We start from the raw sequence: 135,000 nt of genomic DNA on the forward strand, positions 1-135,000 counted from the left end.
TCTCCAAAGAATCTGAGGGCAGGACAAGCAACAGATGGACACTAATCAAGGAGAGAAGCAACCTAGATTTAAAAAGAAGTTTTAAAGAAGAAATTGGACAATCATTTATCTGAAATTGTATAGGGTTTCCTGCCTGAGCAGGGGATTGGGCTAGAATAACCCCAGCATCCTTTCCGACTTTTATTGTATTTTATTCTACACTACTCTATTCTTACTCTACTCCTACTCCTGTTCCTGCTCTAGTCTACTCTCATTCCCATTTTCACCCCACTGCATTCTGCTTTCAATTCTGTTCTGTTCTGTTCCATTCCCTTCTATTCTATTATCATTGTATTCTATTCTATTATCATTGTATTCTATTCTATTATCATTCTATTCTATTCTATATTTTCTTTTCTATTCTATCCTATTTCTAATTCTTATTGTATTCTGTTGTATTCTATTATCATTCTATTCTATTCTATTCTATCCTATTTCTAATTCTTATTGTATTCTGTTGTATTCTATTATCATTCTATTCTATTCTATTCTATTCTATTCTATCCTATCCTATTTTTAATTCTTATTGTATTCTATTGTATTCTGTTGTATTCTATTATCATTCTATTCTATTCTATTCTATTCTATTCTATTCTATTCTATTCTATTCTATTCTATATTTTCTATTCTATTCTATTCTATTCTATTCTATTCTATTCTATCCTATCCTATCCTATCCTATCCTATTTCTAATTCTTATTGTATTCTATTGTATTCTATTATCATTCTATTCTTCTATATTTTGTATTCTATTCTCTATTCTTTTCTATTCTATTCCATTCCATTCCATGATACCAGATTATTTGAAGGACCATCTTCTCCCATTCCATCAACCTACCCACCAGGATGGGGAGCCAGGATACGTTGTAGGTCCCCTCTTTTAAGGAGGTCCATCTGGTGGGACCCAGAAGAAGGGCCTTTTCCGTGGTGGCTCCCTCCCTGTGGAACATCCCCCTTTGCTGAGATAAGACTTTGACATTCTTTCACAAGTCCTGAAGACATGGTTCTGGCCTGGAGCCCATCAAGTGGTTTGTTGTATGATTGTCACCAGGGGAATGGAGAATTATTGTACTGGACTTTTTTTTTTTTTTTACAAGCTGCCCGAAGTCCCCATGAGTGCATTGGGCGGCCCTATAAATTTTCTTCACACATAAAAGCAATCAATCAATCAATCAATCAATCAATCAATAGACTTGTTGTATACGGGGCATCTTTTCATTGTGACAGACTAAGCCATGTGTTACTCCGAAGCAATAAAAATTCCTTCTTGTAATTGCAGGCGTCCGAGGGTCAGATAACTGGCCATCCATCACACGTTAAGCTGGGAACTCCCTGGTCTTTTCAATAGAAAGTGAAGTGAAAGGAAGCACGCCATTTCCTGTATCATCCTTCTGGGGATCCTGAACAGGTCAACAAAAATCACTTAAGGCAACATTTTCACTCCGGGCGGAAGGAAAGGAAGCTGTGAACAAGCAAAGGCAGTCCAGGGTAGGAGCGGAGGCAGTTCCCTCTGATGTGTTGTGTTAACATCATTGGTTTTAAAAATCAACCCATTTCTAATTTGCAAAAAATATCCAACTATGCACTCAGGTTTGCCTTTAAAAAAGCTGTCTCCATCTGACGGTTAAACTGACGGCATTTTATTTACTCCTATTTTTCAAATAAATGAGAAGTTCCTGGAGTTTTATTATTAAAAAAAAGTAAATAGCAATAGCAATACCGTTATTTTCCCCAAAATAAGACAGGATCTTATTTTCTTTTAACCCCCAAAATAAGCGCTTGGCTTTATATTCAGGGAGGTCTTATTATTTTGGGGGTGTAGGAGGTGGCGAGCATGGTCACTTCGTGGCTGCTGCTGTGTTGCAACATTTTCGGGGAGAGCTTATTTTAGCGCATGTGCTCAAAAGCCCAATTGCAATACAATGCAATAGTAGAGTTGGAAGGGACCTTGAAGGTCTTCTAGTCCAACCCCCTGCCTAGGCAGGAAACCCTATACTGTTTCAGACAGATGGCTATCCAACATCTTTTTAAAGACTTCCAGTGTTGGGGCATTCACAACTTCTGGAGGCAATTTCTGTTCCACTGATTAATTGTTCTAACTGTCAGGAAGTTTCTCCTCAGTTCTAAGTTGCTTCTCTCCTTGATTAGTTTCCACCCATTACTTCTTGTTCTACCCTCAGGTGCCTTGGAGAATAGCTTGACTCCCTCTTCTTTGTGGCAACCCCTGAGATATTGGAACACTGCTATCAGGTCTCCCCTAGTCCTTCTTTCTCTTAAGCTAGACATACCTAGGTCCTGCAACCGTTCTTCATATGTTTTAGTCTCCAGTCCCCTAATCATCTTTGTTGCTCTTCTCTGCACTCTTTCTAGAATCTCCACATCTTTTTTACATCGTGGCGACCAGAACTGAATGCAGTATTCCATTGGGCTTATTATCTGGGGAGGTCTTCTTTTCGGGGAAACAGGGTAGCACTTAGGCTTATATACCGCTTCACAGTGCTTTCCAGCCCTCTCTAAGCAGTTTACAGAATCAGCCTCTTGCTCCCAACAATCTGGGTCCTCATTTTACTCACCTCGGAAGGATGGAAGGCCGAGTCAAACTTGAGTCTGGTGAGATTCGAACTGCCAAATTGCAGGCAGCTGGAAATCAGCAGAAGTAGCCTGCAATACTGCACTCTAACCACTGTACCACCATAGCTCATCATTTTTATAATAAGTCGGACTCTTATATTTTCAAATAAACCAGCATCAAAAAAGAAGGACTCGGGGTAGCAATATTTTAGTATTTCAGGGGCTGCCACAAAAAAGATGCACTCAATTTATTTCCCAAAGCACCAGAAGGCAAGACAAGAAACAAAGGATGGAAACTAATCAAGGAGAGAAGCAACCTGGAATTAAGGAGGAACTTCCTAATAGTGAGGATAATTAATCAGTGAAACAACTTGCCTTCAGAAGTTGTGGGTGCTCCATCACTGGAAGTCTTTAAGAAGAGACTGGACAGTCACTTGTCTGAAATGGCATAGGGTCTCCTGCTTGAGCAGGGGGCTGGACTAGAAGACCTCCTTGGTCCCTCTATTCTGATGGACTGATTGTGAGCCCTCTCTGAAATTGGCAGAGGGTAAGGGATTTAATTTTTTTTCTTTCCTGTTTAATGGTTTTGTTTGGTTTGGTTTATTTGGATTTATATTGCTTTTCGGAGTTGGCTCATCTACGTTTAAAATAAAGACAGTCACCAAGCTGCATATTTCTCCTGCAATTGTGTTGAAAGGCAAAAGGTTTGTGCGTGCTTTAAATAAGTCGCTTGCTTATTGTGTTTTTTTTAAAAGCAGTCTGCTCCAGAAGTCTCTTTAATGGGCTTGCTTGCATAATTTCCATAAGACATTGTAAAGATTGGCTTTGTTTCTTTTCTAAAAATTATGCAGCTTATGAATTCCAGGTGGAAGACAACACAAAAGCATGCCTATCAACAATTAAAATCTTAATCAGGCAGAACAGAGGCAGACTGGACAGCATCTCAGCCTCAAGGTCTCTGGAAAAAGCTGAATGGGAATCAGAAGAACAGTTAAACGGAACCTTGGAGATCATCTAGTCCAACCTCCGGAAACTAATTCAGTGGAAAGAAGCAACCTAGAACTAAGGAGAAATTTCCTGTCAGGTAGAACAATTAATCAGTGGAACAACTTGCCTCCAGAAGTTGTAAATTTTGGGCTTGGACAATCTGGAACTGTGCCGCCTGTGGTCGGACCTAAGCATAGTACACAAAATTCTCTGCTACAATGTCCTACCTGTCAACGACTACTTCAGCTTCAATCGCAATAATACACAGGCAAAGAATCAATACAAACTCAAGGTAAACCGCTCCAAACTCGATTGCAGAAAGTACAACTTCAGCAACAGAGTGGTCAACGCCTGGAATGCTCTACCTGACTCCGTTGTTACAGCCTCAAACCCCCACAGCTTCAACCTCAAACTGTCTAGCGTGGATCTCACCCCAATCCTAAGAGGTCTGTAAAGGGGGTGTGCATAAGTGCACCAGCGTGCCTACCGTCCCTGTCCTACTGTCCCCATTTATTTGTATTCATTTCCTATGTTCATGGCCATGTTTATACTTCTACCTGCTAACTTGTACATGTTTGACAAACTAATAAATAAATAAAATAAATAAATGCTCCAACACTGGATGTTTTTCGGAAGAGATTGGACAACCATTTACCTGAAATGGTATAAGGTTTCCTGCCTAAGCAGGGGGTTGGACTAGAAGACCTCTAAGGTACCTTCCATCTCTATTATTCTATGTTCTAGATAGGACAATAGACAGACAGCTAGATATAGACTGACAGACAACAAATGGACCCAGACAAACAAATAAGCCAGATAAAGAGAGGGAGAAGCTTCAGTGATTGCAGTAGAATCAATAGATCCTTCAAGAATATCTCCAGGTTAATGGAATTAATACTGAATTTTGAAGTAAGGACAAGAAAAAAGCCAAGGAGGAGGGTCCTCCCAGCAGAAGCTGTTTGCAGAACCACAGACCTTTCCAGGAATGAAGCGTTGGGATTCCAATGGTCAAAGCCCCAAGTCTCTTCTGGAAGCATTTTGATTTTTCCATCCCATTGAACTGTTCTCGGGAGACCAGGCTAAGTTGTTAAAATGAAGTACAAGCAGCTATTTTAAGACCCAGTAAAAGAGGAGCAGGGCTGAACCGCCTTTGCAAAACACTGCTAGTCAACTGTCAAAGGACTCATTTCATGCCCACAGGAAAAGTTTTGCAGTTGTTACTATCAAAGTTTGTGACTTGGCAGGGGGCCCTGTAATTCTGAACGGGTGGGGGGGGTCAACAAATCCTCATTGAATGCCTTTAGTCAGTTTCACCACAGTCCATTGCATATTGACTTGGGTATTGAAAGATACAACTGTTATGATTTCGATTTAATTTGCATGATGGTTTCACCCCTCCCCCCAGGACACAGAAGGCAGCTAATAGGTATAACATTTTTTTAAAATGGGGAAAAACAGAGGAACTGGGAAGCAGAGAAGTTTTTAAGGATTTCAGATAGATAATGATGGAGATAGATGATAGGTAGATAGGTAGGTGGGTAGATGTGGGTGGGTGGGTAGACAGACAGACAGACAGACAGACAGACAGACAGGATAGAAGATAGAGAATTGATAGATGTAGATAGTAGATAGTAGATATAGATTGATTGATAGATAGACAGACAGACATGATAGATGATGAGATAAAAGACACAGAAGATAAATGTAGCTAGATGATGATGATGGATAGATGGATGGATGGATGGATGGATGGATGGAAGGAAGGAAGGAAGGAAGGAAAATAGACAGAAGACAAGATAGAAGATAGAAAGTTGATAGATATAGATAGTTGATTGATGATAGATAGATAATATGATAGATAGATGATAGATAGGATAGCTAGATGATGTGGGATAGACAGATGGCAGAGATGATAGATGGTAGATTATAGATAGAAAGATTGATAGATGATAGTGGATAGATAGATGATTGATAGATAGATATAGGCAGATGATAAAGAGATGAAGATAGAGAGACAGAGAAGAAAAAGAGCAAAAGAGAAACAGACAGACAGACAGGATGCTGTTCCAGAGGGCAGGCAATGCAACATCACGCATGTTGCCTTGCAGCTTTGGTGGCCTCTGTCTGATGCCCATAGCAGCAAGCCTTAGAGTGGCCTCAATGTGGGGGGAAATGAAGTCTAAATCTAATGCAACCACGAGTAACCTAACTATGATTCCGTCAGCTCAGGAACTGCCACTGTTCCACAACAGGTGTCGTTGTGCCCCTGTTTCCTGCCAACCCTCCCCAATGAGCAGAATCAAGATGTGGACTTGCCTTCCAAGGACCACACTTGCAACATCGCAATCCCCCGTGCTTGGGTTGTTTCCTTTCCCTGCAATTAACGTGCCCATTCCGCTGGATAACGCAGCTTCCTCTTCTCCTGCCACTATTCAACGACACTAGTTACTATGGCAACAGCAAGAATCCTTCGGTACATTTGTAGATTGACCCACTCGGAAGGATAAAGGAACAATCAGATCGCCTTCGCCTGTTGTTCTGCCTCAAGTATATTTCAGAGTTGCTTTTGGGGAATCAAAAAAAGAAAAAAGAAAAAAAGGCAGATGGTATGTTGGAATGAAATTGGGGAACTCGGGCCGAAGTCTTTCTTCAGCTTTGGACGTTGAAAGGATGACTAAATCACTGCTGTCTCTTAGGCCAAGTTCCTTCCCAGAATTGTCCCAAAGGTGCTTCTTTCTGTTTTTTCGTTGAAGACATTTCCCTTCTCATCCAAGAAGCTTCTTCAGCTCTGACTGGATGATGGGGAATGGAAGGATTTATACTCCTTGCAGAGAAAGCTGGTCATTTGCATCATTTTTAGAGAGTCATTGAGGCCACTTATCTGTGTCTTCCGGGTCACCTGAGTGGTGAAATGGTTGGTTTGCATTTTTTTCCCTCTGGAAATCCATTCCTCCTCTCACACCATTCCAAGGGTGTTCATCCCAAATTGTATAGCTAAAGATCTATAGAGATTCTCCGTCATCCAGGTCATGGTTGTCCCAAAGGTGCTTTTTCAGGAGGCAACTGAACTTTCAGGTTTTTCTATGAAGATGTTTCCCTTCCCATCCAAGAAGCTTCTGACAGGACGGTGGGGAATGGAAGGATTTATACTTGCAGACAGCTGGTCATTTGCATCCTTTTAGAGATTCCTTGAGGCCACCAGGACACATATAAATCTCCAAGTGGCCTCAATGACTCTTTAAAAAGGATGCAAATGACCAGCTGTCTTCAAGGAGGATCAATCCTTCTGTTCCCCAAAGAGAGAAGCAACCTAGAACTAAGGAGAATCCTGACAGTAAGAACAATCAACAATGGAACAATATGCCTTCAGAAGTTGTGGGTAAGCAATTCCATTGATTAATTGTTCTCACTGTCAGGAAATTTCTCCTTAGTTCTACATTGCTTCTCTGATTAGTTTCCATCCATTGCTTCTTGTCCTGCCCTCAGGTGCTTTGGAGAATACCTTGACTCCCTCTTCTTTGTAGCAACCCCTGAGATATCGGAAGACTGCTATCATGTCTCCCCTAGTCCTTCTTTTCATTAAAGTAGACACACCCAGTTCCTGCAACCGTTCTTCATATGTTTTAGCCTCCAGTCCCCCAGTCATCTTTGTTGCTCTTCTCTGCACTCTTTCTAGAGTCTCCACATCTTTTTTTTTCTTACTGGTTGCTAGTTCCCACTAGTACCAGTCTGATCAAGCCAACAGCAATATTATTCATGGCTGATGCCAAATGGGAAAAGAGCCACCTTCTCTTCCTGTCCAAATGAAAAAGAAAAAAAAAAGACCAACATCAACCTCCCCCCCAAAGAAGACGAGAAGATATTCTCTGGCCTGCTTGCCAGTCCCTAAAAGGAAATACAATTGCTGTGTTGGAAACCTGCTGTGGGTAATATTTTTTCTTGGAAAACCAGCCCCGAGCTCTTTCCCTCCACATGCACGCAATCTATAGTGCGTGCGCGTCTTTGGGTATGAGACATGCACAAATGACAAGGTACATCAATCCAAGTGTGTCATCACTGTGGCAACCCCCCCCCCAGTTTGCTGTGAATGCTCCCACATTCCCACGTATGCAGGTAGTCAGATTAACAGAGTTGGAAGGGACCTTATAGGTCATCTAGTCCAATCTCCCCCCTACTCAAGTAGGACACCTTTCACCATTTCTGACAAATAGCAGTCCAGTCTCTTCTTGAAAGTCTCAAACGATGAAGCGCCCACAACCTCCGGGCAACTTCTGTTCCATGATTTGATTGTTGTCATTGTCAGAAAGTTCTTCCTTATTTCTAGGTTGAATCTCTCCTTGTTCAGTTTTCATCCATTATTCCTTGTCTGACCTTCAAGTGCTTTGGAGAATATCTTTACCTCTCTTCTTTGTGGCAACCCCTGAGATATTGGAAGACTGCTATCATGTCTCCCCTGGTCCTTCTCTTCACTAGACCAGCCATGCCCAGTTCCTGCAACCATTCTTCATATGTTTTAGTTTCTAGTCCCTTAATCATCTTGGTTGCTCTTCTCTGCACTCTTCCTAGAGTCTCCACATCTTTTTATAGTGTGGTGACCAAAACTGGATGCAGTACTCTAGGTGTGGTCTTACTAAGGCTTTATAGAGTGGTATTAGTAACTCACTTGATCTTGATTGTGTCCCTCTGCTAATGCAATTTAGGATTGTGTTGGCTTTTTTGGCTGCTGCTGCAGCCACATTCTCAACAAATGACCAAAATTGAGCCCCAAAATCTTCGTTGCTTAAGTGAGAAATCTGTGAAGTGAGCTTTGCCCCATTTCACAACCTTTCCTGCCGCTGTTGTGAAGTGAATCTCTGCAGTTATTAAGGTAGTCACCCGGTTGTTAAATGAATCTGGCTTCCCCGTTGACTTTGTTTGTTGGGAGGTCACCAAAAGGGACCACGTGACTCTGGGATAGTGCAGCTGCCATAAATATGAGCCAGATGCCAAGCATTCAAATGTTGATCATGGGACGACGGGGATGTTGCAATGGTCGTAAATGTGAAAAACAGTCATAAGTCACTTTTTTCGGTGCTGTTAGAACTTCGAATGGTCACTAATGGAACTGTTGTAAGTTAGCTGCACAAATGTGTGTGTAAATGCCTCTGTACAAGAGTTATTAGAAGGATTCCAGCCCATGGGTAAAATGCTCTGAAATCTGCTACTGGCTCGCTTCAGTACAGGTTTGCTTCAGGCGCTACTCGCAGCGCTGAAAAAGGAGGATTAAGAAGCCTTTTCTGAGTCTGCAAAGGTAAGTAGAACGGCAGGGAGGAGGAGTAGCTATGCTGCGGGATTTAGCTTTGCTAGAAAGCAGGACTTGCTGTTTTTGGCAAATATAAATCATGTGCCACAGCTGATAGTTGCACAGCTGATCGTTGGAACTATTGGTTCGCCTCAACTGGTAGCATTTTTACTACTAGTTCAGGCAAACTGGTAGCATTTTTTTTTACTATTGGTTCAGGCGAACTGGTAGCAAGTTTTAAATACCCGTTCAGGCGAACTGCTAGCATTTTTTTACTACCAGTTCAAGTGAACTGGTAGCATTTTTATTACTGGTTCAGGCAAACTGGTACTATTATTTACTACTGGTTCGGGTGAACTGGTAGCATTTTTTTACTACTGGTTCAGGCGAACTCAGAGCATTTTTTACTACTAGTTCAGGCGAACTGATAGCATGTTTTACTACCAGTTCAGGCGAACTGGTCTGAACTGGTAGCATTTCACCTCTGTTCCCCCCCATCCCACCGCACCGAAGTGTGGTGCATACACAATAGATTCATGCGACGTTGTTTTGTTCCTTGGGGAAATAATTTGTTCTAATTCACAAATGGCCTAAGCCCTTTTCTCCAATTTCCAAATGATGAGACGGGTAGCTGAATGATTGGGGAAGGTTTAAATGGAGTAAGAATTTGTACAGGAATGTGGAAGTAGCCTTACGGGAGGGCAAGCAGCCTGCTGAGTCCAGAAAAGTGGAGACAATTCTGTCTTGGTTCATTTTGGTATCAGATGGGGGGGAGGGAAACATTAGTAGACTTTCAAGATGTCAGCCCTTTAACGCAGGCAGCATTGTAGCATTTGGAGAAGAATCTAGAAGAAGGAATTTCTTTCTTCCCATTTTCAACTTCCATTTTCCTTTTCCTTCTCATTTGGCTCCGCAGAGTCCAAATAAAGTCTTAAAAGAACTCAAATAATCACTTGCTTCCAAAATTTGATGGTGCTTCATCATTGAAGATTTTAAAGAAGAGATTGGACAGCCGTTCGTCCTGAGTGATGTAGGGTCTTCTGCTTGAGCAAGAGGTTGGACTAGAAGACCCCCAAGGTCCCTTCCAACCCTGTTATTCTATCTCCTGAGTTAGATCATCATTCCAAAACATGTTGAGAAAAACGATGGCTGAAGCATGCCATATTAACTCAGACCCTTTGGCAACATAACGAACTCCACTAAAATTCAATAGTGGATCTGATGTGAATTGCTTAGATCCCTATTCTGGAACCGGGTCCAAAATGATTGGGTCACATTCATATGTATGTATTTGAACATTTAATAAATAAATCACTTTTTAACCCTGGGAGTCAATCATCACTAATCAGGTTATTTACTAGAGTGTGGACAAACCAATCAGAATAGTGCTGGAAGGTATTCTAATCAAACCCCCTGCTCAAGTAGGAGACCCAATACAATTTGAGAGATCTTAAAATCCTCCTGTGTTGGGGCATTCACAACTTCTGGAGGCAACTTCTGTTCCACTGATTAATTGTTCTAACTGTCAGGAAACTTCTCCTTAGTTCTAGGTTGCTTCTACCCTTGATTAGTTTCCACCCATTGCTTCTTGTCCTGCCCTCAGGTTCTTTGGAGAATAAGTTGACCCCCCTCTTCTTCTTTGGGGCAACCCCTCAAATACTGGAACATTGCTATCACGTCACCCCTAGTCCTTCTTAAAGAGGGGACCATAACTACGAAGCTACAAGGCTGTAAGAAACAGTGGTTGGCGATTGCAGAATTGCAGCTCGTATATAAAGTTTTGCCTTTGGTTGCAATGACTAAAAAGGGAGAAATGGCTTGCCCCAGCATGAGCGAAGGAGAAGACCTCTGCTGGGAAATCACGATCAGCCCCTCTGCCTTTTCAAGTCCTTCCACACACATCCAAGGCATGCTAAAAATGGCCTGTGAAAGAACGAGGCTCCGTGATATCGCCAGACCCTGGGTCAGCCCTGCTGCGTGAGGCTTTAAGAGATGGAAACTTCTATCAGCCAAGAAACACCATTAAGCAGAAAAGCAGCCACTGCGTATTCCTGCCAGATAATTCTCATGGCAACCTAGGGTCGGATGGGGTTAGAAATAGGCGATCCGTTCACTCTGATTAATTGCATTGGATTCTGTCCTCTCCATTCAAGCTCTTCAGACTTTGCAGAGGAATTGTTTGATACAGAATAGAATAGAATAATAGAGTTGGAAGGGACCTTGGAGGTCTTCTAGTCCAACCCCTTGCCTAGGCAGGAAACCCTATACTGTTTCAGACAAATGGCTATCCAACCCTATACCGTTTCAGACAAATGGCTATCCAACATCTTCTTAAAGACTTCCAGTGTTGTGGCATTCACAACTTCTGGAGGCAACTTCTGTTCCACTGATTAATTGTTCTAACTGTCAGGAAGTTTCTCCTCAGTTCTAAGTTGCTTCTCTCCTTGAGTAGTTTCCATCCATTGCTTCTTGTTCTGCCCTCAGGTGCTTTGGACAATAGTTTGACTCCCTCTTTTTTGTGGGAACCCCTGAGATATTGGAACACTGCTATCATGTCTCCCCTAGTCCTTCTTTCTATTAAACTAGACATACCCAGTTCCTGCAACCGTTCTTCAGATGTTTCAGTCTCCAGTCCCCTAATCATCTTTGTTGCTCTTCTCTGCACTCTTTCTAGAGTCTCCACATCTTTTCTACATCGTGGCGACCAAAACTGAATGCAGTATTCCAAGTGTGGCCTTACCAAGGCATTATAAAGTGGTATTAACACTTCACGTGATCTTGATTCTATCCCTCTGTTGATGCAGCCTAGAACTGTGTTGGCTTTTTTGGCCGCTGCTGCACATGGCTGGCTCTCCATTATGGCCCCAAGGCAGCTTGTATGTATCAGGCTTTCTCAACCTTGGAACTGGAAGCAGTGTGGACTTCAACTCCCAGAATTCCCCAGAAGCTATGGGGAATTTGCAAAAGGAAGAACAAGGTGGTGAAAGAGCCCAGGTGACCAATGTAGAGCATGTTGCTCGGGGGGGGGGGGGGCTTGGAAGGTGGCGAATGTTTCTGTGCCAGGCACATAACGGTAGGATCATAGGGCTGGAAAGGATCTTGGAGATCCTCTAATCCAGGGGTGTCAAACTCAAGGCCTGGGGGCCGGATTCGACCTTTGGGGTGCTTAGATCTGGCCCACAGGCCCACCCTGGAAACAGCAAAGGTCCAACCTGCGGTGTCTCTGTCAGTGAAAATGGAGCTTGGAGGGGGCGAAGGAAGGAAGAAGGAAGGAAGGAAGGAAGGAAGGAAGGAAGGAAGGAAGGAAGGAAGGAAGGGAGAAAGAGATTGAAGAAGGAAGGAAGTTAGGAAGGAAGGAAGAGATTGAGGATGGAAGGAAGGAAGGGATTGAGGATGGAAGGAAGGAAGGGATTGAGGAAGGAAGGAAGTTAGGAAGGAAGGAAGAGATTGAGGAAGGAAGGAAGTTGGGAAGGAAGGAAGAGATTGAGGAAGGAAGTTAGAAAGGAAGGAAGAGATTGAAGATGGAAGGAAGGAAGGAAGGAAGGGATTGAGGAAGGAAGGAAGGAAGGAAGGAAGGAAGGAAGGAAGGAAGGAAGGAAGAGATTGAGGAAGGAAGTTAGGAAGGAAGGAAGAGATTGAGGTAGGAAGGAAGGAAGGAAGGAAGGTAGGTAGGAAGGAAGGAAGGAAGGAAGGAAGGAAGGAAGGAAGGAAGGAAGGAAGGAAGGTGATTATAATGAGAGGGAGGGAGGGTCTGAAGGAAGTCCTGCCTTAGCACTTGGCCACCACAGGAGGCCCCAACATGAGTGAAGTCGATCTGGCCACACCCACCCCACTCACACCCACCTTGCCCCCCCTGAGGTCAAACACCACCTGATTCAGTCCTTTATGAAATTGAGTTTGACACCCCTGTTCTAATCCAAACCTCAGCTCAGGCCAAGAGACCTTATATCATCTTGGTCAAATGGTTGTCTAATCTATTTTTGAAAACCTTCAGTGATGGACTCCCAAAGGTGCTTTTTTCAAGAGGCAGCTTGTTTTGTTTTGTTCTGAAGATGTTTTACCTCTTATCCAAGGAGCTTCTTCAGCTCTGGCTGGGTGGAGGGGAATGGAAGGTTTGATACTCTTTGCAGACAGAGCTGGTCATTTGCATCCTTTGAGAAGGTCATTGAAGCGCTTGGAGATTTATCTGCGTCCTCAGAGTCACCTGAATAGTGCAAAAGGTTCCTGTAGTCTGTAATTTCTTTCTGGAAATCCATTCAGAGTCCCACACTATTCAAGAGGTATTCATCACAAAGCTAAAAGTCTATGAAGATTTTCGGTCATGGTTATCCCAAAGGTGCTTTTTTCAAGAGGTCACTGGACTTTCTTATTTTTCTCTGAAGGCATTTCGCTTCTCATCCAAGAAGCTTCTTCAGCTCTGACAGGATGGTGGGGAATGGAAGGATTTATACTACTCCTTGCAGACAGCTGGTCATTTGCATTCTTTTTAGACAGTTGTTGAGGCCACTTGGAGATTTGTCTGTCTCCTTTGGATCACTCAAGTAGTACATATGGATGTGGAGCCTTCTTGGCTGCAGGACGTTTTCTGCCCCTTCACTGTTGAAGACAGGCACAGGCTATTGGGGATGAGTCCGTGTTGTCTGCCTCCCAAACTGAAGTGCAAATGGTTCCGGCAGTTTGCATTTTTTCTAGAAATCCGTTCATACTCCTGCACCATCCTCCAGCTCATCTGGAATGAGCTGCCCCCGGAGCTTCGCATAATCCCTGACCTCCGGTCCTTCCGACGCGCCCTAAAACGTTGGCTTTTCCAGCAAGCCGGCCTGGCCTGAACAGAATAAAATAAATGATTAATTTGTTAATTTTAATCTAATTTTTAACATTGTATTGTTCATATTAATTGGGTTTGTTTTTGGATACCTTATTTGATTTCCTTTTTAACTTTTGTAATATGTGGTTTTTTTTTAATGTTGTTCGCCGTCCTGAGTCCTTTGGGAGAAGGGCGGCATATAAATCCAATAAACCAGGGGTGTCCAAACTTGGGAACTTTAAGACTTGTGGACTTCAACTCCCAGAATTCCCCAGCTGGGGAATTCTGGGAGTTGAAGTCCACAAGTCTTAAAGTTCCCAAGTTTGGACACCCCTGCAATAAACAAACAAACAAACAAACCATTTGAAAGGTGTCCATCCCAAAGTGCATAGCTAAAAGTCTATGGAGATTCTCAGCCATCCAGGTCATGGTTGTCCCAAAGGTGCTTTTTCAGAAGAAAAAGCCCAGTTGCCTCCTTAAAAAAAGCACATTTGGGATATAGGAAGTTAAAACCCATCTCTCCTGTGCTAGGCAAAATGAAATATCCTGGGAAATATTGAAATATTGAATTATATTTCCCTGGATCAGAAATGGAGAAACATGTTTTTAGGCAGGAAGCAGACTCACTCTTAGTAGCCCCCACTTTTCTTAACGGGCCATTAAAATGCCTGAGCCAGTCTATTCTACATAACAAAGAGTCCCCCCTGACTCCAGGATGATGGGATTAAGGCATGATAGTATTAGCCCTTTACCCAACTCACCACAGGGCATCTGGGAACTGAACCAAACTTGGATTCAAAACACAACCTAGAGAGTTGCCCCTGCATGGCCCCATGGGAGTCTGACAACCAATCAGAATACATTTCTTACACCGGAACAGGAAACAGAGAGGTGGGGCCGAACAGAGTATTAAAAAAAACCCAGCAAGTCCCCTTCTTCTCTCTCTTTTTCTTCTCCACCCAACATCTGGAAGTGTGTGATCCTCCTTTTCTGTTCAGGAGCTCAAGCCATGCGATCCTGTCCACCATTAAACCATCTTTCCAAGCAGCCTCCATGTTCCCAGTGTCTTTTTCCCCACTTGGAACTGAACCCCGAAGGACATTTCTTCCAACAGGGACAACTATGACCTGGATGACTGAGAATGTCCATTGACCTTCCGGGATGGACACCCACAACTCCAGGAGACAAGCTATTCCACTGATTCATTATTCTCACCGTCAGAAAATTTCTCCTTATTTCTAGAGAATTCCCTTAACAAGCTTGCAACTATTACTTACTACTAGTCTTGTCCCATGGCCAAAAAAAAAAGGTGATAAAATTGGCCGCGACTTGTTTAACAACATAACGTCTGGTCCCAGTTGTGGCCGTACGTTGAGAACTACCTGCCGGGATGTTTTGTTTTAAAGAAAAATGAGCTTGTAACTTGAAATTCTTCCAACGTAAGAATTATTGGGCGTGTGTGTGTGTGTGTTTTCACTAAACAATTTGGAGCCTAACCAGTACAACCCTCTGGAACATTTCTGCAAATTAAAAATAACAGTGTGAAGGTCTCTAGAGAGCCACACTTTTTATTTATTAGTTTAGTGGATTATATTTGGATTTATGCATTTTCCAGGGAGGCGTTTGGCATAAGGGAAACTTTTCTTCTGTGGTTAAAAGAAAGAGAGAGAGAGAGAGAGGGAGAGAGAGGCAGTAGCCGAAAAAGCCAATGCAATCCTAGGCTGCATGAATAGAGGGATAGAATCAAGATGTGAAGTTTTATGCTGCTTTACAAAGCCTTAGTAAGACCAAGCGTGTAGTAAGTACATCCAGTTTTGGTTGCCACAATATAAAAAAGTTTATACAATACAATATACAATAGTAGAGTTGGAAGGGACCTTGGAGGTCTTCTAGTCCAACCCCCTGCCTAGGCAGGAAACCCTATACCGTTTCAGACAAATAGCTATCCAACATCTTCTTAAAGACTTCCAGTGTTGGGGCATTCACAACTTCTGGAGGCAAGCTGTTCCACTGATTAATTGTTCTCACTGTCAGGAAATGTTGACTAAACTGTTCTGCACATGCGCAGAAAGATGCCAACAATGACAGAAGAGACTAGGGAACCGGTTCGGGGGGTGGCCAGCCTGGGTCGCTGCCGATTCTGCGACCCAGGCCAAAACACCACTACCGGTTCAGCTAAACTGGGAGCAAGCCACCTCTGGCACTACCGGTTCGGCTGAGCCCTCTCTGCCGGCATGCCAGCCATCGCTCCATCCCAGCTCCACCGTGTATGTGCACATGCCTCCCGCCGGAGGCAGGGTGTAGGCAAGGGATGTGCAAGCGCATGAACGGAGGGGAGCATGCATAGAGGGGCACTCAAATCGCATTTTGGGGCATCGTGCAGGGCCCCCATGCCCCGTTTTGGGCGTGGAAAGCCTCCTGCACAAACCTGAAAGCCAAAAATGGGTGTAGGGGGCTCACTCGTGCATGCACGGTGGGTTGCAAGCACATGCAGGGGATGGGACGCACATGGGGGGGTTCACACGGGCATGCATGAGGGTTGCACGGGGGGCGCACTTGCATTGCATTATGGGGTGTGGGCAGCACACTTTTGGCATGTGACAACAATAAGGTGAGCCATCATTGGCATAGGGTCTCCAGCTTGAGCAGAGAGTTGGATTAGAGCAGTGATGACAAATCTTTTGGGCACTGAGTGCCGAAAAGGGAGCACGCATGCAGGCGGCACCGAATGCGGAAAAGGTAGTGCACGCACCCAATTGTCTGGACCGCGACTTGAAAGAGGAGCTGCCCAGGGGGCATGTGTGTGCCAGAAAATGGACTTCCGGTTTCTTGCATGTTACTGCCGGATATGCGCATTTGATGATCAGCTGGCCGGTGCACAAGCTCACTCTGGAAAATGGAAGACTAGCTTTTCCGGTTTCCGCACTGCCGCACGGACAAAGGCCAGCGGATTGTCATGTGCGCATGCGTGCCAGAAACCCGGAAGAGGAACATGCAACGCCACACGTGCCAGACAACATGGCTCTGTGTGCCACTTTGGGCACGCGTGCCATAGATTCTCCATCACGGGACTAGAGGACCTCCAAAGTCCAGGGGTGGGTTTCAACTGGTACAGACCGGTACAGCCGTACTGGATGGTGAAATTTAGCATGCCTTCCCATACCCATTGATCAGGAGGCCCCATATCGGAATGCTCCCTCCCCTCGTTCACTCTTTCACTTGCCCTGCCAATCCGTACCACGCTGCGAAAAAGTTCTCAGAAGAAGAATGAGAAGAAGAAAGAACTGGTGAGTGGCTAGGGGGAGAGGGATGTTGGGAAAGAGGGAAGAGGCAGAGGGGCTGTTGGAAGAGTGTGTGCTGTGCACAGGCTGTGAGTTTTAAAAACGTCTGAATGAATCCAGGAGGAAGGAAGAGGCAGAGGGGCTGGAAGTGTTTGCATGTGCACAGGCTGTGAGTTTTTAAAACATCTGAGTGGATTCAGGATGAGGGAAGAGGCAGAGAGGCTGGAAGTGTGTGTGCTGTGCACAGGCTGTGAGTTTTAAAAACGTCTGAATGAATCCAGGAGGAAGGAAGAGACAGAGGGGCTGGAAGTGTTTGCATGTGCACAGGCTGTGAATTTTTAAAACGTCTGAGTGGATCCAGGAAGAGGGAAGAGGCAGAGGGGCTAGAAGTGTGTGTGTAGGGTGGTCAGAAATGTTGAAGACCAGCAAGGACAGCCATATTTCCTCTGTAAATAGCTGTTTTATTATTTTCTGTATTTATTTTATTCTTATTTAAGTAGTAAGTGCACAAAATAATAAATTTCCTTTTTTTATATATCTTCTTTTTGTAGGTCATTCTTTGGGGCAAAGAATTCAGTGCCATCGACTTGGCCACTCCCACCCAGTCACATGAGTGCCAAGCTACTCCCACCCGGTCACATGATCACCAAGCCACTCCCACCCGATCGCATGACCACCAAGCCACTCCCACAAACAGGCCACACCTACAGAATAGGTTCTAAAAATGTTTGAAACCCACCACGGCCAAGGTCCCTTCCAACTCTTATTATTATGAGAGGTATGATGGTATGAGAGAGAAAAAAATCTGGCCTGCTTCCCGAGGAGAAAGTTATTTTGAAAAGGCTGAAGAAACTGCAAAAGTGTGACTAGAAAATGTTAGTCATTTGTTGTTTGATGAATACTACTTCAAAGGCTTTCTCCAAATAATGCCTCTTAAGGAAGAAACAGGCTTTTTCATGGACAAACAAATTCACTTTTATTGATAATCAGTTTCCTTCGGGGCAAATCCCTTCACCCTATCCAGGATTCTTCTGTTGAATTCACATTTTATGAACGTCACATTTTTGCTAATATTTGTCTCTGTGCCAGGAGAATGGAAGAGGCATCACTCAGGCATTTCTGGAATGAATCAGGAGATTCCAACAGAGAAGAGTCAAAGTATTATGCTTTACACTCAGAAAAAGAGAGCTTGTGTGATCAGAAGAGACATTTCCCCGGAATTCTTCAGACCAGCTAAAAAAAAAAAGAGGAGCGCAATTTGGCTACAAGGTCCAGATTCTATACTACTTTTAAGAACGGTTCCAGAACTTGGAAAACTTCAATAGTTCAAAGCACCAGCCGAATATGTCACTTCTGGAAGACCATTTCAATACAATTTCCCCTATGGGGGAAAGAGAGAGCAGTTTGGTGCAGTGGTGAAGCCACCAGTCTACAAACTGGGGGCCCCTGAATTCTAGTCCCGTCTTAGACAGAAAGTCAATTGGGTGAGTTTGGGCCAGTTACCCTCCCACAGCACTTGGGGGGAAAAAGGCAAGGCAAACCATTTTTGAAAAACCTTGCCAAGAATTGGGTAGGGATACATCCAGGCAGTCAATACTGGAAGGGAGGGAGGGAAGAATGGAATGGAGGGAAGAAGGAAAGAAATAGGGAGGGAGGGAGGAATGAAATGGAGGGAAGAAAGAAGGAAATGGGGAGGAGGAATGGAATGAAATGAAGAAGGAAGGAAGGAAATAGGGAAGGAGGGAGGAATGGAATGGAATGATGAAGGAAGGAAGGAAATAGGAAAGGGGGGAGAAAGGAGGGAGGGGGGGACAGAAATGGAAGGGAGGGAGGCAGAGAGGAAGGAAGGAAATAGGGAGAGAGGGAGATGGAAAGAAGGGAGGGAAGGAGGAAGGAAGGGACAGAGAGGAAAGAAAGAAGGAAAAAATGAACAAAAGAAAATGAGACAGAGAAAGGAAATAAAGAATGGGAAAGAAAAGAAGAAAGAGACAAAAAACAGGAAAGAAAGAAAAAAGGAATTGAGGGGGGAGAGAGAGAGAGAGAAAAAAGAGGAAGGAAGGAAGAAAAGAAAGAAAGAAGAGAAGAAGGAAGGAAAGGAAGGAAGGAAGGAAGGAAGGAAGGAAGGAAGGAAGGAAGGAAGGAAGGAAAGGATTTCCAATGTTCTCTGCCTGTTTTCCATAAAGAAACTCAATGGGGAAGCCAGCAGGAAGTTGAAAGTCATTCCATCCCGCTCTGCTTTCCTTGGACAATCTCTTTCTCTGTTTAGATAAAGAAACATCTCTAAATGATGAGTGTCAGGTTTCCTAAAAATGCCCTATTTGATTCACAAGCATCGAGCCCAGTTTCAATAACAAAACCAGTCATTTATTAGGAGCACCATTAGGCAAGGCCTTTTCGCAGTCAGATCTAAGCTTTGTTTGAGTTATAGCTGAACTTTAACGCTACCCCCGAACTGGTTGTTAAACACCGGTAGGATCCCACCACTGATTTCAACATTTGAAAATTTCAAATTACAGAGGTAGCCCTCCGCTTACAACCACAACCACAACATTGCTATTGCTAAGTAAGACACTGCTTTATTTGCCACCTTCCTCGCCACTGTTGTTAACTGAACCACTGCCGGGCTTAAGTTAGGCACGCAGTTGTTCCGTGAATCCGGCTTCACCCGTTGATGTTGCTTGTCAGAAGGTCACAAAACCCCGGGGTGCTGCGACCCTCATAAATATGAATCGGTTATCGAGCGTCTGAATTTTAATCACGTGACCTTGGGGATGCTGCAAATCTGGTGGAGAAAAATGCCTATTAAATTCCTGCTCTTAAGTAAACAGTTCAAAAGATGCCCAGTTGACTATAAATTGTTCTGCGCATGTACAGAAATATGCCACAACGGCAGAAGAGACCGGGGAACCGGTTCAGGGGTGTGGCCAGCCTGGGTCGCTGCAGGCCAAATCACCACTACCGGTTCGGCTAAACCGGGCCGAACCGGGAGCAACTCCCCTCTGGCACTACCGGTTCCGCTAAGCCCTCTCTGCAGACACGCCAGCTGTCGCCTCAGCCCAGCTCCACTGCGCACATGCGCGCGCCTCCCATCAGCCAGCTGGTCTTCGGGTCTCTGCCGCACAGAGGCAGGGCGCATGCAGGGGACGTGCAAGTGCATGAACAGAGGGGAGCATGCATGGGGGGGCACTTGCATTGCATTTTGGGGCCTCATGCAATGCCTCCATGCCTCGTTTTGCCTTCCAGGTTGGTGTAGGAGGCCTTCCAGGCCCAAAACGGGTCATGGGAGGGTTAAAAAGATGTCAAAGGATTCCAGGAAGGATCTCTCTCTTTTTCCCCCTCCCTCCCTGGATCCTTCATCAGATTTTTTTCCCCTTTTCCCTTAAAATACGATTCCTGACCTTGTTTTGGATCTACCAAGCATCCGACCTGCCATTTGCTCATTAGTGCTGCAGCATTTACGCTGGGAACTGTTGCCATGACAGCATAAAAGGATGGAGATGCTTTGCCTGATTATGACATGAAACGGCAGCTCCCAGGGTGAACATCATTCTGATTGATGGATGGGTGGGTTGGTTGGTTGGTTTCCTTATTTGCAACAATAGCATTATTGATGTTTGGGGCTACACCCTCTTAAGGACGCTGGAGGGAACGGAAGGGGCAGGAGAGACAAACCTGGCCCAAGGAATGCTAAGTTTCTAAAAGGAATAAAAATCAAGGCAACAAGGAACGTTGGCAAAACAGAGTAATTACAACAGGATAACAGAGGTGGAAGGGACCTTGGAGGTCTTCTAGTCTACTCCCCTGCTCAGGCAGGAGACCCAATCCCATTTCAGACAGATGGTTGTCCCATCTCTTCTTAAAAACCTCAAGCATTGGAGCATTTGCACCTTCTGGAGGACTAGAAGATCTCCAAGGTCCCTTCCAACTCTGTTGTTCTGTTCTGTTCTGTTCTGTTCTGTCCTGTCCTGTCCTGTCCTATCCTATCCTATCCTATCCTATCCTATCCTATCCTATCCTATCCTATCCTATTTCCTCTACCCAACCCTATCCTATCTTATTTCCTCTACCCTCTACCCCCTACCCCCTATCCCCTATCCCTTATCCTATCCTATCCCATCCTATCCTATTTTCTCTACCCTACCCTACCCTGCTCTGCATTGTATTGTATTCCATTCCATTCCATTCTATTTATGCGTGTGTCTCAGTGGTGGGCTTCAAATTTTTTTGCTACCAGTTCTGTGGGCGTGGCTTGGTGGACTTGGCATGGCTTAGTGGGCGTGGCAGGGGAAGGATACTGCAAAATCCCCATTCCCTCTCGATCAGCTGGGACTCGGGAGGCAGAGAATAGATGGGAACAGGGCCAGTCAGAGGTGGTTTTTACCGGTTCTCCGAACTACTCAAAATTTCCATTACTGGTTCTCCAGAACTGGTCAGAACCTGCTGAATACCACCTCTGGTGTGTGTGTGTGTGTGTGTGTGTGTGTGTATGTATATAGCATGTGTATATGTATGTTCTGCATGTGTAATAATAATAATAATAATAATAATAATAATAATAATAATAATAATAATAATAATAATAATAAATTTTTATTTGTTAGCCGCACCCTCTTCTGAAGGACTCGGGGCGGCGTACAATAAAAACACATAAGTACAATTATGGACAATACATACACAAATGTAGACGTATACGTGTGCGTAGAGGAGGTAGACAAATGCATATAAACAATTAAAATCGCAATTTAAAATCCCTTAAATAAATTACAAAATTAAAACCCGTCAGGAGCGATATAATCAAACTATGGTTGAGCCAGGCCAGCTACTTGGAATAGGTGGGTCTTGAGCACAGAAGGAGTGGAGGTCAGAGGTAGTCCTAATATCCGGGGGGAGGTCGTTCCACAGGGCTGGGCCCGCCACAGAGAAGGCTCTGCTCCTAGGCGCCACCCCTTGGCACTGTCTGGTGGACGGCACCTGGAGAAGTCCCTCTCTGTGCGAGCGAATTGGTCGCAGGGATGTATGGGGCAGGATATGATCCCGCAAGTAGCTAGGTCCTGAGCCATGGAGCGCTTTAAAGATCGTTATCAGAACCTTGAAGCGCACCCGATAGACCACAGGGAGCCAGTGCAGCTCACGCAGGAAAGGTGTCACATGGGAGTACCTTGTACTCCCCATAATTACCCGCGCGGCCGCATTCTGGACCAACTGTAGCCTCCGGGTGCATTTCAAGGGAAGCCCCATGTAGAGAGCGTTACAGTAGTCCAGGCGAGACGTTACCAGTGCATGAGTGACTGTGCGTAAGGCGTCCTGGTCCAGTAGGGGGCGCAATTGGCGCACCAGGCGAACCTGGTGGAACGCCCCCCTTGCCACGGCTGTCACATGGTCATCCATGGACAGCCGGGCATCCAGGAGGACGCCCAAATTGCGCGCCCGCTCCACGGGGGCAAGTTGTACGCCCCCGATGGCCAGGGATGGAATTAACTGGCTAAACCGGGGGGCCGGAACCCACAGCCACTCAGTCTTGGAGGGGTTGAGCTTGAGTCGGTTGTCATCCATCCAGACCCGTACGGCTTCCACACACCGGGACATCACTTCGACGGCCTCGTTGGGGTGGTTCGGGGTGGAAAAGTACAGCTGAGTATCATCAGCGTACAGATGATATCCCACCCCGAAACCACGGATGATCTCACCCAGCGGTTTCATGTATGTGTTGAACAGGAGAGGCGAGAGGACCGATCCCTGTGGCACCCCACAAGTAAGGGGGCTTAGGGTCGACCTCTGCTCCCCTGCCAACACACGTTGCGTCCGGCCGGAAAGGTAGGAGCCGAACCACCGCAACACGGTGCCCCGGACCCCCAACCCCTCCAGTCTGTGCAACAGGATACCATGGTCGATGGTATCAAAAGCCGCCGAGAGGTCTAATAGGACCAGGATAGAGGAACAACCCCTATCTCTGGCCCTCCAGAGATCATCCACCAACGCGACCAAGGCCGTCTCCGTGCTGTGCCCGGGGCGAAAGCCGGACTGGCGCGGGTCTAGATAATCATTTTCCTCCAGATGTCGTGGAAACTGATAAGCCACCCAGTGGCGTAGCGTGGGGGGGTGCAGGGGGGGCCGGCCGCACCGGGCGCAACATCTGGGGGGGGCGCGCTCCGGATATATTTCCCTCCTGCTGCGGGCAGAGCCTTACCCGACCTCCCGCTTCGGCAGCCAGTGCATGCAGCCGAACAACATTATGGGCATCGAGAACATTTGTGAGTTGGCCGCTCGGATGCTTTTCAGCGCCGTGGAATGGGCTCGGAACATTCCTTTCTTCCCAGACCTCCAGATCACCGACCAGGTGGCCCTGCTGAGGCTCACCTGGAGTGAGTTGTTTGTCCTCAACGCCGCCCAGTGCTCCATGCCTCTCCACGTTGCCCCGCTCTTGGCAGCCGCCGGCCTCCACGCGTCGCCCATGTCCGCTGACCGCGTGGTCGCCTTTATGGACCACATACGCATTTTCCAGAAGCAGGTGGAGAAGCTGAAAGCCCTACACGTGGATTCGGCGGAATACAGCTGCTTGAAAGCGATTGTCCTCTTCACCTCAGATAGGTGGGGGGGTGGCCTCTGCTGGGGTGGTGGGGCTCTTCCAGCACTTGCTGGGAAGTGGGATTCGGGCCTCAGAAACCAGCCTTCCTTCCGTCCGTCCTCCCCATCCCATCCCCCTTCCTCTTTCCCTTCTTCGCAATTTTCCTGGAAGAAATGGAAAAAGGTGAAGTGGGGGGGGGAGAGAGAGAGCTCTCTGGGGCGTTTTGTTGTCGGCTGGGGGGCAAGAGATTGTGGTTTGACTGGGAGGCACGTCCTGCTGTATCTGTGTCAGCTGTGCAGACCTAAGGTTAAAGTTTGGAAAGTTATCTTCTCTTTCATTAGAAGAGGATTTTAAAAAAAGAAGTCGAGGAAGTATATATTGGGAAGAGTGGGAGAAGGGGACAAATTGTAGGTACATAGGGTCTACACAAGGCCCCGGTTTTTGTTTTCATGGAGCCCCTCTGAATCGCTGTGAATGAGAAGTGTGTGTGCCTGTGTGTGTGGACATTACTCCCCAGAGTTGTCCCACTGAGCACAGAAAGAGGCGGCCTTTTGTGTCAGTAGGCAGAACATCACAGCTTCATATTTTGAGACCATTGAAAGGCTGCAAGCTGCTCAGTGACAATGGCCAGCTGAATGGGGGGGGAAGGAATAAACGGGTTAGGGGGCGCAAATTACTTGCCTTGCCCCGGGTACTGACAACCCACGCTACGCCACTGAAGCCACCACAGTCTCTACAACCTTCGCCAAAAAGGGAAGGTGGGAGACAGGACGATAATTGGCCAGCTCCGTAGGGTCCAGGGAAGGCCTCTTGAGCAAGGGTCTCACCACCGCCTCTTTCAAGGCAGCCGGGAGAGACCCCTCACTGAACGAAGCGTTCACTAGGCCCAGGAGCCAGTCACGTGTGACCTCCCAGGATGCCAGTACAAGCCAGGAGGGGCACGGGTCCAGTAAACATGTGGTAGGTCGCAGTCGTCCACGCATTCTGTCCAAATCCTCGATGGCAACCAAGTCAAACTCCTCCCAGATTGATTCCTCAAGACTCGCCACGGACGTCTCCACTGGACTACTGAAGGGGACCCAATCCTTCCGGATTTGAGCGATTTTATCCTGCAGATATTTCCCAAATTCCTCTGCCCTACCCTGTAGAGGGGCCTCCCGCTGAAACAGGAGGGAGCGGGACACCCGAAACAGGGCGGCAGGGCGGTTCTCTGCGGATGCAATGAGAGCGGCACAATATTGACGTTTGGCCGCTCTCAATGCCACAAGGTACGTCCTTAAGTGGGCTCGTACCTGTGTTCGGTCAAATTCGGAACGGGAGGATCTCCAACGACTCTCTAGGCTTCTCTTGCGGCGCTTCATCACCCTTAGCTCCTCGGTAAACCAAGGGGCCAGGGTGGATCGTTGCCGCCGGAGAGGCCGCAAAGGCGCCACCCGGTTCAGGGCCCCGGTAGTCGCATTGTTCCACGCGACCACCAGGTCCTCTACCCGAGGGCGGGTCAGGGCTACAGAAGGTGGCCCAAGCTCCATCTGGAACCTATCCGGTTCCATCAGGCGCCTGGGGCGGAACCATCTAGTGTTTTCCGGTTCCGCCTCCCCGCAGCGGGGGGTAGCACCAGGGAAGTCAAGTCGGAGGAGTGAGTGATCTGACCATGACAGGGGAGTGATGGTATGGGTAGCTATATACGTTCTTTTGAGAGCAGGCAACAGAATTTCATTTTTAATGGGGACCAGTGATAAGGTTACCTTATCTTATTTTGGGTGGAAAGGGCCCACATATCTCGCTGTTTACAGGATCCTTTGGTTTTATGATCTCATTTTACTATAGTTTTGCTTCCAGTTTGGGGCAAAATTGGTCCATGGCAAATCATTATCTTGCTTAAAGACTGTGGCAGTCCCTTAACAACTGCAATATTTGCTTAATGATCACCACAAAAAGATCATAAAAGCTTGCTCCATGGGTGATTTATGACCCTTCTGTCTCATGACCATGATGGATAGTTTCCTTTTCGGTCATAAATCAAGTATATGTTTTGAGTGGCATCTGCAGAGGAAAGTCAGAAAAAAAGAATCAATGGGGTACCACAACTGTACAATCGAAGCATTTGGCAGCCACTATTTTGGCTTTATGACACCCGATGCGGTCCCCTTCCCCATAAAAATTGTAGGAATCGGTGTTTGTGTCCAGTTGTATTTCTATACTGTGCTTAGTTATAATGTGGTTTGTTGCATTGGCTGAATGTAGCCTTTGTGGTTAACAAAACATGGTTTATGGCATGCCATAATCATTATAAGGAAGTCACATCAATCATGGCTTATTTCAGGGGTACTCAAAATGCATAAGGGGTTCACACAACACAACAAACCATGTTAGGACCTAGTCCAGCCTGGGAACCAGCTATAATGTTTTTAAATTTTGATTTAATGAAGCCAGCAATTGCAATTTGTAAACCATGCTTTACATAATGTTGAACTTACGACAATAGCTTAACAATTATTTGAAGTTGCAACAGACCCTGAAAAAGATGCTTACCCTCTAAATGGTGGCAGCAAAGATAATTAGGGGACCAGAGGCTAAAACACATGAAGAATGGTTGCAAGAAGGACTAGGGGAGGCATGATAGCAGTCTTCCAATATCTCAGGGGTTGCCACAAAGAAGAGGGAGTCAAACTATCCTCCAAGGCACCTGAGGGTAGAACAAGAAGCAATGGGTGGAAACTAATCAAGGAGACAAGCAACCTAGAACTAGGAAGACTTAGAACTATTAATCAGTGGAACAACTTGCCTCCAGAAGTTGTAAATGCTTCAACGCTGGAAGTTTTTAAGGAGGAATTTGATAAATAGAGATCTGAGGTGATCAAACGGTAAGGAAGACCGGCAAGAAATCTTCAGAAATCTATATAGATAAAAGGCAAGTGCCACTTACTCATCACAAAATCTCCAGAACCATAAAGCCTACAAACTTGAAATTTGGCACGTATGTTCCTCTTGGCTTCTAGGCGCTTGCTAAGAAAGGATTTTTCGAAATGACCATCAGATCATTAATATTTCTTTTACAGTAATTAACATGCTCTGATGCTAAGGAATTCTACTACCCCCTCCCCAACTGAAAAGAACTCTATTTCAACTGCCAGTTGCCTCACATTCCGTTACCTCAGGTCAAATTGGCAGACATTCCACTCCTTCACTCAGGAGCTCCTTACAGTACTAAACGTCGGTACCTCACCAAAATGTCTATGCCTTCGACCTATGGAACTGCTTCCGCACTCAAAACAGCGGGACCGATATTCCATATATATGTGTGTGTGTGTGTTTGTGTGTGTATGTATGTATTTGTGTATGTATGAATATATGTATATGCTGGTCTTGTTGTATTCGGGTCTTTTCCCATGTAAGATTGAGATTGTCTTGGCAACGTTTCGGTGAGGTCTCACTCCCCATCTTCAGGCTGGGTTTTACCTCCCACCTACCAGATATCTGGAAACCAGCCCTAGTCAACAAACGAGCCCCACCCACCACCCAGGCCGTTACAACACGAAACAGCAACGGACACACAGCCAGGACCAATCAGCACCAATCTAGCAATCATGATACAACCACACGACCAATCATTCCTCATACTGAAACAAAGCCAGCACTCCACAGACAGACCCCCACCAAGATTTATAGAAAGACGGCAGCTCCGGCCATGCTTTAAGCCCCAAACCCAGCCTGAAGATGGCGAGTGAGACCTTGCTGAAACATTGCCAAGACAATCTCAATCTTACATGGGAAAAGACCCGAATACAACAAAACCAGCATACCGGGGTGACCAAACTGTAAGGAAGTCCGGCAAGAGATCTTCAGAAATTCTTACATAAGGCAGCAATGGGAGTTTACTCACTAGGGGAACTCGTTGTCCCCAGCGATTTGAAGAACAAACAACACTTCATTATAATCTCCAAAGACATCGATGACATGTTGGATTAGAGGCAGAAACCAGGAAGAGCCCACAAGGGTGACCGAAAGATGCTAATTCAAAGGAAATCTTTACAAACAAACGTCTGAAGTGGTTTCTCCAAGCCTGCACTGCTGCGGGGAAGTCCTTTAAACTGTTTTTTTGTTTTGGACCTTTCCTGATTTCTTTGATATGATTGATTTGTTTTGATTCATGTGACCCAGGCGATTCTAGGCACACAGCAAGGTCAAAAACATCCGATGCAAACAAAACAAAATGTTAAAATAATCAAGCTTGATACAGGTAGTCCGGGATTTACGACCAACACTGAGCTCAAAATCTCTGTGGCGTTGTGGACAGTGAATCTGTCAGGCCTGGAAGCCATCTTTTGTGCTGGGCCTTCCAGCCTGCCACTTTCAATGCTGTGGGAAAACGGGAAGGGGGATTGTATGGAATTTGGGAGATATGTAATCAAAATAACATTCCTTTCTCAGAGAGTCAAGGACTCCTTGCCCTGAACCTGGAGTGGTGTGACTGGGAGGCATCTCCAGTTGGGACAGTGCGTGATGGGCAGGGACTTGGACTTTCTTTTGGGTGGGGGAAACCTGGAAACTTTCAGATTCGGGTTTTCTCAGATGTGCCAATTTGACATCTCTAATAAAATGGAACTTTGAGGAACTTCACGATTCGGGGTCTTCTTTCGTTGGGGGTGTTACTTGGAATCCTGACAGAATCTTTGCCCCGTTTTATGACCTTTCTCGTCCCAGTCGATAAGTGAATCACTGCTGCCGTTCAGTTAGTGACGTGGTCGTTAAATGAATCTGGCTTCCCCCTTGACTTAGCTTGTCAAAAGGTCACAAAAGGGGATCGCAGGACCCCGGGACACTCTGACGGTCATAAACATGAATCAGTTGCCAAGAGACCAAATTCTGATCCTGTGACCCTGGGTGCTGCAAAGGTGATAAGTGTAAGGAACGGTCACAATTTTGATCCGGTGACCGTGGAGATACTGCAATGGTCATAAGTGTGAAAAATGGTTATCAGTCATTTCTTTTCCAATGCCGGTCACTAAAGGAACTATTGTAAGTCAAGGACTACCTGTAAAACATATTGCACGGAGACAAAACCCAAATAGTAATATATAGTACGCTCTTAGGTGGGTATGGTTGGACTTAATCCTGGTCTTTCTCCTTGGTGTAAGCATCTTTTCCGTCATTTCTTCTCTTGAAGCAAATCTGAAAAGTAGGAAGCCTCATGTGATATACAAACAGGGAGAAGCAGAGGGATAGAGTCAACATCAGGTGAAGTGTTAATACCACTTTGTAATGCCTTAGTAAGGCCACACTTGGAATGCTGTATCCAGTTTTGGTCACCACAATGTAGAAAAGATGTTGAGACTCTAGAAAGAGTGCAGAGAAGAGCAACAAAGATGATTAGGGGACTGGAGACTAAAACATATGAAGAACGGTTGCAGGAACTGGGTATGTTTAGTTTAATGAAAAGAAGGACAAGGGGAGACAAGATAGCAGTTTTCCAATATCTCGGAGGCTGCCACAAAGAAGAGAAGGTCAATCTATTCTCCAAAGCATCTGAGTGTAGAACAAGAAGCAATGGGTGGAAACTAATCAAGGAGAGAAGCAACTTAGAACTAAGGAGAAACTTCCTGACAGTGAGAACAATTCATCAGTGGAACAGAAGTTGCCTCCAGAAGTTGTGAATGCCCCAACACTGGAAGTCTTTAAGAAGATGTTGGATAGCCATTGGTCTGAAATGGTGTAGGGTTTCTAAGCAGGAGGCTGGACTAGAAAACTTCCAAGGTCCCTTCCAACTCTGTTATTCTTTTTTAAAAAGCCACAAAAGCAGTTTCTGATCCAGGAACTTCACCACATTCTCATTCTTAAGGGACACGCAAGGTCTCATTTGAACCATGCAGTAAAAGCTTCAGGGAATTCTCTGTTTACTCTGAAACGCACCTGGGTCCACCAGGTGTCTAGGGAAGACCAAATGAATAGGTCCTAGTAGTCCCAAAACATCGGAGAGATCTAAAGCAATCAGAGAGCGGGCCGACCAGATCACATTGCTATATACCCTGAGATGTAAACCAGATATAACATGGGACTCCCAGTGTATGCCAAGGCCTTGATGATTGAAATCAAATCAATCAGGATAGAGCTGGAAGAGACTTTGGAGGTCTTCTAGTCCAACCCCCTGCTCAAGCAGGAGACCCTATACCGTTTCAGACAAGTGTCTAGTCTTGCCTTAAGAACCTCTACTGATGGAGTGCCACAACCTCTGGTGGCAAGCTGTTCCATTGGTTAATTGGCCTCACTTAAAGGAAATTTCTCCTTAATTCCAGGTTATTTCATTCCTTGGCTAGTTTCCATCCATTGTGTCTTGTCTTGCCTTCTGGTGCTTTTGAAACCATCTTGGCTCCCTCTTATTTGCAGCAGCCCCTCAAATACTGGAGCACTGCTATCATGTCCCCCCAGTCCTTCTTTTCATTAAACTAGCCATACCCAGTTCCTGCAACCGTTCTTCATATATTTTAGTCTCTTTTAGACCTTTAATCATCTTAGTTGCTCCTCTGCACTTTTTCCAAAGTCTCAAGATGGTTTTTGTAATGTAATGACTAAAACTGGATGCGGGATTCCAGGTGTGGCGCTACTTAATTTTTAAAATTTGTCTGGCTTTTGTTTCTTCCATATTTTTACCTCAAGATGAAACTTAAAAAAAATATGAATAGATGTGAAAAATAGCTTTCATTTCAGCAAAACCTGGCCTGGAAACAGGTTTAAATCCTCCCTCGAGTCATTATAAGATAGATTCTCAACTTGAGCTACTGAAAGCTTCCCATCCCATAATTAATAAGAAAATAAACCTCATATTTCAGAAGAGACCATTCTACATATTGGAACTGTGCAATGTGGCCTCGTTTTACGCTCTAAAACTCAGAATGTCCATTTCAACAATCTCATTAAACCCCAGAAGCTATTCATTCTTTCAAAGTGACAATAAAGTTATTCTAAGTTTAAGTCTAAGTCTAACTTTTAATTTTACAACAATGCTCTTTTCCTATATATATTTCAGTGCCTCAAGATGAGATCTCCTTGACGGGTTTTCATTGTCTCCCTTGGGGCAATAGAGTGAACACTAAAAACAGGATATTTGTCAGCTAAATTTCAAGACCTTGTTTAGCTTCAGCCAAGCATTGAAAAAAAATGGAAGTCTGTCAGTGTGATCCAAGCAAGATTTTATATTCCTGGCCATAAAACCTTATGGAATCATTTCATGCAAAATGCTAAAAAACCTTTAGGAAGTTTTGAAGCCCCATAATCCTCAAAAAATGCATAGAGTTTCAGCCTCCGAAAATCCCTTTTCCGTTACGTAGTGGGACCAAGACTGATTTTTATTTTATTTATTTATGTCTATGTCAACTTTGGAAACCACCCATGTCACCGGTGAAGCCATTCTGGGCAGTGTACAAATAAAAAGGCAGAATTTCAGGTTTAATGCTGCTTTCATAAGTACTGCCCCATTGAGTTTCTCCCTTCCTTTTTTAAAAATTTCAGTATATTTTTTTAATTTAGTGCTAGCATTCGTTTGCTTTCGCTCCTAATAAATTTCGCTCCTAATATACTAATAAGGGCTAGAAACATTTTTCTTAAAAATGCATATTTTGTGAATGGGGCATAAATAGGAGCCAGCCGTGTGCAGCAGCTGCCAAAAAAGCTGTTAGATATTAGCATATATCGAGGCAAGTCTCCTCTCTGGTCCGCTGCTACAGCGGGAAACAGGTATCGTTCTGATTGGTCGAGGGGCGTACCCGATCCCTATAAAAGGGGAACCCTCCGACCACAGAGTAAGCTGGATCACTACTACTACTAATAAAGAGCTGTTAAGTCACTTCGTGTCCGCAGTCTGTTCTCTCGTTGCCCAGATCTAACATTGGCGACGAAGGTGGGATCGAGAGGCAGATAGGACGAAGAACGCTACCTCCAGAATCTCCGGATTTGATCCAGCCCAGGAATTCGGCAGAAATTCCGGCAGCCATCTCAGGTCACCGCAGCGCGGCAAATTCAAACGAAAGAAGATGGCGATGCACACTCCCCCCGCTCCATTCGACCCAGCGAACGACGAATGGGAAGCCTTCATGATTTGTTTCGAGTGTTTTCTCGAAGCGAACGAATACACGGGGATCACCGACGCCCGGAAGAAAAACATCTTCCTCGGCTACTGCGGGAAAGAAGTCTTCAACACGGCCAGAGACCTCACCGCGCCCACTCCAATACAGGCAGTATCATGGACGGCGTTGCAACAGGCTCTACAGACCCATTACGCGCCAAAACCTTCCTGCCATGTTTGCCGAAAGGAATTCAACACGCGGAACCAGAAGGCGGGAGAATCAATCAATCAATATGTTGCAGCCCTACGTAAAGCAGCAACTCACTGCGAGTTCAGGGATCTGGACGAGCTCATCTGTGGGTTAAGAGACATTTCACTACAAAAGAAGCTGTTGGCAAACCCGAATTTAACCCTACAGATAGCGCTAAACGAAGCAAGAGCGTCAGAGTCAGCAGAGAAATCATCGGTAACCATACAACGAGGCTTCAGCGTAAACCAGCCAGCACCAAGGTAAACCAGAGTTCACTACGAGGACACAAGCCCCGACTACGAGGATCCCGAGTTCGAGGACAGTCACCTGATGCGGAGCAGTCACTTGAGGCCTGGGGGGAGACCCGGATCCCGTTTGCCGCCCTGCGCAAGCTGCGGAGGGAATCACCCCAGGTCTACTTGTAGGTTCAGGAACGTTGTTTGTTCGCACTGCAACAAACTTGGGCACATCGCACGAGTGTGCCGGAGCGGAGTCCCTGCCTCACGGCAGCCACCCATGTACCGCCAACAGAAGCCCAACCCAGGGGCTTGGCGAAATCAAAAAGGGCGCCCAGAGAGAAATCCACAAGTGTTTACCCAGAGAGAAAATTCCCAAAGAGCTGAGCGAGCGTATCCCCAGAGAGATTACTCACAAGGAGCTGAGCGAGCGTATCCCCAGAGAGAATACACACAAAGAGCTGAAAGAGCGTTCTATCAAGACGCTCAACGAGAGTATTTTCAGGATATAGACGATGAGATAGAGTTGACCCAGAGAGAGGAATTGCGAACGTATCTCACAACAATAAGCCAGGTTCGCACCAAGCGGCCTAAAAAGCTGAAAGTCACAGTCCTCTTGGAGGGCTCACCTTGCGAGCTGGAATTTGACACAGGATCATCCCTGATGATCATTTCATGGGCATCCATGAAACAGGCTATCCCTAGCCTCAAAAAGAGCCAACTACGCGTTCCAGACATCCTGCTACGAGACTACCAGGGGAACCGAGTCCCCATCGTCGGCCAAGGCACGTTCCAGATCCGTTTCAAGGACATCGTAGCCCAGCTGCCCGTGACCATCGCCAGCGCACCATTACAAAACCTCCTAGGACTGGATTGGTTCGAATCCTTGGGGCTAGAAGTCACCGGAATCAACGCCGTGGAAAACAGCAGCGCTGAACAGATTTTTAAGGAGTTCGAGGATGTGTTCAGCCCCGGTCTTGGTAAGTATGTGGGTAAACCAATATCATTCAATTTAGACCCCAAAGTGGCGCCAATCCGACTTAAACTGAGACGAGTGCCTTTTGCACTCCGCCCAAAAATAGATAAGGAAATAGATAAGTTAGTGGAGCAAGGAATCCTTGAGCCGGTGGGTCACGCGCGCTGGGAAACACCCATCGTGACCCCAGTCAAACCAGACGGATCAGTCCGCATCTGCACGGACTATAAATGCACAATTAATGTCGCGCTACAACAGAGCGCATATCCTGTGCCTGTAGTACAGCACTTATTGCACTCGTTGGGGCCAGGAAAGGTATTTGCTAAATTAGACATGGCACAAGCTTACCAGCAACTGCCAGTGGATAGCGCCACAGCGGAGGCCCAAACTATAGTGACGCATAGAGGAGCATTCAAATGCAACCGGCTACAATTCGGTGTGAGTATTGCCCCAGGATTGTTCCAGAGCGTCATGGAACGACTTTTGCAAGGGATACCGGGAGTCGTCCCCTATTTTGACGACATCCTGGTGTCTGCTGCAAACAAGGAGCAATTAAATAAAAGAGTCAGAACTGTTTTGGCCAGAATCAGAGAAAAGGGTCTCCGCCTCAAAAAGGAAAAATGCCAAATTAACGTTCCTAGCGTAGAACTCCTGGGTTATAGAATCGATGGTCAGGGAATACACCCCACTTCAAAGAAAATTAAGGCGATCCAGGACGCCCCCACACCACAGAATCAGACCGAGTTGCAGGCCTTCCTCGGACTACTTAACTTCTACAGTGTTTTTCTGAGGCAGAAGGCGACTGTTGCTGAGCCACTACACCGTCTACTCCAGAGGAACGCACCATGGAAATGGGGACGATCCGAAGCTGCAGCTTTCGCCGGAGTAAAGCGCCTGCTCACCACTGACTCACTGCTTGTCCAATACAGCCAGACCCTACCGCTGGTATTGACCTGCGACGCATCACCCTTCGGAGTTGGAGCAGTCCTCAGCCACAGGATGCCCGACGGAAAAGAAGCACCCATCGCCTTCTACTCCAGGACTCTTTCATCGGCCGAGAGGAATTACAGCCAAATGGACAGGGAAGCGCTAGCTGCTGTAGCTGGAGTAAAACATTTCCACGAATACCTATACGGCCGCGATTTTGAACTAATTACGGATCACAAACCGCTGTTGGGACTTTTGGCGGGAAACCGCCGCACTCCGGTCTCCCTTTCTCCACGCATGACCAGGTGGACTGTTTTCCTGGCTGCGTACTCCTACAAGTTAATTCATCGACCGGGCTCCACTCTCGGACACGCAGACGCACTCAGCCGTTGCCCATTACCTGACATTCTGCCAGACCCCACTCCAGAAGTACCGGTATTGCTCATTGACTGTTTGGACTCTGGACCGGTTTCTTCATACGACGTTGCAAGGTTCTCCTCTAAAGACAGTTTAATAAAGCAAGTGCAAACTTGGGTTTGGAGGGGGTGGCCGAAGGGAAACGTGGGCCCGGAATTCAAAGTGTTTTGGTCAAAACGGGACGAACTCTCAGTGTTACAAGGTTGCTTATTGTGGGGGGATCGAGTTGTTATTCCGTATGCTTTACGTAGGAATGTATTAGATGCTTTACATGTGGGTCATCCGGGGATTGTTAGGATGAAGGCGTTAGCAAGAAGTTACGTTTGGTGGCCAAACATGGACAAAGAAATAGAGGAGTGGGTGGCCACTTGCGACCCATGCCAGGAATCGAGACCAGCACCCCCGGAAGCGCCTGCCACAGAATGGGAGAAACCTAAAGCACCCTGGTCGTGAATACACATCGACTTCGCAGGGCCATTCCAAGGTCAGACTTTCCTTATAGTTGTGGATGCATACTCGAAATGGCTAGAAGTAGTCCTAATGACTTCAACCACGGCAGAGGCAGTCATTAAGGTTCTACGGCGACTTTTCGCCACTCATGGCCTGCCCGACCTCCTGGTCTCCGATAATGGGCCCCAGTTCACGGCCATGCAATTTGAGACATATCTAGCAGGTCAGGGAATTCGGCACGCCCTCGTCGCGCCATTCCATCCGGCATCAAATGGACAGGCGGAGAGAATGGTGCGATTCGCAAAAGAGGCCCTCGCTAGGATGGGTCCAGGTGATTGGCAAACACGCATTGATCATTACCTCTTAATTCAGCATATCACCCCAAGTGCAACGACGGGTACGAGCCCCGCTGAACTACTCATGGGCCGCCGTCTACAGTCTCACCTGGACCGTCTTCACCCAAATTACTCTGCCACAGCTCCCCCAGACTCCACAAGCAAAATTCGGTCTTTTAGCATAGGGGATTCAGTATACGCCCACAACTATGCAGGGGGAACATTGTGGATGCCGGCAAAGATCATTGGCATCACGGGTCCACGATCGTATCTGCTGGAGCTGGAAGATGGGCGGAACTGGAAAAGGCACATCGATCAACTTCGGGGTCGCCTAGCACACTCAGACCTTCGAAACAAAGACGAGAGTTTCCTGCCAACAGAAAGTCAGCCACGCGAGAGCCCCATCATAGAGAACTACGACACCTGCGAACCCAGGTCAGAACAAGAGAGCGAGCACGAAGCAGAGCAAACCCCAGACAACGCAACCGAGCAGACTCCGGAACGCCCTAGCAACGAGGGCACGAAACCTTCCGAACGTGAAACAGGAAAAGCATCCGATCCTGCAACCACTTCTAACCAACCAGAACTGCGACGCTCCTCCCGAGTAAGGCAAACCCCAACATACCTAAAAGACTATGTTACCAACCGCAACGTTCCGTCTAGGAGGGGAGGGGTGTTAGATATTAGCATATATCGAGGCAAGTCTCCTCTCTGGTCCGCTGCTACAGCGGGAAACAGGTATCGTTCTGATTGGTCGAGGGGCGTACCCGATCCCTATAAAAGGGGAACCCTCCGACCACAGAGTAAGCTGGATCACTACTACTACTAATAAAGAGCTGTTAAGTCACTTCGTGTCCGCAGTCTGTTCTCTCGTTGCCCAGATCTAACAAAAGCCAACACAGTTCTAGGCTGCATCAACAGAGGGATAGAATCAAGATCACATGAAGTGTTAATACCACTTTATAAGGCCTTGGTAAGGCCACACTTGGAATACTGCATTCAGTTCTGGTCGCCACGATGTAAAAAAGATGTGGAGACTCTAGAAAGAGTGTAGAGAAGAGCAACAAAGAGGATTAGGGAATTGGAGGCTAAAACATATGAAGAACGGTTGCAGGAACTGGGTATGTCTAGTTTAATTAATTTAATTTAATTTAATTTATTAAATTTATAGACCGCCCCCTCTCCCCAAAGGGACTCGGGGCGGTGTACAGACCACAATAAAACAATATACAAACTCAGATAATTATAAATACCCATTAAAACGAATTATATGATAGGCTGTACAGTTATAGTTAAAAATTAAAACAACCTAAAAAATCTATCCCTAAACATTTAAAATTTAAAATATAGGCTAGAGGGACACAAAAGCTAGAGTTAGGCCAGGCCAGCTAAGTTAAACAGGTGGGTCTTAAGTTTTTTACGGAAGGAGCGGAGATCGGTCGTTATTCTAATGTCGGGGGGGAGGTCATTCCAGAGGGTCGGGCCCATCACCGAGAAGGCCCTACTCCTGGGCGTCGCCCACTGGCACTGCCTAGTGGACGGCACCCGGAGGAGTCCCTCCCTGTGAGAGCGAATCAGCCGCAGGGATGTATGGGGCAGGATGCGATCCCGCAGGTAGCTAGGTCCTGTGCCATGGAGCGCTTTGAAGATGATAGTCAACACCTTGGAACGCACCCGAAAAGCCACAGGTAGCCAGTGCAGCCCGCGCAGGAGAGGTGTTACATGGGAGTATCTGGTACCTCCCATAATTGCCTGCGCGGCCGTGTTCTGGACCAACTGCAGCCTTTGGGTGCATCCTTCTTAATGATAAGAAGGACTAGGGGAGACATGATAGCAGTCTTCCAATATCTAAAGGGCAGCAATGAGGTTTAAAAGAAAAGAAAAAGCACAATCAGACTTACAGGTTCCAGTTACTAGAATATAATTCAGTAGAGTAAATTCTACTCTTCCTCTTGAATTGGTTCCTAACCTGATCTGCCTTGTCAAGCTGACAATTAACTAGATCCTACTTCTTATATACCTCCAATGGTTTAAATGAGTGTTTTAAATGTGGAATTACTGTCTGCGCAGCCCGCTTTGCAATTAAATTCGCCTCCTCAACGTTTTAGCTGTGATATAACCTGTTCTGCTTCTCTCTGTCAGTAAAGGATAAATCTGGATTTGTCATTTATTGGCAACGGCCGTTCTGTTTTTAGCAGACTGCATTCTTTCCGTGTTTCAGGGCTTGCTATGCTCTTTTGAAACTATGAGGAAGTGTGCTTGTTTTTCACAGCAGTAAATTTGACTGTCTGGAGCATGCCCAGGCACCGTTTGGGCAAAGAGCATAGAAGAGGTGCACAGGATGGCGAAGAAGAATTTGTGGGCCCTTGAATCTGATTTATTATGAGATGATCTCAAGCTGGAGAGAAAAGCCTGTACAAACAATGCTGGAAACAGATGAGTTCATTTAAATCTAGGTACTCATGATAGCTTTGCATCACTCATGAGTCAGGAGCGCAAGCACCAATAGAGAAGTTTGTGAAAATCTAGATTTTTAAAAGTTTTTTAAAAGTCTAGCCTATGATGATTGTGCGTGGGATGGCGATGTGATCTAGATGTGTAATGAAACACTTGCAAGCAAACAATTAAGCTCAGACCCAAAAGTTCTTCGTTTTCAGGAGGCAACTGGAGTTTCTTGTTTTTTTCTTTTGAAGACGTTTTGCTTCTCATCCAAGAAGCTTCTTCCGCTCTGACTGAACGGTGGGGAATGGAAGGATTGATACCGTATTTTTCGGAGTATAAGACGCACCTTAATTTTGGGGGAGGGAATCAGGAAAAAAACCTTTCTGCCTCTTTCCCAGCAGCATCCATTAGGATTTATCTGGATAACATCTTTGTTGCCTCGGTTGGAGCCTGATTCCTGAAGCTGCCTGGGGAACTGCAATGAAAGCCTTTTCAATGAAAGAGTTTTGGGGCTGCAGGGTCCCCTCCCCGATTCCAAAAAGGGGCGTGTGCAGAAGCCAAACAAGTGCATCGTGTTTCAGGTGGCAGGCAGTTCCAGCTGCCACCTGAAAATGCTTTCCTTCCCAGTTCCCCGGTGCACATCGCAGAGCCACGCGCCCTCCTCCTCCTCTACAGACTCGCCGCCTGTTTTCTCCTGGCCAGCACCGTTGGCTGGGGGAGGCAGGGAGAAAAGCAAGAGGGCAGCACAGTCGGGCGAAGGAGCCGGGCGCGGACACGGCAGGCAGATTAGAGGTAGCCGGGAGATTGCCGGCTTGGCTGCTGGCCACCCGGAGTGCGCAGGCAGCAAAGGAAACCCGTGTCGTGGCTCTAACAAGATGCGCATTTCATGGTGAGGTACAATTTGGGGGTGGCAGGTGGGGCAGGGAATGGGGTGTCCTGGCAGCCGCTTCTTAGAGCCCATGCCCTTAGGTGTCGCTGCCAGCAACCATGGTTTCGCGCCCCCTCTCCCGGATAACAGCCGATAGGAGAGGAGAGGCAGCGCACCGGACGAAGTTTCACCACCCCCGCCCCAACGAGCGAGGGGAGGGGATAGTCCAGCAGCACCCGGGACACTTCTTCGCCACTGGCAGGGATGCCTGGCACCCCATTCATGGTGGGGCACAATTTGGGGGTGGCAGGTGGGGCAGGGGATGGGGTGCCCGGCATCCCTGCCAGTGGCAAAGAAGTGCCCGGGTGGCCAGCAGCCAAGCCGGCAATCGGCCAGCTGCCTCTAATCTGCCTGCCCTGCGTCTGTGCCCGGCTCCTTCACCCGACTGCGCTGCCCTCTTGCTTTTCTCCCTGCCTCCCCCAGCCGACGGTGCTGGCCAGGAGAAAACAGGTGGCGGGTCTGTAGAGGAGGAGGAGGGCTCGTGGCTCTGCGATGTGCACCGGGGAACTGGGAAGGAAAGCATTTTGAGGTGGCAGCTGGAACTGCCTGCCACCTGAAACACGATGCACTTGTTTGGCCTCTGCACACGCCCCTTTTTGGAATCGGGGAGGGGACCCTGCAGCCCCAAAACTCTTTCATTGAAAATGCTTTCATCGCAGTTCCCCAGGTAGCTTCGGGAATCAGGCACCACAAGAAAGTGAGGATCCACACCACATGGAACCCTCCGAAAATACGACGCGTGGAGCGGATGGGTGGAGCTACATTCGGAGTATAAGACGCACCCAGATTTTCGCCCTCTTTTAGGGCGTAAAAAGGTGCGTCTTATACTCCGACAAATACGGTACTCCTTGCAGACAGCTGGTCATTTGCATCCTTTTAGAGGGCCCTTGAGGCCACCTGGAGGTTTATCTGTGTCCTCAGGGTCACCTGAGTGGTGCAAATGGTTCCTGCAGTCTGCAATTTTTTTCCTCTGGAAATCCGTCCCTGCTCCCACACCATCCAAAAGTGTTCACCCCAAATTGTATAGCTAAAAGCCTGCAGAGTTTTTCAGTCATCCAGATCGTGGTTGTCCCAAAGGTACTTTTTCAGGAGGCAACTGGACTTTCTTGTTTTTCTTTGAAGATGTTTTGCTTCTCACCCAAGAAGCTTCTTCAGCTTTGACCGGATAGTGGGGAATGGATTCCCAGAGAAAAAGCTGCAGACCACAAGAACCATTTGCACCACTCAGGTGACCCTGAGGACACAGGTAAACCTCCAAGCAGCCTCAGGGAACCTCGAAAAGGATGCAAATGATCAGCTGTCTGCAAGGAATATAAATCCTTCCATTCCCCACTATGCTATCCAAGCTGAAGAAGCTTCTTGGATGAGAAGCGAAACGTCTTCAAAGAAAAACAAGAAAGACCAGTTGCCTCTTGAAAAAAGAACACCTTTGGGACAATAGGTCCAATGTTATCTAAACTAGTTCAGATGATTTTTTAAAAATTTAATAACACCAAAGAGGGTTGAGCAGATACAAGAAGCATCTGAGAAAAACGCACAAAAACCGCATGGGGAATTTTTCAAACAAGCAGCTGATCCAAGAATGTCTCATCGTGGATATTCACAAATTGTTCTTCACCAAACGTGTCGGAACAGCCCTCGAAAATAATCTCGATTGCCAGCAGCCAGAAAGTATCATTTATCAATGTATTTTATCCAAAGCTATTCGAGATCGAACATCTGGAAAGGCCATCATTAAAAAAAAACCTGTCATTAGATTATCTCAGAAATCCCTGGGGTGGAAGTAGTCCATGAAACGGATGGGAAAAAATCATGGTATAAAGCACAAAAACCATGCAATGCATTTCATAAAATTTGCTAGAGGACACAACCTGAGAGCTATTTTGTTATTCCTGCCTAAATGGGGAGGGGGGGGAATTACCCCCAATTCACACAGGTTGCATATTTCTACTGCATTTTTCCCTTAATTTTCATTTTTCATTTCAATGCCCACCTCCCCTTTGTTCAGCTGTCAAACCCAAGTGTTTAAAATTCTGACCCACCTTGACCAAGGCTGCTGAGGCATCAAGAAATGCCGATCAAAACGAGATGAGCCAAAAGGATGTTTACCGATGCTCAGTTCTGTTTGAGATTCAGGAATGTGGATTCGGATCGCTTGTGCGTCTTGAAAGCTGTTGTTTAGGTCAGGGGTCACCAACCTTTCGGACCTCAGGGACCACTAAATTCATAATTTTAAATCCCGCGGACCACTAATAGGATCTGCCTAATAATCTGCCTATTCTGGCACGAATAGCCAACACTCCAGAAGATAGGCTTAAGATACAGAAGGATCTTGACAAACTTGAACATTGGGCACTATCTAATAAAATGAAATTCAATGGTGAAAAGAATAAGGTTCTACATTTAGGCAACAAAAACGGAATGCACAGGTACAGTATAGGTGATATGTTGCTCAGTAGTAGTAACTGTGAAAGGGATCTTGGAGTCCTAGTGGACAACCATTTAAATATGAGCCAGCCGTGGGCAGCAGCTGCCAAAAAAGCCAACACAGTCCTAGGCTGCATCAACAGAGGGAGAGAATCAAGATCACGTGAAGTGTTAATACCACTTTATAAGGCCTTGGTAAGGCCACACTTGGAATACTGCATTCAGTTTTGGTCATCACGATGTAAAAAAGATGTGGAGACTCTAGAAAGAGTGCAGAGAAGAGCAACAAAGATGATTAGGGGACTGGAGACTGAAACATATGAAGAACGTTTGCAGGAACTGGGTATGTTTAGCTTAAGAGAAAGAAGGACTAGGGGAGACATGATAGCATTGTTCCAATATCTTTGTGGGCTTGCCACAAAGAAGAGGGAGTCAAACTATTCTCCAAGGCACCTGAGGGTAGAACAAGAAGCAATGGGTGGAAACTAATCAAGGAGAGAAGCAACTTAGAACTGAGGAGAAATTTCCTGACAGTTAGAACAATTAATCAGTGGAACAGAAGTTGCCTCCAGAAGTTGTGAATGCCCCAACACTGGAAGTCTTTAAGAAGATGTTGGATAGCCATCTGTCTGAAACGGTATAGGGTTTCCTGCCTAGGCAGGGGGTTGGACTAGAAGACCTCCAAGATCCCTTCCAACTCTGCTATTGTATTGTATTGTATTGTATAACAGGCTGGGTGGGCGTTGCAAGGTCGTCATGTGCCTGGATGGGCATGGCCAACTCGATGTCACTCACGTCAAGGGACGCCTCACAAGTTTCTATGGCGTGCACAAAAAAATTATTTGCACGCTGAACTGGCAGTAATGCCAGTAGCAACCGACCACTGCTCTGCACAGCCTGTTTTTGGCTGGCAGAGGGCTTCTAGAGGGAGGGGAGGCTAAAAACTGGCCACAAGAGGGCTGCATGCAGCCCCCCTCCTCCCGTGGCCCATGTGCGCCCCCACCCTGTGGCCTATTTTGGCTGCAGACGCACTGCTGGCCAGTCCTTTGATATTTCCAGGCTGGCCCTACAGGCCAGATTTATGATTTAAGTTTTACACCCCTGACTTATTGTCTGTTTCTCCTGATGTATCTGATTCTCATCTCTCTGTAAAAAAATTCTCCTCTATAAAAAAAATGGGGCCGAATCATGCTGTAATCCATAACCACTTTTCCCCCCAACACAGATCCAACCCTTCTCTCTGGCTATATCTATATCTTGAAATGTACCCATCTTTATTCAACATCCTACCAAGGAAGACAAATTTATCTATTTGGCTTTCCCCATTTATTTATAATTTGCAATCATTCACTCCATTTTCTCCGTCAAACACAACTAGCGATCTTGGTCCTTGATATATTAATTTTCCAGTCCATTGCTCCTCATCGCACCACGCAATTGGCTGCAAATCACTCAGGTTCTCCATGAGAGAGAGAGAGAGAGAGAGAGAGAGAGAGAGAGAGAGGGAGGGAGGGAGGGAGGGAGGGAGGGAGGGAGAGAGAGAGAGAGAGAGAGAGAGAGAGAGAGAGAGAGAGTTACCCACATGGGAAAACTCAGACACATTCCCATTCCCCATAAAACCCGTGCCCAACATCACGGCAAGCGTCCCTTATAAATAATTCCCCTGTATAGGTTGTCCTCGGCTTACGACCACAATCGCGCCCAACGTTTCTGCGGATAAGAGAGACAGTTAAACGAGTTTTGCCCCATTTTTGTGACCGTTCTTGCCACCTTTGGTAAATGGATCACGGCAGTTGTTGAGTTAGGAACAAGTTTGTTAAGTGACTCTGGCTTTCCCGTTGACTTGGATTGTCAAAAGTTCGCAAAAGGGGATTACGTGACCCTGCAACGGTCATAAATATGAGTCGGTTGCAAGGACCCCAATGTTAGATCAAGTGACTTTGGGGACATTGCAATGGTTGTAAGTGTGAAAAATGGCCATAAGCCACTTTTTCCCCACAATGCTGTTGTAATTTTAAACCGTCAGTAAATGAACTAAATGTAAGTCAACAATTACCTGCATATTAAATGATCAAGGGGACCCCCCCACACCCCCATCCCACCGGTCCTCTCTTATGGCCTGCTCATTGCTAAAGCATTTTCTGAACTCTACTTCCAGAAAAAGTGCAGAGAAGAGCAAGTAAAATGATTAAAGGCCTGGAGAGAAGAACGGTTGCAGTAACTGGGTATGTTTAGCTTAAGAGAAAGAAGGACCAGGGGAGACATGATGGGAGTCTTCCAATATCTCAGGGTTGCCACAAAGAAGAGGGAGTCAAACTATTCTCCAAGGCACCTGAGGGCAGAACAAGAAGCAATGGGTGGAAGCTAATCAAGGAGAGAAGCAACTTAGAACTGAGGAGAAATTTCCTGACAGTTAGAACAATTAATCAGTGGAACAGAAGTTGCCTCCAGAAGTTGCGGGTGCTTCACCACTGGAGCCTTTAAGAAGAGACTGGAGAGCCACTTGTCTGAAACGGTATAAGGCCGTGATGGAGAACCTATGGCACAGGTGTGCGGGAGTGCCAGAAACTGGAAGAGCTGGTCTTCCGTTTTCCGGTGTAAGCATGTGCGCTGGCCAGCTGATTGTCACGCACCAGTAACCGGACGTCTAGCTGGCTGGCAGGCATGTGGCCCAGGGCTGAGTTGCTCCCAGCATTACTGCCGGCTCAGCATTCGCGTGTGCACAAAAATAGGTCTGTGCATGCGCAAAACATTAAAAAAAGAAATAAAATCAAATATGTGCAATTACAATTATTCTGCGCATGCGCAGAACCAAAGATCAAGATGGTGCAGGAGAACTGGTTTGGGGGCGTGGCAGGCCTGGGTCGCTGCTGGTTCCAGCCACCCAGGCCGCCAAACCACTACTGGTTTGGCTGAACCGGTTTAAACCGGTAGGAACCCACCTCTGATGCGCCTGCCGGAAACTGGAAGTGCATTTTCCGGCGTGTACATGCCTCCTGGGCAGCTCCTCTTCAGAGTCATGTCCCAGATTACCGTGCACCCTCCCTTTTTGGCACTCACTGGGGTAGGGTTTCCTACTTGAGCAGAGGGTTGGACTAGAAGACCTCCAAGGTCCCTTCCTGCTCTATTCTGATTGGTATTAGATTAAGGTGACCAGACGTCCTGCTTTTGGTGGGACATTCCCGATTTTTAACAATTTGTCCTGTGTCCCGCGGCGTTTTAAAAAAGTCCCGATTTTTGGAAAGAATGCATGACAAGGTAGGGAACAGTGGGAGAACGAGAAGGGAATATATGGTTTTCGGCGGCCATGTGGTTATTTAGCCAGGATCCATGTTCCCTCTAAGGTGTGAGGCTATGCGGCCGCGCACGTGGCAAGAAAACAGTTTGCAACTGTCACAGGCTCCGGAAGCAGGGGAAGTCCTTTGCAGGTGTCTAGAACTGGCCGCCCGCAAAGGACCACCCTGGACTTGTTTTGATGAGCGCGATGCGACTGATGGTAGTTTGCGCCGGTTGCACCTGCTCAAACTATTGTCTGTCGCCCCGTGTTTAGCAAAGCAAGCCTGGGGAGGTCCTTTGTGGGCAGCCAGTCCTAGCTGCTTGCGCCTGATGCTGCGGCTGAAGTGAACCCCCAAAGCCCCCGCCGCCACTACAATAACTGCTACTGCTGCCTCCTCCTCCTCCAACAGCACCACCACATTTGCTGCCTGACGCTGCGGCTGAGGTGAAGCCACCAAAGCTCCCGCTGGCGCCCCTGCCTATGGCAGCAGTGCCTTCCCCTCTGCTTGGAGCACCTTTTGAGGAGCCATGAGGCTGCAGGAGCCAGTAGGAAGGTGGCGGAGGGGGCAGGAGCAGGAAAAAAAAAGCCTCATGGCTTCTCAAAAGCACGGCGGAGGAGAAGGTGGCGGCAGGGGTAACGCGGGGGCCCAGCTCAGGTGCTCCGAGCGGAGGGGGATGCACCGGCGGCGCTGCCACGGGCGGAGGCGCCAGTGGGAGCTTTGGCAGCTTCACCTCAGTCGCAGCGCCGGGCAGCAAATGTGGTGGTGCTGTTGGAGGAGGAAGAGGAGGAGGCAGCAATTATTCTGGTGGCGGCGGGGGCTCGTCGGCATCTTCAGCGGCAGCCCTGCCCCCAGTGAAAAAAACCAAAGATGGAGCAGATCCACGCAGATGATGTCGCCACAACATGACTGGAGGAGGAATTCTGGGAGTTGAAGTCCACAAGTCTTAATGCTGTCAGGTTTGAAGACCCCTGGGGTTTTTTCCCTAAAGGGTTAGGGGTGCAAGGATATAGACCAAATTTTTAATCAAGAACCCCACCCCCACCCCGGTCAATGGTGTCCTGCTTTACCAATGTTAAAATCTGGTCACCTTATATTAGATCGCCTTCCTATTGCAGTTAGGAACCAATATTTAACTCTCTGTTTATGCAGAACTTTGCAGAATTTGAGCCCACTTCCTATTTACTGATACCCTTTCAGTAAACCTTCTCACGTTCATCAGTTCTCAACCAGCCACTGAAGAGCAAAAGTCTATTCTGCAGATCCAGGATTTGGCATCAAGATGCTACACAAATCCCAAATACTGTTCATGGTCCCCCCTGATGGTCCTTTTGATCAGATTTCTGCCAAACCCCTTCCTGGACATCTGTAACACATGAAGCCTCTTGTAGGTTCTTCATCGGCTTTTGCTCCTTTGGCATTGCATGGGGGGTGGGGATGATGACAATAAAGACATTCTTGCAATTGTCAAGTGGGGTGCAGTCTTCACCCATACATTATAGAGGTTTCATAACTATTCAATTAGTAAACTAGCTCTTTATCTTCCTTCCTCCCTCCCTCCTTTTCCTTCCTCCCTCCTTCTCCTCCCTCCCTCTCCTTCCTCCCTCCCTCTCCTCCCTCCCTCTCCTTCCTCCCTTCCTTCTCTCTCTCCCTCCCTCCCTCCTTCTCCTTCCTTCTTTCCATCCTCCCTCCCTCTCCTTTCTTCCTTCCTCACTCACACTCTCCTTCCTTCCTTCTCTCCCTCCCTCCTTCTCCTTCTCCTCCCTCCCTCTTCCTTCTTCTTTCCATCCTCCCTCCTTCCTTCCTTCCTTCCTCACTCACTCACTCTCCTTCCTTCCTTCTCTCCATCCCTCCTTCTCCTCCCTCCCTCCTTCTTCTTCTTTCCATCCTCCCTCTCCTTCCTTCTCTCTCTCCCTCCATCTCCTCCTCCTCCCTCCCTCCTTCTCCTTCCTTCCATTCCTCCCTCCTTCTTCCTCTCTCCCTCCCTCCCTCCCACTCCTTCCACCTTCCCTCCGCCCCTTCCTCTTATTCCTTACTTCCCTCTCTCACTCCTCCGTCCCTCTCTCCCTCCCTTCCTTTCTTCCACTCCTCCCTCCTGCCCTCCTCCACTCCTCTAACATGGCAAGCCACAACACATGCTGGAGTTTTGCTCCCATAGATATCTTGCCCTTGCATCAATCATGACTATCACATAACTCTTTTTTAGAACAATAATCAGTCCATTAAATCATCCGTCCTCGCCAAAGCCACGATGCCTATAACTTTCTGTGCTGGCAGTCAGATCTGCTGGAGCATCCTTTGACCCCATGAGTATCAGAAGAGAAACCAAAGGTCAGTGTTTACCTCAAGGATGCTCCCAAGATTCTCCTCAAGCCAGGATCTCTACTCTAGAGAGAGCTTTCCGGCCCCATCGGCCGCTCCTTAGATCGGGAGGCATCCCACGGGCTGCTGCCGCCTTCTCCGGCTGCCCCATTTCCTTGGGTCTCATATCCCTTCCTGCCTGCGGGCAAATGGAACCGTCAACAAATGGAAAAGCTGTTGCTACCAGCCTTCAAATACTTCAAAGTATTCCTTCTCCTAAGCAAACTTGCAAAACTCTAATTAGAATGATTATTTATGCAATTGGGTGAGAAGGAAAGGGTGAAATCGGTTGGCTGGAAGTGCTCATCAATCAGGGAAGTGTTGACATGCCTCCATTCTAAGCAGCTTCTGGGAGCTACGCCCCCTCCCCTCTTAAATGGATGGGTGTTGTTGGTACACTGAGTGTTGATAAGCCCCCATTAGCAAAGTGGAAAATAAAACGGGCTGAACTTGCAATTAAGCAGCTCATATTACTGACTTCGAAGAAAGCTAAGGCCTGCGTATTAGGGAAGAATAAAATAATGGCGTTCTTTACCCAATTCAATGCCTTTCAAATAGCAAAAGCACTTCGAGTTACGTACTGTTTCCCAGGACTTTCCAGCCCCCTCTGCATCTCAATGACTTGGGTGACCCTGAGGACACAGAGAAACCTCCAGGTGGCCTCAACGACCCTCTAAAAGGATGCAAATGACCAGCTGTCTGCAAGGTGTCTAAATCCTCCCATTCCCCACCAACCAGTCAGAGCTGAAGAAGCTTCTTGGATGAGAAGTGAAACGTCTTCAAAGAAAAATCAGAAAGTCCAATGGCCTCTTGAAAACAAAGCAAGCACCTTTGAAGCCCAATTGGGGTGATTGCAACAGCCCATCCTCAAGGGAGGGAGCACAGGACCTGCAGGTTTATGACAGAAGCACATGATGTTGACTCAGGGAATAAAGAGGAACGTGGGTCAACTGTCCTCCGGCGTTGCCTTCTGTCCACCTGACTTGGTTGGGTCATACAATTTCACTCTCCTTTTCATTGTTTTTAGCATGCCCACTTGGTCTGCAGCCTGGAAGGAAAACAGATTGCTCCCTTGCTTAGAGCAGTGGTGGGGTGCAGGCGGTACGTCCCGGAATGGGTGTACCGGTGACTGCTGGGAACACCCGGTACCGTTCCGTTACAGTGCTCTGGAGGGCCTGCCTGCCCGCCCTCGTTCCTTAACTGTATTTGAAGGAAACGGGCCACCTGTGTACGGCGCCTGTGCGATGCTGCGCCGAGAAGATGGAGTGTCACAGAGGCATCGCAGAGCGCCGCAGGAGGTAAGGACGCATGTGTGCGCTGCACATGTTCATGTGGTGGCCGCCGGGCCCCATTGCACCGTACCGGTTGCAACGGGATTCGGAACCCACCCACCACTGGCTTAGAGCATCAATCTTAGAGCTTCACATGGTTAACGTCTAATTGTAATCTTAAGATGCGCTCCTTTGGCTCTTGAGTCAAACTCCCATTTTGGGTGACTTCCCGGACAGATGAGTAGACTTTTATGGACAACAGTGTAGAAGAGTTTAGCTGCTATCTTCAGATATTGTTCAGCTTCTCCCTTTGGCTGATGATCCTGGCAGCTCCTAGTGGTGTCGTCCCCCCCCCCCCCGAAGTTCCAACCTAATTCAGCCCTGGTTCTCTTCCTAATCCAAACCAGAATGGCCAAGAAAGGATGTAGAGCAAAGCAATGAGGAATGATTAAGGATCTACAGTTTCATCTAGGTAGGGGAGGCCTCAGTGGTAGGCTCCGGATCCCGTCGCAACTGGTACGCTGCGCACGAGACCAGTCGTGCTCGTTGGGAACGCTCGCTGCGCATGTATGCACACGCCACCACCCTGTAACACCCAGCTGCTCAGTGGAGGTCGCGTAGGCACTGCACGCTGTGCGGGCTGCGCGATTGGCCCACTTGCTTCAAAAACAGGCAAGGAACACAGGTGGGCAGGCCAAATGAGCCACTGTACAGGAACGGTGACCGCTGCTCCCGGCTTCTACCGGTACAGCCGTACTGGGCCGTACCTCCTGGAACCCATCACTGGGTAGCCTTCAAAAATCTGCCCGGTTGCTGGGTGGGAGTGGCCTAGTCGGCCTCCTGCACCATGGCGGGGGGTGGGTGGGCATTTTCGTCTTCTCGTAGGCTTTCCTCAAGCCTCTGGGAGGGTGAAAACTGTCCTACCCAGGGTCTGAAGGCCCTCCAGAGGCCGGAAATGGGTTGATTTCTGGGCTTCCGGAACTTCCAGGAGGCCCGTTTTCCCCGCTCCCCGAGCCTCCGCATGGGCCCTGCACTTAGCTCACCTCCAAAACGGGCCGCAGGGAGACTCCTGGGAGGGGATAATGGGAGGGGCAGGGCAGGGTGGGTGGGGCCAGCCAGAGATTTGGAGGTTCTCCGAACCAGCCATAACATTAGCTAGGGGTTCTCCCGAACCCAGGCAAGCCCGTAGTAGCCTAGTCTAGTCTAGCAAAAGGAAGGATTGGGGGGTGCCATGATAGCAGCCTTCCAGGATTTGAGGGGATGCCCACAGAGAAGACAGGGAGAAGAGGGGGTCACCCCTCTTGGAAGGTGACCGGAGACATGGAGGAGAGGAAGGAGAAAGACAGATGCTAGGGACCAACAATCTCATATGGGTTTTTTTATTTCTTTTCTACCAGCTGAAAGATAAATGGATAAGACTTTAATGCTGCAGGGGGCCAAGGTTCCAGCATCACAGGGAAGGGGATGGCAATTTACCGACCATTGCACCTGAGGACAGGACAAGAAGCAGTGGGTGGAGATCCAAACTGAAAACGAGGAATTTTCTAACAGCGAGAACAATTAATCGACGGAAGATCTCGCTTTGTGAGTGCGCCATGACTGGAGGTTTCCAAGACAAGATTGGACAGGATGGTGTAAGGACTCCTGCCTTGGGTAGGACTAGAACAGGGCTTGGAGTAGAATCTAATCTTGCAAAGCTTCTTCTCCGGTAATATTGTACTGTAAACGAGGGCACACAAAACCTTTGCTAGACCAGTTCTTGAATATGGCTCATCTGTCTGGAATCCGCACTGCGTATTGGACATTAATACAATCGTACGAGTCCAGAGGTATTTCATGAGAAGAGTCCTCCACTCCTCTGCTGACAACAGAATCCCTTATGCCACCAGACATGGCATTTTGGGCTTAGACAACGTAGAACTACGCCACCTTCAGTCTGACCTAAGTGGAGCACATAAAATTATCTGCTACGACATCCTACCTGTCAATGACTACTTTAGCTTCAATTGCAATAATACACGAATACAATAGATACAAACTCAAACTGCTCCAGCCACAGAGTGGTCAATGCCTGGAATGCACTACCTGACTCTGTTGTTACATCCTCAAACCTCCATAGCTTTAACCTTAAACTATCTACTGTTGACCTCACCCCTTTCCTAAGAGGTCAGTAGGGGTGTGCATAAGCTCACCACTGTGTCTAACGTCCCTGTCCTATTGTCCCCCTTTATTTGTATTCATTTCTTTTGCTCATGTCCATGTTTATTCTTATTCCTATTATCTTGTACATGAGTGACAAACAAAATAAATAAATAAAAATAAATAACAATCTGCTGGGGGCAGGGAGCTGAAGCTCAACATGTTTCTCTTTTAGGGAAAATATAATATTCTGCCTTTTTTAATATTTCCTAAAATATTCCATTCTTCTAAGACGGGTGGGTGCTAACTTTCTTCAGCCAACCTGAATCATTCAAGAAGCCATTTGCTAGATGTTTACTAGAAAAGGAGCCTGGAGATCTGCCAGAGGATTACGACTGCAGGTGCTTTGGTTGTGCAAGGGCAGAGAAAATTTATGGCAAGAACAAACCACACAGGGCTTATTTATCTAGATAAATAACAAAATGGGTGGAAAGCACGTCTTTGAATATTATAGCAAAATGAAATGGGGAAAAAAATTAAAATAGGGATAGAAAATAGTGGGGGAAAATAACAATTCTATATTAATATGTGTAGGAAGTTTTTAAAAAAAACACCCCTCTCCTAGAAAAATGGAATATCCTGGGAAATATTGAAAAGGCAGAATATTACATTTCCCTGGATTGGAAATGGAGAAGCATGTTTTTAGGCAGGAAACAGACTCACTCTTAATAGCCCCCCACCTTTGTCAATGGGCCATCAAAAAAGCCTGCGTTAGTCTAGTCTACATAACAAAGGTAGGATTAGCCTTCTACAGAAACTCACTACAGGGCACCTGGGAAGAAGCAATGCTCAAACAAACCTGGACTCAAAGCACAACCTAAAGAGTTGCCCCATGGAAGTCTGACAACCAATCAGAATACAAGATCAAGATCAAAGGCCAGAGTGGGCATAAAACCAAGGACTTTCAGCATCTCGGTCTCTTTTTCTTCTTCAACCAACATCTGGAAGCATGTGATTCCCCATTTTCTGTTCAGGAACTCAAGCCACGTGATCCTGTCCACCATTAAACCATCTTTCCAAGCAGCCTCCATGTTTCCAGTGTCTTTTTCCCCACTTGGAGCTGAACCCAGGTGGACATTTCTCCCAACAATATGTTAAGATATACAAAAGGACAGAAAGATGCTTCAGAAAGGAAGGGTGATAATAAAAGACATGAATAAATAATATGAAGCAACGGAAATGAAATGTAACATTTAGGAATAACAAGACTATGTTTATGCCCAGTTACCACACCATTCATGCAGTGATACGTATAAAGAATGTAACAAATGAAAATTTGATTGAAAAAAGAAATGGAAAACAACTGGTTGGAGGAGCAGAGGAGAAACTGAAGGAGAGGCACAAGGGCAAAGCTCTCTCTGTAGGTGGGCGCCATCCTGTGGCCAAATAAGGAACAGCACATGGGTACCAATTCTCCACTGCAGGAATTGGAAACCCTCAAAATATCTAATCTGGATGATGCGTTGAAGCCCAACTGTAATGTACCTGGATAAAAGGGGCAGGAAAATTCCCTTTCAACGTTTACATTCCACCATTATATTGCTCCTGGGGGTGGGGGGTGGGGGTTGAGCAAAAAATGATCCATTTTCCACAAAAACAGGCCCTTTTTGTCAAAAAAAGGACATGCGTAACCTTTAGGAGGTTTATGGAGAGCTCTTGGGGGCGGGAGGGGCAAAAACGGCATGTTTTTTGCTCATTTTTGCCCTCCCCAGCCCCCAGGAGCACTCTGGAAGCCTCCTAAAGGCTATGCATGGCCATTTTTGAAAAGGGGGCGGGGTTTCAGGAGGCCAAAAATGATCTATTCTGTGTATAAGACGCACCCAGATTTCCAGCCTTCAGATTTTTTGAGGGAAAAAGGTGCGTTTTATAATCTGAAATATATGGTAGACTTAGATACCTCTTCACAGTGCTTTACATCCCTTGATCTCCTCCTCTCTCCTCCTCTCTCCTCTCCTCCTCCTCCAACTCTTCTTTCTTCTTCTTTTCCCCCTTCTCCTCTTCCTACCCCTCCATCTTTTACCTCCCCCTCCTCCTCTTACTCCTCCTCCATCTCTTCTTTCTTCTTCTTTTCCTCCTACTCCTCTTCCTACCCCTCTATCTCTCTTACCACCCCCTTCTCCTCCTCTTTCTTCTCCTCCTCCATCTCCTCTTTCTCCTCTTCCTCCTCCTCCATCTCCTTGATCTCTTCCTCTCTCCTCCTCCTCCTCCTCCAACTCTTCTTCCTTCTTCTTTTCCTCCTTCTCCTCTTCTTCCTCCATCTCTTTTACCTCCTCTCCTCCTCCTCCATCTCCTCCTCTTTCTCCTCCTCCTCCATCTTTCTTCTTCTTTTCCTCCTTCTCCTCTTCCTACCCCTCTATCTCTTTTACCACCCCTCCTCCTCTTTCTCCTCCTCCTCCATCTCCTCTTCCTCCTTCTCCATCTCCTTGATCTCCTCTTCTCTCTCCTCCTCCTTCAACTCTCCTTTCTTCTTCTTTTCCTCCTTCTCCTCTTCTTCCTCCATCTCTTTTACCTCCCGTCCTCCTCCTCCATCTCCTCTTTGTCTTCCTCCTCCTCTTCCTCCTCCTCCATCTCCCCCTCCTCTTCCGCCTTTCTTTTACTTTGCATTACTTCTTTGTTTAATCTTGTGTTAAAATTATTAACCAAAATAATATACTAAAAAGGAGATTACACCCGCCCACAAAGCTTTTAAAGATGAATTTTGCAAAGCAACCAGGTGTCTTTTTATTGAGGTTGGTGAATATTGAATTAGAAAAGGGGGGGGGGATTGATTGCATGTACATGGCAATTGCGGCAAGATGGTTGTGTGAAGTAGGATGGAAGAGCGCTGCAATCCCCACAGGGGAGAAATGGGTTGTGAAACCACCAGAATTCTCAGAAATGGCAAAACTGACCTGTTTGTCAAGGGGGGGAATATCAACACTCCCCCCCTCAAACACAGGGAACTTTATATGGATTTTTTGTTGAAAGAAGAAAGAAAGGAATGGATGATTTATGGATTTGAAGATTAAGAAAGAGGTGGATTAATTGAAATGCTGAAGGGGGTTGTGTAACCTTTAAGAGGAAGGAGAGGCAATACGATTGTAATAATCTGTTGAGAGGAAGGTCAAAATCATTTTTATATTCTTTAGATTTAGTTTCTCTTTCTTTCCTTCCTTTCTTCTTTCTTTCCTTTTCTTTTTGTGTTTGTTGCATTTCTTTGTTACACATCCTTACTGTTTCTCTTTCTTTCTTTCCTTCCTTCCTTCTTTCTTTCTTCCTTCCTTTCTTTCTTCCTTCCTATCATCTACCTTTCTTATCTTTCTCTCTCTCCCTATCATCCCTCCATCCCTCCATCTATTGTCTGTCTATCACCTCATATTTCTTTTTATCTTTCTGTCATCTTCCTTCCTTCCTTCCTTCCTTCCTCCCTCCCTTCCTTCCTCCCTCCCTCCCTCCCTCCCTCCCTCCCTCCCTCCCTTCCTTCCTTCCCCTGTCTCTCTTATTTTATTCTTTGAAAAAATTGTTAATAAACATTAATAATATTTTTAAAGAGAGAGATTACACCTGCCGTTTACAGCAGCTTTAGGCAGCCTCTGGAAGGGACCACAGAGAGATAGATGACTCAAGGCCTAAAGATGCAACTTTTCCTAGTCAGAGTTGGGAAAGCAGCACCTGTTGACATCCTGCTTGATTGACACACAGCTGTTAAAAGGACAGAGCATCTTTCTGCCCATGAAAAGGAGATGCCTTAAAGGCTTCAGAGTTTGGCCCAGCACATCAAAAGGAGCAACAAAATTATTTCTCCCTGGGTGATTTTATTTGAAAATTGAAACCTTAAGCATTTCTATTAACTTGGAAGCCAAGTGTCTTTTTATCATCATCCACTAAGGAAGGTGGCTGCCTTTAGAGGCCATCCAGTTGTTTAAGTGCCTGCTATTAATGGAGCATAATCTAAACGCTGCTGGAAAATATTTACCTCTAAGCTGCTCTTGGTGAATGCTGTGCCACACGATGTAAGAAAGATGTGGAGATTCTAGAAAGAGTGCAGAGAAGAGCAAGGAAAATGATTAGGGGATTGGAGGCTGAAACATATGAAGAACGGTTGCAGGAACTGGGTATTTCTAGTTTAATGAAAAGAAGGACTAGGGGAGACATGATAGCAGTCTTCCGATATCTCAGGGGTTGCCACAAAGAAGAGGGAGTCAAACTATTTTCCAAGGCACCTGAGGGCAGAACAAGAAGCAATGGGTGGAAACTAATCAAGGAGAGAAGCAACTTAGAACTGAGGAGAAACTTCTTGACAGTTAGAACAATTAATCAGTGGAACAACTTGCCTCCAGGAGTTGTGAATGCTCCAACACTGGAAGTTTTAAAGAAGATGTTGGATATCCATTTCTCTGAAGTGATGTAGGGTTTCTTGCCTAAGCAGGGGTTTGGACTAGAAGACCTCTAAGGTCCCTTCCAACTCTGTTATTCTATTCTGTTCTATTCTATTTTCATTGTTATTCTATTCTATTTTGTTCTACATTGTATTATTCCATTCCGTTCCATTCCGTTCCGTTCTGTTTTATTCTGTTCTATATTGTATTATTCTAGTCTATTCTGTTCTGTTCATTTTTGCATCATTTTGTACGATGGCTGGCTCTCCCATTTCTGTTACCCTGGATTGTTGGATTCCTTTAATCCCGTGAAGCCAAGTGGGACGGTCATTGGCACATGATCTTTGAACAAAATGGGACACCCCATTCAAGAGGGCAGCAAAGGTTTTGAGCACTGTTTCTTTAAGGTGGCTGGACATCAACTCCCAGAATTCTCTGATCTTAAAGGGGCCAAGGTTGAGAAACTCTTGTGTAGAGATTGAGGAACCCAATGGTTGTCACCCAGCAGGTCTATATCCAAGCCATTTTGAGATAGCGATTAAAGCATCAGGCCACAAATGGGAAGAGTTCTAGTCCTGTTTTGCACAGAACACCAACTGTAGGGAAGTGGGCCAGTCCTCTCTCTCTCATCCCGAGAAAAAAGGGAAGGGAAAAGTACTTTTGAAAAATCTTACCCCCCCCCCCCCAAATTGCAGGGAACAAGTCCCCGCAGATGCCAGGTGCAAGCAAGATTATGGGATGTTTCCTTGGCCATTTAAGAAATTATTAGGCACCCTTGTAACAAATGGTTGTGGGCAACAGGGGTGAGATTCAGGCGGATTGCGCTGGTTCGGGCGAACCAGATGTTAATTTTACATCTAGTTCAGTGAACTGAATGAAATTCAATGGTGAAAAGAGTAAGGTTCTACATTTAGGCAAGAAAAACGAAATGCACAGGTACAGTATAGGTGGTACCTTGCTCAACAGTAGTAACTTTGAAAGGGATCTTGGAGTCCTAGTGGACAACCATTTAAATATGAGCCAGCCGTGTGCAGCAGCTGCCAAAAAAGCCAACGCAGTCCTAGGCTGCATCAACAGAGGGATAGAATCAAGATCACGTGAAGTGTTAATACCACTTTATAAGGCCTTGGTAAGGCCACACTTGGAATACGGCATTCAGTTTTGGTCACCACGATGTAAAAAAAAATGTGGAGACTCAAGAAAGAGTGCAGAGAAGAGCAACAATGAGGATTAGGGGACTGGAGACTAAAACATATGAAGAACGGTTGCAGGAACTGGGTATGTTTAGCTTAAGAGAAAGAAGGACTAGGGGAGACATGATAGCAGTCTTCCAATATCTCAGGGGTTGCCACAAAGAAGAGGGAGTCAAACTATTCTCCAAGGCACCTGAGGGTAGAACAAGAAGCAATGGGTGGAAACTAATCAAGGAGAGAAGCAACCTAGAACTAAGGAGAAATTTCCTGACAGTGAGAACAATTAATCAGTGGAACAGAAGTTGCCTCCAGAAGTTGTGAATGCCCCAACACTGGAAGTCTTTAAGAAGATGTTGGATAGCCATTTGCCTGGAACGGTATAGGGTTTCCTGCCTAGGTAGGGGGTTGGACTAGAAGACCTCCAAGGTCCCTTCCAACTCTGCTATTGTATTGTATTGAACCAGTAGTTCTGATGACTGGCTGGCCCCGCCCAAACCTACTCCACCCATCCTAGGACTCGCCACGCACCTCATTTTGGTTCCAGGTAAGTGCAAGGAGGCCTCCTAGACCCAAAATGGGTGCGAGTGCTGCCTGTCACACCCCTGGCCACGCCCACCATGACCACGCCCATCCAGCCAGTCATTAGGGCGGAGACCGATTGCTAAATGAGTTGAATCCCACCACTGGTGGTGGCGCTATTAGAGGGGTGTGCCAAATGCCCATAGAATTTTGTATGGAGATGATACAGCATTGTTGGCTGAGAATGCACACAATACTACACAAAGCACCACCACAAGCAAAAACTTTTAACTAAAAACGCTGAGCAACACATCCATTTGAGGGGATGAATAAAAACGAGGCTTAAGGTTGAGAAAAGTATTAAAAAAAACATGTAGGGATTACCTTAACAAACGCGAATTGCATGCTTCATCAGAATAATTACATCAAAACATGGCATGGAAGTTTTAAAAAGTTATCTCTGGTTGAGTTAAATTGCAGTTGTTTCTACTGGGAAGACTTTCCATAATAAAAATGAACAGATTCCCAAGAATGCTATTTTTATTCCAAACAATATCTATTTTGAATACGGACCCACCCTTTAAACAATGGCAGAAGGAGACATTCAAGTTTATCTGGCAACCAAAGTTAAATATAAGACTTTGCGTAATGCTAAAGAGAAGAGGGGATACTTAGGGCCTGCCAGATTTCAAATTGTATTTTGCAGCCTCTTGCCTTGTTTGGTTAAAAATAATGGGTGATGTTGAGAGATACACGATTATTAGATTCAGAGGGTCACGATTTGTGATTTGAAATGGCATGCATATCGATGGTACAATGAGGTCAGGATGAATGTTGATTTTAGAAATCACTTTATTAGGCATGCCATTTTGAGAATCTGGAACAAAGATAAATCGAGATTCTGCTGGGAAAAAATCCTTTACGACTCTCCCTGCCCGTGAAATATACTATAGAAAGGAATTGATGGTTGGGGAAAAAACAGTCCTTTGGTGCGGTCTCTGATCCCAGATATTTGCTCTAAACCAGCCAGATGTTGTTCGGTTCAAAGACCTTAGTTTTGGGAGGGACGCAGTGGCTGAGTAGCTAAGACGCTGAGCTTGTCCATCAGAAAGGTCGGCAGTTTGGCGGTTCGAATCCCTAGCGCCGCATAATGGAGTGAGCTCCCGTTACTTGTCCCAGCTTCTGCCACCCAAGCAGTTCGAAAGCACTTAAAAATGCAAGTGGAAAAATAGGAACCACCTTTGGTGGGAAGATAGCAGCGTTCCGTGCGCCTTCGGCATTTAGTCATGCCAGCCACATGACCACGGAGACGTCTTCGGACAGCGCTGGCTCTTTGGCTTTGAAACGGAGATGATCACTGTTCCCCAGAATCAGGAATGACTAGCACATATGTGGGAGGGGAACCTTTACCTTTATAGTTTTGGGATTGTGACTCCATCCGAAATTACAAATTTTAATTTCTTAGATTGCTACCAAAGATAAATTCCTCCAATTTTTCCCAACCGTGAGAACCTTGGAAGATACAGAGGCTGAGAGAGAAGGTCTGGCCCAAAGCTTCAGGAAACTTCTAAACCAGGAATGTCCATCCTTGGCAACTTGAAGAGTTGTGGACTTCAACTCCCAGAATTCCCCACCAGTATGGGGATTTCAACTCTGGGAGTTAAAGTCCACAGCTCTATAAGCTGAGAAAAACTTACCAATATTCCTTTTCCCCCTGAAATACAGCTGGTCCTCGACTTACGATCATTCGTTTACTGATGACTCAAAGTTACAATGGTATGACTCACTTTTATGACATTTTTTCATAAAAGTCTATGAAGATTCTCCATCATCCAGGTCATGGTTGTCCCAAAGGTGCTTTTTTAAAAGAGGCAACAGTAGAAGATCCAGCCGATCACCTGGGACTCAGGAGGCAGCAAATACATGGGGGGCAGGGCCAGCCAGAGGTGGTAATTGCCGGCTCTCCAAACTACTCACAATTTCCGCTACCAGTTCTCCAGAACCGGTCAGAACCGGCTGAATACCAGCTCTGATGTTATCCACAGATCCTTCTGAAGCTTAACATCTAAGCGGACTTTAACTACATGGATCCAGCAGATTCTGGAACCTTCCAGTTCCACCATCTTTAAATGAGAAGAGAAGCCTATAAGTTGCAGGAATATTTTCAGCCCTTAATTACTTTTCTTCTCTTTTTCAACAGCGTTAAATAACAGAAATATTTATTTTCCTCTCTGCTCTTGGTGTCCACACTTCGGAATTAATTGCCATCAAGTCTTTATTTATTTATTTTTTCCCTTATTTTTTTTTCTCCCTGGGGATGTAATCTTATTTTAGCAACTGCAAGCCCTTATTTATGCCGTCCTGTTTCCCAGCTCTGCTTCGAGCTAGAAGAAGACAAGGGCTTGGGGAATCTTTCCCTCAACGATGAGAACATATTTTCATGATGTAATATATTCCAAGTTTAGCTTGTTGGCGGTTTCGTGCCGCAGATACAGTGCTGAGAATGGCTTTGAAATCACCCCAAGAAATCACAACTCGAGTTGTTTATTGCTGAAAATCCTGCTGTTGGACGTGCGTGTGTGTTTGTGTGTTGTGAGCCGAGGATTCCAATGGGCAGCTAACATAGGGCAGACCCATGGAGGAGTCAAAAAAGTCAAAATGTCAGGTACAACTTTGCAAAGCCTTTCCTTTTGATATGTGTTGCACATGGTAAATACATAAAAAAGGGCTGGGATTTAAACATTTTAAACATCTTATGGATGTTTTGCTAAAAGGGGGGAAAATATAACAAAATGGGAATTTATGGACTTGCTGATTAAAAACAGTGTGATGCAGATAGTCCTTGGCTTACAACACGGCACTGAAAAAAGTGACATGACTGTTTTTGACATATACCGGTACAGCATTTGCACCTCCCCCGTGGTCATGTGATCAAACTTCAGATGCTTGGCAACTGGCATGTACTTATGACGGTTGGAGTGTCCTGGGGGGCACGTGATCAAGCAAAGTCCAGATTCACTTAACAACCATGTTACTAACTTAACAATTGCAGAGATTCACTTGGCAAGGAAGGTCGGAAAATGGGGCCAAATTCACTTAACAACTGCAACATTAATTTTCAGCTTAATTGTGGTTGTACGCCAAGGACTAACTGTATGGTTTTTCTCTTATATCCACAGAGCTCTCACAGATACTCTCAGTTGCACATACAAACACACCAAGACACACTCTATACTCTTTTTATACAATATTTTGCTTGTGAGTGGCCTCGGGCTGGCTGCAATTAATTCAAAATTTATATCGGTTTTGCAAAATCAAGCATTTAATAGTGATTGCCATACCATGTGCATGAATCACACAAGTGGCAAGAAAATAGGGGCAGTCAGGCATAACACAGGTTATGTAGATAGTAAACACAAGGTCAATCAAAATGGACTCAAATGTCTATACACCAGTGCACAGAGTATGAGGAATAAGCAGGGCGAATTAGAAATTCAAGTAAAAGAGGGGAGATACGATATTATTGCCATTACAGAAACTTGGTGGGATGAAACCGACAAATGGAACATACAGCTAGAAGTATTTAAATTATTTTAAAGAAATAGACCAAATAAAAGAGGAGGTGGAGTTGCACTATATATAAGAAATAACTACATCTCTACAGAAATAGAGCACAACAATGATGAGAACTATCTTGAATGCATTTGGGTCAATATTAAAGGTTGTGGAGGAAATGACATTGCCATAGGTCTATACTACAGGCCACTCAACCAAGCAGAGGAAGTAGATGAACTTTTTGCTAGTCAGCTAACTAAGGTATGTAGGAAGCACACCACAATAGCAATGGGAGATTTTAACTACCCTGACATCAACTGGGAAACAAACTCTGCACCAAGTGGAAGATCCAACAGGTTCCTAACAAACCTAGCAGACAACTTTGTTTTCCAAAAAGTAGAGAAGGGAACAAGGGGATCAGCCATATTGGACTTAATTCTCACTAACAGAGAGGAAATGATAGAAGGTGTTGAAGCCATAGGAACCCTCGGGGCAAGTGACCATGCAATATTGGAATTCAACATTATCCAAACACAAGTAGTAGAATAAAGTCAAACTAGAGTCTTGGACTTTAAGAAAGCTAATTTCAATAAACTTAGAGAGAGCTTGGGAAAAATTCCATGGATGAGAATCCTCAAGGGGAAAACAACTCAAGAAGCTTGGGAAATTTTGAAAAATGAGATTACAAAAGCCCAGTCTAGCACAATACCAATGAAGAAGAAAAATAACAGCTCCCAAAAGAAACCAGCATGGCTGCATAAAGAACTATCTAACAAACTGTAAGGCAAAAAAGGTAAGTATAAAAAGTGGAAGGAGGGGGACATAACTAAGGCAGAATATCAGCAAATAGCCTGAGCCTGTAAAGATGAAGTGAGGAAAGCTAAGGCTCACAATGAAGAAAGCCTTGCCACAAAAGTAAAAATTAACAAAAAAAGCTTCTTCCAACATGTTAAAAACAAGAAAAAAGTTAAGGAAACAATTGGTCCATTGCTAGGAGAAAGTGGCAAAAAGGTGACAAGCAACAGGGAGAAAGCAGAACTATTTAACTCATGTTTTGCATCTGTCTTTACACAAAGGGATAAAACAGTCCAACCTATCAAAAGCAGCACCACAAAAATCAGATTAGGAACACAAATTGAAATAGGGAAGAAAATGGTAAGTGAGCACCTGTCTACCCTAGACGAGTTCAAATCACCAGGACCGGATGGATTACACCCCAGGGTTCTGAAGGAACTAGCAGACGAGATCTCAGAAACACTGAATTATATCTTTCAGAGATCCTGGAACACCGGGGAACTACCAGAGGACTGGAAAAGAGCTGATGTGGTTCCCAACTTCAAAAAAGGGAAAAAATTAGATCCAGGAAACTACAGACCTATCAGCCTGACCTCAATACCAGGAAAGATTCTGGAAAAAATAATCAAGCAACGAATTTGCGAACACCTAGAAGCAAACAAAGTAATAGCCAAAAGCCAACATGGATTTGTCAAAAACAGATCATGCCAGACTAATCTTATTGCATTCTTTGATAATGTGACAAAATTAGTGGACCAGAGGAATGCCGTTGATATAGTTTACTTGGACTTCAGTAAGGCTTTTGATAAGGTAGACCATAACCTACTACTAGATAAAGTAGAAAAAAGTGGGTTAGACAGCATCACCACCAGATGGATTCGTAACTGGCTGACCAACCGCACTCAACGTGTAGTCCTCAATGGAACTGCATCTACATGGAGGGAAGTATGCAGTGGAGTACCCCAAGGCTCTGTTTTAGGCCCAGTACTCTTCAACATCTTCATCAATGATTTGGATGAGGGAATAAATGGGGAACTCATCAAATTTGCAGATGACACCAAGCTGGCAGGAATAGCCAACACTCCAGAAGATAGGCTTAAGATACAGAAGGATCTTGACAAACTTGAACATTGGGCACTATCTAATAAAATGAAATTCAATGGTGAAAAGAGTAAGGTTCTACATTTAGGCAACAAAAATGGAATGCACAGGTACAGTATAGGTGATACCTTACTCAGTAGTAGTAACTGTGAAAGGGATCTTGGAGTCCTAGTGGACAACCATTTAAATATGAGCCAGCAGTGTGCAGCAGCTGCCAAAAAAGCCAACACAGTTCTAGACTGCATCAACAGAGGGATAGAATCAAGAGCACGTGAAGTGTTAATACCACTTTATAATGCCTTGGTAAGGCCACACTTGGAATACTGCATTCAGTTTTGGTCGCCACGATGTAAAAAAGATGTGGAGACTCTAGAAAGAGTGCAGAGAAGAGCAACAAAGATGATTAGGGGACTGGAGACTAAAACATATGAAGAACGGTTGCAAGAACTGGGTATGTTTAGCTTAAGAGAAAGAAGGACTAGGGGAGACATGATAGAAGTGTTCCAATATCTCAGGGGCTGCCACAAAGAAGAGGGAGTCAAACTATTCTCCAAAGCATCTGAAAGTCGAACAAGAAGCAATGGGTGGAAACTAATCAAGGAGAGAAGCAACTTAGAACTGAGGAGAAGCTTCCTGACAGTTAGAACAATTAATCAGTGGAACAGCTTGCCTCCAGAAGTTGTGAATGCCCCAACACTGGAAGTCTTTAAGAAGATGTTAGATAGCCATTTGTCTGAAACGGTATAGGGTTTCCTGCCTAGGCAGGGGGTTGGACTAGAAGACCTCCAAGGTCCCTTCTAACTCTACTATTGTATTGTATTGTATTGTATTGTATTATTTCCCGCTTCTCTTTTATTTCCGTGAATGTCTTTAATAACAATCATATTTTTAGAAAGGCCCATGGTTTTCATTGCATGATGTCAGATGTCACTTTTACTTCCTGGAAGGTCTGTCTCTCTTTCTCCCTCTCCCTCCCTCTCTTTGTGTGCTTTTATGTTCTTGAATATTCCTTATTTTCTCTTTTTCTCTTGCAAGATTCCCGAGTTAACGTTAGAAGTTAAAAGTCCTTCCTCAAGCTCTTTTAATTTCTTGGCTGCAAGTCCCCCCACCTGCCGTGATCTTGGAGGGCAGGAAAATAAAATCAGTCACTACCTCTATTTCTTCCCCATTTATTTGCCAGGAATTGAGAGGCCTGGATGCCATGATCTTAGTTTTCTTAATGTTGAGTTTCAAGCCAACTTTTGCACTCTCCTCCTTCACCCGCATCAAGAGGCTCTTTAATTCCTCTTCTCTTTCTGTCTTTAGAGAGGTATCATCTGCATATCTGAGGCTGTTGATATTTCTCCCGGCAATCTTAATTCCAACTTTTGATTCGCCTAGCCCCCCCCCCTTTCTCATGTTGTGCTCTGCATATAAGTTAAACAGGCAGGGTGACAGTATATGGCTTTACTGGACTCCTTTCCCAATTTTGAACCAATCAGTGGTTCCGTGTCCAGTTCTCACTGTTGCTTCTTGACCCGCATGTAGGTTTTTCAAGAGACAGATAAGATGGTCTGGTACTCTGGCTGCCAGCAGAGCTAGCGGTAGAGTCAGAGAAGGAGGGGGGGGAGGGACAGTCTGGGCAGACTTCGGAGCCCTTGGAAGAAATAGGGAATATTCCCTATTGATAATAATATAATAAGGAAACAGCAACAAAGAAAGAGCCTTCCGTCCTCCCCAGGGGAGGGTTGCTCCCAGCATTACTGCCGGTTCGCTGCGCGTGGGCACGTTTGCACAAAAATAGGCCTATGCATGCGCAAAAGATTTAAAAAACCAAAAAAATTAAATTTGTGCAATTACAATTGTTCTGCGCATGGGCAGAACCGAAAATCAAGATGGCGGCTCTGTAGGAGAACCAGTTGGGGGCGTGGCAGGCCTGGGTTGTTGCCAGTTTCAGTGACCCAGGCCGCCAAACCACTACTGGTTCGGTTGAACCGGTCCGAACCAGTAGGAACCTACCTCTGGTTCTCCCCCAGGTGGAGAGGCAGCTTTCTTCAGGGCCTGAGCTGAGTGAGGGGGAGGAACAGATGGGGGCCCGTTCAAGATGTGTGTGTGTGTGCAGAGAGGAGAGGAGAGCAGCGGAAGTCAATAAGCCAGCTCTCAGGGAGAGGCAGACACAGACAATAGGCAGACCCTCCTTGGCTGGGAAGTAAATAGTAGGATTTTGGGGGTGGCCAGTTGTTGCAGACAACCATTTGTTTCTAGTATACAAGCAATTCGGATTTCTTGGATAAACCCAGGTTTGTTGGCGCAAACCCAGAGGTGGGTTGCTCCCACTTCGGGCCGGGTCAGGCGAACTGGTAGTAGTGGCAGTGAGAGGCTCCGCCCACCTGCCCGGATGCTTCTGTGCATGCGCAGAAGCATTGTGCGCGCATGTGCGTGCCCGAACCGGTAGTAAAAAAATTGGCAACCCACCACTGAGGCTCCCGTGTTTCCCGGAAAATAAGACCTGGTCTTACATTTTTGTTTTGCCACCCAAAAAGATACCAGGTCTTAATTTTGATGTGTGTATGTCCTGTCTTCCACTGACTCTTCTCACTTGTGTGTGTCGCCCCTGGTGTCCTTTTCGCTGTCAGAGGCCTTCAGGAAAGCTTTGAAGAAATGGGCCGGCAAGGCAGGTGTCGGGGTGCGCGAGGCCTGGCTGCGACTGTCCGAAGCTAAGAAGTAGGGCAGTTCCACCATCACCCCATTCCCCCCCCCTAGCTTCATTTTTACCTATGCACCCTGGAGTGGGCGGGGTCTTAATTAGGGCTTTTTTGGGGGTAGTGTAAAAATCAAGGTAGGACTTACTTTTGGGGTAGGTCTTTTTTTTCCAGGAAGGCATGGTAATTACGTTTGCTTTTTTCTTTATCCCTGCGAACAAAAGATTGTGACTGCCCTGTTATAAAAAGGGGTTTGTTTTACTTGCGAGTAAACATTTTATCACAATGGTAATAATGGTGAAATGGTGAAATTCAAAATTTATTACTACTGGTCCAGTGGGCATGGCTTTGTGGGGGTGGCTTTGTGGGCATCACAGGAGACGGATACTGCAAAATCCCTATTCCCTCCAGATCACCTGGGACTCGGAGGCAGAGAATAGATGGGGCGGGGCCAGCCAGAGGTGGTATTTGCCGGTTCTCCGAACTACTCAAAATTTCCACTATCAGTTCTCCCGAACCGGTCAGAACCTGCTGAATTTCACCCCTGGTGTGAAGGCTGGATCAGAAAACCTTTTAACATCTCACGGGCTCCACGGAGAGGCAGAAATCCCTTCAGGACAAAGGAAGGTGCCAGATGCCCTCAAAATAAATCCCCTCCCCTAGGGAAGAATCCACATATCTAAAGGTGATCTTCCTTTCCAGATTTTAAACACACCTTGGGATCAAAGCCCAGGACTGGAGCATTTCAATCTGCACATCTAAGCAGAAAGAACCAGTGACGTGCGGTGACGTTTATGACTGGTGAGGCTGGTGACGTCATCAAACCACGTGGTTGCTCCGATCGCAGGGGCGCAGCCCAAACGGAGAAATTTCTTCAGCTCCAGCCTCAATCAGCGCAGCCGCGGTCCCCTTCATCTTGCCTCAGGAAGGAGGGGAATGGGACCACGTGTGCAGGGGAAGGGGATTGCGGCTCTGCTAATCTGAGGCTGTGCGCTGAGGAGCCGCCTGCACACGTGGTCCCATTCCCCTTGCAAGGATCCCGGGCTCGCCCAATGCAAAAAATGCCTGGGTACCGTGTTTTCCCGAAAATACAACCTGTCCTGCGCTCACTGACCTAGCGTTATCCCGAAAGCGCCAAGTTACAGGAGCCGGGGGTGGGGGGAGCGCTCACGTTGCTTGCCGCCTTCGGTATACCGCTAGGTTGGGGAGTGGCGTTCTGTCCGGCCAGAGGGGAGAGTTGCCGGGAAACTCTCCAGCCGGGAAAAGCGCCATTCACTGACCTCAGCAGCCGCCCCGCAAATCCCCTCTCCAGCCGGGAAAAGCGCCATTCACTGACCTCAGCAGCCGCCCTGCAAATCCCCTCTCCAGCCGGGAAAAGCGCCATTCACTGACCTCAGCAGCCGCCCCGCAAATCCCCTCTCCAGCCGGGAAAAGCGCCATTCACTGACCTCAGCAGCCGCCCCGCAAATCCCCTCTCCAGCCGGGAAAAGCGCCATTCACTGACCTCAGCAGCCGCCCCGCAAATCCCCTCTCCAGCCGGGAAAAGCGCCATTCACTGACCTCAGCAGCCGCCCCGCAAATCCCCTCTCCAGCCGGGAAAAGCGCCATTCACTGACCTCAGCAGCCGCCCCGCAAATCCCCTCTCCAGCCGGGAAAAGCGCCATTCACTGACCTCAGCAGCCGCCCCGCAAATCCCCTCTCCAGCCGGGAAAAGCGCCATTCACCAAGCCCTTGCGCAGCTCTCCCAGGCGACCGCTGCTGCTGCCCGCCGCCGCCCCGCCCCGCTCCGCTCCGTGCATAACTTACAAACTCCAAAACTTCCAGCATCGGCCGCTCTAGGAGTGCTCTCTATGGTGGGCCGGCTGCTGGACAGAGAGAGCACTCCTAGAGCGGGCGATGCTGGAAGTTTTGGAGTTTGGAAGTTAAGCACGGAGCAGAGCGGCGGGGCGGCGGGCGGCGGCGGGCAGCAGCAGCCAGCGGCGGTCGCCTGGGAGAGCTGCGCAAGGGCTTGGTGAATGGCGCTTTTCCCGGCTGGAGAGGGGATTTGCCGGGCGGCTGCTCAGGTCAGTGAATGGCGCTTTTCCCGGCTAGAGAGGGGATTTTCCGGGCGGCTGCTCGTGAGCATAGTTACCTCATGGCTGCTTCGCCCCTGAGGCTGTGCCCGGCTCTTCGGGAGCCAGTTCACAAGAGAGCAGCCGCCCGGCAACTCTCCCCTCTGGCCGGACAGAACGCCACTCCCCAACCTAGCGGTATATTGAAGGCGGCAAGCAACGTGAGCACTCCCCCCACCCCCGGCTCCTGTAACTTGGTGCTTTCGGGATAACGCTAGGTCAGTGAGCGCAGGACAGGTTTATTTTCGGGGAAACATGGTACCTAGGCATTTTTTGCATTGAGCGAGCCTGTGATCCTTGCAAGGGAAATGGGACCATGTGTGCAGGAGGCTCCTCAGCACACAGCCTCAGATTAGCAGAGCCGCGATCCCCTTCCCCTGCACACGTGGTCCCATTCCCCTCCTTCCTGAGGCAAGATGAAGGGGACCGCGGCTGCGCTGATTGAGGCTGGAGCTGAGGAGCCTCCTGCACACGTCCCATTCCCCTTGCAAGGATCCTGGGCTCGCCCGATATAAAAAATGGCGAGATCGGCACACTTGGGGCTGCTGCTGAGATGTCCAGGGAGGCTAAACCAAGCCGCGCGCCTCTCCCAGCCACTTTCACGGCTTCCTGGAGTAATTCTTTTTTATTTTCATGACGAGAGTGGTGAGGCTCCGCCTCCCCTGCCTCCCCTGACTGCACGTCACTGGAAAGAACCATGGGTGGGCTGCTACAGGTTCAGTTAATGCTATGCCCGGTTCGGAGAACCTCCAAATCCCACCCCAGGCTGGCACCACCCATCCTGCCTCTCCCTTCCCAGGAGTCCCCATGCAGCCTGTTTTGGATGCAAGGTAAGTGAAGGGCCTGTGCGGAGGCTTGGGGATGGGGAAAAGTGGGTCTTCCAGAAGTTCCGGAAGGCTGGAAATGGGCCCGTTTCTGGCCTTCGGAGGTGTCTGGAGCCTGGGGAAGCAGTTTTTGCCCTCCCAGAGGCTCGAGGAAAGCCTCCGGAGCCTGGGAAAGGTGAAAATGCCCCCCCCCCCGGTGCAGGAGGCAGACTAGGCCATGCCCACCATGGCTACGCCCACCCAGCAACTGGGCAGAGAACCCGTTGCTGAAATTTTTGAATTTCCCACCCCTGGGAAGGACACAAACCACACCTTCCAAATCCACACCAAGGGACCAGCCTCCCCATAAAACCAAGCCTCTGGGCCCCATTTTCTTTGCTCTCTCCCCTACCCCAAAACAAATCTCTTTGTTCTTGGGAATAAATAGATCTTCTTTCGCACAATGTGTCTGGATTTCATTTTTTTTGTTAGTTCTTGCACCACTCCGGCTCGTGGAAACCCCCCCCCCAAGCCCCTTCAGATTTTGTGGGTGCTTCATCACTGGAGGTTTTTAAGAAGACACTGGACAGTCACTTGTTTGAAATAGTATAGGGCCGTGATGACGTAGGGTCTCCTGCTTGAACAGGGAGTTGGACTAGAAGACCTCCAAGGTCCCTTCCAACGCTATTCTATTCTACTCCATTCCATTCCATCCCAGCCTAGTCTAGTCTACTCTTTATTTTCTAATATACTCTTCTATTCTATTCTATTCTATTCTATTCTATTCTATTCTATTCTATTCTATTCTATTCTATTCTATTCTATTCTATTCTATTCTATTCTATTCTATTCTATTCTATTCTATTCCATTCCATTCCATCCCAGCCTAGTCTAGTCTACTCTTTATTTTCTAATATACTCTCCTATTCTATTCTATTCTATTCTATTCTATTCTATTCTATTCTATTCTATTCTATTCTATTCTATTCTATTCTACTCCATTCCATTCCATCCCAGTCTAGTCTAGTCTTTATTTTCTAATATATTCTCATATTCTATTCCAGTGATGGCGAACCTTTTTTGGCTCGCATGCCACAAGTGGGGGGAACGCAGGGGGGTCGAGTGCGGGCGTGCCGCACCCATAATGCAACGCGCGACCCCCCCAGTGTGCATGCGCGCACAACGCGCGACCTCCCCATTTATATATATATATATATATATTGCTCTCCCCAGGCTCCAGGGGCTTTATAGGAGCCTGGGGAGGGCGAAAAGAGCCTCCCCCGACCCCCCGGAGGCCCTCCGGAGGCTTCAGGGACCGTCCAGAGGCTTCCCTGAAGCCTTCAGAGCGCTTAAAACCACCCTCCGAGCAAACCGGAAGTGACTTCCGGGTTGCTCGGAGGGTCGTTTTAAGCACTCCGAAGGCATCAGGGAAGCCTCCGGACGGTCCCTGAAGCCTTCGGAACGCTTAAAACGACCCTCCGAGCAACCCGGAAGTCACTCCCGGTTTGCTTGGAGGGTGGTTTTAAGCGTTCCGAAGGCTTCAGGGACGGTCCCTGAAGACTCCGGAGGGGCGGGGGGCTCTTTTCACCCTCCCCAGGCTCCTATAAAGCCTCTGGAGCCTGGGGAAGGCGAAAAATAGCTTTTAAAAAGGTGAACTCAGCTGACAAGGCAGCGCCTCGCGTGCCCTGACAAATGGCTCCGCGTGCCACTTGCGGCACGCGTGCCATAGGTTCGCCATCACGGTTCTATTCTATTCTATTCTATTCTATTCTATTCTATTCTATTCTATTCTATTCTATTCTATTCTATTCTATTCTATTCTATTCTATTCTATTCTATTCTATTCTATTCTATTCTATTCTATTCTATTCTATTCTAATTCTATTCCATTCCAGTCCAGTCCAGTCTAGTCTACTCTTTATTTTCTAATATATTCTTATATTCTATTCTATTCTATTCTATTCTATTCTATTCTATTCTATTCTATTCTATTCTATTCTATTCTACTCTACTCTATTCTACTCTAGTCTATTCTCTATTCTATTCTATTCTATTCCCTAGTCTAGTCTAGTCTAGTCTAGTCCCTATCCTATCCTATCCTATCCTATCCTATCCTATCCTATCCTAGTCTATTCTCTATTCTATTCTATTCTATGCTATTCTATTCTAGTCTAGTCTAGTCTAGTCTAGTCTAGTCTATTCCCTAGTCTAGTCTAGTCTCTATTCTATTCTATTCTTTTCTATTCTCTAGTCTAGTCTAGTCTATTTTCTATTCTATTCTATTCTATTCTATTCTATTCTATTCTATTCTATTCTATTCTATTCTATTCTATTCTATTCTACTCTACTCTACTCTACTCTACTCTACTCTACTCTACTCTACTCTACTCTACTCTACTCTACTCTACTCTAGATGCAAGTCAGGAAAGTTAAAAACAGATTTACTGAAAACTACCCTCCCTTTGTTGGCATTGTTTTTTTTTTAAAGCATTGAAACGGCCCGCTGGGATTTTACTTTCAGCTCCATGCAGCGTTTAATTTCAGACGTCCATCCCGGCTTCCTTTTTGCAGGAATCAAAAACATTCCTGAGAAATAAATTTCTCTCACAGCACAAAGTACAGTGTATCACAACTGCAGGTGTTACTTTTATTACTGTCATGCTTTTTGGCATTCAGTGGGGTTAGACCGTCAAGTCCTTTCAAATGACCGGTCCCATTTACCAGAGCGACGGTGGGCCTGAATTATTCTCATTTCAAAAGTCAAGCTTTGTTACGTCCCTTTTTTTTTTTGTCCAAAGTATAAGAACAATCACTATAAAATCCATTTTCTCCCTGGTCTTCCAGCAGATCATCATAAATAGACACAAGAGCACGTGAAGTATTAGTACCACTTTACAAAGCAAGAACGATTGCAGGAACTGGGCATGGCTACTCTAGTGAAAACAAGGTTTCATCATAGCAATATTCCAATACATGAGGGGCTGCCCTAAAGAAGAAGGGGTCAAACTGTTTTCCAAAGCACCAAAACGTAAGACGAGAAACGGTGGATGGACACTAATCAAGGAGAGAAGCAACCTAGAACCAAGGTGGAAATTTCCTAACCGTGAGAACAATCAACCCGTGGAAGGGCTTCCTTCAGAAGTGCCTCAACACAGCAGGCTTTCAAGAAGAGACTGGACAGCCACTTGTCTGACATAGGGTCTCCTGCTTGTGCAGGGGACTGGACTAGATGTCCTCCAAGGTCCCTCCCAACTCTTGTTATTCTATGCTAGCAAAATACGGCGCTGGGCACGTTCCTTTCTCTGTAAAATCCTGAATCGGGGAAACTCTTCAGTATCTGGAATGCCAAATGTAATCCAAGTAATTTCCCAGATGACAATGCCATCAATAAACTCGAGTGTGTCATTGGAGAGCTTGAAAAATTCTGCAACCCAGCTACGATGTTTAGGGGGGAGAAAAAAATGTTTTAGCCCAAAGGAAGAGCAGACATCCTCTCTGACCTCGTGGGCCACTCAAGTCTAGGAGTTTGCGGTGTTGTTGGGCAAAGACAACCCCATGGGGTTCCCGATCGCGTTGGCAAACGCCATGAGTGCGTTCGATCCGGATCCTTTGTTGACGCTGATAACTTCCCCGCTGGTTTGCTCAAGCTCCGACTTCCTGAAGATGCCTTTCATGGTGGACTGGAAGTTGTTGGTGACGAAGCAGTAGACAATGGGATCCATGCAACTGTTGAGGCTGCTCAAGGTGACCGTCACGTGGTAAACCACCAAGCTGAGGTCGTTGGACATGGCCGGGTTGATGGCAATGGCCAGCTGGCGCACGTGGAAGGGGGTGAAGCAGATCATGAAGATGATGAGGACCGTGATGAGGAGCTGGACGGCGCGCATCCGCCTCTCTCGACTCTGGTGCATGAGAGTGGGCTTGGAGAGCGCGCACATGATCCTGGTCGTGAAGAACGTGAGGACAATCAGGGGGAAGAAGTACTCGCAGACCATCAAGGGCAAAATCGTGGCAATGCAGCAGTGGGAGAACTTCATGGCCATGATGAGGATGGAGAAGGTGATGACGGTGGCGAACGTCCAGATGAAAGCACAGATGCCCTTGGCGTAGTTGGGGTTCCTCCACTTGCGCGAAGCTTCTACCTGGACAATAGCCAAGTACCGGTCAATGCAGATGCAAGTCAAGAAGAGGATGCTACAGTACATGTTGACAAAGTAGGTGAAAATGTGGACGAGGGCACAGGTGTAGCAGTCCTTGGCGCTGTAGTGGACAATGATCCGGACGGGCAAAGAGAAACCCACCAGCAGATCGGTGACAATAAGATTGATGGTGTAGATGACCGAGGTGGTTTTCGTTTTGGTGCGGAAGCAGAAGACATAGAGAGCTACAGAGTTCAACACCACGCCCATGAGGAAGATGATGGTATTGATCACTACCAGGACAATCCACAAGTTATGAAATCTCTCCGATAGCTCTCCATCCAGGTGGACAAACTTGTTGAACATATCACTGTTGTTGGAGGACGTCGTAGAGTTGATGGAAGGCTCCATGGCCAATGCTGCTAATGGTACCTACGAGACAACAAGCAAAGATAGAGGTTGACAGGCGGTTTTTACACTGCTCAGTAGTGTAATCTTGGTAAGATATCTCGAGGTCATGAATAACATGGAGGTTAATAACCCCAAGGAGGTTAGGACCCAAAGCTTCCTGTGTCTACCCTTATTTGCAAATATCTGTCAGGCCTGCAGGCATCTTTTCTTGTGGATCTCAGAACTGCCATACTTTCTATTCTTCTACTATGCATTTTCTATTGTGGGAAAATGGGAGTGGGGATTGTACGGAGTTAGATGAAATGTAGCCAAAACAAAATTCTTTCTAGAAAGCCAAGGTCATCCTTTGTCTCTGCACCTCTGCACCTGACCGGAACTGGATGGGTGGAAGCTGCCAGCATGGCAATGGAAGATTGGACTGTGTGATGGACTTGTGGGTGTGGGGGCAAGATCTTGAACAAGATCTTGATGGTGGACGACAGGAAGGCCTGGAGGAACCTTGTCCATGGGGTCGCGATGGGTCGGACACGACTTCGCAATTAACAACAACAACATAAATTGGAATTTCATAGAGGTGATTTTTTTTTAAAAGGGCTAAATGCCTTTTAAATGCCTAGCCTGTCTTCTCCATTGGAGAAGCCAAGCCAGGATAGTATTACCCCAAAATACCAGCCATTAAGTGAGAAAACCAACCGTTCTGCCTAAAACCGTAGTCTCTCTAATACCCAGGAGCCCTGGTGGTGCAGTGGTTAGAATGCAGTATTGGAGGCTGATTCTGCCGACTGCCAGCAGTTCGAATCTCACCAGACTCAAGGTTGACTCAGCCTTCCAGCCTTCCGAGGTCGGTAAAATGAGGACTCAGATTGTTGGGGGCAATAAGCTGACTCTGTAAACCGCCTAGAGAGGGCTGTGAAGCACTGTGAAGCGGTATATAAGTCTAAGGACTACGGCTAATGCTTTGAACAACCAAAGCGTGGAATACAGATAGCACAATGGGGAACTTAGTTAACAGATTTGTAGGAAGCCATCATTTAACTAGGTTCTCAGTCCTTCCAGTAGAGGTAGTCCTCGACCTAACGACCATTCCTTTGGAATGAAGTTGCAACGGCACTGAAAAAAGTGACTTATGACCGTTTTTCACACTTACGACTGCTGCAGCATCCCCACGGTCACCTGATCAAAATTGAGATGCCTAGCAACTGGCTCATACTTACGACGGTTGCAGGGCCCCAATGTCATGTGATTCCCTTTTGCGACTGTCCCACAAGTCAAGTCAGTGTGGAAGCCAGGTTCACTTAACAACCGTGTTACTAATTTAACCATGGCAGTGATTGACTTAACGGTGGCAAGGAAGGTTGCAAAAGGGGCAGCATTCGTTTAACAACGGACTCTCGCTCTAACAACGGAAAGTTCAGGCTCAGTCGAGGACCTCCTGTAAATCTTCTTCATCTTCAAATCAATATGTTTTGAAACTGCACTTGTCTTGTTTTACAGTAGAAGAGCCGAGCTTAGCTCTTTTTTTAAACAAAGCTCAAGTGATTTACAACCGTTGTTAAAAAGTAAGAAAAAAGCTGTGCACGAGCCCACTTTGAAAAGAAAAAATCACGCCAGAACTTTTGGACCTGCGAGGGGCTGTCACATATTGCCTAATATGGATTCGTGGCCTTTTTCCTGCAGCCCACTTGTAGTAAAGACAGCTTTTCAAGCTGTTGCAAAGGCCTTGCTAACCATTTTTGGCTGCAGAGGAGGAGAAAACCCCAGGCAGAGCGAATGGGGAAAGGAGGAGGGCAGCTGCTTTTATGCCTTGTGATTAACCTGGTTAAATGCACTAACCCCGTGATGGCAAACCTATGGCACGCATGCCACAGGTGCCACGTGGAACCTTCTCTGCGGGCAGGCAAGCCGTCGTCCCAGCTCAGCTCCACCAGCGCCACGCACACTGGCCAGCCGATTTTCGGGTCTCTGCTGTGCATGCGCGATGGGTGGGGTGCATGTAGGAGATGCGCATGCATGCGGAGTGGGGTGGGGGAGTCACACACTCATGCACAAGGGTAGGGGGAGCGTGGGGGGTACGGTGGCCCCCCTGTTTTTGGTCCCAGGAAGCTTCAGGGAGGCCTGCTAGGACCAAAATGGGGTGTGGGGGCAGGGTGTCGTGCTCGGCAGTGGTGGGTTTCAAAATTTTTTAGAACCTCTTCTGTAGGTGTGGCCTGCTTTGTGGGAGTGGCTTGCCAGCCATGTGACCGGGTGGGAGTAAAATGTGGTGAAACTCACTTAACAACGCTCTTGCTTAGCAACCAAAATGTTGGCTCAGGAACTCTGGCATTGAAGCACACAAGTCTTAAAGCTGTCAAGTTACAAGACCCTTGCACCCCTAACCCTTTAGAAAAAAACAACAACCCAGGGGTGTTTAAACCTGACAGCTTTAAGACTTGTGGACTTCAACTCCCAGAATTCCTTCTCCAGTCATGTTGGCTCAAGAACTCTGGCATTGAAGTGTGCAAGTCTCAAAGATGTCAAGTTACAAGACCCTTGCACCCCTAACCCTTTAGGAAAAAAAAAACCCCAAGGCTGTTCAAACTTGACAGCTTTAAGATTTGTGGACTTCAACTCCCAGAATTCCTTCTCTCACTCTTCATCTTCATGATGTGCAGACGGGCGGGGGGGAGGGAGCTGGAACGGGTTCTAAACGGCACTGTAGATTTGTGGAACCTCTTCTATAGAAGAGGTTAGAACTGGCAGGAACCCACCCCTGATGTGCGGGGCTGGTGGTGGAGCACGGGGGGGCATGGGAGCGTGGGGCATCTGTGCATGCGCAGGGGGCAGAACGCGTAGAGTGTGTGTCACATGCACATTGCATTATAGGTGTGGGCATGTGCTGTCACGCTTTCGGCACACAACTACTTTCAACACAAATTTGACAAAGCTGGATTTCCATAACACCCAAAGCTGAAATACTCCCCATCCAAGTTTATATGAATCAAATTTACCACGTCATGTGAATGCAGCGTAGGAACACATCCTCAGAACAAAAGGGGTGAAATTAAAGAATTTTTTACTTTCAGTAATATAATTCCAACACACATTTAATTCTGCAGTCTCAGCCTTCTGCATCTCTTGTGGCTCGAAACGAATCCTTTATTAGATATTTATTAGTCCTGCCCTGCTCTTAATAGCCGGATCTAATCTTCTGGTCTGTCCTGGTTTAATTTTGCAACATCTCGATGTTTAAATGTTCCTCGGGTAATTTGTCCCATTATTTATACACGAAGGGTTAAACGTTTTCCCTCCTTGCAGGAACCTCTTGGCCAGTTCTTGCTTAGCTGGGGCAGAGCTTGGCCAAATATGGTATTTTGCTTTGGGGCAACGCGTGAAGCTGCCGTCTGCTGTGGCCAGGAGGAACGGAAAGATCTGGCAGCATCAAGATTGAAGGGGGATATATCTGTGTGGAGATATTTAGAAACCTATATCTAGAAACCTATTTCTCACAGTTATGGTCTCAACAACTTTTTCTGACAGTCAAAACAATTAATCTATGGAACAACCTGCTTCCAGAAGTTGTGAATGCTCCAACACTGGAAGTTTTAAAGAAGAGATTGGACAGCCAATCTCTGCACTAGAAGACTTCCAAGACCTCTCTTCTCTTCTCTTCTCTTCTCTTCTCTTCTCTTCTCTTCTCTTCTCTTCTCTTCTCTTCTCTTCTCTTCTCTTCTCTTCTCCTCTTCTCCTATTCCATTCCATTCCATTCCATATCTCTTCTCTTCTCTTCTCTCCTCCTCTCTTCTCCTATTCCATTCCATTCCATATCTCTTCTCTTCTCTTCTCCTCCCCCATTCCATTCCATATTTTCTCTTCTCTTTTCTTCTCCTCTCCCATTTCATTCCATATTTTCTCTTCTCTTCTCTTCTCTTCTCTTCTCTTCTCTTCTCTTCTCTTCTCTTCTCTTCTCTTCTCTTCTCTTCTCTTCTCTTCCCTTCTCTATTCTATTCTATTCTATTCTATTCTATTCTATTCTATTCTATTCTATTCTATTCTATTCTATTCTATTCTATTCTATTCTATTCTATTCTCTTACCAAGACATGATATCCAGTGTTCTCAGGTGTTGTGGGATGTCCACATGTTCTGAGGGCTTCCTTGATGTGTTTTCGTTCTTTTTCTTTCCCATCTTTGCTGGTAGGCAGTCCTTCAGCTCAGTGGAGTACGGTTTTGAGATGACTCCCATTTTGTGCTCCAGTGGGTGGTGGGAATCAAAATATAAATATTGGTCTGTGTGAGTGGGTGTTCTGTAAGCTTCAACGTTAAGGCTTCGGTCTGGATGTGTACTTAACAGCCTCACAACTTCCCTTGGCTGGCAGTTTTCTCAGTTCATTGGAAGAGCTGTGAACTTTCCCAGTAGCAACATACGAAAAGCACTCTGGAATGGCGTTTCTCAGCAAGGTTAAAAGGGGACATTGAATTCTGAAAACATCTACTTGTTTAAAGTGGGCCACTGGAGAAATGAAAACAAAACTTCTGCAGTATTTGGAGATCGGGAGGTCCTGCGGAAAACTATGAACATCATTTAACTATTTGGTAATTATTTGGTAATCATCATCACAGCTTGCCTTCAGAAGTTGTAGATACTTCGTCACCAGAGGTTTTCAAGGGTAAGACTGAACAATCACCTACCTGAAAGGCAGTGATGGCAAACCTTTTCAGCACTGAGTGCCCAAACTGGAACGCTTGTGCATAAGCGTGCATTTACATGCCCCAGACGACTGGAAATCCAAAGACCAGCTGGCCAGCCACACATGCCTGTTTTTGGCCATTTCAGGCTGTTTTTAGGGGCATTTTCAGGCTGTTTTAGGGCCATTTTCAGGCTGTTTTTCAGGCCATTTTCAGGCTGTTTTTATGATCGTTTTCAGGCTGTTTTAGAGCCATTATCAGGCTGTTTTTAAGGGCCATTTTCAGGCTGTTTTTATGACCATTTTCAGGCTGTTTTTCAGGCCATTTTCAGGCTGTTTTTATGACCGTTTTCAGGCTGTTTTAGAGCCATTATCAGGCTATTTTTAGGGCCATTATCAGGCTGTTTTTATGACCATTTTCAGGCTGTTTTTCAGGCCATTTCAGGCTGTTTCTCTGGCCATTTCAGGCTGTTTTAAGGGCCATTTTCAGGCTGTTTTCAGGCAAAATGCAACTTAAAAATAGCCCAGAAATGGCCCAGAAAGCAGCCCGGAAAATGATCTGAAAACGGCCCCAAACCGACCTATTTTATGGGCATTTTTAGACCATTTTTCTGGTGCTCTGGTGCCTGTGAAGACCAGCTGGTGACAGCATATGTGCCCACAGAGAGGGCTCTGCATGCCAACTGTGGCACACATGCCATAGGTTCGCTATCACGGGTGTAGGGTCTCCTACTTGAGCAGGGGGATGGACTAGAAGACCTAGATGAGTGGCTGCCACTAAGAAGGGGGGGGGGGTCAACCCAGTGGTGGGATTCAGCCAGTACACACCACTTTGGGAGAACCGGTTGTTAAGTTTCTGAGCAGTTTGGTGAACTGGTTGTTGGAAGGAATCATTAGGGCAGAGAACCAGTTGTTAAATTATTTGACTCCCGCCACTGGGCCAGCTGATTCTCTAAAGTACCACAGGGCAGGACAAGAACCAATGGGTGGAAACTAATCAAGATGAGAAGCAACCTGGAATTGATGAGAAACTTCCTAACAGGGAGGACAATTAACCAGTGGAACAGCTTGACCCCAGATGTTGTGGGTGCTTCATCGCTGGAGGTTTTTAAGAAGAGATGGGACAGTCTGAAATGATATAGGGTCTTCTGCTTGAGCAGGGGGCTGGACTAGAAGACCTCCAAGGTCCCTTCCGGCTCTATTCTAATTGATTGAGGGTTTTTTTTTTTTGTGATTCTTCAGTCAGAATACAGGTAGTCCTCAACTTATGACAATAATTGAGCCCAAAATGTCTCTTGCTAAGCAAGACCGATGTCAATTAATTGTGCTCCATATTGCAACCTTTCTTGCCACGGTTGTTAAGTGAATCCCTGCAGTCGTTAATAACGCTGTTCTTAAACAAAACTGGCTTCCCCATGGAATTTGTTCGTCAGACGGTCGCAAAAGGAGATCGCATGACCCTGGGACTCTGCAACCGTCATAAGTATGAGCCAGTTGCCAAGCAGCTGAATTTTGCTCATGCGACCATGGGGAGGCTGCAACCTGTGAAAAGCATTAAGTCACTTTGTTAGAGCTGTTTCAACTTCAAACGCTCCCTAAACAAACTGTTGCAACTCGAGGACTATCTATATCTCAGAGCTCATGGTCCAAAAATGAGCCTTGGATTCAAAATGTCCATACAAACAGAAGCTTTGGGCGCCACGATGTAGAAAAGATGCTGAGACTCTAGAAAGAGCGCAGAGAAGAGCAACAAAGAGGATTAGGGGACTGGAGACTAAAACATATGAAGAACGGTTGCAGGAACTGGGTATGTTTAGCTTAAGAGAAAGAAGGACTAGGGGAGACATGATAGCAGTGTTCCAATATCTCAGGGGCTGCCACAAAGAAGAGGGAGTCAAACTATTCTCCAAGGCACCTGAGGGTAGAACAAGAAGCAATGGGTGGAAACTAATCAAGGAGAGAAGCAACTTAGAACTGAGGAGAAACTTCCTGACAGTTAGAACAATTAATCAGTGGAACAGAAGTTGCCTCCAGAAGTTGTGAATGCCCCAACACTGGAAGTCTTTAAGTAGATGTTGGATAGCCATTTGTCTGAAACGGTATAGGGTTTCCTGCTTAGGCAGGCGGTTGGACTAGAAGACCTCCAAGGTCCCTTCCAACTCTGCTATAGTATCGTATTGTATTATTGTTGGGGGAAAGAGGCTGACTCTGTAAACTGCTTAGAGAGGGCTGTAGAAGCACTATGAAGCAGTCTATAAGTCTACGTCATGGGTGTCAAACTCAAGGCCCGTGGGCTGGGTCGGATCCTGCCCGCAAGGCTGTCTTAGTCTACCCAATGTGAAGAGGAAAGATCAGGCCAGTGTGAGTTTGGCCCGGTCTACCCAATGCGAAGAGGAAACATGCCAGCAGTTTTGGGAGTGGTGTCAAGTTGGCAACGCCCACCCTGTTGACCACACCCACCCAGTTGGCCACACCCACCCAGTCACCATGCCTGCCTAGCCCCTCAAGGTCTCTTGTGGCCCGCCAGTGGCCAGTAGAGCTGGCAGCAAATTCAGACAGTGAGGAGGTTGGGGAAGAACATGGGCCAGTCCTGGAGTCTGGGAAAGGCTCTGATGAGGGCTCTGTGTCGGGGGCAGAGAGGGGGCCAGGGCCATCTGACAGTTATCAGCTTCCTTCGGAGTCAGACATCAGAGAGGCAGATGAACAGCTGGAGCCTGTTCCCAGTGTGCGCATGCACAGAGTTGCCAGCCAAAGAAACAGCTAAAGAACAAGGGTCGACTTGGGAGTGAGGCCACAGGTGGACGATGAATGGCCCCTCCCAGAGGAAAGAAAAGAGGAGCGAAAGGGGAGTGGAGTTTGCAGGAGGCAATTAGTTCGCTTAATTGGTTCGTGACTCTCCGAGGCTCCTTGCCACGTTTTGCAGATATCGGCCTGGCTGCTCTCCAAGCCAGAGAAGGTCTGTGACTGTAAATCCTCCCTTGAAGGACTTTGCTGGATGTGAGTGAGCAGAATTCACAGTAAATTAATAAAAGGTTTTTTTCGTTGGGACAAGGAGTTTGCTTCAGGCTCTTGGGAAGCCTCGGTCAGAACAAGGTCAACCTGATGCAGCCCAGAATGAAATTGAGTTCACTGGAGGAAAAGCTTCTGATACGACGAAGCCAATTTGGCTCAGTGCGCCGGTATTTATCTGAGTGCACATTACAAAACTTATAAATACATTTTATTAGGGTTAGACTCAGACAGCTCAAGTTGTCTTGCACTGTGCTTGTAAATCCTTCACAGCCCTCAAAGTCGTTGTAATGAATGCTTATTTAAATTAAAAGTTCAGTCTTGGCAGAGGACACTCGAGATAGGTGTCCAGCAGGATGTTGATGATGATGATAACTATTCAATCCTGTCCAAGTCTTGGAGATTCTGTGGGGGTCAAGAGTGAATCATTGGCAGCTACTTTCCTCTTCGCTTCAACGTATCCTTAGAGTAAGGATACTGTAAGTAAGAGGGGAGGTGTTGATTACGAACGGGTGAGTTTGGCCAAACGAAACTTCTCCAGTTCCACTGAAGCTCGCGAGAGTCTGGAAACTTTTCAAGGACGTCTTAACAGGTGTGAAGAAGAAGGCAGATGGTTCCCACAACAAAGAGAACTTGTTGACGTGATGTATGTGGAAGCCTGGGGCTTTGGCCTTGGAAAACCACTGTTTAATACTGTGAACCCACCCCTGCTTCCAACTCTTGTTATTCTAAGTCAACCTTGAACCAGTCAGGATTGAACTCCTGGCAGTGGGCAGAGTTAGCCTGCAATACTGCATCCTAATCACTATGCCACCAGGGCTCTGCAGGCCAAGGTGGTTGGATTGAATGACATTTCCCACGAGGATAACGACATTCCACTGTGATATCAACAGCGATAAATGCAGATCTCTTTCTCACCTGCTCTGTCCTGACACCTGATATTCACTGAAGGGTCTGTGCAAATAACCCTGGGAGACAGGAAAGGAGACTCCGCCTCTCCCGCAAAGTGATTCTCATAGGCCAGCGATGGCGAACCTTTTTTGGCTCACATGCCATAAGTGGGGGGAGCGCAGGGGGGTCGTGTGCAGACGTGCTGCACCCATAATGCAATGCGCGACCCCCCCCAGTGCGCATGGGTGCACTACAGGCGCGACCCCCATTTTTACATGCTTTTTTCGCCATCCCTAGGCTCTAGAGACTTTATGGGAGCCTGGGGAGGGTGAAAAGAGCCTCCTCCCCCCGGAGGCCCTCCGGAGGCTTCAGGGACCGTCTGGAGGCTTCCCTGAAGCCTTCGGAGCACTCAAAACGACCCTCCGAGTCGTTGTCACTGACAAACTTGTCATAGGCTGTTACACATGATCCTAAAACTGTGATGGCGAACCTATGGCACACATAGAGTTGATAAGAGGCAGCAGGCAAATTCTGTGTAATACTTTAAAAAAAAGTTTTCAATAGAAGTTTTAGTTTTAAGTTAAGAGACATTTAAGCGTGTGTGTGAGAGAGAGAGGGAGAGGGAGAGGGAGGGAGGGAGGGAGAGGGGGGGTTAGGTGGGTTCCTACCGGTTCAGACCGGTTCAGCCGAATAGGTAGAAACCTGGCAGCCTGGGTCGCTGGAACTGATAGCGACCCAGGCCTGCCATGCCCCTGAATCAGTTCTCCTATGGTGGCACCATCTTGTCTCAGAGTAGAGATCCAGATAGATTTGAGATAAAATTTTGAAATTGACTGTGGGAATCCTTCCCATGGGAAAATGCTGTTGTTTGGATTTTTTGACAGAAAATAAGATAAGACGGGAATTTGAATTGGACACTAGAGGGAGCCAGAGCAACTAAAGATGACAATTAAAGGAGAAACGGCCCACTCTAGCCCTCCCTCCCAATGGATGTATATTTTTAACTCCTACAAACATTTTCCACGCTCCCCCTTCTGCACAACATTAAACTAGGCATACAACATGCAAACAGCTTTCGGCTGAGTCCTTAAGGAGATCCAGAGTCCCAGCTGGAGAAAAACAAAACCAACCCCCCCCCCCAAAAGCCACAAAAATGCATCTTGACACCTTCTGCGAAATAAAAGGCATTCAGTCCAAAGGCGCTTTGTTGTCACACGGATTGTAAACATCCTCTTGTCAAGCTAAGCTCTGGGACAGCTGTAATACTTACATAAAACTGCTGAAGTGCCTAATAAGGGTGAAACGACACCAGGAAAGATCTACGATCCCAAACGCACGTGTGCAAATTCAAACAAGATTTCGGAGAGCTGGCAGCGGTGCAGAAAAAACAAAAAGCACGACACCTAAACGATCGAGGATTTCTTGCAAAGGAAACTTGCTGCTGTCCTGCAAACAAAGAGATGTCACTGAGAAAATTGAAAAACAGTTTTACAATACAATACAATACAATAGCAGAGTTGGAAGGGACCTTGGAGGTCTTCTAGTCCAACCCCCTGCCTAGGCAGGAGACCTTACACCACTTCAGACAAAGGGTTATCCAACATCTTCTTAAAAACGTCCATTGTTGGAGCATTCAGAACTTCTGGAGGCAAGCTGTTCCAGTGATTAATTGTTCTAACTGTCAGGAAGTTTCTCCTCAGTTCTAAGTTGCTTCTCTCCTTGATTAGTTTCCACCCATTGCTTCTTGTTCTACCCTCAGGTGCCTTTTGAAATGCATGTAGCAGTGATGGCTAAACTTTTTGTCATTGTGTGCCGAAAGCATGCACACCCAAAATGCAATGTGCACCCCCCCATGCAAAACCTTGGCTTAAGTCTGAAATAAGAAGAAAGCATATGAGAAAGACCCAGCTGACACCTTCCTATTTCATATGTGTATAAGGGGGATGGGGATTAAATATAAAATGATTGAGAAAATTTTTACGGGCTGAAAAACTACAGGAACATTCCCTCTGGAATGAGCTGCCCCCGGAGCTTCGCATAATCCCTGATCTCCGGTCCTTCCGACACGCCCTAAAAAGTTGGCTTTTCCAGCAAGCCGGCCTGGCCTGTTAATTTTAACTCATTTTTTAAATGTATTGTCCTATAAATTCGGTTTGGTTGTTTTTGGATATGTATTTAATTTCTTTTTAACTTTTGGGATGTGTGTTTTTTAATATTGTACGCCACCCTGAGTCCTTTGGGAGAAGGGCGGCATATAAATCCAATAAAAACAAAACAAAACAAACATCACAAAAGAATTAGCGAAAAGAAAAAAAGAAAGGGAAAAAGCAAAGAAGAAGTAAAAAGCAGTAAAAGTTAAGAGGAAAAAGAAAAACTATCCAAAGAAGCAACTTCCGATATTCTTTGCAGCACTTACGAACATAATTATTATCATTTCCGCCCTCCTGAATTATGTACCATGTTTCCTTCTTCCCACAAACAGCTTTTTTTTAAAAATCAGGAAGTCTTCCAGTCCTCAATTCATTTTTGTCCATTGTCTGAAAAAGCTCATAAAAAATAATTTTTGCAGTCTGTTGGATGGCTCTTCAGAAAGATTTCTAGGTCTGGCTGGGGAATTCTGGGAGCTGAAGTCCATGAGTCTTAAACTTGTCAAGTTTAGAAACTGGGGGTCCAGTGGTGAAATCTAATTTTTTTACTACCAGTTCTGTGGGTGTGGCTTGGTGTGGGTCATGTGACTGGGTGGGCGTGGCAATGTAGTCATGTAACTGGAGGATCAAAAGACAGCAACTCACTTTAACAATGTCCTGCTGGAGCAGGGGTGGACTAGATGACCTCCAGGTCCCTTTCAGCCCTGGATTATCCTCTGAAGCTGCGTCTATTCCTAGGTTTGTAGTCCTTCCTCCCTCTCCTTTTCCCCTTCCTCCCACTCTTTCTTTTTCTTTCTTTCTCCTCCCTCCCTCCTTCCTTCCTTCCTTCCTTCCTTCCTTCCTTCCTTCCTTCCTTCCTTCCTTCCTTTCTTTCTTTCTTTCTTTCTTTCTTTCTTTCTTTCTTTCTTTCTTTCTTTCTCAGCAACCCCCACCCCCCATTTTTAGCCCAGCAGGCTTCAAGGAAGGAAGGAAGGAAGGAAAGAAGGAAGGAAGGAAGGAAGGAAGGAAGGCAGAAAGGCTTCAAGGAAGGCAGAAAGGCTTCAAGGAAGGCTGCTGGGAGCAAAAAGGACATCTCCACTCCCGCATTTCCGGAGAACCTGTAGTAAAAAAAAATGCTTAAAGAGTAAAAAGAAAAAAGTTCTGAAGATCAGCCGTGTGACGTGCGATCATCAGAATTTTTTTTTAAAAAACTTTTTTAGTATTTTTTACTACCGCTTCTGCGAACCAGTAGCATTTTTTACTACCGGTTCAGGGCAAACCGGCCCGAACTGGTAGCATTTCACCCCTGTCCTGGTCTTACATCATCATTTAGTCATCCTTGAGAGTGGTTTGAAGACTTTAAAACAGCATTGTTCCAACCTTGGCAAGTTTAAGATGTGTGGACTTCAACTTGGTGGTGGAATTCTGAAGTCCACATGCCTTGACGTTGTCAAGTTTGAGACCCAGAAGATGTCCTTCACGAGACCCCTGCCTGGGTGGGGACTTGCAGGTGTATGTCCTCCAGCGAAATCCGAGAATCTAACCCAGATGTTTGGGGCCATAGAATTCACATTGTATCCTGAATTGACCATGCTAGGAGCTGATAGATCTTTCAAACATCTGGAAGTCCTTAAGTTGTTTTGTAGGGCAGGATTGGGACCCTGCATGTATTGTCCTTTAAATTAGTTAAACGGAGATATTCTCCCCTTTTTAAAAAAAAATTTTTAAAAATTGTGTCCCATTCTCGGAGATTATCTGGACACATCCCTGCAATTTTCTTGACAAGGTTTTTCAGAAGTGGTTTGCCATTGCCTCCTTCCTAGGGGTGAGAGAAGGCCACATGCCTAAGGCAGGGCTAGAACTCACAGTCTCCTGGTGATTGGCCCATAGTCACCCAGCTAGCTTTCATGCCTAAGGCAGGACTAGAACTCACCATCTCCTGGTGATTGGCCCATAGTCACCCAGCTAGCTTTCATGCCTAAGGCAGGACTAGAACTCACCATCTCCTGGTGATTGGCCCATAGTCACCCAGCCAGCTTTCATGCCTAAGGCAGGACTAGAACTCACCATCTCCTGGTGATTGGCCCATAGTCACCCAGCTAGCTTTCATGCCTAAGGCAGGACTAGAACTCACCATCTCCTGGTGATTGGCCCATAGTCACCCAGCCAGCTTTCATGCCTAAGGCAGGACTAGAACTCACCATCTCCTGGTGATTGGCCCATAGTCACCCAGCCAGCTTTCATGCCTAAGGCAGGACTAGAACTCACCATCTCCTGGTGATTGGCCCATAGTCACCCAGCTAGCTTTCATGCCTAAGGCAGGACTAGAACTCACCATCTCCTGGTGATTGGCCCATAGTCACCCAGCTAGCTTTCATGCCTAAGGCAGGACTAGAACTCACCATCTCCTGGTGATTGGCCCATAGTCACCCAGCTAGCTTTCATGCCTAAGGCAGGACTAGAACTCACCATCTCCTGGTGATTGGCCCATAGTCACCCAGCTAGCTTTCATGCCTAAGGCAGGACAGAACTCACCATCTCCTGGTAATTGGCCCAAAGTCACCCAGCTAGCTTTCATGCCTAAGGCAGAACTAGAACTCACCATCTCCTGGTAATTGGCCCATAGTCACCCAGCTAGCTTTCATGCCTAAGGCAGAACTAGAACTCACCATCTCCTGGTAATTGGCCCATAGTCACCCAGCTAGCTTTCATGCCTAAGGCAGGACTAGAACTCACCATCTCCTGGTGATTGGCCCATAGTCACCCAGCTAGCTTTCATGCCTAAGGCAGAACTAGAACTCACCATCTCCTGGTAATTGGCCCATAGTCACCCAGCTAGCTTTCATGCCTAAGGCAGAACTAGAACTCACCATCTCCTGGTGATTGGCCCATAGTCACCCAGCTAGCTTTCATGCCTAAGGCAGGACTAGAACTCACCATCTCCTGGTGATTGGCCCATAGTCACCCAGCCAGCTTTCATGCCTAAGGCAGGACTAGAACTCACCATCTCCTGGTGATTGGCCCATAGTCACCCAGCCAGCTTTCATGCCTAAGGCAGGACTAGAATTCACAGTCTCCTGTCCCAAAGGTGCTTTTTCAAGAGGCAACTGGCCTTCCTTTGTTTTTCCTTGAAGACGTTTCACTTCTCATCCCAGAAGCTTCAGTCAGAGCTGAAGAAGCTTCTGGGATTAGAAGCGAAAGGTCTTCAGGGAAAGAACAAAGTCCAGCTGCCTCTTGAAAGAGCTCCTTTGGGACAACCATGACTTGGATGACGGAGAATGCCTAACTGCTCTGTTTCAAAGTCACTAATGACACTAAGTCAAGCCACAGAAGAAGAAAAATGTGGTTTCCACAAATTTGGAAACTGGCTGACTAAATCTGCAGATAAAATCTTTGGTTGTTATAAACAGAGGCATAGAATCCAAAGCATGAGAAATATTAATACCACTTTATAAAGCCTTAGTAAGGCCACTCCTGGAATCCTGCATCCAGTTTTGGTCACCACATTGCAAAAAAGATGTTGAGATGTTGGAAAGAGTGCAGAGAAGAGCAACTAAGATGATTAGAGGCCTGGAGTCTAAGACACATGAAGAACTGTTGCAAGAACTGGGTATGTTTAGCTTAAGAGAAAGAAGGACCAGGGGAGACATGATAGCAGTCTTCCAATATCTCAGGGGTTGCCACAAAGAAGAGGGAGTCAAACTAATCTCCAAAGCACCTGAGGACAGGATAAGAAACAATGGATGGAAACAAATCAAGGAGAGAAACAACCTGGAATTAAGGAGAAGCTTCCTAACAGTGAATTAGGAATTGACCAGTGGAACAGCTTGACACCAGAAGTTGTGGTTCTCCAACATTGGAGGTTTAAAAGAAGAGATTGGACAACCATTTGTCTGAAGCTGTATACAGTTTCCTGCTTGTGCAGGGGGTTGGACTAGAAGACCTCCAAGGTCCCTTCCATATCTATTCTGATTAAATTCACACTGCCAAATGGGATGCTAATTTTGCTAGGGAAGAAGTAAAAAAAATCCAGCTGCTTTTTCCATAATCCCTGCTTGTTTACACACCTTCATCAGTGAAAAAATACAGTAATAGCTTTCAAGATATAACCTCATAAATGTTTTGTGTCTTATCCAATATTGCTGAGGGTCAGAAGTATGGAGGATTTTAATATAAAGCACCTGAAAAATAACCAGGTACTATATGTTATCCACCTTAGGTTTACTTATATCTTTTTTCAGCACAACAACCTTCAGTAAAAATATAACTGGAGACGAGGTAGTGATGCAGTCCTTTCCTTGGAACAGAATTGAAAGTGATTAATATATTAAATCAAAGTGGTCTGAATATGGTAGGTTACAGTTCAATGTGATTGATATTGTTTCTATAAGGTCTGGAGAGCTGCCATTATCATTACAAATACTTCCAACTTCAACAAACAATGGGCACCTTATTTTAGAAACCCATCTCCAGGATTCATGAGGACTACAACCTTGCCAAGTCGCAATAAATGAGAATGTTGACTCTCCATGGCGTTATGTTCCTTAGCCTTTTGGGGTTATGACCACTGCAGAAAAACCAATAAGGAGTTCTGGAGAAACATCAGCAACTTTTCAAGAACATTAATATAGATAAAATAAGCCCCTAGGATACAGATGTCGTGAAGTCGGTGCCATGTTGGGATAACAAAACCATCCTTTCTCCAACAGACAAAAGGATAAACCATTGACACAAACACACAAACACACACACACACACCAAACCAAAATTAAGGTCAAAAGAAAGAAAATAAATGTTGTATTAGCCCCTCTCTCAAACTTAGCTGGGAGATGTACTCGGAGCAATAAAACTATTTTTAAGACCACATCTGGGGTTTGCAATTCACGTTTGTGACATTCACAGAGGAAGCTGTCTAATTTCTATCGGAGGGGGGGGGGACACACCTCGGTCCGCCAGCCTTTTTCAACCTCCGCCAGCTGAGACTTCTGGGAACCGTAGCCTCGGACTCGCTGGAGGGCCCCACGTTGGAGGAGTAGCCAGGAGTCGATGGAGCAGAAGCAAAGAAGTCCTTAATTTTTGGCAAACAAGTCCCAGCTTTGCCCGTCTTCTACCTACTGTACATCCTGGAGGTCGTTCATGGTTTAGCTGAAAAGTCAGTGTGTTTCAGCCGGTTGGGATGCAACATTTTATAGCGGTGGTAGATGCAATTAGGTGCCTTCCTCCCTCCCTCCCTTCCTTCCCTCCCTCCTTTCTCTTCCTCTCCCTTCCCTCCCTCCCTTTTGCCTTCCTTCCTTCATCCCTCTCTTTTTCTCCCTGCCTCACTTTTTCCTTCCTTCCTGCAAGGCTGCATGCCTACCTTCCTGCTTCCCTCCCTCCCCTGTTCCTTCTTTCCTTCCTTCCCTCCTTTCTCTCTCTCTTTCTCTCCCTTCCTTCCCTCCTTTTTGCCTTCTTTCCCGCAACCCTGCCTGCCTACCTTCCTGCTTCCCTCCCTCCCCCTTTCCTTTTTTCTTCTTTCCTTCCCTCCCTCCTTTCTCTCTCTGTCTCTCTCCCTCCTTATCTTCTCCTTCCTTCCTTCCTTCCTTCCTTCCTTCCTTCCTTCCTTCCTTCCTTCCTTCTTTCCTTTCTTGTCTCCCTTCCTCTCTTCTTCCTCCCTATGTTTTTCCTCTTCCCTCCCTCCCTCCTTCCTATCTTCTTCTCCTTCCTTCCCTCCCTCTCTCTCTCCTTCTTTCCCTCCTTCCCTTGCCTACATTTTGAAGGTAGACGTCGGACAGCAGAAGAAAAGGAAGACTGTTCACTTACCATTCAGACTGTCCTGAAATGAACAAATGCTTGAAATGAAGGAGGAGATCTAACTCCGCTTAGATCTGAAACTTTGGATCCCCGCTCTCTGAAAGGGAGCCAGAGCAGAGAGCCAGGCATGGGACAGAGAGTCCTGCTCTGTTTCTTTTGCTCTTCTAAATCTAGCCCTGAGAGCAAAGTTAGGTGCTGGGTAAGGCACAGTCACTGGGAACCAAATAATGAAAAATAAATCAGACTCAAACTCCTCGTCTCTCTTCACTTTCCTAAATGTCTCTGCAAACCGTTGGCCGAGTGCCCCCGTTCGGCTGGGAAATTTATGATGTGATAGAAAAGCTGCTGAATATTTAAGCCCTGCAACGTGCTTGCAATTATGGTCTTATCTGCAAATGGGCGCCCCTTTAAAGCGCTTAAAGATAAGGGGGAAAAAAAGAGCCAATAAATATTAATTTAGAAGCACAACATGAAACATGCAAAAAGACCAGCAAATTCTAAAAAATAAAACAAAACAATAATGGTTTCTAGCGGTTCATCCTGTATGCCAAGGGAAGAATATCTTCATGGATTTGTTGGGAGAATGTTCTGTGACTTTTCTAGACTCTCCTTCTATATCAAGGCTCTCCAAACTTGGCAACTTTAACAAATTCACAGAGTCGGAAAGGGACCTTGTAGGTCATCCAGTCCAACCCCTTGCCCAAGCAGGAAACCCTACACTATTTCTGACAAATGGCAGTCCAATCTCTTTTTGAAAGCTTCCAGGGATGAAGTTCCCACAACTTCCGAAGGCAACTTCTGTTCCATGGGTTGATTGTTCTCACAGTCAGAAAATCTCTCCTTGGTCAGTTTCCATCCATTATTCCTTGTCTGGCTTTTGGGTGCCTTGGAAAATAGCTTGACCCCCCTCCTTCCTCTCTGTGGTAGCCCCTCAAATATTGGAAGCCTGCTATCCTGTCTCCCCTGGTCCTTCTCTTCACTAGATTAGCCATGCCCAGTTCCTGCAACCGTTCTTCATATGTCTTAGCCTCCAGTCCCCTAATCAGAGGTGGGTTGCTCCCAGTTTGGCCCAGTTCGGCCGAACCGGTAGTGGCGGAAGCAGGAGGCTCTGCTCTGCCGACCCACCCGGACTCTTCTGCGCATAACCCTAACCCTAACCCACCACTGCCCCTAATCATCTTGGTTGCTATTCTCTGCACTTTTCCTAGAGTCTCAACATCTTTTTGACAAAACTGGATGCAGTACTTTAGCTGTGGTCTTGCCAAGCCAGGTGGGCTGGCGAATTCGGGGAGCTGAAGTCCACAAGTCTTAAAATTGCCAACTTTGGAGAGCCCTGTCTTACAGTGACCGCGATTAGCCTCCCCATTGCATCTCAGGGCAAGGAGACACCAAAACCGTCTGCCTCAAATACCCCACTTCACACATTCCAAAGCGGGACCTTTGAACAGAGCTGGAGAAGGAGACCGTCACTGGAGGAAGGCTGTGAAATGCCTGTGGCCATCAGCCACACTCAACCATTAATTTACCAACCATGGTCTGGCCTACTCTGCCCAGTGGGGGGATGGTGCCTGTTTAACAACCGGTTCAGTGAGTGTTCGGGCGTGCTCAAAACGCTTGTGCCCAGCGCTGAAAATGGAGCATTGAGAAGCTCAGCTGCTTCCCTTCCAAGGTATGGTAAGTAGAACAGTGAGGGGGGTGGGTGGGTGGGGGGAGAAATCAGCTTTGCCGTACGATTGCGCTGAGCTAGAAAGCAGGAAACAAAGGACAGGATAGGGCAGGGTGGGCGGGCGGGGCCAACCAATCATTGGAGCTATCAGTTCACCTGAACCTGTCTGAACCGGCTGAATTCCACCTCTGATTCTGCCTTACCTGCAGAAGATTGATAAATCATAGGGCTGGAAGGGACTCGGAGGTCTTCTAGTCCAACCCTCTGCCCATGGCAGGAGACCTTATACCATCCCAGCCAAATGTCCGTCCAGTTTCTTCTAAAAAACCTCTTGATGGAGCACCCACAACCTCAAAAGACAAGCTAATCTGTTGAGCAATTGCTCTCACTGTCAGAAAAGGTCTCCTTACTTCTAGGGTGGGTCTCCCTTTATTGAACATCCACCCGTGACTTCTTGTCCTGCCCTCTGGTGTCCTAGAGATTAAGTCAATCCCCTCTTCTCTATGACGTCCCTTGAAGTACTAGAAGACAGTTATCAAGAACCTCAGTGGCACAGTGTTTAGAGTGCAGTATTGCAAGTCACTTCTGCTGACTGCTGGCTGCCTGCAATTTGGCAGTTCAAATCCCACCAGGCTCCAGGTTGACTCAGCCTTCCAACCTTCCAAGGTGGGTAAAATAAGGACCCAGATTGTTGTGGGCAAGAGGCTGACTCTGTGAACCGCTTAGAGAGGGCTGGAAAGCACTGTGAAGCGGTATATAAGTCTAAGTGCTATTGCTATCATTTTGTTGCTTGTATCCTTGCGATTTATATTAATATTGATTGTGTCCTGATTACTTATTTGTACCCTATGACTATCATTAAATGTTGTACCTTACAATTCTTGACAAATGTATCTTGTCTTTTTATGTACACTGAGAGCATCTGCACCAAAGACAAATTCCTTGTGTGTCCAATCACACTTGCCCAATAAACTATTCTATTCTATTCTATTCTATTCTATTCTATTCTATTCTATTCTATTCTATTCTATTCTATTCTATTCTATTCTATTCTATTCGTTTCTGTTTCTGTTTCTGTTCCTGTTCCTGTTCTGTTCTTTTCTCTTCCTGTTCTATTCTATTTCATTCTATTATTCTCAATCAATCAATTATTCTATGATTTAGCTCCTAGACCCTTTAATCATCATTATTGCTCTTCTCTGCACACTTTCCAGGATCTCAACATGTTGGTTTTTTTCCTGTGTCGTGGTTAGGCTAACCATGGCTAAAAATACCACAGAGATACCAGGAACTTCTGGCCAGCTCCAGACTGCAAACTTCTGCTTAATCTTCTTATATTATTTTATTTATTTATGTTCCAGTGTAATTCTGGAGTGCCTCAAGCAATTCCAACCAAACTTGGTACACAGATTACTTACCATCTGGAAACAAATACTGGGGTGGTGAGAGTAAGATATCCCTGGTGTGTGTGTGTGTGTGTGTGTGTGTGTGTTCCAGCATAACTCTGGAATGCCTGGCCCATTAAGGAGAGCGAGTGCAGCATCCTAGAATGGCAATTGTTTATGCTATCAGTCCCTTCACAGCTTCCTCTGGAAAGCCAGCCATGATGTTCGCCCTCCAGTGGACCAATGGGGAAACACCTGATGGATGTGCCAGGATCGTAGACAGAGCGGGAAAGAGGAGAGCATAGGAGGGGGAAGGGGGAGGGCAGGGATGATGGGCATGGGAGTAGGGGGAGGAGAGGCCCATCTCCATGGCTCCCTGTCAGACAAACGCTTCGACGTCTATAAATACCTGTGCAACCCCGGGTTATCAGTTAATAGCTCAATAAACAATCAGAATTGGTTCTAAACTCGAGAGGGCCACCTCCATCTAACAAAGCCAACCTTGGTTTGAAATTGGGTTTAGGATTCATCTTGTGTCTTCGGCACAAGATCCCTTATGTGCAAAAGCTTTGTGGGTCTCTCTCTCTCTGTGTACGCATTCGTCAAAGTTTCGCATAGTTATAAGGATTAGAGAGACTGAGAAAATGTTCGCTCTCCTTGAGAATGTGAGATGGTCTCCATCACTGGACCGTTCTCAGTAGACTGTCACTCAATCACTGTGTCCTGGCAACCATTGTCTATCATTTAATATTATGTGGGAACTGGTCAACAAAACACGATGCATGCTCCTGGGGAGGAAACCTTTGGCAAATCTAGACAACATATTAAAAAGCAGACATCACCCTGACAACAAAAGTCCACACGTCTTAAACTTGCCAAGTTTGGAGCCTCACTAGTCTTAGCTGAGCTCAAACAATGTTTAGGAAGGCACAACCTGGTTAGTCCATGTTTGGAAGATCCCCAGGTGCCACAGGGCAAGAGACAGGTTAGGAGTGCAGTGAGCAACCACTGCAGAAGAAGACAATAGCATTCTGTATTGTGGCTAAAAGGGACGTGGTGGCTCAGTGGCTAAGATGCTGAGCTTGTCTATCAGAAAGGTCGGCAGTTTGGCGGTTCGAACCCCTAGCGCCGCGTAACGGAGTGAGCTCCCATCACTTGTCCCAGCTTCTGCCAACCTAGCAGTTCAAAAGCATGTAAAAATGCAAGTAGGAAAATAGGGACCACCTTTGGTAGGAAGATAACAGCGTTCTGTGCGCCTTCGGCATTGAGTCATGCCGGCCACATGACCACGGAGACGTCTTCAGACAGCGCTGGCTCTTCTGATTTGAAACTGAGATGAGCACCGCCCCCTAGAGTCGGGAATGACTAGCACATATTTGAGAGGGGAACCTTTACCTTTACCTATTGTGGCAAAGGAACGTACCTGGGACTACAACCATGAGATGTGGAGTTCCACTCAAAAGAGTTTCTGGATAATAGCGAGCGAGAGAATTCTCGTGCATGGAGAAATACACTGGCCTCCGCAGCAGGGACCAAAGGCAGACAGACACACAAGTGGAGACATTTGACAAATAGATCTGCCCTGGTTAAGTACACCCCACAACCATTGCTCTCAACTACTTGAGATTGCTTACAAGAGAGTGTCACCAATTAAGAGGAAGGCTGATGGGTTTCTAGGAGTTCAACCCAACACTCCCTGTTGAAGCATTGCTATGCAACCCAACAAAAAACTGACTGTTCACCCAAGATTTAAGGACCCAGCTGTAGATCATAGCTTCATAACTGGGCTTGTTTAAATATAGGTGGAGCTGACATCTTGACTTTTTTGGACTATCCCCTGCAGATACTCTGCTGTGGGTTGTGCCATGGAGTCACCATGGGCATCTTTTCTGAAGAACCTCAGGGTTCACCATTCCCAAGACAATTAACAGCTTTGGTCTCCCAGACACCAACAGCTGGAAAGTGATTTTGATCCAAGTCCATCCCATACAGAGTTGGTATTCAGCCGGTTCATATCGATTCGCCCGAACCAGTAGTAGAAATCGTGGGTAGGCTTGCCTACCCATCCTGAGTCTATGCTGTCCTATTTAGGCACATTTTTGAGGCCAGGCGCATGCGAGGAAAGGCACATGCACGAGCAAAGCATGTGGGGCAGTGACGTGCAGTCAGGGGAGGCAGAGCCTCACCGCTCTCATCATGAAAAGAAAAAAAATTCTCCCCTTTTCTCTTTCATCTCTTTCTTGTGTGTGCAAGCAAAATACCCCAGGATCACGGTGGAGGGGACAGCAACTCCTTCCACTGCGCTGCGGAGAAGAGCCATACTGTGCTCCTCAGCGCTAGCCTCAGATCAGTGTGAGCTGCGGTCCTCTTCGTGTTGGCTGAGGAAGGAGGGGAATGGGACCGTATGTGCAGGAGAAGGGGACTGCGGCTCACGCTGATCTGAGGCTAGCGCTGAGGAGCCTCCTGCACATGCGTCCCATTCCCCTCCTTCCTGAGCCAACATGAAGGGGACCGCGGCTCGCGCTGATCTGAGGCTGGTGCTGAGGAGTCTCCTGCACATGTGGTCCCATTCCCCTCCTTCCTGAGCCAACATGAAGGGGACCGCGGCTCACGCTGATCTGAGGCTAGCGCTGAGGAGCACAGCGTGGCTCTTCTCCACAATGCAGCGGAAGGAGTTGCTGTCCCCGCCACCGTGATCCTGGGGTATTTTGCCTGCACGCTTGAAAAGATCAAAGTTGTCACAGTCCTCCGTTCATGATGATTATTTGATGACGTCACCAGCCTCACCAGCCATAAACCTCACCGCACGTCACTGATGTGGGGCAAACTGATGGTAACTAAATGTGCAACCCACTGCTGATCCCTTGCTTTGGCTTTCTCAGAAGTATTACAACTTATGTTTATTAGCATACAGATGAGGGAGGCATCTCTGGACCTTCAGAAGAAACATCTTCTCAGCTGTGAATGCTCTGAAAGAGACTTTGTCAACAGATCTAAGGCTTCCATGATCCCTCAGAGCACCGTTCTTTCAAACTTGAAAACTTTAAGATGGATGGACTTCAACTCCTAGAATGATCTAGCCAGCCTTGCTGGGTGGGGAATTCAGGGGGTTGAAATCCATGCATCTTAAAGTGGTCAGCTTTGAAAATAACAGCTTTGCCTCCAGGAATTCTGAGAGCTGAGGTCCACACACCTTAAAGTCACCAAGATGGAGAAATAGTGACCTTAATGTGCAGAATAAACTGTAATCCATGCAGGATTTAGGATCGGTACATGATTTAGGTAGCCAATTCAAACTGTGGCTAGAACTAATGTAGACCTAGAATCGACATCAGAAGTGCCTCTTGCAGGTGAGATTCCATAAAGTCCAAATGAGGGTTGACACCTCATGATTGACACTCTGGCCCGCTGTACAAGCATTGTACACAGGAGTGGGCTTTCAAGCACCCAACTACAAAGAGGCAGGGCTTCAATCATAGGGAAGGTGGTGGCCACCACCTTAACTTCTGGGACATCTTCCCCACTATCCTGTCAGAGCTGAAGAAGCTTCTTGAATGAGAAGCAAATGTCTTAAAAAGAAAACCAAGAAAGTCCAGTTGTCTCCTGAAAAACCACCTTTGGGACAACCATGACCTGGATGACGGAGAATCTCTGCAGACTTTTAGCTATGCAATTTGGGATGAACAACCTTTGAAAGGTGTGGGAGCAGGAATGGATTCCCAGAGGAAAAAATTGCAGGCTAGAGGAACCATTTGCACCACTCAGGGGACCCTGAGGACACAGATAAACCTCCAAGTGGCCTCAACGACCCTCTAAAAAGATACAAATGACCAGCTGTCTGCAAGGAATATAAATCCTTCTATTCCACCCCATTCAGTCAGAGCTGAATAAGCTTCTTGCGTGAGAAGCGAAATGTCTTCTGTCAGGGAAATACTTTAAGACCTGACCAGTTGCCATGATGCTGTTATGCTGTAAGGATGATGCAATGGTAGGAATGAGTCAGCAGGGTTATTTGACTGTTACCACTTTAAGAGTCTGTATCATAAGAGAGGCCCTGTTGGAAAGTATCTCTCTCTCCCTGTGTTCTTCCCTGCTGCAGCTGCTGATTGACTGTTTGACCTTTGTCTAGTACATATATGTATATTCTTTTGTAGAGATAAACTACTATTTATTATTATAAACATCTGTTCGATGTGATTGCTGCTAGGTTGTCTCACATACTCACACAGTGCGCACTCTGACATCTTCAAAGGAAAAAAAAACGAAGTCCAAGTTGCCTCCTGAAAAAACACCTTTGGTTCTGGGACACCTGTGGATGCCCCAATCCTCCCTCTACAGATGGCTCAAGAAATGGCATTCGACAGGGGAAGGAAGGCTTTGTTTTTGACCTAGGTTTCTAAGGCTGCTGGAAAGAGGGGTGAAACCCCACCCCCAATTGTTATGTAGATCCCTGAGCTGATAAGATCAAGGCATTCAGACAACCTTCACCCCCCCTCCCCAAAATCCCATTGCCCTCTGCAATTTCTGCTCTGCAGGATGGCCTTCCTTGGTCAACAGCTGCAATGTTTCCAGATGGCTGTTGGGAGGCTGCCAAAGGAAGACAGGCTTCCCAGGCTGAGTGATGGATAACAGAGCAAGAAGAGGCAACCCTATCTGTTGGCGGCTTCCAGAATGAGAACGGCCAAGAGGACAGGAGGATCGCAAAGGAACCCTCATTGGAAGGAAGGCTGTGCCTTGATCTTTGAGAAATTAAATTTTTGTGACCAACGGCCATGGTTGCTCAGAGCTTCTCACCAGAAGACATGCCTGTCCATGGAACCTAGAGGTCATGAGTGCAAAGACATGGCTTTGAATCACATTATAAATTTAGCTTGGGTCTCTCTGTCTCTGTCTCTGTCTCTCTCCCATGTTAAGAAATGCCAATCTTCTTGGGAACTGGAATGCCTTGAACTAGCTCAGTAGACTCATGACACCGCTTGGCCTTTCTGTATGGGTAAATGAAGCAACAGAGACCTAAGTTGGTGTAGTGGTTGAGGTATCGGGCTAGAAGCTGGGAGACCATGAGTTCTCGATTGGCTGGGTGACTTTGGGCCAATCTCCCCCCTCTCTCAGCCTTAGAAAGCAGGCAATGGCCACCAGCCATTTCTGAAATCTTGCCAAAACTATGAGACATTCTCTAGAAATCAATACTGACTTGAAAGGAAAGAAAGAAAGAAAGAAAGAAAGAAAGAAAGAAAGAAAGAGAGGGAGGGAGGGAGGAAAGAAAGAAGGAGATAGAGAGGAAGGGAATTAGGGAGGGAGGGAGGGAGGAAAGAAGAAAAAAGATACAGAGGGTGGGAAATGGGTGGGAGGGAGGGAGAGGGAAAGAAAGGAGATAGAGAGGAAGGAAAGTTGGGAGGAAAGAAGGAGATAGAGAGGAAGGGGGAAGGAAAAGAGGAAGGAGATAGAGAGGAAGGAAGGGCAGAGGAAAGGAGAGAGGAAGGGAGGGAGGGAGGAGTTAGGGAAGCAGAGAGGGAATGAGGAATGAGATAGGGAAGAAGGAAGGAGAGAGGGAGAAAAAAAGGAAGGAAATAGGAAGGAGGGAGGGAGAAAGAAAGGAAGGAGAAAGGAAGGAAGGAAGGAAGGAAGGAAGGAAGGAAGGAAGGAAGGAAGGAAGGAAGGAAGGAAGGAAGGAAGGAAGGAAGCCACACAAGAAGATCGGTCTCAGAATAAAATAGGACAAAACGCTTAAAGATTTTACGTAACAGCAAAATGATGAAAAGCAGGTAACTGTAGGCAGAGAAAACTGTTTTGTTACTCCTTAACAGAGGATTGAAGGCAGGTTGTTAAATAGCTGGTGCCTGGAATATTGAGATGATATAGATAGGGATATAGATGTACACAAACACATGCAAACACATACATACCTACAAACCTGCTTTGTGTTGCTCTTGAATTCTGATGGATATTTAACCTTGTGTTACTTTTCTTGCACGTTAAACCCTATTTTTCTGAATGGGGTACAGAATGAAGTGAGCTGCAATTTAATAAGATTTCACAATTCACATTTCGCAAAAAGTGGAACAGTCAATCTTAGAATTTAGAACCTTGGTGAAATTAATGCTTTGCAGTAAGATGTCACCCCCTTTAAAAAAAAAGGAAACTTTCAAAGGAAACTTTCTGTAAATTCTTGGTCGCATTTAGTGAATCTTTCTTTTTATTTTTGATTGGGGGGGGGGGGGAAATTGGGATTAATTTCCTGGCGCACTTACTCATAAAGTTTATTCATTCAGTTGCTCCCACTTAACTTAATCTACTTTATAAACTTATTGTGAAAATGCAGGGACACCTTTGAGGAAGCTTGGACTGTTGACCATTGAAATAGTCCTAATGGACATAATTTTTGATCTCTTCAACAAATACTGAAGGTTCAGGACAGGCAACCTATAAAGTTTCTACACCATTATAATTTTATGGCTCCAGAGGACACCAAAGTCAGTTGATGGAGCTCAAGGTTAGAAGACACACAAGCTTACTGTGAATCAATTAAAAGTCTCTGCTTCAAGGAATAAGAGAAAAAAAATATAGAATTATGGATGATGATGAAGACGAATATTATCAGCCCAAATCTTTGGTTGAAGGCCTCTTTATTGAAGACCATGGACCATAATCTATCAGGCAGTCCAGTGATGTTCGGTGGGTGTTTTTTGACTTAAATGGTCAGACATGTGTCTAATCCTGGTGGCCATAATACAAAAAATATGTTGAGATCTGGAAAGAGTGCAGAGAAGAGCAACAAAGATGATGAGTCTTCAGATGCGTGTTTGAAGGAACTAGGTCAGGGGTGGGTTCCTGCCAGTTCTAACTGCTTCTATAGAAGAGGTTGCACAAATCTACAGTGCCGTTTACAACCGGTTCCAGCTCCCTCCCCCTGCCCGTCCTCACATCATCAAGATGAAGAGCGAGAGGAGGAATTCTGGGAGTTGAAGTCCACAAGTCTTAAAGCTGTCAACTTTGAACACCCTTGGGTGTTGTTTTCCTAAAGGGTTAGGGGCGCAAGGGTCTTGTAACTTGACAGCTTTAAGACTTGCGTGCTTCAAATGCCAGAGTTTCTGAGCCAACATTTTGGTTGCTAAGCAAGAGCATTGTTAAGTGAGTTGGCCATGCCCACCCGGTCACATGGCCTGCAAGCCACTCCCATAAAGCAGGCCACACCTACCAAAGAGGTTCTAAAAAAATTGAAACCCACCACTGAACTAGGTATTGATGGGCTGGCTGCTAAAGCAAGGTCATGGCACACACTTGAAAGTAAATCAGGAAGACTGTAATTGTGGGGGTCTGTCTGGCAAGAACAAAGAATGCTTATCAACAGGAAATATGCATGTGTAAAGCTTGTAGCAATTATGGGTAGTTGGACAACTTGCAGACTTCAGCTAAAAGTTAGGGATGGCCTACAGCAAATGTAAATTAGATAACTCCTGGGGCATTCATTAGCCAAGGCTTAGGAATAGGGACAGCTAGAGACCAATAGAACAAATTGTAGAATTATTACTAAAATGTTTATTAGATGATATTTCTTGTTATTTCACCTTGTCCCGCCTTCTCCTTTAGTGAAAATGTATAAAGCTTTCTTAATCCTTTTCCTTGGAGTCCTCCAATAAAAAGCAATCAGAAAACCTGCACCTCGTGTCTGGCGTCCATCATTGGCTTCGGCACCAGGCTCAGGCCCAAATGGGGGACAACAATATGTTTAGTCTAATGACAAGAAGGACAAGGGTTGACATGATAGCAGTCTTTCAATATCTGTCACAGAGAAGAAGAGGCCAACCTATTCTCCAAAGGATCTGAAGTCAGGAGAAGAAGTAATGGGTGGAAGATGATTATCCAATTAGGAACTAAGGAGAAATTTCCTGTCACACAGGACAATGAACTTGTCTGGCCTCCAGAGGTTGTAGGTGCTGCTTCATTGAAGATTTTGAAAGAGATTGGATAGCCATTTGCCCATAGTGTGTAGTATAAGAGCTCCAGCTTGAGGAAGGGTTGGACTAGAAGACCTTCAAGGACCCTTCCAACTCTATTATTCTATCTTCTAGGTCCCTGGGTGTTATGTGAATTTTGTTGCATGTGTATACTGTGTATATATACGTACAATGACAATAAAGTATTCTATTCTATTCTATTCTATTCTATTCTATTCTATTCTATTCTATTCTATTCTATTCTATTCTATTCTATTCTATTCTATTCTATTCTATTCTATTCTATTCTATTCTATGTCTAGGGTTGAGAAGAAGGGATTGATCTAAAGTCCCCCTTAGGAGCTTCCATGACTGAGAGTGAGAGCCAGAAACAGATGTCTCCCTGTTGCAAATCCAATAACTTCACAACTACACCTTACTACCCTGTTTCCTCGAAAACAAGACCTCCCGGATAATAAGCCCAATAAGGCCTTTGAGCGCATGAGCTAAAATAACCCCTCCCTCACAAATAAGCCCTCCCTGAAAATATTGCAACGCGGCAGCAGCCATGAGGTGACCACGCTCGCTGCCTCCTGCACCTCAAACATAATAAGACCTCCCGTAAATAAGGCCAAGTGTTTATTTGGGGGGTCAAAAGTAAATAAGACCCTGTCCTATTTTTGGGGAAACATGGTAGCTCTCTGAGAGAAAGATTATGATTAGCCCAGAGCCCCCCAGGAACCAGCTCTGCTTAAAGGAGAATTGGGAACTCCTTGTTCCTACTCTAGATCTTAACCCCTACATCACTCAGGTTCTCACATTATCCTATATAATACAAATAAAAAAAAATAACCATGCCCTTTCTTGGGATACCATTAGGGCTTTCCTGTCATGCTGTCATGCAGCCATCTTGGATTTGGTGAAAGAATCCAAGATGGCTGCATGTCAGCAACCACCATTTTGCTTTTTAAAAATCCATCCTGCGTACTTTTCCCCACAGGCTCTGCAACAGCATGTAAGGCCTGTGAGGTGATGGCAGTTGCCTACTTCATGATTAATTCATCAATGATTTGGATAAGGGAATAAATGGGGAACTCATCAAATTTGCAGATGACACCAAGCTGGCAGGAATAGCCAACACTCCAGAAGATAGGCTTAAGATACAGAAGGATCTTGACAAACTTGAACATTGGGCACTATCTAATAAAATGAAATTCAATGGTGAAAAGAGTAAGGTTCTACATTTAGGCAAGAAAAACGAAATGCACAGGTACAGTATAGGTGGTACCTTCCTCAACAGTAGTAACTGTGAAAGGGATCTTGGAGTCCTAGTGGAAAACCATTTAAATATGAGCCAGCCGTGTGCAGCAGCTGCCAAAGCAGCTGCCAAAAAAGCCAACACAGTTCTAGGCTGCATAAACAGAGGGATAGAATCCAGATCACATGAAGTGTTAATGCCACTTTATAATGCCTTGGTAAGGCCACACTTGGAATACTGCATTCAGTTTTGGTCGCCACAATGTAGAAAAGATGTGGAGTCTCTAGAAAGAGTGCAGAGAAGGGCAACAAAGAGGATTAGGGGCCTGGAGACTAAAACACATGAAGAACGGTTGCAGGAACTGGGTATGTCTAGTTTAATAGAAAGAAGGACTAGGGGAGACATGATAGCAGTCTTCCAATATCTCAGAGGTTGCCACAAAGAAGAGGGAATCAAACTATTTTTCAAGGCACCTGAGGGTAGAACAAGAAGCAATGGGTGGAAACTAATCAAGGAGAGAAGCATCTTAGGAGAAATTTCCTGACAGTTAGAACAATTAATTAGTGGAACAGAAGTTGCCTCTAGAAGTTATGAATGCCCCAACACTGGAAGTCTTTAAGAAGATGTTGGATAGCCATCTGTCTGAAACGGTATAGGGTTTCCTGCCTAAGCAGGGGGTTGGACCAGAAGACCTCCAAGGTCCCTTCCAATTCTGCTGTTGTATTGTATTGTATTGTAATTGTCCTCACTCTTAGGAAATTTTTCCTTAGTCTAACTTACTTCTCTCCTTGATCCGTTTCCATCCATTGTTTCTTGTCCTGCCATCTAGTGCTTTGGAAAATAAGTTGGCCCCTTCATTTTTGTGGGGTCAACCTATTTTCCAAAACACCAGAAGGTAAGACAAGAAACAATGCAGGGAAACTAATCATGGCATGCTAAAGGCCAAAAGGATCAAGGTAAAAAAATATATATTTACGTCTTCTCCCATGTTAACCTGTTATTATGGCTTTATTCATTTTCAATCTCCTTTCGTGGGCCGGGCACTATTTTACTAGTGTTATAGCTCTCTCTGCTGATCAAGAGAAAACCTTGCACCATTTTTTTGGGTTTCTCAATAGAAGGAAGAGCAAAAGGAAAGTGGAAACTGTTAGAATTAGGTGGAGTTGAAGATTTGAACTGGATTTTCTTTTCTTTTTTTTAACTGAGGGGAGGTGGATTTAAGGAGGAAAATCTCCCAGTGATAGACACTTTTTGGGTGAAACTCTGGGAGATAAAAGTCCCAAAGTTTGTAGGGGCCACTGATTTGGACAAGCAAGGAATACAGAAACACCAAAGATATACTAGATGAAGTAGGCATTGAGTATCTCACCTGTTCTCTTCATTTTACAAAATAAGGGCCGCACGCTTATAGGGAAAAGTGAGGGAAGGTTGATATAGGTCAGTGATGGTTAATATTTTCCGGACTGCGTGCCCAAAGTATGCATGCGTGCGCACCAGAACCCCCAAAATGCAATGCCTGTACATCCCTCGCATGTGCGCCACCCCCACGCATGCATATGTGCCCCCCCGTGCATGCACACACGGGCCCCTGCATGTGCCCCGCCCACCGTGCATGCATGGCAGACATCTGAAGACCAGCTGGCTGGTAGGAGGTGCATGCAAATGCATGGCAAACCTGAACTGGGGCAAATAGCTCACGGAGAGGGCACCGCCTGCTACGTCTGGAATGCATGCCATAGGTTCACCATCACAGATGTAGGTCAATAAGAATGCAACAAATCACACATGCACGACGATTGCAAACGTTCGAGTTAACGCATGGAGCTTGGATGTGAGATTAGAATAGTATTCCACTTTCTTTCTTTTTAGTCGTTTATTTATACATTTTCATTTAACATACATATGTTCTTTGTGATCAGCGTATTGTCTGGGTCAATTTGCTTACATCATAATATCTTTCCAGCTCCTAATTTCTACCTCTGTTATCCAGCCATGTATAGAATAAGTCTAGGCAGGGGGTTGGACTAGAAGACCTCTAAGGTCCCTTCCAACTCTATTATTCTACTCTTTTCTATTATCTTTTATCAGTCTATCCATTTCTGCAGTTTAATTTTTTCTCTCAGTGTTTCCTCATTTTTCCAATACTGTCCAAATACAATTCTTGCTGCCGTCAAAACATGCAATACTAAATGAAAATCCCTCTTATTATATTTTTCTGTACTATACCTGTTAGGGATGTAACCCTAGGCTTGGCTTGCCAATGTTTATAAGCTATGATTACTTTACTGTTACTTTAAATGCTTAATAGATGTAATTGGTTTGTTACCTCAAGCAGCTATAAGAGGGAGCCAGAATGGCTGTTAGATCTCTCTTTCTCTCTCTGTTTGCTAGAAGCTGGTTGGTGTATTTTGAGGTATTGTGGTTTGCAACTGTTTAGCTATACTTTGTGTGTTAGACTGAGAATATCTGATAACTGAATTACTGGACCGTGTATGACTTGGACTGTAAACTGAACTCTGAATACCTCTATATTTCTACATAGTAAACTACTATATTTTTATACTATTCAGTGTCTCTGTATGCTGGTTTGTGCGTCTTATTCCATATCACTCTCATTACGCTTCTCTGCATACTCGCTCTTCTAACGGAGAGCTTAATTACTTAACAATACCTAACAAAAAATGTTTCTGGCTTATAATCTATATGTAGCTTTAGTATTTTTTCTTACCATGTGTGCATTTTTGTCCAATATTTCTTTGCATTCACACATGTCCACCATAGTATTAGTAGTATTAGTAGTAGTAACCCGGTAGTATTCAACTTTTTAATTAACTGTTTAGTCCATTAATTTATTAATGCATTCGTTCATTAATTCATTGATATTCACTAACTTCACTAACATTCAGTAATTCACTAATAAATTAATTTATTAATAAGTTAGTTCACTAATTAACTGTTCAAAGAGATTCAACAGTTAACCAGTAGAAGAAATTGGCTTTGGAAGTTGGGAATATCCCATCAACTGGAGGCTTTTAAGAAGAGACTGGACAGCCATTTATCAGAAATAATCTAAGTCTCTTCCGAGAGCAGCGGGTTGGACTAGATGACCTCCAAGGTCCCTTCCAACTCTGTTACAATTCCTTGGTATTTTTCAACCTGAACAACTTTAAGATGGGTGGACTTCACTTCCCAAATCTGTCTGGGGAATTCTGGGAGTTGAAGTCCTCACATCTTAAAAGTTGCCAAGGCTGAAAAACACTGGATTAAAAGACGTAACTTGGCATATATACATAGGATTAAACAGTATATTTTGGATGTTCATTAGTAGTAAATAAATAGAGAAATGTATCTTGTTGAGGCCTTTGAGGTGAGGAGAGGCCAGGCAAGGCGCCCCTTGAAGTGAGTGATGTCAAGTTGGCCACACCAACCAGCTAGGCCCACCCGGTCACATGACCAACAAGCCACACCCACCCAGTCACATGACCAGCATGCCACACCCACCCAGTCACATGACCAGCATGCCGCACCCACCCAGTCACATGACCAACATGCCACACCCACCCAGTTACATGACCAACACGCCACACCCACCAAACAAGCCACGCCCACAGAACCAATAGTAAAAAAATTCTGAAACCCACCCCTGGCAACTTAGTTCATCTTCCTTTCTTTCAAAATTAGAATATCTTTCTAAGAAATATTTGACACTCGCTCTAGAACTCCCTGGAAATCACACACCATTGCTGCTGACCTCTCTCCAAAGCACATCAAAGCACAACTTAATTTCCCGGCAATCACCGACAAAAATGATTGTCTTCTTTCGCAGATCAGTTACAGCCAAAGCCAACTCTACCCTCCCGGAGGCTTTGTAAATGGAATTTCTTCTAACAGTCTCCTGCAAAAATCCACTTAAAACACTTCTTCCTGCGTCCATCACTCAGTAATTAAGCTTTGCTGCCTCCATGGCCCAGATTGTTGGGGGCAAATATGCTGACTCCATAAACCACTTAGAGAGGAGCGTAAAACACTGTGAAGTGGTACAAGAGTCTAAATGCTATTGCTAATATTACAGAGGTTTTTCAGGTGCCCACAAGAGTGCAGGATTAGGTCCTAGGACATGGAGAAGAAGCGAGAGGACCTTGTGGTGATTTGTTTCTTTAGGTATTATTCACACTAGAGAATAGAATATAAATTTGACTGAACTTTGACTGAAGCTGCAACCTAAAGAATGGCTGTCCATCTTCCCTCTGTCAAAATAGCTTTGCAACGGTGCACTGATGACGTTACCTAGTTTGGTAATGAAACATCTTCAAGGAAACCACTATGCTCAGAGAGCACCAAGGGACCCACAATCCTCCTTCTCTTTCTCTTTCCCCTCCTCCTCCTCCTCCTCCTCCTCCTCCTCCTCCTCCTCCTCCTCCTCCTCCTCCTCCTCCTCCTCCTCCACCTCCCCTCTCGCAAACAGCACTCCTTCTAGCACTGATGTCATGACCTAGTTTGGTAATGAAACATCTGCAAGAAAACCACCAAGCTCAGAGAGCACCAAGGACCCCACATTCCTCCTCCTCCTCCTCCTCCTCCTCCTCCTCCTCCTCCTCCTCTTATCCTCCTCCTCTCCTCTCGCAAACAGCACTCCTTCTAGCACTGATGATGTGACCTAGTTTGGTAATGAAACATCTTCAAGGAAACCACTATGCTCAGAGAGCACCAAGGGACCCACAATCCTCCTTCTTCTCTTTCTCTTCCTCCTCCTCCTCCTCCTCCTCCTCCTCCTCCTCCTCCTCCTCCTCCTCCTCCTCCTCCTCCTCCCCCCCTCTCACAAACAGCACTCCTTCTAGCATCGATGACGTTACCTAGTTTGGTAATGAAACATCTGCAAAAAAACCACCAAGCTCAGAGAGCACCAAGGAGCCCACAATCCTCCTCCTCCTCCTCCTCCTCCTCCTCCTCCTCCTCCTCCTCCTCCTCCTCCTCCTCCTCCTCCTCCTCCTCCACTTATCCTCCTCCTCCTCCTCCTCTCCTCTCGCAAACAGCACTCCTTCTAGCACTGATGATGTGACCTAGTTTGGTAATGAAACATCTGCAAGAAAACCACCAAGCTCAGAGAGCACCAAGGACCAAAGAATCCTCCCCCTCCTCCCTGCAACCCCTAACATCAAGGACGCAAAGGTCTTCCACCTCTTCTTCTGCCCTCCCGTGTGAAAAAGAGTCCTGTCAGGTTTTTTGGTACTGTTGTAACCTCAAACAGTCACTACGTACGAACAAAGAACTGATGTACAGTAAGCCAAGGACTACCTGTAAATTGAACTTCGTAGGAAGCGGCTGGAAATCCTTTTAGCAAACAGGGAATTGTTCTTCAGTCCTTGACAATTTCAGTAGGCATATCATGACTGGGGGAAAAAAACCCTCTATTTTTTGCTAGCACAATACATCACCTTGCTGGCGTTCACACTCAGTTTCTGGAGAAGAATACATCACTAACTGCCTTACTGTGATGGTATCCAGCCACAGATAAGGAATGTACAGTAGTGAGATGCCAGTCTATAATAAATTGAGAAGACATAAAGTTTCCCCATGAGAAAAGAAGGTCTAGGGGTGGGGTGGGGGGGTATGATAGCAATATTCCCAATATTTGAGGGACACAAAGAAGAGGCGGCCAACCTATTGTCCAAAGCACCAGAAGGCAACACAAGAAGCCATGGATGGAAACCAATCAACCTAGAGGAGCAACCTAGAATTAAGGAGAAACTTCCTAACATTAGAACAATTAACCAGTGGAACAGAAGTTGCCTCCAGAAGTTGTGGGTGCTCCATCACTGGAGGTTTTTAAGAAGAGACTGGATAGTCACTTGTCTGAAATGGTATAGGGTCTCCTGCTTGAGCAGAGGGTTGGACTAGAAGACCTCCAGGGTCCCTTCCAGCTCTATTCTGATTGATTATCTGGAATATTTATAGAACTTGCTAGTCATTCTTATACTGCATAGATGTAAATTTGCAAGTAACCCAAATAAAGAATATTTGGAGAATAGCTTGGCCCCCCTCTTCTTTGTGGCAGCCCCTCAAATATCAGAACACTTCTATCATGTCTCCCCAGTCCTTCTTTTCATTACATTAGACATGCCCAGTTCCTGCAACCGTTCTTTGCATGTTTTAGCTTCCAGTCCCCTAATCATCTTGGTTGCTCTTCTCTGCACTCTTTCTAGAGTCTCCACATCTTTTTTTTTTTTTTTTACATCGTGGCGACTAAAACTGGATGCAGTATTCCAAGTGTGGCCTTACCAAGGCCTTATAAAGTGGTATTAACACTTGATGTGAGCTTTAGAATTTAGAATGGAATGAATGAGCTGGAAGGCACCTTGGAGGTCTTCTATCCAGGCCCCTGCTCAAGCAGGAGACCCTATACCATTTCAGATAAGCAACTGTCTAATAGTCTCTTCTTAAAAACATCCATGATTCTTCTATCCCTCTGTTAATGCAGCCTAGAACTGTGTTGGCTTTTTGGGGGCAGCTGCCGCCATGTTTAGAATAACAGAGTTGGAAGGGAACTTGGAGGTCTTCTAGTCCAACCCCCTGCTCAGGCAGGAAACTCTATACCATTTCAGATAAATGTTGTCCCATCTCTTCTTAAAAACTTAAATTTCCTGACAGTTAGAATAATTAACCTGTGGAAGGGTTACGACTCACCAGCCTGAAACCTTCTCACCTACCTTTCCAGCTATAGAGAACTGAGTTTCTTTCATGGGCAAACATGAGCTGTAGCAGCTCCTGGTATCTCCAGAGTTTTTCCATGCAGTGGAAGTAAAATTAGGTAGCCCTATTCAGATTAAGGGCGCACTGGCTCAGAGTCTAAGATGCTGAGCTTGTCGATCAGAAAGGTCGACAGTTCGGTGGTTCGAATCCCTAGTGTTGCATAATGGAGTGAGCTCTTGTTACTTGTCCCAGCTTTTGCCAACCTAGCCGTTCGAAAGCACGTAAAGAATGCAAGTAGAAAAATAGGAACCACCTTTGGTGGGAAGGTAACAGCGTTCCGTGCGCCTTTAGCGTTGAGTCATGCCGGCCACATGGCCACGGAGATGTCTTCGGACAGCGCTGGCTCTTTGGCTTTGAAACGGAGATGAACACTGCCCCCTAGAGTCGGGAACGACTGGCACATATGTGCGAGGGGAACCTTTACCTTTACCTGTATCCAGATTTCCTGGAACTGATTGCTACTTGGGGCCTTGGAGAGTTTTTAAACCCCAAATCCAACCTGTGTGATTCTCTCTGTTTACAGCTAGTCCTCAACTTTGCAACCATTTGTTTAGTGACCGTCCTTAGTTATAACGGCACTGAAAAAAGGAACTTATGACCCTTGTTCACCCTTATGACCGTTGCAGCATTCCCAATGGTCATCTGATTAAAATTCAGGCACAATTGGCCTCATATTTATGACGGTGGCACTGTGTCCTGGGATCATGTGATCCCCTTTTGCGACCTGCTGGCAAGAAAAGTTCACGGGGAAGCTGGATTCATCAGACAGTTGTGCTACCAATGTATCAACGGCAGGGATTCACTTAACAACGGTGTCAAGAAAGGTCATCACATGGGGCAACACTCACCGAACAACTGTCTCAATTAACAACAGAAATGTGGGGATCTGTTGTGGCCGTACGTCGAGGACTATCCACGCTCTCTTTATCAATCTTCTCTTTTTATCTACGCGGAGGCCGACCAGCCAATCCTGCAGGCCGATGAGAACAGGAGTTATGCAAAAACCTGCCTCATGCTTTATGGCATTTATGGCATGTATGGCATTCGTCCCTGCTGATCCAGTTCTACAGAGGAATGATTGATTTTGTCATCTGTACCTCTATAACTGTCTGGTTTGGCTCTGCAACCCAACAAGGCAGAGACTGACTTCAGAGGAGAATCAGAACTGCAGAAAAAAAACAATGGCTACCAACCTGCCTTCCATCGAGGTCTTGTATACTGCATGAGTCAAAAAGAGGGCTGTGAAAATATCTACAGACCCCTCACATCCTGGTCATAAATTGTTTCAACTCCTACCCTCAAAATGACTCTATAGAGCACTGCAAGACAAGTAAACACAAGGACAGTTTTTCCCTGAACGCCATCACTCTGCTAAACAAATAATTCCCTCAAGACTGTCAAACTATTCACTAAGGCTGCATTGCTATTACTATTAGTCTTCTCATCCTTCCTATCACCCATCTCCTCCCACCTATGACTGCAGGACGGTAACTTTATTGCTTGCATCCTTACGATTTATATTGATTGTTTCCTGATTGCTTATTTGTATCCTATCATTAAGTGTTGTACCTTATGATTCTTGACAAACGTATCTTGTCTTTTTATGCACACTGAGAGCATATGCATCAAAGACAAATTCCTTGTGTGCCCAATCACACTTGGCCAATAAAGAATTCTATTCTATTCCATTCCATTCCATTCTATTCCCATATTTTCTATTCTATTCTATTTATTCTACTCTACTCTACTCTACTCTACTCTACTCTACTCTACTCTACTCTACTCTACTCTACTCCATTCCATTCCATTCCATTCCATTCCATTCCATTCCATTCTATTCTATTCTATTCTATTCTATTCTATTCTATTCTATTCTGGATAAAGCGATGCTCTCACTCTGTCCATCTGGCTGACCACAGTTGTATAACTGCCCTCTTCCCTGGCCACATACATGACATGAACTGTGTGGGGAGGGACTCGTGCCAGCCCTTTATCTTGCTAACTGAAGGTCAGTAGAAACTGGAGTCGGAATTTATGAATTTTTGATGGGAAGCCTGTAGATTGTAAAGCAGGGGGCCAGGCAGCAGCAGCAGCATCTCATCCTGGATGGCTTACATAGTTTTGCAAATAAATATTCTGTTTTGGTCCACCATGATGCAAAAAAAAATATGTGGAGACTCTAGAAAGAGCGCAGAGAAGAGCAACAAAGAGGATTAGGGGACTGGAGATTAAAACATATGAAGAACAGTTGCAGGAACTGGGTATGTCTAATTTAATGAAAAGAAGGACTAGGGGAGACATGATAGCAGTGTTCCAATATCTCAGGGGTTGCCACAAAGAAGAGGGAGTCAAACTATTCTCCAAAGCACCTGAGGGCAGGACAAGAAGCAACAGATGGCAACTAATCAAGGAGAGAAGCAACTTAGAACTGAGGAGAAATTTCCTGACAGTAGAATTAACCAGTGGAACAGACTGCCTTCAGAAGTTGTGGGTGGAAGCTTTCAAGAAAAGACTGGATAGCCATTTGTTCAGAGTCTCCTGCTTGAGCAGGGGGTTGGATTAGAAGACCTCCAAGGTCCCTTCCGACTCTATTATTCTATTCTGTCTCCTGTTTCAAGGACTGGGACATTCAAGCATATTTAGCTGATAACACGGGCCTGCATGCAATCTTCAAAATTGGAATTAATACAGAGACAGACTGGGACATGTAACCTTAGCTATGGGTTGAAATAAAATCTCTCTGTGTGTGTCTTTCTTTCTGTCTCTCTCTCTCTCTGTTTCTGTCTCACTCTCTCTGTCTCACTCTCTCTGTCTTTCTATCTCTCTTTCTCTGTATATATGTGTGTGTGTGAGAGAGAGAGAGAGACAGAGACACAGAGAGAAAGAGTGGGACACACAGAGAGAAACAGTGAGTGAGTGAGAGAGACAGAGACAAGCAGACAGACAGAGAGACAAAGAGAGAGAAATACAGAGAGACAGAGACAGAGAGAGTGAGCTAGAGAGAGAGAAGGGAGAGAAGAGAGACAGAAAGACAGAGAAACACAGAGAGACAGAGCGAGTAAGATAGAGAGTGAGATTGAGAGAGAGAGACAGAAGATAAGAGACGGAAAGACACACACAAAGAGAGACAGAGAGAGCGAGATAGAGAGACAGAGAGACAGAGAAAGATACCGTGTTTCCCCGAAAATACGACATGTCCTCATAATAAGTTCATGCCACATTTTTCTGGTGGGCAAAACTATAAGCCCTCCCCTGTAAATAAGCCCCTTGGACAACCCTCCACCTCCGGCCAGGCAGAGCGCCCTTCACCAACCTAGCAGTATCCCGAAGATGCCAAGCCGCGGGAACCTGGGGGGAGGCAAAGGTGATCGTGTTGCTTGGTGCCTTTGGGCTACTGCTAGGTTGGTGAGCAGCACTGTGCCCAGCTGAAGAGAGGGGTTTCCGGGTGGCCCGCTCACTTGCGAGCGGGCTCCCAAAGAGCCGGGCACAGCCTCAGGGGCAAACGGTTGTGTTTCAGCACAACACAACAGCCATGAAGCGACCACGCTCACAAGCAGCCACCTGGCAAGCCCCCTTTCTAGCTGGGCACAGTGCCATTCACTGACCTAGGGGTATCGCCAAGCCGCGTGAGCACCTGTTCGACATCGCCTGACTCCCGCGACTTGGCGCCTTCAAAATGCCAGTGAATGGTGCTCTACACGGCTGGAGAGGGGAGTTGCATGAGCAACTATTCTGCTCTTGTGTCTCCAAGCCTCATGATGCCCTGGCCCAGCTCTCCCTGCAGAGCCAGGGCACTTCCGCTGCCGCCACCACCGCTATCCCAGCATGGCGTTTTTGGCGACTTCCAAAACGAGTCTTCTAACAGTGGCCGCTTTGAGCGTACACTCTAAGGTTGTGGGCCAGCTGCCGGCAGAGCATATAACCATAGAGCGTACGCCCAGAGCAGCCACTGCAAAAGACTCGGTTTGGAAGCCGCTGAAAAAGCCATGCTGGGATGGTGGCGGTGGCGGTGGCAGTGGAGGTGCCCTGGCTCTGCAGGGAGACCTGAGCCAGGGCATCGTGAGGCTGGGAGGCGTGTGAGCAAGAGCGGAACAGCCACTCGCGCAACCCCCTCTCCAGCCGTGCAGAGCGCCACTCACTGCCATTTTGAAGGTGCCAAGCCGCGGGAGCCACTGGCGGCAAACAGGCGCTCACGCGGCTTGGCGATACCCCTAGGTCAGTGAATGGCGCTTTGATCGGCTGCAAAGGGGGTTTGCCGGGTGGCTGCTCGTGAGCGTGATCGCTTCATGGCTGTTGTGTTGCGCTGCTGCAACAGCACAACACAGCCATTCGCCCCTGAGGCTGTGCCCGGCTTTTTGGGAGCCCCCTCGCAAGAGAGCAGCTGCCCCGCAACCCCAAAACAATAAACCCTTCCCTCATAATAAAGCCCAAGCCATATTTAGTGGGTAAAAAGAAAATAAGTCCCTGTCTTATTTTTGGGGAAACACGAGAGAGAGAGAGAGAGAGAGAGACAGAGACAGAGAGAGAGAGAGACAGAGACAGAGAGACAGAGAGACAGAGTGAGAGAGAGACAGAGAGACAGAGAGACAGAGAGAGTCAGTGTGTGTGTGTGTGAGAGAGAGAGACAGAGAGAGTCAGAGTGTGTGTGTGTGAGAGAGAGAGAGAGAAGGGGGGGGAGAACCACAACTTTAAGGAAACAATGTGCCACTGGAGGCTGCTTTGGCCGTGGGTCCTTCCAGGGAAGCTCCGTTTCCCTTTCATCTGCAGAGGTGGTCTGTGGATGGTCCCACAGGTGGGGGACCTCAGGTGATGCACACGGCATCTCAGCCAGGAGAGGATGGAAGAAGTCAATGGCCACCACTTCCTTCCCTTTTTAGGTGCACCTTGCACATCATGCAATGGTGCCCATCATCCAGGCTTTTTGGGGGACAAGTACCTTCAGTACCTTCAGTAATCACTCCCGTCAACCAGAATTTCCACAGCTCCTCCATACCTAAGCGAGAGGAAGATATAGATATCTCCATACCTCCCTAAAGAGACACGGCGGCTCAATGGATAAGACGCTGAGCTTGTCGATCAGAAAGGTTGGCAGTTCGGCGGTTCGAATCCCTAGCGCCGTGTAATGGCGTGAGCTCCCATGGCTTGTCCCAGCTTCTGCCAACCTAGCAGTTTGAAAGCATGTAAAAAATGCATGTAGAAAAATAGGAGCCACCTTTGGTGGGAAGGGAACAGCATTCCATGTGCCTAGAACAATTAGCACATATGTGCGAAGGGAACATTTACCTTTACCTATATTTCCCTATCCATATTCCATCTGCATGTGATAGACTGGATATGTCTAGTTTAATGAAGAGAGGGACTAGGGGTGACATGATAACAGCCTTCCAATATTGGAGGGGCTTTCTCAGAGAGGAAGGGGACGACTAATTTTCCAAAGCAGGAGAAGAAGCAATTGATGGAAACTAATCAAGAAGAGAAGCAACCTAGAATTAAGGAGAAACGTCCTAGCAGTTAGAACAATGAACCAGTGGAACGATTTGCCTCCAGAAGTTGCAAATGCTCCATCGCTGGGTTTTTTTAAAGAAGAGATTGTCTGAAATGGTACATAAGGTTTCCTGCTTGAGCAGGGGGGGGGGGTTGGACTAGAAGACCTCCAAGGTCCCTTCCAACTCTGTTCTTCTGTAACATCGCTCTTCTTTGAAACCTTTTCAACACAATATTTCCAGTACTTGTTGGCCGATCATTTGGATATTTGTTGACAAGAGAATTTCTAGACAAAATGTTTTTAAACTCACTCTTGCCATTTTGACCCTTAATGCCCTGGAGAAAGGAATTAGCTTTTGATTTACTCAATCGCCTTCTTTCCATAGCCTAAGACCCAGGTGGATGCAGACTTTTCACCGTCAACGTTCATGGACGCATATTTTCAAGACATTGAATTGTGACCCCATTCCAGAAATAAAGTTCATGTCACCCATAAGAGCCTCTTTCATCTCCTTCAACAATCACCCGAGGTTCCAGTTTTATCTTGCAGAAAAAGCAAGGCTTTTTCAGATCCCACTGCCGGTGAATTTTTGAATTTCCCCCCCGAATCTGAGCGACTTTGCCATCTATTTACAGTGCAAATGAAACAACCAAACTTTTCTCGGCATCCACAAAAGTCAATTGCCAGGAAATCTACTGGCAGAGAAGCTAAAACTTCAGGAATGAGGGCTCGGATTATGCTATTCTCTGCCCTTTGCATTTTCTGAGGTTTCCCGCCATGGAGACATTTCCACGGACTCAATCTTTTCAAGCCACGGCACCTAAAAGACAATCAGTAGGTGTCCTGCAGTCCCTACTTCATCCCAAACTCAGATGCCTTCTTAGAATTTGCTGGTCCTCATGGATAATATGATGATAAGACTGAGAGAGTCTTCCTTATTCCTCTTTCATTCTTTTTCTTTCTTTCTTTCTTTTTCTTTCTTCTCTCTCCCTTTTTCCTTTTCTCTCTTCTTTCTCTCCCTCTCCCCCTCTTTCTACCTCTATTTCCCTCTTATTCTCTCTCTCCCTCCCTCTCTCCCTCCCCCTCCCTCCTTCCCTCCGTCTGCCTTTCTTTCTTTCTTTCTTTCTTTCTTTCTTTCTTTCTTTCTTTTTCTTCTCTCCCTTTCTTCTTTTATTCTTCTTTTCTCTTCTTTCTTTTTCTTTCTTCTTTCCTATCTCTATTTTCCTCTTATTCTCACTCCCCCTCTTTCTTTCTTTCTTTCTTTCTTTCTTTCTTTCTTTCTTTCTTTCTTTCTTTCTTTTTCTTCTCTCCCTTTCTTCTTTTATTCTTCTTTTCTCTTCTTTCTCTTTCTTTCTTCTTTCCTATCTCTATTTTCCTCTTATTCTCACTCCCCCCTCTTTCTTTCTTTCTTTCTTTCTTTCTTTCTTTCTTTCTTTCTTTCTTTCTTTCTTTCTTTTTTCCCCCTCTTATTCTCTCTCCCCCTCTCTTTTATTCTTTTTCCTTTTTTCTTTCTTTCTTTCTTTCTTTCTTTCTCTCTCTCTTCTCCTCTTATTCTCTCTCTCATTCTCTCTCTCTCTCTTTCCTTTTTTTTTACACTGTGCTCCCATTCTCTTGTGCCAACGCCACTTCCCATCACCCCAAAATCCTTACCTGCCTGTTCCCCTGGGCTGAAGAAACTCCGATACGGATCCTCCGTCCAGATTGAAGATCAACCAGCAGTAACTCTCGTAACTCCGGAGGGCTAAATCAATCTTTGAGCAGGGAAGCTTTGGGGTTTACTTTGAGATTGACGTCAGAGTGCTTTTTCCAGCATCCAAATTTTTTTGGCAAAAGGCAGGAAGGGAAGTAGACTCATGCCCTGCTTTAAAGCTGTCCTTATGACTGGGAAAATATTGGACTGCCAGAGCGTGTCTCCAGTAAATAGCCGCTGTAATGGCCCATTTATATCTGTCCTGATTTACGGATGGCACCTTTTTTGCTCTTCATTGGGAGGGAATTCAGGCATAAGGGTTTATGGGCCATTGACTTTTACAAGGATGAGTTTAACTAGGAAATCATTGTGTAGCTTTTCAGAACATTTTGTAAACTCTCTCAGAAAAAAAAATCTGGCCAAGGCATGGGTCAGAGGAGGGCAGCCATGGGCTATTCGGAGGATTTATGTCTTGGCTTCGTGGAGAATAGTTAAAGCAAGTGAGTCTTTTTTTAGCTTAGGAAAAAAGGAATTCTCAGAAGGAACATAGTAAAGCTTGTAAAATGAGACTCCAGGGAGAAAATGGAGAAGGAAGGAAGGAAGGAAAAAAGGAAAGGAAGGAAGGAAGGAAGGAAGGAAAGAGGAAATGATAAGGACAGACGGTGGAAAGAAAAAAGGAATGAAGAAAGGAAAAGAGGAGGGAGGGAGGAAGAAAAAAGGGAGGGAGAAAGGGAGGTGGGAAGAAATGGAGAAAGGAAAGGAATGGGAGGAAAAAGAGAGAGAGAGAGATGAAAGGAGAGAAGGGGAGGGAGCGAGGGAGCGAGGAAGGAAGGAAGGAAGAATTTAATATGCTGCCAGAGTCCCCACAGTTTCTCAGTCTTAATAATTAACTATGTAAAGGAGCTCAGTATGAGTATTCCTAGACACTTAATTCCCACAACATATTTATTTGAATTACATTTAATTACCATCCCCCCAACAATAGTTTGGGTTCATATAACATATAAAGAATGAAGTCAGCTTAAACCCAATCACAGTAAGTATGTTGGGTGAATGTTTCAGCACATTCTTTTATCTGTGAAGGTTAAGAGTATCGCAGGAACTTCTGAGTTATTAATTCTCTCTGGGGATCATCATGCCCTCCTCCTCCTCCTCCTCCTCATCTGCCTCTTCCTCTCTTCCTCCTCTTATCACCCTCCTTCTCCTCCTCTTCCTCTCCTCCTTTTCTCCTCCTCCTCCTCCTTCTCCCCTTCCTCTCCTCCTCCTTTTATCATCCCCCTTCACCTTCTCCCTCTCTTTCTCCTCCTCCTCTTCCTCTCCTCCTCCTATCGTCCTTCTTCTCTTTCTCCTTCTCCTCCTCTTCCTCTCCTCCTCCTCTTAGCATCCTTCTTCTCCGTCTCCGTCTCCTCCTCTTCCTCCTTCTCCTCCTCTTCCTCTCCTCCTCATCTTATCATCCTTCGTCTTCTCTTCCTCCTCTCCTCCTCTTCCTCTCCTCCTCCTATTATCGTCTTCCTTCTCCTCCTTTGCCTCCTCTTTCTCTTTCTCCTCTTCCTCTCCTCTTCCTATTGTTGCAGAAAATCAAGAGATAGGACTGCGAGATCAAGATAAGCATTATTTTGGCCAAAAGGTCCAGACAGAGATAACAATTTCTAACATCTGGACAAAAACCTATAGAAAAGACAGTAAGCTTTATACCTTTCTAAGAGCAACGAAAATGCTTAATTTCACTTCTTATTGGTTACCTTGAGGAAAGAGCCTTATAAGTAGATGGGGTCCTACTTCTCCTTTTGTCTAGGGTCATAGGTACTGGCTGCATGTCTCTAAGTGAACTTTAGCTGAACCTTGTGGTTTTGTGAGACTATTGAACTCTGCGGTTAGGCACTCACTTCCTGTTCTTTTGCGAGCTGAACTCTGCCTATGTGACCTTTTAATACAGAAGTAAAGGGCCCCCGAGAGGCTGTCCAACCTGACCCAGTAGGTTTCACACTCAATGTCCAAATCTCACGTTACGTCCTACTCTACTATCCTCCTCTTCCTCCTCCCTCTCCACCCAAACATCATACAGTATACCTGCCCTATTATAGCAAGAGCCTAACAGACTCCAGGTCTGGGAGCAAAGCTAAATTTCAAAGACTCAGAAGCATCGTAGAATGAGAGGGGATGCTGAGAGGCCCTGAGTCAGAAAAGATGCCCTTTGCGGGGAATCTGTCTAGAACAGGGGTGTCCAAACTTGGGAACTTTAAGACTTGTGGACTTCAACTCCCAGAATTCCCCAGCCAGCATGGCTGGCTGGGGAATTCTGGGAGTTGAAGTCCACAAGTCTTAAAGTTCCCAAGTTTGGACACCCCTGGTCTAGAATAACAGGGGGCTTGGATCCATCTGGATGGGCAGAAGCCACCGGCTGCAGACAGCCCCTCAAATAACCAGCCCCTCAAAAGGTTCACTTTGGGCACCGGTGGTTTTGGGCACTTGGTCCGGAAAAGGTTAGCCATCACTGCCTTTAAGGCTTCCTCCAGCACAATTTCCAACATTCAGCTGCCTGCTAAAGCTTTAAAAGGAGGAAAGAATATCATTTCTTGACTTCTTTAATTAAAGGGGAATAAATACTAAATCCAGTTCTGTAAGGTGACCAATGTTTTTACAATGAAAAGGAGGACAAATAAATTGGAAAAAATATATCGTAAATAAAAGAAATATTTTATTCATTGCAACAATAATACACTAAAATATGATATATGCATAATAAAAACATTTGCAACATTTTATATTGTAATTATGCTTACATGCCTGTTAATTATTATTTAAATGAGTACTTTTCCATTGAATTAATATTTTTTTGTCAATGTATCATCTTCTAACAATATATTGGAAATATCTGAACAAGAAATATCCTTCATATTGAATTTTACGGCAAGTGCTGCAGCTAGAATATCAACATTCAATCTCGATTTCTCACTTGTCGAAAAATCATTGGCAATTGAAAAAAACTCTTTCAATTGCTGCATTAGTTCCAGGGCAGCACAACGTAAATTGAACAAGTATAAATAAATGTTCACATGGAATATGTTCATTTTTGAAATGGCTGAAAATATCCACCCATCTTTTATCAATTTCAACATGTTGATTTTCCCATTGTATTAATTTTTCAGAATTCAAATATACATTCAGTCTTCTAATTTCTTCAAAGAGACAATTGTCGCCTATTTTAATGTCTAGCATTTCTTTAGATAAAAATTCAACACAAGATTCAATATCTGTTCAATATCCTTGCGATGAAGTAAAAAAAACACCATTAAAAACTGTTTAATAAAATACGTCTCATAACACGCAACAGATTAGCCTTCAAATATCAAAAAGGAGGACATATAGGAGGACACTTTTCGAGGGAGGACAGAACTTACAAAAGAAGGACTGTCCTCCCTAAAGGAGGACGGTTGGTCACCTTAAGTTCTGGCCACCATGATACAAAAAAGTTGTTGAGGCTCTAGAAGGAATGCAGAGAAGAGCAACAAAAATGATTAGAAGCTAAAACATATGAAGAACGGTTGCAGGAATTAGGCTCTTGCTATAATAGGGCAGGTATACTGTATGATGTTTGGGAGGAGGAAGAGGAGGAGGAGGAGGAGGTGGACAATCTTCTGATTTCTATGGAGATTCGCAATCATTGAGGTCATGGTTATCCCAAAGGTGCTTTTCCAAAAGGCAAGGAGGGGGATAAGAGGAGGAGGAAAGGAAGAGGAGAGGAAGAGGAGGATGAGGAGGATAAGAGACTAGGGTATGCCTAGTCTGGTGAAAAGAAGGAGTAGGGGAGACGTGACAGCAGTCTTCCAATATCTCAGGGGTTGCCATAAAGAAGAGGGAGTCAAGCTGTTCTCCAAAGCACCTGAGGACAGAACAAGAAGCAATGGGTGGAAACTAATCAAGGGGAGAAGCAACTTAGAACTGAGGAGAAATTTCCTGACAGTTAGAACAATTAATCAGTGGAACAGAAGTTGCCTCCAGAAGTTGTGAATGCCCCAACACTTTAAGTCTTTAAGAAGATATTGAGTAACCATTTGTCTGAAATGGTATAGGGTTTCCTGCCTAGGCAGGGGGTTGGACTAGAAGACCTCCAAGTCCCTTTCAGCCCTACAATTCTTTCTTCTACATTTCAGAAGATACGAAGGTGATTTCTCTCTTTAGGTCCAGGGCAACGTTGCCACTGCCTAACTAACTTCTAACCTCTAACAGAAGATTTTTTCTCCTTCTGTTTAATTTTGACAAAGACATTACATATCTACAAAATAAATAAGAAATTAAATTAGAACAACAGGAGTAGGAGGGTAAAAAATGGAAGACTTTTTTTTTGAATTCCCACTTTCTTTATAAGCTGATTTTTTCTCTCTGTTTCTCTGCCTTTCTGTGAGAAATGGAGTTGACCTAAGGCAGGGGTGTCCAAACTTGGGAACTTTAAGACTTGTGGACTTCAACTCCCAGAATTCCCCAGCCAGCATGGCTGGCTGGGGAATTCTGGGAGTTGAAGTCCACAAGTCTTAAAGTTCCCAAGTTTGGATACCCCTGACCTAAGGCATTAACTTCTCAATTTCGTCTTTCATTTTGCTGAAAAATGAATTGCCCCTCATGCCAAAACCACGTTTTGGGTTTAAGACAACCTTTGCTAACATCCTTGGTAAACTTAGCCTTCCACGAACAATTACAACTCCTTGTGTTTTGCCAACTAACAAACAAAAGTGATCATATCTGCCAAAAAAATATTACACGCTACGTTAGGTTTCCAAGGGTGTTTAAATCTTTTCTGCTCAATGGTCTTAGCTGGATTTTGACTAGATTTTATTGCCATCTCAGTTGCTAGCAAACTAGCAGACTAGCATCTGCTACTCAAAAAGTTTTACAGATTGCAGATTAACAGAGTTGGAAGGGACCTTGTAGGTCATCTAGTCCAACCTCCCACCCAAACAGGAGACCCTACATCATTTCTGACAAATGGCAGTCCAATCTCTTTTTGAAAGCCTCCAGTGATGAAGCCCCCACAACTTCTGAAGGCAACTTCTGTTCCATGGGTTGACTCTTCTCATTGTCAGATAATTTCTTCTAATTTCCAGGTTGAATCTCTCCTTGATCAGTTTCCATCCATTATTCCTTGTCTGGCCTTCAGGTATTTTGGAAAATAGCTTGACCCCCTCCTCTCTGTGGCAGCCCCTCAAATATTGGAAAATAGCTATCATGTCTCCCCTGGTCCTTCTCTTCACTAGTCTAGTCATGCCCAGTTCCTGCAACTGTTCTTCATATGTTTTAGTCTCTAGTCTCCTAATTTAGTTTGTTAACTAACTACCATAAATTAACTAAGTTAGTTTGACTTCCTAAGAGTAGGAAACCTGCAGGGGAATTTGATTGAGATTTCTGGAGGGTCTGGAGCCTAAATTGGATGATAGACGGTTGAGGGACCTAGGTATGTATAGCCCCGTTTTTCATCCTCCGGAGCCTTCGGGAAGCCTCCTGAAGGTCCCTGAAGGCTCCAGAGGATGAAAAACGGCCCTACAGACAAACCGGAAGTGACTTCCAGTTTGCTCGTAGGGTCATTTTTTGCCCTCCAGAGCCTTCAGGGAAGCCACCAGAAGCCCTGAAGGCTCCGGAGGGCTAAAACTGGCCCTACGAGCAAACCGGAAGTCCGTTCCCAAACTTCTGGTTTGCCCATAGGGTTGATTATTTGCAATCCGGAGGCTTCAGGGAAGCTCCTGAAGCCTCTGGAGAGCCTCCAGGGGACAGAGAAGGCTGTTTTCGCCCTCCCCAGGTTCCTATAAAGCCTTTATAGCCTTGGGAGGGCGAAAAAAGCATGCAAAAAATGGGGGAACGCTTGTCATGCGTGCATGTTTGCTGGGGTTGGCACATTGCATTATGGGTGTGGTACACCTGCGCACAACCCTCTTGCGCTCCCCCCGCTTTTGGCATGCGAGCCAAAAAAGGTTCGCCATCACTGGTATAGCCTATTGAAGGGAAGAATTACAGGGGACATGATAAATGCCTTCTAGACTTGAGGGACTGCCACAGAAACGAAGGGATTATTTTCCAGAGCACCAGAGAGAAAGACAAGAAGTAATGGTGGAAGCTCCTCCCCTATCTAGAAGTAAGGAGGGATTTTCTGACAGCAAGAACAATTAATCAACAGAACAGCTTGTCTTCCAGAATTGGGGGTGCTCCATCACTGGAGGTTTTTGTTAAGTAACTAAGCTCCCCGTTCGGAGAGCGAGTATGCAAAGAAGCGTAATGAGAGTGATATGGAATAACACACACAAACCAGCATACAGAAACACTGAATAGTATAAAAATATAGTAGTTTACTATGTAGAAATATAGAGGTATTCAGAGTCCGGTTAACAGTCCAAGTCATACACGGTTCAGTAATTCAGTTATCAATATAGTCAGTCTAACACACAAAATATAGCTAACAGTTGCAAACCACAATACCTCAGTATACACCGATCAGCTTCTAACAAAACAGAGATCTAACTGCCATTCTGGCTCCCTCTTATAGCTGCTTGAGGTAACAAACCAATTAAATCTCTGAATCATTTAAAGTAACAGTAAAGTAATCATAGCTTATATACATTGCCAAGCCAAGTCTAGGGTTACATCCCTAACAGTTTTTACAGATGGACAACTATTTAAGTCAGGCGGTATAAGGTCTCCTGCCTTGAGCAGGGGGTTGGACTAGAAGATCTCTGACATCCCTTGCAGCCTTTGATTCTGTGTTGCCTGTTTCTGATCCTCAATTTTCATTTCCACGATGTACAGGAATAAGAACACAATGTCAACAACACAGCATGGTCCCCGCTTTTAAGAAAAGGACCATATCTCGTGTTGATGACATGGGTCTGGTGCCAACCTTGGTCTCCTTCAAAACTTGAGTGTCAACAGGCTGGGGGCCACAAGGACATGGTCCTCTAATGTGGGGGCTTCATTGTTTGTAATACCTAATGTTCTCTCCCAACTTTTAATAATATGAATGTTTTCATTGTGGAATGCTTTCTTAAAATATGGTTCATTTTTATGATACGCCACCCAGGGTCACATCTAGAGGAGAAGGCTGTATTAGCGACACGGTGTCTCTGTGGCTAAGACGCTGAGCTTGTCGATCAGAAGGGTCAGCAGTTCGGTGGTTTGAATCCCTAGCGCCACGTAGGAGTGAGCTCCCGTTATTTGTCCCAGCTTCTGCCAACCTAGCAGTTCAAAAGCATGTAAAAATGCAAGTAGAACCACCTTTGGTGGGAAGGTAACAGCGTTCATGCGCCTTTGTCATTTAGTCATGCCGGCCACATGACCACGGAGACGTCTTTGGACAGCGCTGGCTCTTCGGCTTTGAAATGAAGATGAGCACTGCCCCCTAGAGTCAGGAACGACTAGCACATATGTGCAAGGGGAACCTTTATCTTTACTTTAGTAGGCTGTATTATTATGTATTTATACCTTTACCAAAGAAAGAGGAAAGTTACTGATTCACTTAACAAGTGCAGTGATTCACTTACTGCCTTGCTTAGTGACGAAAATTCTAAACCCCCAATTGTGTTTGTAGTCTGAGGAATATTTCCTTCTATTTACTGGTACTGTTTTTTTTTCTTTGTAAGTTTGTCTCTGCTGCATTGATAAATTCTGTTTTCATTTTTTTTAAATGGTAAGCAACTTTTTAAAGTCGTCATCTTCGTTTAACGACTACATAATCCCTTGCGGGGTGGAGTCTGGGCCACTGAAAGAAGCTAGCAGAGTGTATACTGGCCAGATGCCCTTCCTGTCGCCAATGTGGAGTTTTTGTTCAGTAGATATATTCTCCTTGTGCCCAGAGAGAGAAATATCTGCCTCTACCTAGAATCAAACTCAATGATCAGAACTGCAGTGATCAATTCTGTTTTTATTTTATTTTTAAATGGTAAGCCACTTTTTTAAAATAATGGGGCATAAATATAAGAGCTAATCACCCTCATCCTCCACCCAAGCTACAGATGTTTTCCACTATTGCAAACATATACAATACAATACCATACAATAGCAGAGTTGGAAGGGCCCTTGGAGGTCTTCTAGTCCAACCCCCTGCCTAGGCAGGAAACCCTATACCGTTTCAGACAAATGGCTATCCAACATCTTCTTAAAGACTTCCAGTGTTAGGGCATTCACAACTTCTGGAGGCAACTTCTGTTCCACTGATTAATTGTTCTGTCAGGAAGTTTCTCCTCAGTTCTAAGTTGCTTCTCTCCTTGATTAGTTTCCACCCATTGCTTCTTGTCCTGCCCTCAGGTGCCTTGGAGAATAGTTTGACTCCCTCTTCTTTGTGGCAACCCCTGAGATATTGGAAGACTGCTATCATGTCTCCCCTAGTCCTTCTTTTCATTAAAATAGACATACCCCGTTCCTGCAACTGTTCTTCATGTTTTAGTCTCCAGTTCCCTCATCACATATGCTTGTGAAATTTAGACACAAAAAAACCTTTATTGCATATTAGGCTCTTTTGCACGTTTGGTAACAGATCGAAAGAAATTGACCTCAAGAATCTCCAAAATTTGATTATTGCAAAAGACTCTTACTGGAATAACTGGTCCAATGTCACAGCTAATCCTTCCTCTCCCCCCCCCCCGCCCTTGGAAAAAAAATGAAGACCTTTTATGACGTGGTGAGTGAGATTCACACGTTCACTGTCCGGATGTTATGTTTCTCATAACGGTGGAGAGTTATGTGGAGTTGGTACAGCTTAGTCCTCTCACTGGACACACCCTTTGGGGTGTGAATTTCCCCTTTGGGAAATGAGCTCCCTTGGTTAAGTTCTCTAGTTGGTTATGACAGACAAAAAATGCAGATGCGCTGAGACTGTTCTGGCCTTTGGCTATATATAGCGGATAGATTTGCTATTTTTAAATTGATTATTTGTCAGAGAAGAGTAGCAATCCGTTCCCATTTGGCTACAGATGGAAAGAAAAATATGGTATTGTTCTGACCGAGGCTTCCCAAGAGCATGAAGCAAACTCCTTGTCCCGACCAAAAACCCCTTTTATTAATTGACTGTGAATTCTGCTCATTCACGAAGTCTTTCAAGGGAGGATTTACAGTCACAGACCTTCTCTGGCTTGGAGAGCTGCCTGGCCAGTGGTGGGTTCCAGATCCCGGTGCAACTGGGCTGGGCATCCACCATGTGAATGGTGGATGCGCGCGCATGCATACTTACCACCTGTGTACTTAACGCCTGCACACAGCTGGCTCATATTTAAGTGATTGTCCACTAAGACTCTAAGGTCACCGCGATGTAGAAAAGATGTGGAGACTCTAGAAAGAGTGCAGAGAAGAGCAAGAAAGAGGATTAGGGGACTGGAGACTAAAACATATGAAGAACGGTTGCAGGAACTGGGTATGTCTAGCTTAAGAGAAAGAAGGACTAGGTGAGACATGGTAGCAGTCTTCCAATATCTCAGGGGTTGCCACAAAGAAGAGGGAGTCAAACTATTCTCCAAGGCACCTGAGGGTAGAACAAGAAGCAATGGGTGGAAACTAATCAAGGAGAGAAGCAACTTAGAACTGAGGAGAAACTTCCTGACAGTTAGAACAATTAATTAGTGGAACAGAAGTTGCCTTCAGAAGTTGTGAATGCCCCAACACTGGAAGTCTTTAAGAAGATGTTGGATAGCCATTTGTCTGGAAAGGTATAGAGTTTCCTGCCTAGGCAGGGGGTTGGACTAGAAGACCTCCAAGGTCCCTTCCAACTCTGCTATTGTATTGTATTGACTACAAGATCCTTGTCACAGTTACTACTCTTGAGCAAGATACCACATATACTGCACCTGTGCATTTTGTGGGTTTTTTTGCCTAAATGCAGAACCTTAATTTTTTCGCCCTTGAATTTTATTTTGTTAGATAGCGCCCAATGTTCAAGTCCGTCAAGATCCTTCTGTATCTTGAGCCTGTCTTCCGGAGTGTTGGCTATTCCTGCCAGCTTAGTGTCGTCTGCAAATTTGATGGGATTTTGTGAAGGGGGGCTTTGAAATGATACAAGGAGGATAAATGCTTCTCTTAGGAGAGTTAGTAGAAATAAAGAGGCCAAATTTGTATTTATTGATTTGAATTTCCACGACCAACTCACTACGGCCAACGTGCCATGGAACAACTTGCCTTGAGACAAGAGTTATACTACTAATGAAGAAATCAGCTAATAGAATCATTAAAGAAAGGATGCCGAAGAAGGGACAAAATAAAATGGGAGTGACAAAAATGCAAATATTTTTAAAATTATGTTAAAGAATTACACTGAATTGTTGAATTGTCCTGCAGGGAACTCTCCCGTTGCGAGTTGGCCATTGTGGGTTGGCTGTTGTGAGTTGGCTGCAGCAAGTTGCCCCATTCCTCACCAGGAGACAGTGAGCTCTAGTCCCGACTCAGGCATGAAAACCAGCTGGGTGACTTTGGGCCAATCACCAGGAGACAGTGAGCTCTAGTCCCGCCTCAGGCATGAAAACCAGCTGGGTGACTTTGGGCCAATCACCAGGAAACGGTGAGTTCTAGTACCACCTGAGGCATGAAAACCAGCTGGGTGACTTTGGGCCAATCACCAGGAGACAGTGAGTTCTAGTCCCACCTGAGGCATGAAAACCAGCTGGGTGACTTTGGGCCAATCACCAGGAGACAGTGAGTTCTAGTCCCACCTGAGGCATGAAAACCAGCTGGGTGACTTTGGGCCAATCACCAGGAGACAGTGAGTTCTAGTCCCACCTGAGGCATGAAAACCAGCTGGGTGACTTTGGGCCAATCACCAGGAGACAGTGAGTTCTAGTACCACCTGAGGCATGAAAACCAGCTGGGTGACTTTGGGCCAATCACCAGGAGACAGTGAGTTCTAGTCCCACCTGAGGCATGAAAACCAGCTGGGTGACTTTGGGCCAATCACCAGGAGACAGTGAGTTCTAGTACCACCTGAGGCATGAAAACCAGCTGGGTGACTTTGGGCCAATCACCAGGAGACAGTGAGTTCTAGTTCCACCTGAGGCATGAAAACCAGCTGGGTGACTTTGGGCCAATCACCAGGAGACAGTGAGTTCTAGTCCCACCTGAGGCATGAAAACCAGCTGGGTGACTTTGGGCCAATCACCAGGAGACAGTGAGTTCTAGTCCTGCCTCAGGCATGCAGCCTGGCTGGGTAACCTTTGGCTAAGCCTGGCTCACTTCACAAGCTTGTTGTGATAGGGAATACAGGAGGAGGAAGGAGTATTAGGTAAGTTGATCACCTTGAGTTATTTATAAAAACAATAAAGGTGGGCTATAAAAAAAGCTAAAATAAATAAATAAAAGCCCTCCAGTTAGCTGCGATCACTTTTCATTCAACTTATTTTGAGGGGGAACGAGTTAAAACACATCCTTCCCCTTTGCCTTAAACTGGGTAAGGGTAAACATCACTTCCTCTGGATGAATTGTGCCAAAATATTTAAGAACTGGCATCTGCTCAAATTTTGGCAGAACTAAATATTACCAGCTGCAGAAGTCATGTCTACAAATGGGATTCTGGGCATTTAATGAGGCATTTATCAAATCTCCTTTTCTCACTGAAAATTTTAAATATGATTTGGGAGCGATTTGTTCCACTGAAAAGGCCAATGTTGTCAAATCAGACACAACAGGGCTCATCCGATGATTTTGTCTGTTAAATCTCACGTTTCCATGAAAATAAGACTGGGTCTTATATTAATGTTTGCCCCAAAAGATGCATTAGGGCTCATTTTCTGGCTAGGTCTTATTTTGGGGGAAATATGGTGCTAAATCAGGAGTGAAATGCTACCGGTTCGGGCTGGTTTGCCCGAACTGGTAGAAAAAAAAATACTAAAAAAACTTTTTTAAAAAAAGTTCCGACGATCCCATGTTGCACAGCTGATTTTTGGAACTTAAAAAAAAAAAAAAAATTTTTAAGCATTTTTTTTTACTACAGGTTCTCTGGAAATGAGGGGGTGGAGGTGCTGGGAAAGAAAGAAAGAGAGAAAGAAAGAAAGAAAGAAAGAAAGAAAGAAAGAAAGAAAGAAAGAAAGAAAGAAAGAAAGAAAGAAAGAAAGAAAGAGAAGGAAGGAGGTAAGAAAGAAAGGAGAAAGAAAGAGAGAGAGAGAGAAAGAGAGGGAGGGAGGGAGGGAGGGAAAAAGGAGAGGAAGGAAGGCCTACAAACCTGGCACTAGACACAGCTTCAGACGATAATCCAGGGCAGGAAGGGACCTAGAGGTCATCTATTCCAACCCTGCTCCAGCAGGACATTGTTAAAGTGAGTTTCTGTCTTTTGATCCCCCGGTTACATGACTACATAGCCACGCCCACCCAGTCATATACCCCCACCACCAAGCCACGCCCACAGAACCGGTAGTAAAAAAAAAAATTTCACCACTGCGCTAAATGCATCCATCTGACTGGCAATCTTAACTGGGGCTTATTTTGGGGGTAGGGCTTATGCTACAAGCATCCTGAAAAAATCGCACTTTCCGGTTAGGTGTAATTTTCAGGGAAACAGGTTGAGACACAATACTAAACTACGATTTAACTTCTGAGAGCAAGAAGAAAGGGGGGGGGGAGGGAAAGGAACAAGAAGGACTCCTAAATGCAGAAATTATGAAATTCTGTTCGTCAACCTTCGCTGCTTTAAGCCGTGTGGACTTCAATTCCCAGAATTGAAGTCTGGCTGGGGAATTCTAGGAATTGAAGTCCTTAACATGACCAAGGATGAGAAACAGTCCACAGTAAAAACCTCTGGTCACAACTGTAATTCGTTCCATAACTTTGGCCGCAAACCGATTTGGTCGTGAGCCAGCCTAATTTTGGAAATTGGCGCATACAAAAAAAATGGCGCAGAAGGAGAAATCGGCCACGGGGGAGGAAATGTGAATTTTTGGGTTGGAACCCAATTTGGTCATGATCAGAAGCATTCGTCATCATTCCTCTACTGTATTTCAGTGTTGACAAATCCTTTGGGCACTGAGTACCAAAACGGGAGCTTTTGCGCATGCCGGAAACCAAAAGAGCAGCCACCCGGGGCACATGCACATGCCGGGAAGCTGGTCTTCCGGTTTCCGGAACATGCATGTGCACTGAATAGCTGGTCTTTGTGCACTCATGGATGCCAGAAACTGGAAAACCAGGTAGCCGGTGCGCATGCTTGTGCCTGAAACTGGAAGAATAGCTGCCTGGTGCATGCATGCACACCAGGCAGCTGCTTTTCTGGTTTCAGATGCTCCCACAATCATAAAGACTAGCTGGCTGATGCACCAGTAGGATGAGCAAGAGGCGACAGCTCGCGTGCCCGGAGAAATGGCTCTGCGTGCCACTTCCCTATGTTTACCATCATGGCACTAGAGCGAGGAGGTAAGGAATGTTGAGGGTCCCCTGTGGAGATATACCTAGAGGGACCCAGAAGAAGGGCCTTCTCTGTGGTGACTCCCTCTCTCTGGAACATCATTCCCCTTGGAGATTAGAACGACCCCCATTCTATTTCTCTTCCAGAAGGCGCCGAGGACTTGGTTCTGTCAGCGGGCCTGGGGAACTCAGGGCCTGGGGAACTCAGGGCCTGGAGAACTCAGAGTCCATTAAATGGATTGTATACATTAGCAGAGTTGGAAGGGACCTTGGAGATCTTCTAGTCCACCCCCCTGCCTAGGCAGGAAACCCTATACCATTTCAGACAAATGGCTATCCAAAATCTTCTTAAAGACTTCCAGTGTTGGGGCATTCACAACTTCTGGAGGCAACTTCTGTTCCACTGATTAATTGTTCTAACTGTCAGGAAGTTTCTCCTCAGTTCTAGTTGCTTCTCTCCTTGATTAGTTTCCACCCATTGCTTCTTGTTCTACCCTCAGGTGCCTTGGAGAATAGTTTGACTCCCTCTTCTTTGTGGCAACCCCTGAGATATTGGAACAATGCTATCATGTCTCCCCTAGTCCTTCTTTCTCTTAAGCTAGACATACCCAGTTCCTGCAACCGTTCTTCATATGTTTTCTCTTCCAGTCCCCTAATCATCTTTGTTGCTCTTCTCTGCACTCTTTCTAGAGTCTCCACATCTTTTCTACATCGTGGCGACCAAAACTGGATACAGTATTCCAAGTGTGGCCTTACCACGGCATTATAAAGTGGTATTAACACTTCACTTGATTCTATCCCTCTGTTTATGCAGCCTAGGACGGTGTTGGCTTTTTTGGCAGCTGCTGCACACGGCTGGCTCCTATTTAAAAGGTTGTCCACTAGGACTCCAAGATCCCTTTCATAGTTACTACTGTTGAGCAAAGTACCACCTATACTGTACCTGTGCATTTCGTTTTTCTTGCCTAAATGTAGAACCTTACTCTTTTCACCATTGAATTTCATTTTATTAGATAGTGCCCAATGTTCAAGTTTGTCAAGATCCTTCTGTATCTTAAGCCTGTCTTCTGGAGTGTTGGCTATTCCTGCCAGCTTGGTGTCATCTGCAAATTTGATGAGTTCCCCATTTATTCTCTCATCCAAATCATTGATGAAGATGTTGAAGAGTATGATGTGTTGTCCGCAGGATGAGGGGGTGGGGGGGATATTATTTGATTATTTTCTTCTATTCGTTTTTTATTGATGATGTTTTTATATTCTTGTAAGCCGCCCTGTGTGAATAGGTAGTGATATAAAAATTCTCAAGTAAATAAATAAAATGAATAAATAGGGAGTTGGACATCAAAAATAAATACGTCTATACCACGCACGCAATACAACCGTATCGCTTTTATTTTGAAAGCGACTGTGATTATTATTATTTTTGCAATTTACATATGTCCATCTGTGTGTGGCTATGCCTCTTCACAGCCCTATTGGTTCTGCCCTCCGTGACCACCTCAATTTCTCATTTGGGCCCTTGGGGAAATTAATTCTCTACCTGTGTTATAAGGTATTGCCGATGATTGTTGCCCAGTGCAAAAGATGGATTCAGGATACATGACCTACTGATTCTGCTTATTATGATGGCCGCATCCTTCATTGCTTATCTTTTGCAAAGCCATTCTATAAATTCCAAATCCTGCAAAGCCCAACAAGGGAAATCAAATGTTCAGCAAAATCTGTAATGATTGCATACAGAAAATACATAAGTGGCATGAAAAATAAACCCCATCCAATGGGAAAGAAAACACCTCTTCGCCCCCAAACACCCCTGGAGATGTTACTGTCCTGACCTAGGCTTCCTGATACACTAAAAAGCACATACTTAGGTCCCAAAACCTTCTTTTTATTTCCAAAGGCTGTGAATTATATTCATTCACAGCCCTTAATGAGTCCCAAATAGTTGTAAAGAGTCCTACAGTAGGCTGGCAAAGTCTTTCGGGATAAGGCTGATAAGCACCCACCTTTATCTTCCTTGAAACGCTGCCAAAGACTTAACTGGCAATTAGCTTGGCATTAGCTTGGCAAGGCCACATGGAGCACAGAGTCCAAACGGAATTTCAGAAGGTAAACTGACCAGCATGAACTAAGTTGCTTCCTGCAAAGACTCACGTGCCTTTGCTCCTCCTTTATGTCCTATGGGAGGGGGCAATCACCTACAAACCTTACTCCTGAGTCATTCCTTCTGTTTTAATTGTTCTTGTCTTCTGGCAGCTCTGCGCATGTGCGCACTAGGAACAGAGGAAGCCTGTTCCTCTGTCTTTCTGCTGTCTGACTCGAGAGGCTCTGGAGGAGGCACATAACTCCCGGATGGTCCTGGCCCCCTCTCTGCCTCCGGCAGAGAGCCCTCATCTGAGCCTTCCCCAGACTCCAGGACAGCCCATGTTCCTCCCCAACATCCTCACTGTCCGACTCTGTGCCAGCTGCGCAGGCCACTGGCAGACCATAACAGTTACCTGGTTTGGTAATGAAACATCCAGGAGCTAAACAACAAATTCGGAAAAGAGACCCCGGCCCAAATCTATAATCCGAGTATGAATATTCTCAACAATTTCTAAAAAAGGCCTCTCTGATCAATTTAACATGAAATAAAGCCAGGTATCAGGATTTCTTATTCATGTCTTTCTTTTGCAATTTATTAAAGAGTGCGAGAAAACCAGCCATCGCTCTGTGAGACTAACCAGAATCCTTTAATCTTTGTTCGTCACAAATGGGAAATAAAATATATTATTTAGTTAGATATTTAGTTATTTAAACTGTTAGAACAATTAATCAGTGGAACAATTTGCCTCCAGAAGTTGTGAATGCTCCAACACTGAAAGATTTTAAGAAGGTGTTGGATAACTATTTGTCTGAAGTGGTGTAGAGTTTCCTGCCTAGGCATGGGGTTGGACTAGAAGACCTCCAAGATCCCTTCCGTTATTCTGTTCTATATTATTCAGTACTATACTATTGTTCTATATTATTCAGTACTCTTCAGTACTCTTCGCCATCCTATGTTCAACAACAGGTTAATCCTGTGTATTGGATGAAGAGAGCAAAGAATAACAATAGCTACTGCCACCAACAATCCTGGACCAGAAAACCAGTGTGATGGCACACCCACAACTTCTGGAGGCAAGCAGTTTCACTGGTTAATTGCTCTCACTATCTGGAAATTTCTCCTTACTTCTAGGTTTATTCTCTCCTTGATTAGTTTCCATCCATCACTTCTTCTCTTACCTTCTGGTGCTTTGGAAAAACAGGCCAGGATCAAGGAGGAAATTGGCCAGGTGAAACTGGAGTCTCTCCCCTCCCCTTAAGATGGGTAGTCAATCATTAAATCAATCAATCAATCAATCAATCAATCAATCAATCAATCAATCAATCATGGATGGAAACTGAACAAGGAAAGATTCAACCTGGAAATAAGGATAATTTTTCTGACAATGAGAGCAATCAACCCATGGAACAGAAGTTGCCTTCAGAAGTTGTGGGAGCTTCATCACTGAAAGCTTTCAAGAAGAGATTGGACTGCCATCGGTCAGAAATGGTGTAGGGTCTCCAGCTTGGGTGGGGTTGGATTATATGACCTACAAGGTCCCTTCCAACGCTGTCAATCAATCAATCACTCAATCAATCCAATTGTAGTTCAAAGCTTTCCAAAGGGAACAAGTGGAGAATTAACTTTAACTGCAAGATTAATCACATCATGGATGAATTAGAAATCAATCTTAGCTTTGCAATGTGGCCAGCATTACGAGATCCAGAAAGCATCTCCAGGACATGTTCAGAGAAATCAAGACACTGGCCACGATAGTGTCATTAAAACTGTGCCTGAGTGCAGCTCCATCCTCATTAAACCACAGCCTGTTTAATCATGGATTGCTGAAGAGATCACAAACGTCTTGGTCACATAACAGAAAGCATCAAAGAGGTCAAAAGCACAATGGCTTGATTGGTACCACACTTGAGGCAACCTCAACGAGCCAACATCCCATTTTGGTCCAACGGGTGAGCCTCTGTCAAAGGTAGAGTGCCTCTGAAGCTGGAGGTTCCATTTAGGAATCATCGCTAAAAGACAGTGATGGAGTTGTGCTCTTCCAAGAAGTCCAGATTTCCTTTTGACACCTTCCAGATCGGGGTGTCAAACTCGATTTCAGTGAGGGCCACATCAGGGTTGTGTTTGACCTCAGAGGGCTGGGGTGTGGGGGGGCCCTGATGTCACTCATGTCAGGGGTACCTCTGGTGGCCAAGTGCTAAGGCGGGACTTCCCTGAGACCCTCCCTCCCCTCTCATTATAATCTCCTTCCTCCCTTCACTCCTTCTCTCCTTCCTTACTTCCCTCTCTCCTTCCTTCCTTCCTTCCCTCCCTCCCTCCTTCATTCCTTCCTCACTTCCTTTTCTTCTTTTTCCTTCACTCTTCATTCTCCTTTCTTCTTCCTTCCCCTCTTTCCTTCTTTTTCCTTCCATGCTCTCTTCCTATCTTCCCTTCTTTTTCTTTGTCTTTCCTCTTTCCCTTTCCTGTCCCTTCTTGCATGCTCAAATGCAAAAGGGGAAACATGTCTCCTTTTGTTTAGTTTTTAGTTTGCTGCGATAGCCCTCTGCCAGTGAAAACGGAGCCTGGGCGCACCATTCCCCCATGCTCCGTTTTTGGCCCCTGCCTGCAGCTTCCTGATCCGGCCCGTGGGCCTTGAGTTTGACACCCCTGTTCCAGATGTTCTTCTTGAACCTACACAGTAAAGATAAACATAAAGGTTTCCCTCGCACATATGTGCCAGCCGTTCCCGACTCTAGGGGGTGGTGATCGTCTCTGTTTCAAAACCGAAGAGCCAGTGCTGTCGGAAGATGTCTCCGTGGCCATGTGGCCGGCATAACTAAACACCGAAGGCGCACGGAATGCTGTTACCTTCCCACCAAAGGTGGTCCCTATTTTTCTACTTGCATTTTTTACGTGCTTTCAAACGGCTAGGTTGGCAGAAGTTGGGACAAGTAACGGGAGCTCACTCCATTACGTGGCGCTAGGGATTCGAACTGCCAAACTGCTGACCTTTCTGATCGACAAACTCAGCATCTTAGCCATTGAGCCAGTGCGTCACTTTTACCTCCATAGTACATGTTCCTAGACTTGGAAGGCTGGAAATCCTTGGAGAGGTAGCCACAACTTCTCAGGAGAACAGGCTACCACAATCCTTTGCGAAGCCACCTGAGATGTCAGAGCCAACAGTTGTCCCGGGGAGCGCTAGCGTTGATGGACCCAATTTTCAGATCTCCAAACATTGTTTTTGGACTCCCTTGAAACAGAAGATGGCTAGGGTCCAACCTCCTTGTCCCCGGAGAGGCCACCTTTCTCCTTTGCTTGAAAAATCCACCGCCCAGTCTGGTTCGAGAACAGGTTGGATCCTGACTGCCAACTTCTCCTCAGCTTAGCCAGAGGGCAAAAAAAAAAACAACCCCCAGCCGCATTCCTCCGTCGCCCAAGATAGAAAGTTTCCCATCGTTCTCCGCCGGCGGGAATGTCATATTTACAAGAGCAACGGCTTCATCTGAAGTTAAAACAGCTGAACGGAAAGGCAGAAAGGAAGATACGATCTTTTCTTGCTTTCAAGTTTGCTCAAGCTTGGGGGGTTGGGGGGGGGAGAAGAGAACCCAGATTAGATTTGTCAACATGTTTTTTTTTTAAAGGGCCTTTAACAGCCACACACTGCAATCGGCTGCATTCACATGACCCTCAGCTCCATGTCGTTTTCCTAAATTAATCCCTGGGTTCACAGAGGGCACTCAGCCCCAAAGCGAACTAACCACGTTTGACTGCGGCGTGTTGTGTGAATGCAGCCCATTGTGGCTAATTCGGCCATCTGTGGCTTAGTTAATATAGGTCAGGGATGGCGAATCTTTTTCTTACGGCGTGCCAAAATTGCCTCCGGAGGCTTTCCTGAAGCCTGGGGAGGGAGAAAACGGCCTCCCCTGGCCCTCCGGAAGGGCGAGAAATCAGCTGGCTGATACGCGCATGGGTGCCCGAGCTGACGGCTGGCATGCCACCAAATATGGCTCCGTGTGCCACCTGTGGCATGCATGCCATAGTTTCGCAATCATGGATTTAGGTCATCTTGAACTTGCAACCATTGGTTTATGGCAAGGGTGGGATTCTACTGGTTCAGACCATTGAGCCCCCTTGGATGCCCACTAGATGGCAGCAAAGGAGTGTCACCTAGCGCCACCTAGTGGTCAGTAGGATTTTCATATCCCAGATTTGGGAGGCCTACCTGAGAAATAAAACAGGGGCCAAAATAAACAGACTTTGAGATAACCTTTGACCACCAACAGATGAGATGGTTGGATTATAAGAGCCGAGGTGGTGCAGTGGTTAGAGAGCAGCACTGCAGGCTACTTCAGATGACTGCTGGCTTACTTTACTTACTTTACTTTATTTAGATTTATAAACCGCTCCCTCTCCCCGAAGGGACTCGGGGCGGTGTACAGTCAGAGTTAAAACACCATATACATACATATACATAGAGGAGGCGATATACAAGCTGTACAGTAATAATAAAATTAGAAACAACATTAAAATCTACCCCAAAATCTACCCCAAAATTAAAATAACTGTCAGGAGGATTAAAAAATAGGACTATAAATGGGCCAGGCCAGCTAATTGGAACAGGTGGGTCTTGAGTTTCTTGCGGCTGCAGTTTGGCAGTTCAAATCTCCCCAGGCTCAAGGTTGACTCAGCCTTCCATCCTTCCGAGGTGGGTAAAATGAGGACCCAGATTGTTGGGGACAATAAGATGACTCTGTAAACCACTTAGAGAGGACTGTAAAAGCACCATGAAGCGGTATATAAGTCTAAGAGGTATTGCTATTATATAAAGCCATGTGTCAGGCCTGCAGCCATCTTTTCTTTTGGATCTTTGGCCTGCCACACTTTCTATTATTCTACTATGCATTTTCTGTTGTGGGGAAATGGGAGGTGGGATTGTGCAGAGTTAGATGATATGTAGCCATAACACAATTCTTTCTAGAAAGCCAAGGTCATCCTTTGTCTTTGCACCTCTGCACCTGACCGGAACTGGATGGATGGAAGCTGCCCGCATGGCAGTAGGAGATTGGACCACGGGATGGACTTGTGGGTGTGGGGGCAAGATCTTGAACTTTCAACTGGGTAGGGAAAACTCGGGCGCTTTCAGATTCAGGTTTTCCCAGATGTGCCAACCTGGCTCTCTTCA

The 135,000-nt window shown here is 45.8% G+C and overlaps 1 protein-coding gene across 2 annotated transcripts; it reads right to left on the reverse strand.

The window, feature by feature from the left end:
* Window positions 1-69,774: 69,774 nt before the first annotated feature.
* Window positions 69,775-114,437, reverse strand: GPR20 (G protein-coupled receptor 20). Of its 2 annotated transcripts, none has more exons than XM_081951104.1 (3): window positions 114,361-114,437; window positions 81,584-81,759; window positions 69,775-71,771 (listed from the first exon to the last, which is right to left on the reverse strand). In XM_081951104.1, the coding sequence occupies exon 3, from the start codon at window positions 71,748-71,750 to the stop codon at window positions 70,719-70,721; it is 1,032 nt and encodes a 343-aa protein (XP_081807230.1). In that variant the 5' UTR covers window positions 71,751-71,771; window positions 81,584-81,759; window positions 114,361-114,437; the 3' UTR covers window positions 69,775-70,718. The 2 variants fall into 2 exon arrangements, with proteins under 2 accessions (XP_081807230.1, XP_081807231.1); XM_081951105.1 differs by lacking the exon at window positions 114,361-114,437 and adding an exon at window positions 108,074-108,187.
* Window positions 114,438-135,000: the final 20,563 nt, after the last annotated feature.

Source organism: Natrix helvetica (assembly GCF_964273705.1).
Source record: "Natrix helvetica genome assembly, chromosome: 4".
Lineage (NCBI taxonomy): Eukaryota > Metazoa > Chordata > Lepidosauria > Squamata > Natricidae > Natrix > Natrix helvetica.

Bases quoted from the DNA above. Each gene is read 5' to 3' on its own strand.
- GPR20 (XM_081951104.1), bottom strand. From the start codon at position 71,750: ATGGAGCCTTCCATCAACTCTACGACGTCCTCCAACAACAGTGATATG.